At 45.2% G+C, this 133013-nt stretch overlaps 3 protein-coding genes across 21 annotated transcripts; 1 reads left to right on the plus strand and 2 right to left on the minus strand.

The window, feature by feature from the left end:
* Positions 1 to 17984: 17984 nt before the first annotated feature.
* On the plus strand, positions 17985 to 44897 carry APLP2 (amyloid beta precursor like protein 2). 12 transcript variants are annotated; one of them, XM_014891118.2, is made up of 17 exons: positions 17985 to 18117; positions 19331 to 19460; positions 24014 to 24126; positions 25629 to 25798; positions 26648 to 26865; positions 28457 to 28624; positions 30571 to 30686; positions 31271 to 31345; positions 32493 to 32651; positions 33103 to 33231; positions 36917 to 37016; positions 37564 to 37734; positions 38303 to 38338; positions 41057 to 41139; positions 41951 to 42025; positions 42508 to 42663; positions 43384 to 44897. In XM_014891118.2, the coding sequence occupies exons 1-17, from the start codon at positions 17998 to 18000 to the stop codon at positions 43483 to 43485; spliced, it is 2121 nt and encodes a 706-aa protein (XP_014746604.2). In that variant the 5' UTR covers positions 17985 to 17997; the 3' UTR covers positions 43486 to 44897. The 12 variants fall into 12 exon arrangements, with proteins under 12 accessions (XP_014746604.2, XP_014746605.2, XP_014746606.2 ...); XM_014891119.2 differs by having other exon boundaries at positions 41057 to 41136; XM_014891120.2 differs by having other exon boundaries at positions 41057 to 41124.
* Positions 44898 to 56533: 11636 nt separating this feature from the next.
* LOC106862239 (transmembrane protein 45B-like) lies at positions 56534 to 67880 on the minus strand. Of its 2 annotated transcripts, none has more exons than XM_088177981.1 (6): positions 63444 to 67880; positions 59835 to 60033; positions 58907 to 59119; positions 58087 to 58271; positions 57325 to 57470; positions 56534 to 57083 (listed from the first exon to the last, which is right to left on the minus strand). In XM_088177981.1, exons 2-6 carry the CDS (start codon positions 60022 to 60024, stop codon positions 56954 to 56956), a joined length of 864 nt encoding a protein of 287 aa, XP_088034107.1. In that variant the 5' UTR covers positions 60025 to 60033; positions 63444 to 67880; the 3' UTR covers positions 56534 to 56953. The 2 variants fall into 2 exon arrangements, with proteins under 2 accessions (XP_088034107.1, XP_088034106.1); XM_088177980.1 differs by having other exon boundaries at positions 60793 to 67880.
* Positions 67881 to 68019: 139 nt separating this feature from the next.
* On the minus strand, positions 68020 to 81094 carry TMEM45B (transmembrane protein 45B). Of its 7 annotated transcripts, XM_088177979.1 has the most exons (8): positions 80980 to 81094; positions 80581 to 80800; positions 77564 to 77692; positions 72787 to 72988; positions 71715 to 71927; positions 70503 to 70687; positions 69386 to 69531; positions 68020 to 68713 (listed from the first exon to the last, which is right to left on the minus strand). In XM_088177979.1, exons 4-8 carry the CDS (start codon positions 72968 to 72970, stop codon positions 68596 to 68598), a joined length of 846 nt encoding a protein of 281 aa, XP_088034105.1. In that variant the 5' UTR covers positions 72971 to 72988; positions 77564 to 77692; positions 80581 to 80800; positions 80980 to 81094; the 3' UTR covers positions 68020 to 68595. The 7 variants fall into 7 exon arrangements, with proteins under 7 accessions (XP_088034105.1, XP_014746625.1, XP_088034103.1 ...); XM_014891139.2 differs by lacking the exon at positions 77564 to 77692; XM_088177977.1 differs by lacking the exons at positions 80581 to 80800; positions 80980 to 81094 and adding an exon at positions 79881 to 79947.
* Between the last annotated feature and the right edge of the window lie 51919 nt (positions 81095 to 133013).

Consider the following 133013-nt stretch of genomic DNA (forward strand, 5'->3'; position numbering starts at 1 on the left):
AACCTTTTCTTTTTTTTTTTTTTTTCCCCCCAAAAATCTGTTGTCTGCATCCATTATGCACGTGTTCTGCTTTCTCTACTTGCAGTGAAATGGCATCTCCTACCACAGGTTTTACTTTCTGGGTATCTTAAATGGAGTGCTCAGGGCTCTGTGACTATGCATTAGCTATATTAACTTTATAATTTGCTTTTGGTTATTTTCCTTTTCAGCTTTCTTCTATAGTTGCCAGTAAGGTCTCAGGTTTATGGGGAGAAATGGTTGACAATGTTGTGCAAACTCTTAAAACTTTTCCATATGTAGAGATACATGTATATATCTACATTTCCATGTGTAAATATATATATCTACATATATATAGATATATACTTATTGTGTGCTTACTAGTGTGAATTATAAAGCAGTAAGAAGGAAGATGTGAGTGGAGCAAATTGTCAGGTTCTCTTTATTGTGAATCAACCAAAATTACATGTTTTTTCTGGTTTGGAAGGGCTGATGGCTCCTCCTCAGATGCAATAGGATAGGAGTAACTTTAGCTTGTTAATACTGTTACTTATATCAGACAAGTGGTAATTCAAGGTTGGTGCTGTAGGAGCAGCACTGTCACTCCTGAGGGGCAGTGCACAGGGAAAAGTGTGTTTTGGGAGACGTAATTTGGCTGGGCTTTTCTTTGAGAGCAATTTCTTAACATTAGATTTGACTTCTTTTAATTTATGAATTCCTGCAGCTGTAAGCAGAGAGATATATATACATGCGCACACATTTCACGTGGAGGTCTAGCTTGTGAATGACACTGTTTTTTCTATTTTGTTCAGCGCTAGATTTACTTTCACCTCCATCTGCCTGCTCAGTTGGAGTTAAATGTATAGTTGTTATTGAGTGTTCTCTAAGTTATACTACCTTTTGTGAGAACATGGAAACCCCATGTACCAAAGAATACAGGAGTGAAATACACGTTTTAGCCTGGCTTTTAAATGTCCATGAGTTCTAATGCTTGCTCTGAAGCATTGATGTTTAAAATGCAAAATTTTCCCTCTATGTGCATTTCTAGGAGTTTTAAGTTCCAACCTGAGATGAATGATCAAAACACCAATGTTCTGCAAATGATGTTAAACTCATCTCTCTAGCAGCCAAACCCAGCCTGCTTGGCTTTATGTAATCAGGTGTCCACCTGATCAGGAGCACATGTGGCTAAGCTGCTTATCAGCTCTTCATTTGGAGGTATTACAGGGATGTTTTCTATACAGCCAGTGGGGAAAAGGATGTACTCCTTATTCATGAAAGATCAACCTGTAGATGAACTAAATTGAGTTGTAACTCCTTGTTGTCCTGTTTGCCTGCTGTGATAATGCTCTTGGACAAATGAATGTATTGCAGACCTTCATTTTGGTTTATATCTTCAGTAACTTCCTAATCACTCTTAACTACTGTGCATAGTCAAATGCTGCTGCTCTGTGTGCCATTTGGTGATTTACTTCACTTTCCATTTTGCTGGTGATAATGGGAAGCCAAATCACATGTTGGCACTCTGTTTCCTTAGAGAAAGTCACTGCTGGGTGAAGCATGGTCCAGAAAGCCTTTTTTTCTCTGATGCAAGCAGAGCTGGTTCATGTATGTACGTATGTTTTCATTTGTTATAGAGATCTCTCCTGGCAAGATGGCCCTGTAGTCTGTGAGGACTGGAGCAACTGGGCTGTGCTGGTGTTGGTGTATTTACTGCAATGATAGTGGCTTCACTTGAGCTGGTTTTCTCCTGGTGATTTGTTTCTCAAGATGACTGTATTGGGTTGTGCGCTAACATCTGTTAGAAGTGGTTTGAGGGAATTTTTAGTTCTCAACCTGCAGCTCAGTTTAGTGTAATCTTCTTTGCCAGTGCTTTCTTGGGAGATTCTTCCTCTGTACGTTCAAAAGTCTCACCAGATATTTCTAGTGCCAGGATTTCCTGCACAGATGAGCTATGGGGTAGAATGCTGTGGCTAGACAAGGCCTTCAGCTGATGAAGCAGGGTCTGAAGCTGTTATTCCATACAGCGTGTGAGCTTCAGAGAAGCTTATGGAGAAGACAAGTCAATAATTGTTTGGCTTGGATGGCTTCACTGTGCTTTGAGACTAATGGAAAGTCATTATCAAATGATGACTTTGAGCTCAAGTTTTTCAAGGTACCAAGTATGAAGGACATTAAAATTGCCAGCATAACTTAGATGCAGCCTGAAAAAACCCAACAATACCCACAAAAGGTGGGAGCTGTGCCTTGGTTTCCATTGGTGCTGGAGAAGCTTTGGGGTGAGGCACTGAGTCATTGGTGTCTTACAGCTGTTGGCAGTGTCACTGACCTGTGATACCGTGCTGAGGTGCAGCAGATGATAAACATGCCTCAGCATTCAGATCCCAGGCTCTGGCTCCGTGACAGGGATGCATTTAGGTAATTTCATACAGTAAGCTTCTCTCTAACAAAATTACAACAGTGCAAAGTCTATTTTGATCCAGGTCAAGGACAGAGACAGGCACACCGAGCTGGCTGGGGCTGTGCTTCACTTGACTCTAACAGCAGTTGATACTCAGTGAAATTTCCATTTAAGAGTAGCTAATTATCATCTCCTTATGGATGACTTCATGTTTAAATAAAAGAATTGTTTAACCTTGAAAATTCCTGTTCTCATTTAGGTCTTTTTTTCCTCCAACAAATATTTTCTGGTTATATTTTCAAATGTCTGAGATGTTCTGAGGTATGGGTCAGAGGGCTGGTTTCTTTCAATTCTTGCATTAGTGGAAATGTTATTATTCATTAATGCTCTGCTATAGTAGGGCTTGCATTTTCTTGTGAAGATATTGTGCTTGGGTTCTTTAACTTGTCACCACAAAGCTCTAAATAGAGCCAGCGAGGTGAACTCAAAAATCTTCAGCTGGTGATGATGTTGCCGAGATGAAACAGGGGTTTGGCAAACAACTTGGTGTTTTCTAGTAGGTGCCTTATGCTGACTTTAGTACTGAGATGCTTAAATCAAAAGCCAAATATTTGCATTTTTAATCTTTGAGCTTTTCTTTAAAGGCTCTTATGTTATTTTTAGCTCCAGCTCACTGCCAAAAGCTTTGTTCCTTTTCTTTTGGATTTTGTGTTGATGAATCCCACTAGTTATGATGTCATTGCATAGTGTGAAGTGACAGGAACAAAAAGAAAAATCTTACCCATACCATCTGTTACCATAAATATTATGCACTCCTGTTAGATTCCCAGTGGATTTGGATTGCATGTTCACAACAGAAGCTGTCTCTGCTTAGATGTATGGTACCCTCTAGCATAAAGCTTTTAATCACCAAATTCTCTATATGGTTTTGGATTTGACATTGCCGGGTCTAAGTTTACTTGTTTTTTTTAATCAGTATTTAATCTTCTGTCATTCGTATCAGGCCTAGTAACTTGCCAAAAATGGTCCTAGAGGAATCTGCGTGAATTAGGATAATTCACTGATACCAAACATTGGTTGACTTCTTACACTGGTTGTCTTACAGTAATTGTGGCCTGAAATAGAGAGGGGCAGATTGGCTTTAATCTCATGTGTGGTTGGTGTTCCCAAAGAGTGTATTGGCATTTGAACGTAGTCTTTCCCTGCATAATTTATCAAAGCCCTCACTGAATAAATTGAATTTGATAGGTATTTTGTTTTATGCTGCAAGGTCACAAACACGTTTCGGAACCCTAAAGAAGAATGAAATGCTATCAAGATCCAAGCAGAGCACTGAGCCTGCCTTAGCCTTGGTCAAAGATGAATTCTGAAATGCAGGATACAGCAGTGCTTGTGCATGGACTGCAGTGTGCTGCTTGCCAGGAAAAAAGGAGACTGAGAAATTGTTGAGGGTGCATGTTATCGTGGAAACCGGTTATTACTCTTGAATGGAGCAGGATGCTCGCAGCTCCCATTTGGACTTGGGATAAGATTTAAGTGCCTCTAAGTAGTTTGAGTTGCAGGGTTTCAATAACCACTTAATTTCCAGAGGCTTTAAGTAGATCCTCAGTGCTGGAAATGACAGGTGGTGGAGAAGGTTTTCCCTTGGTAACCAGCCAAAAAAATTGAGATTTTGCTTTTGCAGTGTATTGCTGTATTAGAGCTCAGCCTTTGTGCAGGGATGGACGTGATGCTGTGGCTTTCCAGGGCAAGAGCCAGATCTCGGGAGAGGCTGAGGGGATTCTTGAGGGGGTCACAGAACGAAGTTGCGGTGCTCCTGTGGATGTGTGAAGTTTGGGCTTGGGACAGAACATTGTGTCACTGCAAGAGACGCTGGAGAAAGAAGGGAGAAAAAGCACGGTCCTGCCCTTGTCACTCCTGATAAAGGCTGTCTTGTTCAAATTGCGTCAATACTTGCCCTGCAACAAAGCCAATCAGTGTGTGGATGTCCTGTTTAGGGCACAGCCACTTTCTCGGAAGCAATTTCCCAATAGCTGAGGCAGAGATGAATGAGCTGCCAGAGCAAAGGCTGGATGTGATGGAAGGGTTTGCACTGTTGTATCCCTGCCTTGTCCCCAGCTGGCTTTGTGGCCTGGATCACTGCTTGTCACCTGTTCCACCCCTCTCCTTTTGCCTATGTGCTTATGCACTTTTGGCCCTTTTTTCATAGTTTGCACATTTGAGTTTGTGAATAAGGACTTGCACTAATCACAAGAGCTGAAATCGATTACCTTTGTTTGAATCCATAGTTCTGTGTTTTATGCTTAGTGTTTTTGATTCATCCCTAGTTTTAATCCTTGTATCTTGCTGCACGGTGTATCTTTGTTTCTCAGGTTAAGAGACAAAGAAATAAGCATAAACCAGCTGATCTCTCCCTGCATAACAGGTCTTTCCCTTTGAATCCTGGCTGCCAGGCAAAGGGACTAGAAGAGCTGGATTCTTTACATAGTAGGGCTTTTAAATGGCAGGAAATCTTCTTTCGAATTTGTTTAAATGTAAAATCCACTGTACAGACAAAAGGCATTTAGAAGTTGAGGCTGAAATTCCTGGGTTTGGATGGATTTGTTGCACTCCATTCTACTGAGCAAGCTTTTGCAGCTTGCTTCACGTGGGAATTAGTGTGATGAGAATACTTTTCAAAGTGTAGCTATATGGGCGGCCTTCCACAGAGTATCTACAGCATGCTAGTTCCCTTTTTCACTTCAGGGCCCTGAGTAGAATGCAGCATTGTAGTCCTTTTGTAATAGATGCTGATGGATTTCAGGAGCGGTGTTGTTCTGGAATGGCCACTGTCATACTTTTACTGATGTGTGTGCTAACTGCTAAATATTATGGAGACACCTAGGAAAATTTTGTGCTGCAAGCTTCATGTGTGCTGTAGCAGAGAGATGAGGAGCGCTGCTTTCCGAGACCCTAAATGGCCTTTTGCTCCAGGCAAAAGCAAAGATGACTTTTTACTTCATCTGCTTTGATGTCTTTAGTTTCAATTTGGCTTTTCGAGCTTTATGTCACTGTCTTCAGAGATTTTTTGCAAAAATCTGAATCATTATTCCTCATTATTTAGGTGGCTGATAACTTTACTCATAATTTTTGTTATTTTATTTATTAGGCTGTGATTCTTACATTTATTTTGATCTTATAACTGGGGGCATAACAAACATTTAGCCACAGCTGGCAGCAGCATTAGCAAAGATGTTTTAATGTGCTAAACTTTTCAGCAGCTCTTCCCCTCATGTTAACTTGGAGATACATTGCCACTAAGAGTCCTTTGTCTTTTTTTAAAGAGGATGCTGCTGACCTGCTGTAAACTGTTTCTCAGGCCATAAAAGAGGGCTGATTTTTACTGTTTATAATGGCAAGCTTTAGATACACCATATCAAGCAAAGCAGAGATTTCTTTTTGTGGTATTTGCCTTGGAATCACTGCTGTGCTTTGGAGTGACTCTTCAGATAGATCTCTGAGCAGCATCCATCTCACAGTCTCTCTCTACAGCATGTCCAGGATGATGCTCTTCACTGATGAAGAGGATTAAAATAGTCGTTAAGCTGCTGAGTATACCAAATGTCCTGTAAGTCAAGATACAGACAGACCGAACGTGCTGGAGTGATACAATCTGTTGGAATGCATCAGGATAGGAATATCTTTAACTTCAGCCAGATTTGAAACGCTCATATCACAGAAAGATGAAACCAGAGCTTAGTTTGCATATGGAAATGCTTGGCCTAGTGCTATCTGTACATACACTTTCTTGCTTTCATTTTTCTCTGCTGTGTTTGAGTGAATAGTTGGTTCACCTTGACTCCTGAGTGTCACTCAAAAGGGTGTGCTTGGCACTATTTGTTGGGATGCTTCCTGTAGTGAATTAACTTTGGGAACAACGCAAAGCAGAGGACTGTTCTTATTTATTCCAGCCTCTCTGGGTTAACATTCACATCCTTTAATTGACAGGCGTAACTATGAAAATTTGGACGCCTCTCATGCAATTGTGTGACTGAATAGTTGCTCCATTTACCTTTGTCCAGGCTGTAGAGTTACCACGCAGTCTTGACAGCCACAAATCCATTTTGTGCTGGTTACCAAACCTGTTTGCCTCCTTCAACAGGTACTACAGTGAGATAGAAAAGTTCTCAATGCAGTAGTCTCAGAACGTTCCCAGCCTCATAGCACAAATCCATGCAGTACTGGTCTGACTGCTGTCCAGGCAGGCTGGGAATTGTTCAGGGAGAGGCAGCCTCCAGGATAATTAAAGCATGGTCTGATAAGGAATTCATTTAGGCTCTCAGTGATTTTTTTGTTTGTTTGTTTTGTTTTTGTTTTTTGTTTTTGTTTTTTTGTAAGGTGTCCAAAGTAAGAATATTAGAATGAGGTATACTTCTGGCTGTCTCATGCTGTTGCATCATCAGGCTATGATTTTAGCATAGCTTTCTGGTGTGCTGCTCTCTTATGATTTGAGACATCTGAATAGATTCTGTGGGGCTAATCTACATCAGCGATTTGCCAGATTCTGGCAAAGTTAATATTTGCAGCTGAGATGTGTGCATAACTGGGTTTCTGAATTAAAAAAACACCTTAGTGGGCCATGTCTGAAGTCAACCAGTGAAACATAAAATCATCACTCCTCAGAGTTAGAACTTTATGCAACATTTTTGTCCTTTGACTTTGAGACAGCACTATTGAAATGACTCAGCCCATGGGTAGGAAAATGGTGAGTGGCCAATTGCATCAATAGGCAGATCAATCTACCCTCCAACCACCGTCCCAGCGATCAGATTGGTGTGTTAAGTCAGCATTTCCATTGCTGTCCTTGCCTGCTTGTGGGGTCAAGGAAAGCAAAACTTATTTGCAAGGCTGACCATTTATTTATTGTTCATTCAGGCGTGTCTTCCAAGAGCAGGTGAAGGAAAAGCATCTCTAAGTACAAGTCAATGGTCACTTCTTTCCCGGCCTGATAGCCTTTTCCAAGCAGGAAAATAAAAAATTGTTTGGAATGCTTGTGTTCAAAATAACATATCTTCTCAGCTTTCTTTACAGTTCTTCCAGCTGGTCTTTTTACCAAAAAAATAATTAAAAATAAAAAAAAAGCTGCTATGATGGATAGCTCAGTGTTTAAAAAACAAATCAAAAAACACTAGTACATTCAGAGACCTTGAAGAGCAACATCAGTTGAAGTGTGGAAGTTCTCGGTGGTTAGCACCTCTTTAAGGCATAACAAGATTGTCTAAAACTGTTCTGCCTGCTCTTTTTCAGAGAGCCATTTCCCTTGCTGCTGCAGAGCAGGCAGTTTTTGCTTCCACCTTTGGAGTAAAGCTTTTGTCACCTGATGGGCTTTGTGCTTAGAAGCCCTCAATGAAGTGTCAAATTACTTAAAGCTCATCGAGAACCCGACCATCAGGTGGGTGCAGCTGCAGCATGTAAATTCTTCAACTAATCTTAGGATCAATTGTATTTCAGCTAAGCAGACAGAAAAGAACAGTGTTGTCTCCCCTACCTTAAAATTTTTCAGAAAATGCATAAAGAAGCATCAAGGTAAAAATTATTAGTGTACACAGGATTCATTCTTCCCACTGAAACCTGGGAGAGACTATTAACAAGTTAAAGTCTCATTTTATCAAAGATAAAAAATCACCTCTCCCATTTTGTTTTATTTCCGTGCAGTGCTCCACAATCTGATACAGCTCAGTAGAGTCAGGAGCTGTAAAATTCAGCATAAGGAATTCAGGTGTTCAACATGCAAAGCTAGGTAAATATTCTGCAGTGATAGCCCTGAAATTCTGGAGGTTCTAGGCTTGCTTCTGTGGAGCTAGTTTTACCTTCTGGATCAGCAACATCAGTAATAGGCATATCAGCCCAGCCATCTTGAGTCTGTTCTATAAATTACCACTTAATTTTCTAATAGCATTAGGCAGCTGCTCTAAGTAGAGCTCTGCTGTTTCCTGTGAAGGAACTGGTTAATATGTCCATTAGAGCTTGTGTGCAAGCTTAGCTGTGGGGTAGTCCTGTGACTGTTAAACCCCAGCTGATGAATTAATGCTTCAGAAATAAAATGCTGCTAAATTACTAAGGATTGCTTTTAAAGAGTGGAAAAAATTGAAATACATTAAGCCATTGCTGAGCTCCTTTACTTTCTGTGACCCTGCTGCTGACAAATTTTGGGGTACTTCAATAGGCTTTTTCTCATTTGACTTCTCATGTGTCAGACTGCTCAATCCAGGTGTTTGAGTTCCAGGGAATGGCTGGAAGTCCACTTTTCATCCTCTGCTTTGGAAGAAGGTAAATTGGGAGATTTGAGCCTGAATTCTGCTGATAGTCACAGGATCTTTTGAGGACTTCTTGGCTGTGTGTGATAAGCTTAAAAATGACCAAATAAATTTTTTGCCCTCGGACTCTTAAAAGTAAGAAGTGTTGCTTAGAGCCTTCCTCCTGCCCTCCAGCCTCTTCCATACTCAACTAGGGTGGTGCTTGGCATTCTTCATTCTGCCCTTGCTTCAGTTGTTGTTCCCTCACCTTCAGTTTGCTGGCAGTAGTGGAAGGCAGCTGACAGCCTTTCACCACTCTTATTGCTGGGATCAGAAATAGCTGCAGTGAGGAAAATGGAGGAGTGTTTTGGTGACAATTTGAGATGGTTTTGCTAAGTTAATTCTCTTCCTTTTTTTTTTTTTTTTTTTTTGCTGTGAGTGGTAGGAACTTTTCATAATGAGCAGCTAACTGTAAACTAAACTTTCTTGGCACAGTGTTCACGTTGAAGTTTTCTTCAAGGAAAAATATCTTGTTTACTGCAGCTGAACAAACTATAGCATCAGTATAGGAATCTCTTTAAAGCACTGATTTCTGCACACCTCGACATTAAAGGTTCTTAAAAGATTTTGTTTTGTACATGAGCAGTCATGTTAGCTGCTGCCTGAAAGATGCTCCATACCAATTCTGAATAAGTAACAGGAGGTGGTGTATGGGAAGATGGTTTTGGTTTAAAATCCCAATTTCCATTATTTTAAAATAGATTTACTAAGAGCCAGAGTTGTCCTGAGTACCTGTTCTCAGTAACACACACTACCTGCCGACTATTTTCATAGACTTGAAACTTACAGAAGTAACCTGTACTTTTGCATGGACTTAAAAAGTTTAAAATAACCTCAGTTTTTATGCTGGAAAGAATAAGGCTGTTCCATAATTTTTTTTTTTTTTTGGTAACTTATTAATTTTGGTCTGGATCAGCATAAGCTTGGCAGAGCTCAGGGAGCAGCACCAAGGACAAATGCAGCCCTGTATTTTAGCTATGGTTTCCAGTTTTCAAAAGGTGGTCATTAGCATGGTTTGGAGAGCAAAGACTTGAAAACCTCATGGTTTCCTCTGCAGATCTGAATTGTTTGGAGGACAAAATTACCAATTAATTGGGTTGAGTTTGCGGGTTTTTTGACAGAAGACTGTGAATTTAGGGGTGGAAAGCAATAGGCATGACCCACAGAACTCCAGCATGAGTCAGTGCAGGACCTGTTGAATCATTCCTGTGTGCTGTCAGGAAGTTGCTGTGTAGCCTAATTGCAGGGCTTGAAAATCCCGACTGAGTATTTTATTATGTTCAAAAACAAATGCCGTCTGTGCACATAAATAATCAATCTGTGATGCTGAAAACCGTCTATAAGGGGATGGATACTTGAACCAAACTCAGACTGCATTGCACACCACATTCCTGCTTGTTATTCTTCTTTTATCTTGCTTTTTTTTCCCCCGGGAATTTTTCCTTGCCACTTCAAATTCTCTGAAATGCGCCTTTTGGTTGCCTTTTGGATCATTGTGTTTTAGATAAAAACGCAGTCTGTGCGTTTTTATCTGGAGTCAGCCTAGTGGTCAGACAAGTGGATGGAGTGAGGAACCACAGGTTCCTGTAGTGGCTCTTTTGTGCAACTCCCAGTGAGCTTCACAAGATCTGTAAAACAAGTGGTCGTGCTGTTTTGAGGAAGGAATTTTGGTTTGTTCCCTCCTGGAATGCTAAATCACTTTGAATAACTAGTAAGGGGTTTATTTTTCTGTCTGCCTAATGTTGACAAATTCTTCTGTCTCCTTTCTGCCAGTTTTGGCTACTAGAGAAGTTAGTGGAGAACTTGTGTGTGTGTGACTTGGGATGAGTTTTTATCCAGTTAGTTAGTTAGTTTTGCCTTGAACAAATTGCTTTGAAGTGATGAAAGGTTTTCTGAATGTACTTTCCCATATATTATGGAATCTGTATCCTGGTAACTACCATGGGTATATTCCCTAACTCTTGCGTAGCTGAAGTGTCTTAAGATGGCACAAATTCTCATATCAAACCATGGAGAAGTTACTTACAAATAGCATTTCTCAGTACTCCCCATGTGCTGCTCTCAGTGATGCCTTTGTGGTATCAGCAGTGGTGGGTCATATTAACAGTCGGCTCAGAAAAGAAAGACCTGAGAGTTAAACTTTTCAGACACCATTAAGCCATGCTGCAGTCCTTAGGCTTTGGTTTGGATCTCCCTTCTGGTAGTCCAGGAAGGCTAAATTGCTCCATGGCCATTTTTTTGGTAGAATATTAGTGCATGTGAAAACGTTAACTTGCACTCTAGTTTTCACTTGCTGCCTGGCTAACAGGACATCCTTGGTTCTCTGTGCCTCAGATGCCCAAATAATTAACGTGGGAAAGCAGTAATTAGTAGGGCCATGCAAGACACAGTGATGACACAGATTGGAGCGAGGAGATGAGCATTAAATGGAGCTGAGCCTGTTGCTGGGTGCTTAGGCGAGTCACTTGACTTTGTGCCTCAGTTTAGCCCAGTGATAAATAGGCCTGGCTCCCTGTGCTGGGATAGGACTTAGGGGGGGTGCTGTACAAAGGGAACTTTAAATAGTGCCGTAGCAGTGTTCTGCTGCAAGGGGAAGGAAGTGGCTGTGACTGTGTCTGTCTGACACAGCTTGGAAACTGTCCCTGATGTTCTTGTGACACGTGGAAAGCAACCTGGCTGATGAAACCTATTTGGAACTACCTATGTGCTGTGTGAGGATTATCCTTGTTTATGCTTTCTTCTTCTCTTGCCCTTATTTTTAAGAAGGCTTTGTGTTAAACTGTTCCAGTTCCAGCCGTTACACCCAAGCTGTACTTTTGAAAGCTTGAGGCCCTGAAATTAATCTTTTTCAAAGGACACGGTTCTGGGTACTGTAACATTTGTTCAGGGAATATTCCAGTGGAGTTGTTATGAACTTTGTCTCTCCAGGGATAGAAAAGAGGATGCCAAAGGCAACCGTGTTACACAATCAGTTTCAGGAAGCTGAGGCAGTGCTGAGTTGTGGCTTTCCTGGATTTGATCACCACTCTTGCAGCCTAGCTGTGCACCAGCACTGCCTGCAGTGTGGCACTCCCTATTGAAATGCAGGAGTTCACAGTGCAAATACCTCAAATGCAGATTATGTGCCCACTGACTCATGTACGCCCTTATGGAGCATGATAAACTAGAGGGGGAGGGTGAAATAATCTGGTACCTCCTAAGTACAAATTCCAAGGGCAAAAGGCTGCCGATGAGTCGAAGGTACTTGGAAATCTCCCCTTTTCCTTGTAGAAAGGCAGTGGAATGTGCAAAGCAGTAAGGAATGCTTCAGGCTGCAGCAGGTTTCTGTAATCCTGCCGTTGCTGTCAGCACATATGGAAGTACATGAATTATTGTCACTGAACTTCCGAGTGTTCGAGGCTTCATGTCGGCCATAAACACAGGCATCTAAATATAAACTGCGCCCCAGCTCCCACTGCAGCTCCTGCCTTGGCTCCCAGTTCTCTGCTGGTGCAGACTCCTCTACCACAAAAGTCAATAAAGGACGAGCAGATGAGAACTCCACCCCTTCCAGCAAGTTAAAGCAAGCCAAAGACTGCTTTAGTGAGATTTCGCCATTTAAATTCAAAAGCAAACACAGGCTGGTATTATCAGCTCACACCAGATCTGCCTGCAGACAGTAATTCTTCCTGTCTTGGACCCATGCCCATGTGCATTATTGTAATTATCAGCAATTTAAAAAAAATAAAGCAATAAAGCTAGGATGAGCTGCTAGTCTGTAGATTTACTGCCTGCTGTGTCAGGCATTCATTAGCCTTCCTGGGTTCAAGCCACCTATCTGCTGAATAAAAGCAGGAAGAGGAGCTAAGGAAAACAAAGCATGAAAAACCATTTGAAGCATGAATTGAGAGCTCTGCTTGCATTTACAAGTTAGAAACCTAAGACCAGGGGAATTTTAAGTATTGTGTCCAGAAGCTCTTGTGTGTAAAGTCCTTCTGCCAACTTCCCTCCCTTTTTAGTTGAAGTGTTGGTTTTCTGAATACTGACTTACCACTAATTCCCAGGTGAGATTCATGGCAATGAATGTGAGATTTAAGGGCCCTGTGGCACGTTGTGATCCAGGAGGGCTGAGCTTTACAATGCCAGTCCAGCGGTTCTTCCAATAGGTTCAGTTTGTGACTGCAGTTCTTCTTAATTTTCATTTTGCCAAGGGCTGGCCTCTTCTCCTTGTGGAAGGAAAAAGGCCCGTGGATATTAGCTAGAGGCAACAGTAATATGGGGGGTACAGCTGAAGCAGTTCAGTCCCTGCACAAACATTCACACCGATTTTTTTTGAGCCCAGAAAGGGAAAACATTAGAATCCTCACACCCTCAAAAGCAGCAGCCATAGAGGGTTGTGCTCATAGGAAGGCTGGTAAGGTAATGAGGCTTATTTTTGTGTCAGAGGAGCTGTTAGAATTCCTCAGTGGTCTTGAAAGTGTTCAACTTTATATTCTCAATATCTGTGGGTATTGCACTGTCATAGAGAGATTTGCAGTTTCCCAGAGTAGGAAATGTAATTAAAAAAAAAAAAAATCCAGAAAAAATTCTTCCTTTCCTTTAATTTAAGGTGGACAGCTTGATTTATCTGAATAAGAACAGTGCTGAACAGCCTGTTCTGAAGTCCCACGTGGTTCTTGTGGACCCTCATTTCATAACCAGTATTGCTTTCAAGAGCCTTTGCTTAATTAAAAACAAACAGTGCAAGTAATCTTTCCAAGTGCTGCCTTTTTTTTTTTTGTCAGTGTAGCAGCAACTTTTTGTGGAATACATGTAGCTCTCAGGAGCAGGAAGTCTGATCTGTCCTGTAGAAAATCCTGCAAAGGGCCTTGCCTTGTTACTTAAGCCAGGGTATGCCCTCTGGCCACCAAGCCAATTCAGTTCTCCATTGGAGCTTTCTTCAGCAGCTGATAAATTCTGGAGGTTGTAGTTTCAGTCTTAAAACAGCTTAATCTTCCACGGTTTTATACAGAGAGGTACTCGTGTTGCTGCAGAGGAAGCCTAATGGAAAGTGTGGGTGGTGTGGGTTCTCTTCACAGGCTCTCCATCCTTCTAAAGCTCTCATCTACTCTGGTTTTGCTGGAATAAAGGCTCGTTCTGGCTAATCTGATCAGATGGATGAAGCTATGGTCATGTTTGACCTCACTGAAAATGCAGAATTCAGTTAAATATGACATTTTGCAGATACCTTTGTGCTATTAAGGAAAGCTCTCAGGAACTAATTTCTGTGAATTATAATTATCAACTTCTCTTCACCTTTCAATCCTCAAGTCCCCAGCAACATGCCAGAAGGTTTTCCGGAATAGCATTCCATAGGGAGCTGTATGGACAGTATGTGAAATAAGTTTTGTTGCGATGAGGTTTAACAGATCCTGGCAAATAAAAGGCAAAGGGCATGGATGTAGTTTTCATGTTTAGGTCTTTATAAACCAGAATTGCAATGTACTGCTTGTGTTTCAAGGGTAGATGTAAAATATTCTTTATTTTACTAAAGCCTTGTGTCCCTCCTTTGCGATGGGGTATACTTGCAGGAAGAACAGATATGACCCTTTTTAGCACCTGGAACCCAGGCCTCCAGATAGGTAATGCTCACACATCAAACCCTGTGTCACAAGCTGAAGAGGCCAGTAGTAAATAAAAGCCAGGATACTTGGGCAGACACTTCCATCAGAGAAAAGGAAGATTTAGAGGCTTGAATTCCAGTGTTTTGGGACCATAAATCATAAATTTTTCCTCCACTGGATGGCAGAGTGAGGAATTGAACTGACATTAACTGGCCAGAGATTTATGTGTTTATGGAATCAAAAACTTGTTTGGTCTTGGAAAGCAAACTGGATTATAGAATTATACCAAAAGGCAGAGCCCAGTTTCTCCTGAAACATCTTGCTAATGCAAGTTCCAGTGAGGAAAGTAAGGGTTTATGGAGCAGTCTTTTCTCAAATAACGTTTGTCTTGCTCTCATGTTATGGGTATGTATTAATAGTATAATAGCTACTAAAATAATGTTCAGCAAGGACATACACAACTGCATGAACTCTCTTCCATCATGTGTGTGTTGCCCCTCCTGATCTGTCAGGCTGCTTATTTAAGGGATTGAGTAGTTGCTCCTCAGCACTAAAAGAAGCAGCTGCTTCCATTTATGGCTGGGAAATTCCCACAGAAAAATGTGCTGTTGGTTTGTTCATCCCTTTGCAATGTGGAATGGGTGAATTCTCTGAAGTACTAAAGAGCTTAACTAGGGGCATGGCTTTATCCCAAGCTTCATGCTGGTTTACATGGTCTGCAGCCTTCCTTTTGCAGTGATGCTTGAGTGTAGCCTGAGGGATCTGCTTCCAGTTTTCATACACTGAAGGCAGTTGTGGGAAACATCGGAAAGTTATTCGGTCCCAAAAGGTTCTAGTTGATGACCTTTTTCTCTGTTCAAGTGTCAGTGTTAAAGGTGTGGCCTCCATGAAGTTTGGAGGTCCTGTATTCTCTCATTACAGCTAAAATGAGATTAAAGTACTAAATTAAATAGCTGGTATGATTGAGGGCTGGAGTGGTCTGCCAGTGGGGGAAAAATTGAAGCCCATTGCTCAAAAATCTTGCCTTGCAGGTCCTGGGGTTAAAGAATCAACTGGTTTATCTCGAAGATAATTAACTCACCCAACAGCACAATTCAAGAGAAGATTTCTGCCGGTTGATTAAAAGTGATGAAATCAAGCAATTAGTCTCGTTTGTTCAGCTGTGCATTGGGGCTTAGCATGTTCTGGTAGCTACGGCAACAGCACTCGACTGATATGCAAACTATGTGAGCAATCCAAGAAGGAGGAATGATACCTTTGCAGGGAGCAAGCTGGAGAGACAGCAAAAACAAACACTGGCTCACATCAGTATGTAAATAGGGGGTGGTCATGATTTCAGGAGGTTGGTATGTGTTTGAACAGGAGTTTTGCTCATGCGAGAGGTGTGATGAATGGATTGCTTACGGACGTTTCTGCCTCTCGATGGAGCCTGCACCTCTTCTGCTTAGGGAGTTCCTTTATTGTGCTGCAGACTTGTTAAGTTTGCTTTGAAGGAGCCAGGTTTCAGGCATCAGCAGTCCCATCATAGCACATACATTTATTCACTTTTGATGCCCTGTATTCTTACAAGGGTTATTGCTTCCTGGGTTCTTGATCTTGCATTTCTTTTCATTTTTTTCCAGGGGTGGAACTTGGATGTGGTTGCAATGTTGCCATCAAACAAAACTGCTTTGGGGATTGTTTCCTTTAGCATGTCAGGTCCTGTACTCTCTGGGGAATGGTTGTTGGTACCAAAGTGGTGTTTGTTTGGAGAGAGATAAAAAAGCCTCGTAAAAAGTTTGTGCATGTTTAGAGAGTTTTGAAGGATCATTCTACCATTGCTTCTTTCTTCTGAAAAGACACATCAGGGAGGAGGATGGTGCAAGACCTGTCACAGGTTCTGCTATGTGCACTTGTAAGATGTTTATTAAAGGCTTGATTTCTGAAAGATCCGAGTTAATGCACCATATTACCAGCCTCAGTCTATTCCTCAGAGTGCCTCCTGTACCTGAACTACATGACTGGTTTTTTCCTTATGTCAGAGTGTACAACAAATATACCCACAGTAAATTTGAAAATATATGTGAACTTAGCAGCATTTTGATACTGGGACATCAGTGCTGCTATCTCTTACATGTAGTTCGGTATTTCGTTACTTTGTGGTCTGTGCTAAAACATGCTGTCATGAGCATCTGTTGGCTGGAAGGGTTAGAGTAAGTAGAAACCAATTGTATAAGACTGCTTCTCTTAAAGGATGCATGGATGAATAGTACTTAAAACTCAAGGGGTCATTTTTCTGCAGTTAATACTTGAATTTATGCTTTTGTGCCTCGGGTTGGTTTTCTCCCCCAAGCACTAATCTTGTGTTCAGCACTAAACAGTCCTTGACTTTCTGAGTGTTGAAATGTCTTATCTGCAGGGAGAGAAATGCTCTAATTGTAATGGAGTTATTCTTTTTCCTAATATCCAGTAACTAAGAGCTGCACAAATAAGTTGTCCAGTTGAATTCTACTCTTTGCTCCTTTATTTCCTTTAAGCATACAAATATTGATATGAGTTGACGGGGAACTGCAGGCAGTAGGGAATGAACAGTGTCCACAGTAATTCATGCATTTTCCAGTGCACAAAAAGTTCAATATGAAGGCAGGACTGGGAGCCTGGGATTGTGTTGCCTGCCAGTGGAAAAGCAGCTTAAGGCCAGCAGACTCTGTGCATTGCTGTTTCTATCAGTAGTTGAAATGGATTCCATTCCCCTGAACACCATAAAGAGCTTTTGGCGTTTATCTGGTTTTTTGCCTTATAGCTCTTCCTGTTTTACAACAGCGAGTAGCTATTTAAGAACATGCTCAGCTCCCAGCATCCACTTGGTCTTCTCAGAGAAAAAAAAAAGTCTGCAATTTAATTTACTCCTCTTTTCCTCTTTTGTTCAGCCAGCAGGATTTCAGAAAGGGGCCCTGACCTTGTTTTCATTGATCAGTCTGCAGTTTCCCCAAATGTGGGCTGTCAGGTTCTTGTCTGCTGGTACAGTCTGGGAAGTGCACAGAAGGCACATCTTGAAACAGCTCCTTGTAAGAGTGCACTGAACGGGACACATCAGGCTTTGAGAAGCTGGTTGTCAAACTGTTTTTTCTGATTCAGCAGAAATTATCTTTGTGTGTTTGAGCAAAAATCCTAGGTATTTCTATCCCAAATATTCAGTGATATTAGGATAAATGCTTTTAACACTGAGCAGGATTCTTGCAGTGGGACGCAGTTATTTTATTGGTCATAGTAATACCTGCTTGTGTATAACCTCACCGAGGTCCTTCTGCCAAAAGTTATTAGTATTAGTTATTTAGTTTTTCAGACTTCTCGTTTAGCCCATGTAAGTGCAGTCTTTTAGTGGGAATTACTCTTAGGTTTGGTAAGCTGTTGTTTCAATTATAAAAATAGGGTTTGGGAAAACAAACGCCTTTCTGGTGAAAACTTGGGGTGGGCTCAGCATCTCAAGGAATGTTGTTAGAAAATAGTGTGGAAGACTCCACTGATATCCTGATCGAGCAGGAGCTGTCTGAGAAGGTACCAGAGGGTTTCTGGTTCTTTTGAGTTGTTGAGCCTTTGATCAGATAATGCAGTTAAGGTGTTTTGTTTTGGTTTGTCTTCACAGGCCCTTGCAGCCAATGCTGGGACAGGGTTTGCGGTGGCAGAACCTCAGATTGCCATGTTCTGCGGGAAGCTAAATATGCATGTGAACATCCAGACTGGGAAATGGGAACCTGACACTTCCGGGACCAAGAGCTGCTTTGGAAGAAAGGAGGAAATTCTGCAATACTGCCAGGAGGTGAGATTTTCTGTGTAATCATGAATCTTCACTGCTGTGAAGGAATTGGATTCCAATTTACTTGCTCAGTAGCAAACTAACCCTGCAGGAGATGAACTTGCTTTTGCCTAGTCCAATTCCCTGCACTGTCCTGCTGTGTTATTGTCCAGAAAGAGCAGGGAGGACACTGCAGTGGGATTTAGAAGCTGCCTCAGATCAGCTCACACTGCCACAGAAGATCCTTATTTTGTAAGTCAGGTATCTTACCTGTTTGCAGGGCTTTACCTCGATGTTCTGCTGCTGAGCTGGTTAACCAGTATCTCTTCCCTGTTGTGTAAAATGGTACCTGACGCCTATTCTAGGTAGAATACAGCTATGCTGTTCTCAGTGACATGTTCAGATTAACCAGAATATTAGAAAAATATTTTCAAAGCTTGTCAGTATTTTTAAACTCTTTAGACTTTATTGAAAAATATATAATCATCTTCTAGTGTGTTCCAGATACACTGTAGGATATTGGTATTTTCCAGTGTCTTTAATTGCTCCTCTGAGGTGGCAGGCACAAGGAATGTATCTTTTTTTAAATGGGAAAGAAACACGATGTACCATGACTGGACTGGAAGACTTTTTAAACTGTTTTACAAGGCTGATATAACTGGGGCTGCGTTTTTTTCATGCGGTAGAAGCCTAAACAGAAGTCAGTGTCTGGACTTGAGAACTTGAGCAGGGCATAAGGATCAAATTAATATATAACAAATGGACCAGGCATGAGGAAACCTGAGGAGGTGGGTGCATAACTTGACAAGTGATAAGAGAGACTGAAGATGTTGCTGCACCCTATTTGTTGGTGATTGCTGTTTCAGAGGGTATTGTGCTGCTCCACAAAGAATTAAACAGCTGCATCTTCTGCAAACTCAAATACCCAAATGTTCCTCCTCCACTGCTATGCAAATCCAGACCTCTCAGCTTACTGCCAGTGAGAGGACTCTTGCTCTGACCTGGCTTTCTTCTGCCTCAAAGCAGTGGCATATCTATTTCTGAAGCCCTGTGTGACAGACAGCTGGAGCTTTTTTATGTCTCCAGCTGTTCTGAGCATGGTCCAGGGCAGAGTGTATGTCCATGTGCAAACTCCAACTAGTTCCTAGTAGAGAATCAGCCTCTCTACTCACGTAGGAGCCACTCTTCACATTCTGTCCTTTCTGAAGAGAAACATCTCTGTCTGTGCTGTTCCCAGATGTACCCAGACCTTCAGATCACCAACGTGGTAGAAGCCAACCAGCCTGTCAGCATCGACAGCTGGTGCAAGCGTGGGAAGAAGCAATGCAAGGACCACACTCACATCGTCGTGCCCTACAAGTGCCTGGGTGAGTGTGTGCTGTGCATTCCTGTGGGACAAGCAAGGAGTTGCCTTCTGGATTCTTACAGACAGAACAACTCAGTTTGTAAGACTTGTCTTGTGTCAGGTTGTCATTGCCACAATTCCACTGAAATGTTTTTCTTTCCACAAGATGGAACTCTGCCTTTATAGAGCAGATCAACAGCTTGGTAACAGCTGTGGTAGAATAATGGTGCCTGGCATAAAAAACAAATCCCCATTCTCTCTGCAACTGCCATAAAAACCTGAAGGCTATTGTATCCGAGTACCACAAAGACACTGGGATTTAACACTTTGATCCTATTTTTGTGAAGCTTTAATATTTTGTTGCCTTGGAGACTTAAATGCTCAGTGTGCTCAGGCTTCCTGCTTGGTCTTGGCAAGAGATCTCTATTCTGTTTCAATGACTATATTTAAACTTTGCTGTTTCAAAGAGGCCCTCTTTCTTGCAGCTGTATCCCCTGTCCCCATTTTGAACTGTGAAAGAATATGAGAAACTATGATGGATTTCATGGTGCTTTCCAGAATCTCCCCACCCACTGGAATCAGGCAGCATGTTTTAACTGGTTAGCTTGTGACTTCTGACCTGTGGGTTGTGGATGACACTGTGTTGCCCCACATATGTTCTTAGGAGTGAGCTTAGTCTCAGCTGGCTGACTTTCTTTTCAGTTATCTGCTGGAAAAGACTTGCAAGAGGTGTTAGGAGTGTCTGATTGCTGGGAGCATTCAGTAGGAACCAGTTTTCATAATTTGTGTCCATATCTCAGGTTACCCTGTGATTTGACATGGGAAGGCACCAGCAAAGCAGCAGAACCATGTGTGTACTTTGTCCTTTATGTAATGCCTTCCACTAGACAATCATAAAGCACTTCATTAAACATAAAATTTATTGTGGGCACATCCTGGGAGAAAGGTGCTTGTCTCTATAAATTTGGAAAGTGAGGTTTGGGAAACAACCAAGATCATAAGGAGACCTTCTGATGGAAATAAGGATGAAAGCGTGATCCCTGGATTTATAAGGAGTCATCTCTTTTAGAAGTAATCCTTCTGCAAGCCAATTCGCCAGCTGAGAAATAAGCTGATTTTACTGACACTGCCCCAAAATTTGATAAGCATTAAACTATTTATTCAGGTTTTTCATTAGTGTATTAGTGTATTAGTGTTCATGACTTGCAGGCCCCAGCTTGTGAGGGAGCTTCAGTTTTCAGATCTGAGTTACAAGTCTGGAGTCCATATATCTGTAAGATCTTTGTCTTTAGCACTCCGCAAATTGCTTGTTGTTGGATGATGTGTTTCTCTGGGATTACAGTCTAACAGTGGGATTTTGTTCCCTTTCTTGTTTGTGTTTTCCTTGATACATTAATGTAGAGAGTGCCTTGAGGTAGGATCCTGTCATCATACATTTAATCTTCTCTGCCCCTCTCCACCAAGGAAAACTCCTTTGTATTTCAAAGGTGAAGAGAAGAACCTATGAATCTTGTCTCAGTCCCCAGAACCACAGTCTCTTGGTTTTAAAGTTTGCTCAGTTTTACTTTTCTTATCAGAAGCATTTAGACCTTTGCTGCTAGAGTAGGACAAAAGATTATTAACTCGAAATTCTAACTGGCTGTTTTGAGATAAGAAAATGGGGAAAATACAATCTCTCTGTTAGTTTAAAATGTAAGTAATTGCCAAGGCATGACAGAGGTAATTTGATTTCTTTGTCTTCAATTATATGGCAATCTAAACTATTTAACTTGTTTGTACTTTGTAGATGTGTCCATGATCTTTTAGTATCAACAGTAAGGAGCTGCAAAAAATTGGTCATGCAATCAATAGTTAAAATATATTTTGAAAAGTTAGTGTGAAAGATTGGTTGGACAAAGAATTCTGCTTTATGGAGACTTTGAGAAAGTCTTTGACTTAAAAGCTTTTCTCTAGTTTTAACAGATGACTCCTAAAGCTTCTGGTCATCTGTGCAAGGAATGCTGCTTTGAAACACGTGGACTGCAGATCTTTTTCTGGTCTTCTGAGAGTATCTAGCTCTCTCCTTATTTTAAAATTACTGAAAGCAGCATGTGAATCTGCAAGAAAGAAAGAAAAAGCTCATCTTGGAGAAAATTTCACGTTTGAATTCCAGTGGCAGTGTTTGCTTGGACTTCTGGGGTGAGAACAGGAAGTGATGATCATTTAGTTCTGATCTTTTAATTCATACATGTTGGTACCAAACTGAATGATGGTGGAAACTTAGGCTTAAATAGCTAAGTCCAACTAAAGTAGACTCTGTACAGCAGAGATTCTCTCCTTTCTTTGTGAAAAGCAAAAATCTGGGTTTCATACAAAGATTGTGCCAAAACTTCCCCATGCTGGTGAGATTGTGGTTATCTTGATATTGGATGCCAGTGTATTTACTGACTCTGGTTGTACTCTGATATTCAGGCTATATAGTTTTTATTTTCCAGCCCTCTGTGTTTTGGTTAGGGCAGTGAATGTGCTGCCCTAATTTGATTAAACCATCTGGAAAAAAACCAAAACAAAACCAAAAGACACTTGCTCAAACACTGAAAGCAGAGATAACACTCTTAGCGTATAAAAATTTCCAGGCTGTAACAGCAGCAAACAGCATGAAGGATCTTTAGTATGATGCAGCTCATTTATAATTAGGTGATTAAGTAGTTTGAAACTTGCTGGTGCAAACACGGTCTTCACAAAGATTGGAGTGATATTTCTTTAGTCCATCTTTTCATGGAAGACCAACTATTTATTAACTTGCTCTATAAACTCTGCCTTCTGTTCAGCTTCAGGGGTCAGCAGGATTGCCCAGTGGTCAGGGTTTTACCTTGGAATGTCTGTTTTTCTTTAGATTCTCTGAAATAATTTTCAGAGCTGGTGTGACTTGTCTCCTTTAAGAATATACCAAACCCTAAAGGCACATTGTCCTGGTTTAACGTAGTTAGGTTTTTAGTCAAGGAGAAAATCCAGGAGCCATGGAAGTGATTCTCTGTGAGGACCTTGGCAGCTTGCTTTGCACCCGACAGAACCAGTCAGCTGGCTAGTTTGGAATATTGACACCCTGTTAAACCAGCTAAGAGAGCTGAACGCACCTCTGTGAAATCACATGTAAAAACGAGCAAAGCCCGGGAAAAGCTCAGTTGCTTCCATCCTTTGAGCAGCAGCTGGCGCTGGCCGGAGCTTGCTCTGCCCGTGGCCCGGCCGAGGTTGTGCTGCCGCTGATTGCACGCGCGGCCGCCGGGCCTCGCCGCGCTGTGAGCTGCCGAGCCGTCCTGCCGGCACCGGGCAAAGCCCTGCGGCCAGGAGCAGAGGCAGCCCTGCAGCCCCGTGCAGAAAGCAGCCCCGCGGCTGGCGCTGGGGCAAACAGCCGTGCAGCCAGAGCGGGCGCCTGGCACAGATGCTATGGCCGTGCGCAGTCAGCGAGTTGCTGACTCTGTCAGTGCACAGCTGAAACTTGCAGCCATCATCTTCTCTCGAGGGAGAGAAAAGGGGAAGGCGAAGGTATGTAAAGAAAACAACGTGGAGACAGCGAGGTCAGTGAAGGAGGAGTCAAATCCCAGATGGGAGGAGATTGAGGAGATGCCTTAGTGTTGGACTGAAATTGTCTTGTAAGGCTATGGTGAAGATATAATTGATCCATCAAACTTTTTTTTCCCCTGTAACTCATGGAATGCACTGGAGGGATGTAATGTTCTAAGCACAGCTATGAGCAGAGACAGCCATGTTGAAGCAAGCAGATGTCAAAGCAGCTGTGATCCAGTGAGGAGCTTGAACAGAGAGAGACTAGAGAGATGAGAAACCTTGGCCCAGGGAGAGAAGAAGAAAAAATCTGTTTCCAGAGATGAGAGAATTTTTTATTTCTTTACTAGAACAGCTCATCCTTAGAATTGCACCCCAATAAGCTGAAATGACCCGTGGTGGTAGTTGTGGGAAAATACCGAATTGTGGGAGGGACTTGACCGTTGGAGATTTCCAGGTGGCTGCTATTTGTGAAAATGAAAACCAGGAGAGAAGTGTTTCTTGTGAACAGTCTCTGTGGCATGGCAGGAGAGACTCCTCTCCCTAAGTGGACTGAAGAGAGATTTCTTTTGAAAGTTGTAAACTGACTGAAAATAGCAAATTTGTCTTTTTACAGTCTCAGTGGGAAGAAGAAAGAAAAGCTGGGGTGAGGAGAAGTGTTCTGAAGGTTTATTCTGATTTCTTACTATTTTTTTCTTTGAATTCAGTTAATAAAGTTTTCTTTATGCCCTTTAAAGTTTTGAGCCTGCTTTGCTCTCCTCCTCATCTTTATCTTGCATCAGAAAATGAGTAAATAATTCTAATGGTTACACTGGTGTTTTGCCAGCGCCAGACCCAGTGCATGAATTGGTGCATTGGCCGGGAAACTCGTATTGGTGAACCAAAATAGCTCCACTTAAATTGGTGTTTGTGCCCAGTTTGACCAAAACCTCTACACCAATGCATGGTGTGCACTTTCAGGGAGTTCTGATGGAGGCTTTATTTGCTCTTGGGGGCTGCACAAGTGTGAACTGTGGACATTGTGTTTTGCAGTGGGTGAGTTTGTAAGTGATGTCCTGCTGGTTCCCGAGAAGTGCCGGTTCTTCCACAAGGAGCGCATGGATGTGTGTGAAAGCCATCAGCACTGGCACACTGTGGCAAAGGAGGTAATGGAGCCACTGGGACAGGAGTGTGTATTCTGGATCTGTTCACTTGGATGCTTGTAGTGTTGGAGCGTAGCAGTGTTTCTCTCTGTATTGCTATTCCTATATTCCAGTCAATGAACTGAGACAGACAGCAAGGAAATAAAAATTTAAAAGTACTCAAGTGACTTAAAAGCTCTGTGTAGCAATTGAGTTATTCTTCATGAAAAGCTGTCCTAAATAGCTTATCTGTATCACAGAGCTAGGAATTGAAATCAGCTCTCTGGGATACTGCTTTAACCAATGGTTCATCCCTCTTTCTTTTCTCTTTCCAAGGGAGATACAGTGGGCATAGGATAGTCCCTGTTTTTCTTGCGCATTTTGCTTTAATGTGCCTTCTGCTGCTGGGGATTTGGTTGGGAGGGCTTGCCTGGGAGCAATCTGAGTTCTGTTGGCACTGAAAGTGGAGGTTTTACATAAGAGATGGATTATATTCTCAGAATAAATCTAGCCCATGGTTTTTGGGGGGGTTGAGTTTGTGTTTTTTTATCTGACTAGCTGAAGTGTTGCAAAAGCTCTGCACTCCTGTTTGAACCTGGGGTAATAAAAACAAGATCAAGACAGAATGTACATGTTTTTCATTTTGTAGAAGCAGCAATTGTAGAAACAGCAACACAAAAAATTGTTAATCAGATGAGGTTAAGGATGCTCCGCTTGAAGTTCCTATTTCTTTAAAATCCTGTGAGCAAAAATTCATCTAAAGCTGTATACAAAGCTGTATTAGAGGAATTGTCTTTTAATTGAGGGTAAACTTATTAATGTCTAGCAAATTGGAAAATAATTTACTTTAAATGTAGTTGGAGAAATTTTCCAGCAATATTTGGCTCATTTAAAATCAGTGCTGTAACAAAGCAAAACACGCAAGGGTTCTGATGGGTATAATAAAGCTTTTCTTCATTGTTTTCTGAGCACCTCAAAGCCAAGCATTTCCTTAAGAGAAGTGTATAGACATAATATCTAAGCATAATTTACACTTGACTTTTTCTTGAATTATCTGATTGATTTTCATCTACAGCATGGTAAAATAATCTTGACACAAAGTCCATTCGTGCAATTATTCAGTTGCTCCAGTGTGAAGTTTAATAGATAAAGTTCAATGAAATGGCCAGCCCAGAAAAGCAAACGTCCTTTCTGGTTCTTCTAAGTCCACATCCCTCGAGTTGGCACAAAATGTTTGTTTTTTCCTTGAATTTTGCCAGGTTGACAAACCAGCAGTTGTTGGGACCAGGGTGTGTAATGTTAGCACCAGGAAGTACTGGGTCTTTCTGAATCTGGGACTTTTTTGGGTTTTTTTTACACTACAAGTTTCAAATCCACTTTCCTTTGATGTTCAGATTTAGGTCATATGTTGCTGTTGTTTTTGCTGTAAAACTTAAACCGTTCTTGGGATCTCTGATAGGCTAACTTGAACTTTATCCAAAGGAAGAGCATGATGCTGAGCTGACATGAATGGGCTCCCCTTTCAGGCCTGTCTGACAGAAGGGATGATCCTACACAGCTACGGGATGCTGCTGCCCTGCGGAGTGGACCAGTTTCACGGAACAGAATATGTGTGCTGTCCTCAGACTAAGGTTGTGGATGAGGCTCTGTCCAAAGAGGAAGAGGATGAGGATGAAGACTATGACCTTTACAAGAGGTAGAGTTCTTACTGGTGTAGATGTTGACAGCTTTGTACAATGAAGCTGCTGCTTGGGAATATTTTGCACAGTAACTCCCTTGTGATGAGGATTGAGCAAATTGCTGTACTTCTGAGTTTCTTAAAGGAGTTTCCTGAGCCTGAAGAGGACAATAGACTTTGCAGTGCCCCTTTTACTGGAGGAGCTAAACACTTGCTCTCCCTTCATCCCTGCAGAGAGTTGAGGTCATTCAGCCTTGAGAAGAGGAGGCTCCAGGGAGACCTTAGAGCCCCTTCCAATACCTAAACAGACTCCAAGAGAGATGGAGAGGGTCTTTGTCCTGCAGAGGCAGGACAAAGGGGAATGGCTTCACCTGCCAGAGGGCAGGGTTGGATGGTATACTGGGAGGGAATTCTTCCCTGTGAGGATGAGGCCCTAGACTGCTAGAGAAGCTGTGGCTGACCCTGGATCCCTGGAAGTGTCCAAGGCCAGGTTGGATGGGGCTTGGAGCAGCCTGAGATAGTGGAATGCCCAGGGGAGGAGATGGAACAAGATGGGCTTTAAGGTCCTTCCCAACCCAAACCATTCTGGGATTCTACAGTAAGAACCTGCCCCAAGGTTAGACTTTCACTTACTGAAAAATGGAAAGAGGCAGATGAAGCCAGAGCTGTGGAGAAGCTCTGCCTGCAGCAGCAGGAGTGTCTGTAGTGAGGGATGTGCCCTTGCTATGAGTGATGGGTTAATCAATAGTTGGTACATCTATTTTTCCCATTTCTGGTGTTTCTGGAACAGATGGAAAGAATCATTATTCTGGTACATCCAGATGATTAGCCTTAACTTTGCTCCCTAATTCATCTGTGTCCCTCCAGTGAGTTCCCTACAGAGGCGGGTGTAGAAGACTTCACAGGAACAGCTGTGGAGGAAGATGAGGATGAGGATGATGAAGGGGAAGAGGAGGAGGACGTGGTGGAAGACCATGATTATTACTATGACAGCTACAAGGTTGATGACTACAATGAAGAGACCCCCACAGAGCCCAGCAGTGACAAGGCTGTGGCCGAAAAAGAAGTGAGCAGTGACATGAAATGTAAGACACATTCCAGTCCACAGGCCTCCTGCTCCCCTAAGATCATTCCTGTTGGCTGTCAGTTAGTGGTGGGGTTTTGGTCAAGTCAGTAAGTGCCACTTGGAAGTTTTATTTGCCAGATAAGTTAGCAAACAGAAGAAAGCTGATGATGCTTGTTTCAAGTGTTGAAATTAACTCTCTAGAGCATGGGCCATGTGTTTCCAGATACTGTTCTGCAGTAAACAGCAGTTCTGCTGGCAGGAAGCCCAATGTTTGGCATGTTGAACGTGCTACCTCATGAAGGTGCAGTGATGAGTCAGAAAAGCCATATCTGCAAATTTAGGAAAATCTTAAAGGGACATTTGGGGTACACTGTAAATTTAAAATCTGGTGGTTTATACCAGCTTAAAATGAGGAAGCTGAAAGTGGTAGGTCATACTTTGCAGAGGTGCCATCTGGTCATTTGAGGGTGAGGAATGTCCTTGGTGCTGCCTTGCATAAACACTTCTCTTCCCCAAAAGAAAGCCAGCCAGCACAACTGCCCTGATTTTATTGTATGTTAAGTTATGCTTTCTGCAGTAGTAGAATCTACTGTGCTGGTGACAGCTTTTGTTGAGTGGTGGGCGCCCTTGCAGAAGGCTCATGGTGTGGTGCCTTAGCATTATGTGATGTCCTAACTTTGCATGTAAAAGTGTCTGCAGAGGGGGGAGGAACAGAGAGGGAATGAAATTCAATTAGCTACAGATCACTGAATCATTGCCAGCAGTTCTCGCATCTTTTTGGTAAAATGCCAGCACGCTGCAGATAATTTTCCTTGCTGAAACAAGGCTAAACTCATACGTGTACAGGGCTGTTGCAGATCTGCAAGTGCTGTAAGAGGCTTGGAGGAATATGATTGGGGTGTCTGTTTTGGGGGTATGCAGTCTTTTTTCCCTGAAGTACCATGAACAGTTGCTAATTTATACAATATATTTGCTCTCTTGACTCCAAACAGCCCAGCTGCTATTGCTGGCTCACCATGAAGCATTTCTCGTGCCACGGCTACATGAAGTTTTAATGTTTGGTGCATAGATGTTTCAAAACCTCATTGTCTGAGGCTGGCATGGAGATCACTCCCTTTCTTTAGCCTGCTTTTTCACTTACTTCTACACCTGCCCTGTAAGATGTGGGGTCCAGGCAGAGTGCTGTGAACTGGACATTCTTTGATGCTTTAAGCAGCCCTAATTGACGGGCTTTCCATGCTGTTGGTTTTATAGAATGGAGGCTCTCCCCCTGGGACACCCAGGGCATAATGCTGTGGCATCAGCAGAACAGATTCCTGCTGGCTCTGGAGAAATCTCTCACAGGTGAGAGCTCCGTGTAGAGACAGAGTGAGCTGCTTGGCTATCTCCAAAGCACCACGTGCAGGCATCTCCCTGACCAGCTTGTGATGGCTTCTTTGGAATGTTAAACCCCCCCCAAAACTGACAGAAGCCCATGGGTTGGTGCAGCAGCGATGCTGAGGCCGGTGCCTCAGAGGAAGGGGTGAAGTAGAGCCACCTCTGCATCATGTAAATCACTCGGCAAGGCCTTTGCTCCTCACCAGCTCATGTTCTCACCCGTCTCCACACAGCTGTCTGCTCCCAGGAGGCCATGACAGGGCCCTGCCGGGCTGTGATGCCTCGTTGGTACTTCGATCCTAACAAGAGAAAATGCATTCGCTTTATATATGGAGGCTGCGGAGGCAACAGGAACAATTTTGAGTCAGAGGAGTATTGTATGGCTGTGTGTAAAATGATGAGTAAGTCCTGCCTCCCACTGGCCCTTTGCAGCTGGCCACTGTCTGTCTGGCGTGTGGTGTCTCCTTCTCCTTCCCTTGGGCAGTAGAGGACCCATCTGTAGCTTATCCCTTTGGTTCTGGTGTCTGTCCCTTTGCAGCAGTCTCCTCCTGTCTCTGCTTCCCTAGGTCCATAGGGTGATTGTTGCTGGGGAAATGCCCCTCACCATATGCTGTCTGTGCTCCCTGGTGACTTGCAGCTCTTGCTGAGGGCTCAGCTGTCCTCTTCCAGATCTATAGCAGGGACCAGGGGCTGTCTGACTTCTTGCCTAACTGTCTTTTAAATCAAAATATATGTAAGCGAGCCCTTGCTTTCTCCAGTTGTGTTACCATGCACACATTTGACAGTAGGTCCTGAAAAGCAGGCTGCTCTTCTCCTGGTAGTAGGCATTTTCTTGCTATTTTAATTTTGGAAATTAAAGACCAGACTAGTAGTATAGAATTCAGATTCCCATTTTCAGCTTGGTATGAAATACAAATCACAACTCAATCCCTGTGTTTTTGAGTGCTTAAGGTTTTTGGCACAAATTTCAACTGGCTTTTATGTCAGATGATAAAACTACCAAAAACATTTTAACCTCCTTATTAATCTTATTGTGGAACTCCAGCACTTCCACTTCAGCTACCATTAAAGCTTTTGAAAGGCTTTTTGTGTTATCTGGGGCTTGGCAGCCTGAATATACAGCCATAATCCTGTTTACAAAATGTGCTTCATGCAAGTGCTTTAGATTGGGCTGATCTAACTGAGATGGTGAAAGAAAAGATGTGGATGTCAGGAGCTTTTTGTACAAAAGATTGTCCTGTTACAGAAGGATTTGGGGCTGGGAAGAGAGTTCTGTGTCCAAGCCTGGTTCAGAAATGCCAGGAGCAGGACCAGAATATGGGACTGATATGACATTGTCCCTTGCACACAACAATAGTGCCTTGTGTTGTATGTTGCCGTTATTTCCCCCTGTTAGAGGAAAGGTTGATGGGTGCAGTGCATGCTAAACTCTTACCCAGTGTTCATGCGGAAGTGCCAGGTAATTTTTTTCTGAAGCATGCTGTCTTTAATGACATGCTGGAGTTTTTTCCACCCGAATAACTAATATGAATGACAGGTTGCCTTAACTGTCTCTTTGTGCCTTCCCTCAGGCAAAGGCCGACAATAGAGTGCATCATGTTTGCCGCAGATCTTTCAGGCTCTGGGTGTGTTGTTCCTAAAACTGTAGCAGGAGCACTTTCAGCACTTCCTGAACTGCAGTGTATGGAATACAGAGCCCCTGATGTGGGTTCTGTAGATGTGTGAAGTTTATCAGTTCTGAAATTCTGTTTTTCCCCTTGTCGAATTTGGATGTCTTGAAGTTGCAAACCATCCAGTGTGTTGGACAAGTCACTTTGTCACACTGAGCCTCCTTCTGTTGCTGTCTTGTCTAATACCATTGCCTGTAAGTCCTGCATGGTGCGTCTGGTAGGGAAGGTAGGTTTGAAGTGTAAAATACTGGTTTTGTGCAGATTTATTGTCAAACTCCCTAATCGTATTAATGATGTCTGGAGCCAGCTTGTCAGCAAACACCTAATGCACAAATCACTTTAACTGTCCAAAGCCGACATGAAAGGGAAGGGAAAAGGAGTTCTTTATCCTGCCATGCCAGGTGCTGTGTTTCTGGAGCTGAGTGCTGCTCACCTCAGCATTGTGCAGGCCAGACAGTGTTGGGAGCTGTGGTATCGCTGCCATTTGGGCTGATGGAGCTGATGTTGGACAGGAAATTGGCACCGTAAAGATTCCAAAATGGACTCTGAAAGGTGGTGGTTCAGTAGGCTCAGCTTGCCAGACTATTAATTAGGCAGGCATGGAGATTCCTCTCCTTGTCCTCTGCAATCCAGGATTCGGTTTCTGATGCTCTGCTTACCCTTCCCTCTTCATGCAGTGCCAACTGATGATGTGGATGTCTATTTTGAAACCCCTGCTGATGACAACGAGCATGCCCGCTTCCAGAAGGCCAAGGAGCAGCTGGAGGTCAGGCACCACAACCGCATGGACCGGGTGAGTGTCAGCCTTCAGCCTTTGTGCTGTGCCATTGTTACTGTGTTGGGTTCTGTCCCCATTTCACTGGAAAAATCGGTAGTGAAACGACTTGCTTTCCAATGTCCAGCCTTCTGTATGTTTCTTTCAGTATGACCACACCACGGGAGTCTGATTTTTATTTCTCCAGTGTTGGGAGAGAGGAATTAGATTAGATGCCAGGAAGAAATACTTTGCTCAGAGGGTGCTGAAGCCCTGGCACAGGTTACCCAGAGAGTTTGTGAATTCCCCTTACCTGGAAGTGTTTAAGGCCAGGTTGGACAGAGCTTGGAGCCATCTGGTCTAGTAGGTGTCCCTGCCCATAGCAGGGGATGGAACAAGATGAGCTTTAAGATGCCTTCCAGCCCAAACCCTTCTGGGATTCTGTGAAGCTTGGCTTGTTGTTCAGAGGGATTAAGTGCTAGGCTTAAACCCCACAACAGCTCTTTTGTGCCTTCAAAACCCAGCCAGGCCATGCTAGGATCTGTATGTGAAGGCAAATCAGCTCGTAAAGGTAAGATTTAAATTTGTGTCTTGTTAATGTGTTCTGTCCTTTTCCTGTCCAGGTGAAAAAGGAGTGGGAGGAGGCTGAGCACCAGGCTGTAAATCTCCCCAAGGCAGAAAGGCAGACTCTGATCCAGGTAAGAGTGGAAGGACCTAAAGGGGAAAGTTACTGAAAGAGATTGCAATATTCAGAGCCAAAAGACAGCTGAGATGCAAGAACAGCCTTCCTACAGTCAACACTTGCCTTTTAGAGGGGGTTTGATTCAACTGCTTGCTTTGTTCTTAAAACTGGAGATGATCTGATACTATGCCAGGTCCTTTTGTACACACACTAGTAGAAAGAGATTTTGCTCCTCCAGTGTAGCAACAGTGGAGCCAAACTGTAATTTCAGACCTTTGGCCTGTTTTGCACTAACCACTGGCCTCAGAGCCTGGTTCAGAGTCAGCTCTGGCTCTCTGGGCACACATTTCCTGCTTGGGCAGACTTAGTGAAAACAGCTTAAACAGCAGATGAAGCTGTTTTGGTGCCAAAATGTTGATCTTGTACCTCATGAGGGGAGTTCACTTGGACTGTGAAGTTCATGAGAGACTGCAGTGTGGGATCATTAGGGGAAGACTCTTCTGGCAGTGACAACTCTCTGAATTTCTCTCAAACCAACATACAACTAAGTGATTGACTCCAGCTTTTAAGCCCACTTTGTATTATATCCTGGAACACAGTTTTCCCTCTGCATTTTTAATATAAGTCACTGTTTGGAACTATGTGCAAATCCAAAATTTTGTCATTATCTCTGTTGAAACATAACACTTAGTGGACTGTTCTGGTTGGTTTGGAAATGAGGGTTATGAGCGTTCTAAAAGAATACAGAGAGATTTGATCTGAAGGTGTGGTGATGCAAAATTCCCTATGCAATACCTTTGTAAACTTTTGCAAATTCAAATTAATGGCTCCAGACTGAAGGGGTCAATCCTGTTTTCATGTTGCAGGGTCAAGGGAAAGAGTTAATATTGTTTCAGTTCTTCAGCACAGCCTGGATTTCCCAACCTCAACATGGTCTTTATGTGCAAGGTCCTTTTCACTCTTCAGACCTTTGAAATGGCTTGTGAAGGAAGTTATCATTACAAAATTTGCAGAGATGAAATCTGCATCAGCATTTCTCCATGCCTTTCTCTCCTAACTGTAAATGGGTTAGATATGGAGTTGGACAGTCTTTGTTAATTCTAAGGAGTTCCACGAGTTGTTGGTGACACTGCATTTCACACAGATAGCTTTCTTTGTTCTAGCACTTCCAGGCTATGGTGAAATCTCTAGAGAAAGAAGCAGCGAGTGAGAAGCAGCAGCTGGTGGAGACTCACCTGGCTCGTGTGGAAGCCATGCTGAATGATCGCCGTCGCATCGCCCTGGAGAACTACCTGGCTGCCCTGCAGGCTGACCCACCACGTGTGAGTTTCTTCCCAATGCATTTTTCCAGTAGGATAGCACTGGGTGGCGTGGCAGGTGAAAATATCTTGGTGAGAAGATTGCCTGTGACTTGCAGAAACTGGGAATTGGTTCCTAGGAAAACTTCTCTATTATGGAAGTTGGTGCTGCAGATGGAGCAGATGGTCTGTAATTTACTCCCTCTCCTTCCTGCCTGGGGAAAAAAACCTCTGCTTTGTTTGGTGTCCCTAAGGCACAGTTCATTAGGTGTGGTGTTCTGAGTCATACGGACTTAAAATTTAGTGTTCTGGGTCAAACGAGCTTAATTAAAAAAACCCAAAACTCCAGGAGGTGAGTGCAGATTACAGATCTGTCCAGCACCAAAGTAGGCTCACATGTGAAGTGCTGTTTTGATCCGCGGGTTTGGGTTGACTCCAGTGTTGCAGTGACCTGTTCCCTGCTCCCATCCTGCAGCCCCACCGCATCCTGCAGGCCCTGAAGCGCTACGTCCGTGCTGAGAACAAGGACAGGCTGCACACCATCCGCCACTACCAGCATGTCCTGGCAGTGGATCCGGAGAAGGCTGCACAGATGAAATCTCAGGTATGAGGGGGCTTCTGTCAGGGGAGCAATTGTTTCCCAGCCCTGGCAGTCGGAGGCTGTGTGTTGCTGGGTACTACAGCAGCTTCATCCTTGTGGAGCTCTCCCTCTCGTGTGCTTACTTCCTGTCACCAGAAGCATTTGCAGGGTGGTTTTTCTTGATGGCTGACTCAGTGTTAAAAAGTGAAGCTATGTTTTATACATTGTTGGTCACAGTAACAAGTTGAGGGGTTTAGAACTAGGTCAGTATCACTTCAGTGTTTCCTTTTATCAAGCACCCCTGAAATTTATGTGCTGGGGACTTGGTTATCTTGAGCAGGTTTCCTCACTTCTTCCAAGTGCCTGCCTGTTTCTTTCCTTAGGCTTGCTCTTCATAGTGCCTGTGTTTGGGATTTGTGGGAATTCTCTCATTCCTCTGCAGAGTTATTGCCTGGTTTCCAAAGCATAATTCATAGCCCTGTCCAAGCACTTGATCAATGTCGTTAGCTTTATCAGAAAGTCTGGTTTTGATGAGTTTATGTTGTACCATTTGTAAGAGATAATCCATCACTTACGGAAGTGATTCTCTGTGAGGACCTTGGCAGCTTGCTTTGCACCCGACAGAACCAGTCAGCTGGCTAGTTTGGAATATTGACACCCTGTTAAACCAGCTAAGAGAGCTGAACGCACCTCTGTGAAATCACATGTAAAAACGAGCAAAGCCCGGGAAAAGCTCAGTTGCTTCCATCCTTTGAGCAGCAGCTGGCGCTGGCCGGAGCTTGCTCTGCCCGTGGCCCGGCCGAGGTTGTGCTGCCGCTGATTGCACGCGCGGCCGCCGGGCCTCGCCGCGCTGTGAGCTGCCGAGCCGTCCTGCCGGCACCGGGCAAAGCCCTGCGGCCAGGAGCAGAGGCAGCCCTGCAGCCCCGTGCAGAAAGCAGCCCCGCGGCTGGCGCTGGGGCAAACAGCCGTGCAGCCAGAGCGGGCGCCTGGCACAGATGCTATGGCCGTGCGCAGTCAGCGAGTTGCTGACTCTGTCAGTGCACAGCTGAAACTTGCAGCCATCATCTTCTCTCGAGGGAGAGAAAAGGGGAAGGCGAAGGTATGTAAAGAAAACAACGTGGAGACAGCGAGGTCAGTGAAGGAGGAGTCAAATCCCAGATGGGAGGAGATTGAGGAGATGCCTTAGTGTTGGACTGAAATTGTCTTGTAAGGCTATGGTGAAGATATAATTGATCCATCAAACTTTTTTTTCCCCTGTAACTCATGGAATGCACTGGAGGGATGTAATGTTCTAAGCACAGCTATGAGCAGAGACAGCCATGTTGAAGCAAGCAGATGTCAAAGCAGCTGTGATCCAGTGAGGAGCTTGAACAGAGAGAGACTAGAGAGATGAGAAACCTTGGCCCAGGGAGAGAAGAAGAAAAAATCTGTTTCCAGAGATGAGAGAATTTTTTATTTCTTTACTAGAACAGCTCATCCTTAGAATTGCACCCCAATAAGCTGAAATGACCCGTGGTGGTAGTTGTGGGAAAATACCGAATTGTGGGAGGGACTTGACCGTTGGAGATTTCCAGGTGGCTGCTATTTGTGAAAATGAAAACCAGGAGAGAAGTGTTTCTTGTGAACAGTCTCTGTGGCATGGCAGGAGAGACTCCTCTCCCTAAGTGGACTGAAGAGAGATTTCTTTTGAAAGTTGTAAACTGACTGAAAATAGCAAATTTGTCTTTTTACAGTCTCAGTGGGAAGAAGAAAGAAAAGCTGGGGTGAGGAGAAGTGTTCTGAAGGTTTATTCTGATTTCTTACTATTTTTTTCTTTGAATTCAGTTAATAAAGTTTTCTTTATGCCCTTTAAAGTTTTGAGCCTGCTTTGCTCTCCTCCTCATCTTTATCTTGCATCAGAAAATGAGTAATTCTAGTGGGTGCATTGGTGTTTTGCCAACAGTAGACTCAATACATCATTGCACTGTATTTTACTTCTGAGCAGCCAGAAAATCTTTTTCCCTCTGCTGGGTAGTGTATGTGAATATGTTGCTTCAGACTTGTTCGTTGTGCTTGTAAGAGTACTTGCAGATAGTCAAAAGTGTTTGGAATTATGTTGATACTTGTTTTAAAATGTTGCAAGATGTACTGAAAGGCCCAACTGATTCAAAATTCAAATCAAGAATGGCCTATTAATCCTGAAAGATCTCTTTGAAAGGGTATGCCGTTTCTCAGATTCAGAGAGAACTCACTGTCCTGTTGCAGCTTTAGGAATGTTTTCCTAGTCCCAGTTTGTGGCTGGTATGCTGCTTTGGAGTATCTTTGAATTCTGCAGTGCCCAAAAGATAAGTAAGAAGAAGAAAGAATGGAGAGCTGCAGGGAGAGAGTGCAGTGGAGCACATCCAGTGCTGCCAAGAGGAAGAAATATGCACTGAGGAAAAAATGCATAAAAAACTGTATAAGTAGGTGGAAGTATCCTGTGTTAAGGGTAGGACAGGGGCTGGAGCCTGTTGCTATCACCTCTGGTGAGGGGCAGAGTGCTGTTACAGTGATTTTCCAGAAGCAAACCTCACACTGTGAGGTTTCCATGGGTTCCTCCTTGTTTATGGGTGTTGGCAGTGTATGTTCACCTCCTGTCTCCTGGTCTCTCACTGCCTGTGGGATTCTTGTTAAGCTGCAGATCCCCAGGAGGAGCGGTGGGAACTGTGGTGGCTATGATGATGCTTGGCACTCCATGTGGAATTTGTAGTCATGTTTTCAGAGACATGTCAAGCACAGCCTGGCCCAGTTCTTTTTCTGCTGCTGCCATAGCCCAGGAGAGAGTGTGTGAGCTGTGTTCTTAAGTTATACCCTGAACAGTCCTTAATTCATTCTGAAGGCTGCAGTGTCAACAAATTGACATGCGAGGGATGTGGGTGGTACAGTTCAATTTCCATTCCTTTTACTTTTCACATGCACTTTAAGCTTCTCCGTTCATTTCCTTGATTGACAAGCTGCCACATGCAAAATTAAATTGTTTTCATCCTTGCTCTTAAAAGTCAGGACTGTGAAACAGGTCCATCTGACTCTCTAGCTTTTTGCAGTGTTTGGCCATCCATATAAATGTTTTCCTTGCACTCCTTGATCCCTGATTATGCAGCACCCTCTTCAGGTCAGGCCTGACTTCACCACTGGATTTGATGTGCTTGGGAGGAGTGATTTGAGCTTGCCCAGAGCTTGAATGTATTTCTCAAAGGAATGGAGAGCACTCAGCCAGTGAGTGGATGTAGAACAAATGCAATACCACAGTTGGTTAGAAAGGCACCTTTGTTCTGAAACCAGAGCTGATAAGATACCCTGTCTGCTTCTTTTGCTTGTATCTTTTCTAGCAGTCAGGAATGATAATCCATTTAATAAGGCTGCTATAGGAGATGAATTACGGGTATGTTGAGCACATGGGAAATACCAGCTTTGGTGGCATTTTAGTGTTTCCACTGGTTACAGTGAGAGCCAGCTGAATCCTCTCTTACTCACAACATTTCCCAAACTCCTGAGAGCACCTTCTACAGATGGCCAGTGCCAGTGAAGTCTGAGAGCATCAGTCAGAGAATTGGACTGCATGGATCTGTGTCCCCTATTGCCTGCTATGGCAGAACCACCAGTAATAGGTATTTTATTGAGCAAGGAAAGAGCTGGTACCATGAAGTGACTGACAGGTTTTGCTTACTCCAACACCCTTTTACATCTGCAGGTGATGACACATCTTCATGTGATTGAGGAACGGATGAATCAAAGCTTGTCTCTGCTCTACAAGGTGCCATATGTGGCTGAAGAAATCCAGGATGAGATTGGTGAGTGTGTGTGCCAGCCCTTATGCTGCTGTGTAAAGACTCCTAAGTTTTTATATCCACTGAACTCCCAAAAGATAGCTCTCTCCTTTGAGGGGGTGCCCTTGACAACAAGCACTTGAGCTTGGGCTCAGGGAAGATACTGTCTGGATGTTACAAAATAGCCAGTCAGAATACCTTGTTCCCAAGAATTTTCATTTAAAATTTCACTGTCCATTTAAAAAAAACCAATGTTCAGAATAGCAAAGCTGTCTAAGGGAGATGAAAAAGATCCGTAAAAAAACTCCAGATGCTTTCTCCCTTTATAGGTTAATCCTGTTTTGCCAAAAACCTCTCGCCACATCAGACCTCTTGGCCTTTATTTGAATGTATTTCTAACCAACGCCTTTACTGAGAATTCCAGATGAGATATGCAAGATAAAATAACCTGGCAGCCCTGAGAGCACTGTTCCTCTGCAGTCCTCCCTCATCCTGGTTCAAACCATCTGCCCCTCTCTGTCGCTGCCAGGTTTCATGCAATTTGTGTAATAATTCCTCTTATGCCTTTCAGATGAGCTGCTTCAGGAGCAGCGAGCAGACATGGATCAGTTCACATCCTCCATTTCTGAGTCTCAGGTGGATGTCAGAGTGAGCTCTGAGGAGAGTGAAGAAATTCCCCTGGATGGCAAACCTTTCCACCCGTTCCAGGTGAAAACCTTCCCAGCCTTGCCTGAAAGTGAAGGTATGTGCAACTGAACATTGGGTTCACTGGTGGTTTTCCTTAGACAGTAGACTCAGCTGGAACAGAGAAAGCTCCATCCCTTTGGGTGATGTAGAGTAAAGCAGTCACCCTGACAGGACCCTTTGCTCACTGGAGAAGCAGTGCTGCGAATGATATCTGCTGAGCTGTTCTAATGATTTTCTGATTCTTCTCTTTGCAAAATTGTCCTCTCTTTTCATTTTGCAGCGAGTGTTAAGTTTTTACAGTGTGTCTTGACTCTGGAATTGATTTCCAGCCTTTAACAGAAACGTTCTTGTGTAATGTTAATTCTTTGTACTGTGACCTGAAGGGCTGAAGGAATTCCCTTTTTAATACATATATCTATTTTTTTTTTGTATCATTGGGTGTTGACAGCTGGTGTGTGCGTGTGTATTTATTTTAAAAATGCTTGAACAGAGTCCTGAGCTTAAAGCTGTAGACTAAAAGCTTTTCCCAGGGTCTGAGTCAGAAATCGTGCACAAGCCTTTTTTTCCTTTCTCTCTTAATCTCCTTTCTCTGCTATTTTTGTTTTTGTTTTCCCTCCTGCTAGATCCTCAGCCGGATTTGTACCATCCAATGAAAAAAGGTTGGTTCTAAGCTGCTCCCTCACAGTGCTTTCAATCACTTTCCTACCTCCTCAGTGTGTTTGATAGCTTCATTTTAGTTCCATACTCACCTTGATTTTCATTTCCCTGCTTTCACCTAGATCAGTAATGTTCAGTTTTGCTTGTTTAGGCCCAGTGTTAAAGAAGCCAGCTAGTCTGAGCATCTAATTGTGTGTGTTCCTCCCTGTTGGGCTCACAAGGGTCTCAGAGTGCCTGGAGTGGCTCTTAGCCCTTGGGAAAGGTGGCTGTGGCCAGTGTCTGCAGTGGTGCTTTGCATCTCTCCATGTGTGACACTTCTCAGATTAAACCCTGCTGTGCTGGTGGGGAATAGTCCAGAGGCTTTTCTGCCTCCTGTGGAACCTGTCCTTGATGCCCCATGACACCACTAAACAAGGAATGAGTGTTCTTCAGGACACAGGCTGTTTCCCATCTAAATGTCATTATGGAGTACAGCTAGAATGGGACAGATAAATCAGGAGATTTCCTCCTCCACGTTTGTGCTTTTCTCGGCATCACCTTCCCCCATGTAGCATCTCTCCATACCAGCAAAGTATGTGTGGTTTTCTATTTCTCCCTTAACTCAGGATTAATTCTGCAGTAGATAAGTGCCTGGCTAAAAAGCAGTTCTAAGAGCAGCATAGAAATACTAGAATTAAATAATGTCTCTGTTAGTGATATGGAATCAGGGGAAGATCAGTAGAGAAGGGAGGCTCTTGCAGAGTAGTGCTGCATGAACTGTGTGTGGAGTAAACCTAGTGTTATAATCTGCCTTTGATTCCAAATACATTGTGTAGCTCTCAAAGGAAAGCAAAAGATTTTGCTAATTACCATTTAATGTGAGTACACAGTGAAGACCAAATAGCTTGAAACTGTTCTCATTATCTGTGTTTCTCTGCAAATGTAAGTCACCTTCCTCCCTCTTGTGGAACAGTGTACAGTGTGCTGACTGCTCTGGCAAGAATTGGGACAGACGTTAGTTTGATTTTTTTATTTATTAAATTGTTGAACAACTGCTTTGTTGACTTGAGGATGATAAATTTGTGCTAGGTTCTCCCTGTATGGGTAAATACGAGTCTCTGACCTAGGGACAACGATTGTCCTACACTTGTTCCTCCTCTCCCTTCCCTTTTCATTGAATTGCTCAAGGACTTCGAAGGACTTTTGGGTTGGTTGGGTGAGAGGGGGAATTTTGTGCAAGTGTGTGTTTTTGGGTTTTTTCCCCTGTGAGGTATTTAATTTAAACTATGCCTTTGAGCTACATAGAACTGGGTCTGTTACTTGGTACAGCACACTGAGACAAACAGCAGAGCTCAGTGCAGCAGCTAAGATCTCAGCCCTGGAGACTGGGCTAGGTTGGCTTCCTGAGACTGGAATAAAACAGCTATAGGCCAAAAGCTGATGCAGTAGTTCTGTATAAACTATTTGTGACTGATTTCTCCTGAAAATCTCAATCATTGACTTCCATAATAACATGACCTGCTTCGACAGCTGTGAGAAGTCAGACTGGCAGTCTTGGCTGTGCTTGGAATCTGATTACTGCCTCCAAAGAAAAATGTGATGCACTAAAACCTGAGATGCTTCATAGTGAAATGTTATTTCTGTGGCGTTTTCAGGCAATACACACTGGTCACTGTAAAAACTTGCCTTGAAGCCAAGTAGCCTTTCCTTGCATCTCATCAAAGAACTTGCTGCCGATTCCAGCAGCAGTTGGCATAATGTCTTGGGCACCTTACAAGCTCAGCAGTTTGTGCGGGGGGGGGGGTGGGTTTGCAGTCACCAGCAAAGCCTGAAGTGCTGTAGTAGAATTTCCCCCACATCATTGGAAAGATCCCACTACAGATTTGAGGCTTCAAATCCTGCTTTTGCGCTGATGTGTCACAGGTCATTACATTGTCCCTACCACCAGTGGAACACTGGTGTTCTCCTAGCATGCTGTATTGTGTCAGGGCAGTTGCATCAGACTGTGAATGCATACTGATCTGATCTATTTATAAACGTTTTGGATCAAAATAGTTTATGCAGAGCCTTCTGTTAATTGATGTTCTTCTCTTGAGCCAGTGCTGGTTCCAGCCTGGAAATGGGGTAGTAGTGTTCTGATACAAAGGCTGGTGCCTCTGCTCCTCTCTTGCCCTGGGATTTATTGTTTCTGGGCTTGTGCCAGGTATGGGACAGCAGCTCATTACAGAGCCATGCTGGGTGACCTTGGAATTCTCATTCCTGAGGCGCTTGTTGATGTGCCTGATTCCAGCAGAATGGGCCTATCTGGAAGCATTCCCTGTGTGCTGGCTCTTGGCAGATGGATGTGTGTCCACTCCTGTCCACGGTCACAGAGGGGTGTTGGGGACCTGGGGTGACACCTGCAGCTGTTCCTGCACTCACTGTACGTTATGCCTTGTCTGGGGCCATCTAACAGAAGCACTTAACAGTGCAGTTTGTCTGGATTGACACCTCAGCCTGATTTTGGTGATGAGCCCTGTCTGCTCCTCTCATTGCCACCTCATTTCCCCTCATTAACAGCCCTCCTAATCACTTGTCACTGTAGCTTGTGAGCTGCCATCTGACACAGCAGCATGAGGACAGGTTAACACTCAGCAGTCTGTGCAGTTAAACACATGATCCATGGCTGCTCTACACAGAGTAGGTGACCATTCCAAAACGTTCCTAAGGGCTGATGGGCTCTCCTTGCTCTTTTGGTGCAGGTTCTGGCATGACCGAGCTGGATGGGCTGATTGGTGCTGAAGAAAAAGTGATTAACAGCAAGAACAAGGTGGATGAAAATGTGGTGAGCTCTCCACCTTTATTTTGTGAAGCTAAACCTGCCATGGACACTAATTAATAGCAGTGGCTTGTTTCCATGTCTCGTTCCAGCTCACAGAATGTCAGTGTGTTCATTCTCCATATGGTGTGAGGGAGTCAGTTTGGTGACTGTTGTAGGCTCTTAATACTGATTAGCATCAGAAAGGTGGGAGGGGGAGGGAAGGAGAGAGCTTCAGATCTCTGAGTCTGAGAACTCTCTCATTTAGGAATGCTTTTCCCAAGCAGAGACCCTTTGATGTCCCTTTATTTTTACTAGGTAGCTTACTGTCTGAACACACTGAATGCTGGTGTGTTCCATCTGTGTTCCCGCTTACTTTTCATGACAGGGGAGGCTTCACCTTCCTCTCAAGGTGAGCAACCCAGCAGAAGTTATCTCTATCCACAGTTTTAAGAATTCTCTCGGTTCTAGAGACAGCCACTTTGCCTCAGTTCCATGGGTTTAAAAAAATGAAAAAGTCAGTTTTTGAGTTACCTTTCAATACTGTTTTAGAGCCACAGGTTAGATCTTACATAACAGAAATTCTGGGTCCAAAGCTAGCAAAATTTGTTTTTCTTTGGGGCTTTAGTTTGAGGTAGTCTGGAGGTAGTCAGCTGTAATCCTATGTCTGGTGCTGTATAAGAGTTGGAGAACGTTCCATGCTGTTGAGAGCAGAGGGGAGATGGTAAGTGGTCCTGAGCCTTTGCTAGTGTTCATGAAAGTCTCTTGTCTGTCTTTTTCCTTCTCCTCCCTGTTTTGTGTGGATCCTTCCATAAAACATTTTTGTGGCCGTTTTTAGGTAATTGATGAAACCCTTGATGTGAAGGAGATGATTTTCAATGCGGAGCGTGTCGGAGGGCTGGTGGATGAGCCGGTATGTTTGTGGCTGCTGAATCCAGGGACTGGCAAATTCCTAAACCTGGTTTTTGATTCCCATTTTTACTGAATTCAGGGTTTGGTGCCTGGATGCTGCTCTGGGGGCCCATGCAGAGTGAAGTACAGTACAGCTTTTCTGCATAAAGATGTGAACAATGAACACACATTAGATATTAACTCGACTCCTACTGCAAAAGTGTTTTGTGGGATAGGGAAGTGATGTGGGCCAGTGTCTATCCAGAGCTATTAAGTGGGGAAAGAATTTTGTGTTTGTTGTCCTTTTGATAGAATATTTAGAGGTGAAATATTTAGGGGTGGAATACTTAGATATGAGATATATTCACTGTCTAGTGTATAATTGGTCATATCTCGATATCACAGAAGGTTAAAGACCTTACCAGAGGCCATGGTTTAGGTGTGTGTTCAGCAGTGCATCTCCCTCGTTGCTCTTCCTCAGCCTGCACTTTTTCTTTCCTTCAGGATAATGACAACTCCCTCCGTGATGACTTTGGCTTCAGCAGCAGTGCCCTTATTGGGCTGCTGGTGATTGCTGTTGCCATAGCTACTGTTATAGTCATCAGCCTGGTGATGCTGAGGAAGAGGCAGTATGGGACCATCAGCCATGGAATTGTGGAGGTGAGAAACTGCTCCATAACTGAGGATGAAAAGAGTCAGTGTTGAATCACGTGTGTGGGGGTAGAGGATGGCAGGAGCTTCCAGGCCATGGAGAGTTCTGCTTCTGGCTGGGTAGGAATTAACTCTGTCCCTGCTGGCACCATCATGGCTCGTTGCTCAGTGTGCAGTTGCCAGCCCCGCGTGTGCTGTGCTGGCACCTGCCACTCCAGAGTTGCTTTTGCTTATCACCAGGATTCAATTAGGCTTCCCTGGTTGGCTCAGGGTAGGATTTAGCAGTAAATGAGCTTTTCAGGGAATATCTTTAGCAGGGCAGTCAGTCAATCCATAGCAATTTGTCCTCCTGGGTAATTGACAATTAAGATGTTGTGATTGGCCAAATGGTGAAGGGCAGCTCCTTCTTCCTTGCACATTTTTATGTCAACTTAATGGAGCCCAGAGAAAGCTGCTTTTCCTTTTGTCCCACCCATGCAGGAGATCCTAAGTGTCATTGCAGTGAGCAATGACAGATTTGTGAGAACATCCCCACAGGGGATTGGGTGGGTGGGAGGCATCAGCTCCTGAGTAAGGAGCTCCAGTAAAGAAATGACTTTTTGCAGTTTATTTTTTTTTCCTTTTTACTGCTCACCACAGTATTCACTCAGTGTTTGTCTGTTGCCTCGTTTTCTGTGGAATCAATCCTGGAAGTGTCTCCCTGAGCAGTATCCTGTGTTTTTTCCAAAGGTGGATCCGATGCTCACCCCTGAGGAGCGGCATCTGAGCAAGATGCAAAACCATGGCTATGAGAATCCCACTTACAAATACCTGGAGCAGATGCAGATATAAAAGAGATGAAGATAGAATAGCCCCGATAGGAAAAGGTGTGGGGTGAAGGGCCAAAGTGGTCCAGTGTTTTGGATCAACTACTGACCAACAGTTGCTTCAAGAGGACTTCATCTTACATTCAGAACTCCTGGATCATTAAGACTATAATTACTACTGTAGAGTTGCAATTTCCATTCTTTTAAATGGGTGAAGAAATGATAATATAACAATATGATATATCAATCTCCTTAAATGGGAAAAATGGATCTATTGCAGATATTTGACTGAGATGTAGTTTTCTTTTTTTTTTAATAATCTGAAAAATACCAGTTCTGTTGTACTGTTGTCTGATACAAGCTCTATATATATAAAAATGGGAAGTGTTGATTTTTATTTCTGATAGATCACCTGTATATTGAGGGTCATTTGTACCAGCCCAGCTTGAAAAAAGGAGACAGTCGTGGTTCTTCAGTTATTTTGGCTTTTATATATAAAGCATTAATCTTTTTTCCTTTTTTTTAAAATGAATTTCACTGGGAGTTGCAAAGAGATTAATTTAGGAATAGGAGCTACTACAACGTAAGCAAGGAAGCAATTGGGAATGGTAATTAACAAAATTCCTTATAATGAGAAAAAAAAGAGAAAAACGGAAAAAAACCCCGTCTTCATATGCCAGTGGTGTACACCCTGCTGCTTAGCAGCTCGAGCTCTAGGAATCAGGACTCCCTGGAGGCAAGGTGTTAAAAGGCTTCTAGCATCTCTGTTTATAGTAATTCTAGTGGAGTGTTAGAACGTGGTTTGTGCATACTGGGGTCTGCACATTCCCCTTCCAGATTTAGTTCTGCTCTAGAGTTGGAAGTTCTGGTATTGAATTGAAATCCTCTCTTCTCAGCCAGTTTCCTTCAATACTCACCTGGCATTAACAGCCCCCTCTTGCTACTACTTCCTAATTTTGCCAGCTCTCCTGCGTCACCAACATGGTAAGTAGTTAAGAGCTGCAGGTTTTTGAGCCTTTGCATCTCCCTGGATGGTGTTGGGCCAGAAATGACAAATCACTGCAGTAACTGGACCTTGGGAGCTGACAGATCTCTCTCAGCTGAAGAGGGAAGAGAGTGACGTGTTGGGAAAGGGATGCTGCCTGTTTTAAGGGAAATGGGATGCATAGGCCCTAAGAAGACCAAAAGGGGCATTGTTCCACTCACCATCATCATGTCTTTGTAATGCTTGTATAGTTGGTGTTAATGCTCACAGCTTTTTTAAATCTGGGGGTTCTGGTAACCTGTGGTGTATTTTTTCTATTTTTCCTGTGACTTTATTTTTCTTCCCCTTTCCGTGTTTCTTCCCACTATGCACAGATTTACCTGCAAACTCCTTAGTGTGGTCTGTGGGGAATGTACAAAGTTTAAACACATCAATAAACACTTTAACTTCCAGACTGTTTCTTTTCTTTATTTCATGGGCTCGCTCTAATTCCCCCTTCTTCCACCGTGTCCTGCTGAACTCACTGTGACCTTTCCCTGATGGTGAGAAGGACTGTACAGGTATTGATGTATAGCCATGCCTGGAGTCTTTTGTGGTATTTCCAGATTCTGATTACTTTTGTGGAAAGGAGAATGCAGGATGCTAAACCAGTGGCCAGATCCTGAGCAGTGTTAAAGCAGCTGCTGGAGTGCAGGTTGGGGAGAGCTGGGGCTACTGCTACCTCTGGCTGCTTGTGGAAGATCCTGCAGATGGCTCTCCCCATTCCCAGGATGCAGATGGCTGCTGGCACAGCCTGTGGGGAGCAAGCAGAGCCAAGGCTGGCTGTGGTGACAAGCTGTTCTGTCCCTGGCCATCCACCTGCACTTCCTTGGGAGCCACAGGGACTCTGTGCTGACTGTGTGCTCAGAGCCTGTGACACCCACATGTGTCAGGAATGGGGCTGGGCAGAAGGACAGCAGGAAATCTTAGAATTCCTAGATATGAGGGCATGGAAAAAGACCTCACAGTTACACAGTTTCTGTGGTTCTTCTTGTGGATGGCCAGATCTGAAATAATTCAAGTCATAGAGCCCAGGGCAGGAGTCAGCTAATTAAGGTTAGTGCTCACTGTTTTGCTGCTGCTGTTTTATGAGGGGAAATAACTGTTTGGTTTAAGTCTCTCTTGCAGAACACCTAAAACTAACAGCCTGTAAAGCTCAAAGCTGTTTCTGCTCCCATGTGTCATTCCTCTCAATTCTCCTTTGAAGTGTGACCTCAAGCACAGATTCCTCCTCTCTCAGTGAAATGTCCAAAGAGTCATTGCCTTTTAGAGGTCAATAGACAGAATTAATTTTCTTCCATACTGATCTGTGCAGTTCCCAGTCTGGAGGGAAGAGAGGGAGAGGAGGAAACAAGAAGGTTTAGCAGTTTTGAACAGGAAGCACTTGTGTGTCCTGTTTCTCCTTAAACATGGGCTCCATGGTTCCACTGGAACCTCCATATTCTGGTTAAATTATTCAGACACCGAGGAACGAGCAGATGCTGTCCTAGAAAATGCCGTCTGTTGGCTTGTCACAACTACTTGGGAAAGAGTTTTGATTTTAAACTAAATTTAATTTAAATTATGCCAAAGCATATCTGCAGCCCAAAGCCATTCTTGGACTGCACCTTCAGGTAGAGTGACCTGCAAGTGAAACAAATTACAGAAGCTGCAGATTGAATTCCAGAATTGAATTTGGGTATTAGATTTTTCCTTTGATAAATTCTATTAGTCCTGCAAAATAAATGCATCAGTCTGGAATCAAGGTCTATTAATTCAATGCTTTGGCACAGACTGCCAAGCACTTGTGATCGATTCTTTAGGATGGATTTTGACTGTAGCTTTTAAAAAGTCATGTTGAAACATAGCTGCTTGTAGATGGATGCTAGGGCATGTCCCACGTGTTCCTGGTATCAGCTGTGCAAGCGGAGGGGCTGATCCCAGCAAAGTAGCGACAGGGTGGTTTGAGGAAATATCAGCAGTTTCGTGGCAATAAGATGCTTAAATGATTCAGAGCACAGTGGAGCAGTTGGTTGGAGGAAGACTTTGCAGTGTGTTGTAGAGAGCTGCATTTCAACAGAAAAAAATTTCTTGAAAGAGAAAGTGCTTTAAGAGGAGCGGTGTAGCTCTCTGGTGAGAAAACAGGATGTTTGAGAACGGCCTTTGGGAATGCTGAGCAGAGGAAGCACTGGGTCAGTTTGTCTCCCTTCTGGAGCTGTTTGTAGCCCTCCTGCAAGGGCACAGTGAAGAACATGAGACCCCTTTTGTGCACAGGAACAAGTGGATGCAACATGGGTGGATTGATTTTTGCCAGCTTTACTTGTCTCTGATGTGCAGAGCAACACTTGCGTGAAGTGTGGTTTTGATCATTCAGCCCTGGCCCACAGAAGAGATTAAAGGTGCTCATGAAGAGTTCAAGCAAGTGGTGATGCAGTGGCTGGAGCCTTTCCGTGTTGCCCCATCAAAAGGTGACACTCACCTGATGAGAGTACATAAACCCTCCTAATTCACTGACCTGGGGTGTTTCAGGTAGATGTTTGAGAGCTGCAAGTCTCAAGGTGAGGTGTCCTTTTGGTCCAGCCTGAGTGTGGTGCTTAAAGTTGGTGCCACCACACAGGAATTTGGGTGGTCTTCAGAGCAGGTGCAACTCAGTCAGTGGCATCAGTGGCTTAGTTGTGGTGACGAAGTCTGCCAGATGTGTACAGCAAGGGGCAACAGTGATGAGCTGAAAACAGACAGTTTTTATAGGATATAGTAGAGGAAGGTATGGAAAGCAAGGGTGAGTGGAGGTGTTCCTGCCTTAAGGTCTCAGTGGGACCACTGCAGATCACCTGGCTGTGATCCTTAGCAGCATCATGGGATGGAAGTCTCAAGGAACTGTAAAACAGCAGGCTCAAAAGCTGTTTCTCCAGTGCAGGAGTCAGAGCACCCTTAATCTTCTGGGTGCCTCTCCATAAATTCACATTTTGATCCCAGCAGGCACTGGTAGTTTTGCTGCAGAGGCAGGGAGAAGATTCTGCTGAGCACAGCACCTGACAGAGATGAGAGTTTAATTTATGTATATGTGTTCTACAGGAGTGAGTGGGCTAAAAACGTGAGCATTTTGCTGTATTTACCACTGTATTTGCTTCACCTGTGTGGAGATTGTTCTTTGTAGCAGGAGCACTTAACCCCTGTCCCGGAGGCTCTCCGTGTATGCTGCCAGGATGGGTTAATGAAAACTTTCATTTCCAGCAGCACTGCATTCCTGAGAGCAATTTGAGAACTGGCTATGGGCTGAATGAGCTGGTCGTTTCAGTACCATCAGTCTCTGGATGGCATCAGGAAGGTTCTCTGGGCCCATCTCTGAACAGACTCTGGTGCTTGGAGTATGGGGCTGAAGGTGGTGGGAGAGGCTGGACCTGAGAGAAGTGGTCCCATCTCCCCAAAACCTTGCCATGGTGTGTGTCAGTGGGAGGGGGTAAAGACTCTGAAGGGGATGGATGAGGTGATGAGACAGAGTCTGTGGAACTTAATACCTGAATTGCTGTGTCTGACTGGAACAGCTTGGGGATCCAGTTTTCTGAATGCTTCTTCATCCTCCCATGTTAGAGCTTCATGGAGCTCTGGGTCCCACAGCCTGGCTGTGCTGTGGGAAGGTAGGAGCCTTAGCCAAAGTTCTGATTCCATGCCTTAGATTTCCTCATATGATCCCTGAATATGAGAGCAGAAGGAGTAAGGGGAGTCAGTTTGCCTATGAATGATCCTCCTGACATCCTCAACATCCTTGCAGTCTCCACAGCAACATGAGCTGGTCCAAATCCATCCTCTGGACACGGGCTGGAGGCCACTCTGAAGGCAAGAACTTCTCAGGAACGTCTCACCAGTTTCATGTGAGAGCAGGGATTTCCTTCTTCCTCCTCCTCACCTGTTCCCTGGGAACATTCCCTGGCAGGGAGCACAGCTGCTCCCTACTCTGAGTCCCTGCCTGCACACCAGGGGCTTTTCTCTGCCTGACTGTTCAGCAGGAAGTGAAATACCTGAGACTTTGAATGTGTTTACTCTTGACTTTGAACTTTTCTGCTCATCCCATGTCTGTGGGGCTGTGAAGAATCTCTTCCTGTAAAACATATTGCTCTGATGTTGAAGAGGCTGAGGGTGCTTCTAGTTCTGGTGCTCGGGACAGTGTCAGTGAGATGCAGATGGTTGATTTGGATTTAATATCCCTTCTGGATTGTATCATAACAGCTGTTTGGTGTATCATCCTGCAAGGTCTTTGAGAGGAAAGGCTCTGTCTATGGCAAGCTCAAAAAAGAGGGCAACTCTGGGCTCTTGGATGGAGCCAAGGTGGATTTATTTGTTCAGATGAAAGCACAGGCACTTCAGAGAAAACAGCTGCAGGGAGAAAGTGGTGTAAAGGCTTCTGAGCAGAGGGATTGGCTCCCTCAGCTGCTCCCTGGGTGGCTGCTGGGATGAGGACTTGGCACAGAGCTGCCATCCTGCAGCTGGGCTTGGTGCTTCCAGGTGTGTTTGTGAACATCTGGCAGAGGGCCTGTTCTTGGAGGAACCTTGTTGAAAAGAGGCCTTTCAGGCCGGGCTTTTGGTATTGCTGCCTGGGTTTGCAGGGTGTGTGTGTGTGGAGGGGAGGGCAGAGGCTGTTCTCCTGTGTGTTTGCCCACCGTGGAGAGCAAAGCGGGGCTGGCACTGCCTCGCCAAGGGGAGGAATAATTAATAACTGTTTGCTCAGTGTGGTGGCAGGGAATAATCCTGCAGCTGGTGCAGGCTCGTGGACAAAGGAAGGCTGGAAGGAGCGTCTGGAGGGCATCACACTGAGCTCCCAGCTTGGCTCAGAGCAGGTCTCTGGGCAGTTGGATGTAATGCTGCCTTTTTCAGTGCAGCTCTCCCTCTGTATCCATGGGCTCTGGGGCAGGAAAATCTACGTGATTATCTGAGGCCAGCAAAGTCTAAAGGGGGATCCCCACTCATACTTTGAGAGCAGGCTGCAGGGAAATAGCATTTTTTCCTCCTCTGGGCAAACTTTTTTTTTTTTTGCGGCTTTTTCTGTGGCTCAGCCTTTGATGTGCCACCTTTTGATGTCACTTTTTTGGATGTAACAGGATCATCTGTCTTAGATTTTGTGCTATCCTGTGAAGGTGCAATTATGTACGTGAGTTTTCAGCAGGCACAAGGAAGGAAACACTCCTCATGGCTATATGAGTATCTGGACACTGGAGAAGATAAATGCAGGTAAAATAATGATCCAGCCATTCTCTGCTGGGATGGATTCCCAGTGCTTTGAGGTTTTTGAGAGCTGAGTTTTGGGTTTACCCCTTGCTGGTGACACAAGTGAATTACTGGAGCTCACTCCAGATACTGAGAATCAAGGACTAGACTGGGACTATCCCAAGGCTTGGTCATAAATCCAGCCTTCAGCTATTCCAGTCACTTAATTAAGAATCCTTTTTGTACAGATTGTGTTTAGTGCCTTTCTCTGCTCATAGTTCTGGGCATGCTGTTTCACCTTTTGCTAATTGCTTTCTCCTTTTTTGAAGAGTGAACACCAAAACCAGCTTTTTGGGTTGAACTTGAAGCACCCTTTGTTTTTCAGGGTGATGGATGAAGAACTATAAATTACAGATAAGTCCTTGTAATATAATTTCAGGCCTATTTACTCAAGTTTACTTTAAAAAAAGCAGAGAACATTTGTATTTCCAATGGCCCAGTTTGTGCTCTGAATCACACTCTGGGTTTAGATGGTGCATCTATTCCTGTGCTGTCAGTTCATATTTTTCCAAGACAATGGGTACGTGAGGATGTTCAAATGTTTTTTACTTTTACAGGCTATCATATATGTATATATGGTTGTTTATATATATATATGTATATATATATGTGGATGTATACTATATAGAACCTGGCACATGTCCATCTACCACAACACTTCACAGGTATATTTGGAATATCTTGCTCAAAAAAGGAGCTTCAGCATGGAAATAATGGTGATTTTTTTCTGATGAAGGACTTAGAATTTTTGATATTCCGTGTTTTTGGGAGCCCAGTACACCAGAGGACCACACTTCAGGTAGTTGGTATGTTACTTCTTTTCCTGGGGGGGCTTTTTTTTTTTTAAATGTGTAAACTCTAGGGGAGGGGAGGCCCTGCAATTTTCATTTTTACAGTAGTAAACATCAGGGCAGAACCTCTCAGCAGAGAGACAAGTCTGGGGGGAATGGGTGGTGTTTGTATTTAAATTTTTTAAAAATCCATATTTATTTTAAAAATAAAATATAGAAATTAATATAAAAATAACTGAAAATAAAAACGAAAATAAAAAGGTGAAAATTACAGTAAATAGTAAGCAAAAATAAAAGCTTGGAGCAAAAATAAAAGTCAAGCAAAAATTATTTTTACTTTTTAAAAAAATTATTTTAAGGGTGTTGCATCTTGCTTGAACAAAGATCCCATGTACTTGGTTCAAATCATCTTTGATTGTGAAGCTTCTCCTCTTCCAATTAAACACAAAACACAGAATAAACTTGCTCTACTCAAACAAGAACAGGAATTTCTTTCCCCACAAAACACCTTTACAGTGATGTTTACGCATGCAGTGCTGTCTGAGAGGCTCCAGCTCTGCTGTACAAGCTGATCTAAAATATAAAACTGGTTTCTACAGAAGCTCAATCAAGTAATCCATGTGCTCAAGTAATAATTAATCAATTGGTTAATTAAACTCTACAGTTGTGCCTCCAGGAATTAAGCTGGGAAGTGCATCTCCAGCTCTTATTTTGTCATTTAAATCCAAATTTTACCTGGAATTTGCTTCAGAACATCAGGAAACCTAAACTGTACACAGATATGTACACTGTAACTTAGTTTTCCTTCAGTCAATAATTAAAACCAGCAGCTGAGCATCTTCCATTCTTTATTGGATCCCTAGGAAAGACAAGGATTTTGGGCCAACTCCTCTTTTCTGCTCACACCTTCCAAAGGCTTTTAAAAATGTTTGATACAACATTAGGCTAAAGCAGAACTACAGCACAATAAAATAGAGAGTTTTTAGATTAAAGAAGTTTTTGTAAACCCCAAACCTCCTCTTTTAAACCCCAAATCCCCTCTTTTAAACCCAGCTAAAACTCTCTTTAAAACCAAACAAACTCAAACTCCTGGCCCTGTGTAGAACATTACACAATATAAAACAAATACTTGGAATTTAAAGGGAAACTAAATCAGTTTCACATTTATTTAAGAATAAAAAATTCTGTTTCTGTGACACTTGGTTGGGGGCCAAGCTTAAGTTAGTTAAGACTCAGCCCTCACCTGAGCTGTGGCACAGCGTGGCCAGGTAGAATTTTTTTTCTGATAAATTGCAGAATTAGGTAGGTTTGGTCCATTGTGCTGCAACTAGGATCTCCCAGTGAGGAAGAAGCAAAGGAAGAAACAAGAGCTGCACCATGTCCACCAGATGCCAGCAGCCCACAGGGGGAAAAAAGAACCAGCTAAACCCAGCAAGAAAGGACATTTTTTGCACCCTTTCATGGCAGTGGCAGCACTCCGCAGAGCGTGGAGCAGCTGATGGAGCACTGGTGGCACTGTAGGGCAACACTTCACGTCAGCAGAACAGATAATCTGCTAGAAATCAAATAAAAATTATGTTATTTGATAGAAACACCTCTCTACACTCGCACATCAGTGCAAGAACTACACACTTTATTTTCCAACAGTATAACCCTGGGAAATGAAGGGCAATTGAGCTCACCAATGTGAACAAGGTGAACAAGAGGCAGCTGCTGTTCTTTCAGCATCCCAGCACCAGCTCTAGAGAGCAGCTTTTCCAGGTTTTGCTGTACTATTGATGGCTTCAGCTAGGTTTCCAAAGCAGTGCTGGCAGCTCACGGTTCAAATCCAGGTAACTCATTTTCTAATCCAGCTAGCTCATGTCCCCACCACACTATCACCAGATTATGTGGGTATCTCTACCCAGCACACACAATCAAACCAGAGGAAAGTATTGGATAATGATATATAGCATTAGAAAAACCTTTCCTTATCTTTATATCCAAATTTAAACTGAGGCAAGAAGGCAGAGAGAAGCCTTGGCTGTTGGTGCAGCTGGAGACTCCAAAGAAGAGCTCAGGTTTGCTGAGGTGTCCTGAGAACGAAATGTTCACTGGATTTAGACAGTTGCACCAAAGGTGTTTCCAAGTTTCTTTCTGGAAATCAGTAGGATGTGTAATAACCATCTCACCCTACTCCACTGTGCTGAAAAGGATGCTCTTGGTGAACTCAGAACACCTCACAGAACGAGCAAAAACTGGGCACAATGAAGCATCCTAACACCAGCCTCAGTACTCACACAGTGCATTAACCTCCCCATGGCCTTCAGGGAAAATAATTATTATTAAGGTTAGTATACTGGGAAATTTATTTGGTGAAACACATTGGCACACCTGGAGTTTAAGATTTTATTTCTCCCCACAAAACAGTCACTGGTATCTATTTTCAAAGCAGTGCTGGGAAAAGAAATGACTACCAGGAATTCATAGACTTGTCAGGAAAGAGGTGAGTGATGTGAACACTACAAGACTCCACAGATGATACATCCAGGTGAAAACTGTATGTATTTCAATGAGATTCATTATATTTGAGCATCTCATTATACACACGCATTCAGCAAAGTGTTTGCTGCTCTGAAGATTTACAAAGTACAGTGGAAATACATTAACAATTAACAAATACAATTAACAATGGGTTTATCACCCCTGTTACACAACCTAACTCTTGCTGGAACCCACAGCATCCTTGAAGCAGGAACAGCCTCCTCTCCACCAAACACTTGATCATCACCCCCCCAGGCACATCCAAGAACCTCCAGCCTCCCAAGAAAACTACTCCAGCCAGAGCTGGAAAACTTCTCCCGCCTTGGCAGCACTTTTCCAGTTCTGTTCCCTTGTCTGGACAATATCCAGCACCACGATGTCTTCCTTGTATTGAGGGACCAAAACCTGAACACATTGTTCGAGGTGCAGCCTCACCACAACCTTGGATGAGATCCAGGTTGTGCATCCTCAGAGGAAAATAACCATGTACTGCTGACTGTTTTTTCTTAAATCTCTTGAATTAATAGGCAAGAAATGCATTAAGATTTTAAAAAAAGGAAAATAGCAATGAAAATTTATAAGTTCTAGAAGAGATGAGTGACCTAGAAAATCCAGTTTTCCTCTGAACAGCAATTGCATCAAGTTTGGAAGCTAAGTTTAATAATTAAGCTGAAACAATAGACTTTAGTGGTGTTTAAAGTGCTAATTTCAACTCCTCTTAAAACCATGAATCCCTGGCAAATCTCTCAGCAATAACAATAAAAGGTTTTGCATACAGATGTGAGTACTGAAGGTCTGTAAAGCACCTCAGCTCATCCAGCAGCATTTTTCCATATGTTCTCAAGAAGTTTCTCTTCTCTCTGGCTGAGGCAAGAGGATACCCAAATTACACTCAACGACCCTCCAAAGGCTTCTGTGGCCAGTTGCTCCAGGGTAAAAGCCTGTTTCTGACATTTACCAGCAGCAGAGGTTTTCTGGAAATGGCAAAACTTATCATGACACTCTCCCAGCCCTTGCTGTGAGAAAACTTGTAAATTCAGTCTGGAAGCACAGAAGTCCTTATTCCTTCCAAACACTTCAGCATGTGTGCTCTGGATACCTCAATCAATTCGCCAAATTTAACAGTGCAGCAGAGAATATTTGTCATCAAAACCACCAGTCTTAGTGTTTCTGTGTGCCAATAGGCAAGAAAAAAGGCAAAAATGAAGGTAAAAATTACCTGGCTGGTGCAGCATCATTTAAAGCTTAACAAGGTGTTGAACAACAAAGAGACAGAGCATCACTTTCTGGCCAAGGCATTTTCAGGGAATCACAGCCCACAGGCCATGGAAAAAGAAAATCATCCACATCCCTGCATCTCCCTGAGCACCAACAGCACAGACAGACCACAGGAGCTACACAAGGTATTGAATGTTCTGTCAGAAAATAAGAGGAACAGCATCTCTCAGGTCTGTGTATGATAAATAATGAGGTCCCTAGTAATTAAACTCACCCAGGCACACATCCTAAACCATCTTGGAGAGGCAGGGACTGCAATGGAACATGTCTCCAGCCCCCACCTATTTCAGGGTCGCCTGTGTCCACAGCACGTGACCAGAATGGTTTTGGGTGGACAACGGGGACTTCACTGATCACTTGCACCTTGTCTAGTCATGGAATCCCAGAATGGTTTGGGTTGAACGGGATTTTAAAGATCATCTCATTCCAACCCCCTGCCATGGGCTGACTCTCTACTCAATGAGTTTTATTCCCTTCAGGCTTCACTGGGAGAAGATGTTACAGGAAATACGAATTCCACACTCAGACTAGCTGGGAGATATTCAACAAACACAGCCATAGCCTCAACAGCCTCGTCTTCTTTCTACTCTATTGCCATGACAAACATCACTCATATCTCAAATGTGGGGCAGCTCTATCACCTAACATGGTAACAGGTAATTTTGGTGCCCTGCTCAAAGAAACCCTCTGGGCTTGGAGCATGATCCCACTGAACCTGTCAAAACATACAGCAGGATGATTACTATTTGCTCTTAACTTACATTTATTCAAAGAAAGAAGAAACATTGCCAACAAAACTGACATTTTATGCAGCAAATCCATCAGTAGGAGATTCAGCACTGTAAAGATAACATTTGGGCAGAAAACACTCAGAAAAAAAAAATAACATCAGTTGATCAAAGGGGAAAGAGATTGTTTTTCCCCTTCTTTTCAATACAAGCTCAGTACACCACGTTGTAACCTCTGCACTGAGCTTCCCATTAGTGGCAGCCAGTCTATAACAACTTGACACAATGACCCCACTTCTAGTCCCAGAAGGATTATTAACAAAGGGAGCACATCACCTCCATAGAGCACAATACAAGCTCTCACTCCAGGGCTGGGGATCCACATCAGCCCGACTTAAAGCAACCACATCCTGGAGAAGCCATTGCTCAGGAGGGCAGCCTGCTTCAGAATCCTAATTAATCATTGATGTGTGTGGGTACCAAACATGGGAGACCAAAATATTGCACCTCCTTGGTTTTCTCTGCTCCTCAAGGCTTTTTTCTGGACACAAAGCATTGGTCTTCTTCCAGCTCTGCTCCAAAAGGAGAAAATATAGGAATAAAATATGAAAATAAAATACAAAAATGCAAAATAAAAAATTAAATAGGCAGTAGTCACTCTTCCAGGGAGCTCCCATGGGGCTGGGAATTGCAACTGGTTTGAGCCAGGAATAATTTTTCTTTCCTCCCACACCTGTGCAGCACAGCAGGAATGTGTTCAGACTAAATTGGCTCTTGCATTTCTTAAAGGAATATGGTAAAGGTGTTGGAAGATAATAAAAGCAATCCTGTTTGTGCTCCCCTGTTCATCCAGCCCAGCCCTCAGCCAAGGGCATGGCACAAATATTTTAGAAGCTGATGATGAACTTTTGGATGATTATTAATGATGTTCTTTCACTAATCCTCCTAATGCATCTTTTAAATTCGGTTTTGTTCTTGATCTTGCCTCAGGAAGGATCTCCCCACACTGTTCTGCTGCAAACAAAAGGAGACTCCAACAGAAAGGCAGACACCCCTAACTGGAAAGTTTGTTTGGAAGTGACCAGCTCCAAGGGAGGAACGAAAGTGTTGGGAAAAAACTGAGGTCACTACAGGGTTCTCAGAGACTTACCAAGACCATCCATACACCCACCCCCAGCCAGCTGAAACCATCATTTTCCTTCAAGGGTCTCTCTTTCAGCTGAGCCCCCTGCCCAGCAAACATGCCATCTCCCAGCGACACCAAATCCCTGGCTTACATGCCTAACTCAGCTTCTGATGATAAGCAAGTAGGAGAGCAGCTACCCTCCATCCTTTCCATCCACTGTCCATCTGCCCTTCCCTGGGCAGATTTGTCCACATTAAATCATACACAGTCCCACTCCTCATATTTCATCCACCACCCAAGCCATTTTGAAACCAACATTGTCTTAGCCTGCAGCATGGAGTTCAAGAGATCCATGGAGGAGATGTGTTAAAGCACTTTATTGGTGATCACAGATACTCTGTACATTCAGCTTCGTACAAAACCCTCTCCATTAACACCAGAGTGAGCAGCAGCCATCAGGAGCTTTCAACGCTAGCTTGGCTCCCTTCTGAGGAAGCAGAAGGGAAAATGTTAAAAAAATAGTCAGATTTGCCACACCAGTTGGACTCCAACAGCAAACCAGTCCTGCAGTCTGCAGCCTGAGCTGCAGCTCAGAGAATTAAGAACTCGTGGCTACCACAGAGATGCACAAGGAAAGTCTTCACAGCCCCTGCCACGCTCTGCCTCAGGGTCCTGCCTGCTACTTCTGATGCTCCACTGTCAAGTACTGCTGTAGTTAATTAAAAACCTCATCTCAAGAGTTCTAAACCAGCAGGGAAGTGATTTCCATGCCCACCACAGCCTCATTTTTCATCCGAGCTGCTCTCTGGCAGCAAGGCGCCACCGGAGCTCTTCTTCCCTCTGTGCAGGCACAAGCCACAGTCCAACTCCACATCGATGTCCCCAAATTTCAGCTGGCAGGACTCATTGCAGCTGCAGGAGAGATAGTGACAATGGTCAGGGACTTGTGGGTAGTGAGAGCAACCAGCTCACCCTACCTGCTTGGGAAGGCTGCCCTGTGGTGGCACAGAGCCCATCCTTTCCAGCCAAGCCATGCTTGGATATGCATGGACACCCACACCCACGACACTGGATCCCCGGGCCCATCATTGGCTCTGGGTATTTATTGCTCCTGGCCACCCCAGCCGATGCACTGTGCCAGGACCCCTCGTACCAGCGGGATGCAGCAGCGTTGGCAGCCACAACAGCGAGAGCACCCAGGTAGTGCCAGCAGAAGCACATGGTGAGGAACAAGAGGTTTCTGGAGTCACTCTCATCCCAGCCTGGTCCTCCCCATGGAGGGGACAGCACAAACCCAATCTGGTCACGGATGAAAAAGAAGACAGGCTTTAGCACATCCCTCCTGATTTTAGCCCACCTGCTGCAGCTGGTGGCTGTGGACTAGAGGCACTATAACCCCAAGTGACACCTGGGGCACTGCCCTTGGCTTCCCCAACCACTGACACAAGGGTGTCAGGAGGAGATAGATTCTCTGCAGAAAATTCTTAGGGCTTGCAGTGCAAACTCAGCATCCTGGCAAAAGGTGACATTGCCAGTCTGTGCATTTCCACCTAGATCAAAAGCTGAGGGATTACATGAGAGATTTTCAGATGTTTCCAGTTACTTGGAACAAACAGAGGAAGGAAATGGATCTAATAAAATTAATAAAAATTAATGATTGTGGTTTCCTTCCCATGTGGGCTCCGATTTCCATTTTCCATTCATTTCCAGGTCTGTCCATGCTGCTACATTACACATGCACTTCTACACGATGGCAGCTCTGGCGCTGAGCCTCATTTCCTCTTCTTATTTACAAAGATATTTGAGCAACCTACAAATTTAACCCCAACAGATGTGCCTGAAGGGGCAGAGCAGCCCCACTCCATTCGCCTTCCTGGGTGCAAACATCTGAGGAGAACACTGCATACACACTGACCTGCCAAAGCCAAGAGCCCTGGAGAAGGAAGGAGCTAGTCCTGAAGGTCTCTAGGATGATATGGTCTCGGAGGAACACCTCTAGGAAGGCACAGAGGGCTCCAGCAAAGATAGCCACGGCCAGCAGGGAGTGGAGGTGCCGGTCCAGCACAGCATCGTTGTAGTCACGGAAACAGAGGAGCAAACCTGCCAAGACCCACCCTGTGTTAGCTGAGGGCACTCTGGGATTTGTTATTTTAAAAAATCATCTGAAAGCTCACTCTTATGCTCCAGGCCTTGCTGTGATCTGTCTTGGGGGGAAGAACCAGAGAGCCACCAGCTACTGTCACCACCTTCCCTCCACAATGACCAGGCAGCCCTGGCACTGGCTCTGCTCCTGAGGAGCCCCTGTTCCTGTGGAGGTCCCTGTGCCCCTGTACTGTGGTGATCCCTGTGTCCCAGCCAGGGCTGTAGGAGGAGCACAGGGACGGACGGACCTTGAGCTCAAAAGATGATGGGGAGCTTTGTATCAGGGTCTGTCCCTCTGCATCCAGCCAAGGTGGGGGAATGACACTTTTTGTAACTCCAGAGTGAGAGAGCTGCTGGCCCCCAGGAGAAGCACATATCCCTCAAGCATCCCCTGTGGCATCCAGCTATGACAGGATCCATATTTAGGAGGAGAAGGGAGGGGCGTGACTTTGTCACATAGCCAGTACATTGTGCATCCACACCCCCTCCAGGTCTGCCTTTGCATCCCCCAGGCTGCCCAGGAGCTGTCACACCCATGAGCACTGCAGCAATTCCTTATTCGGTGTCCTCCCCTACGACCAGGTGCAATTCACCTTCCACAAGCAGAGCCAGGGACAGCGAGAGCCGCTCCAAGCCAGGGGGCAGCTTGAGCGGGGAGTGAGAGACCATGTCAGTGATGCCGGACAGGAGGAAGAAGAGGTAGATGGTGGAGTAGTGCCAGTGGGTGAGGTCGGTCCAGCTGTGTGTCTTGGGGCTGTACAGCTGCAGGTGGGGACCAGTGGGGACAAACTGCTCCACCAGTATCCCTGGGCAAAGAAAGAAAAGTCACTGTAAGAGTCGGCCTGGCTGGGACACAGAGACAGCCAGATATTACAAAGAAAGAACCAGGCATTGAGTTCAAGCCCTGGGAAAGATTTGTTAACTTGGGGCAAACCTAAGTGTTCTTCCCACAGTCCTTAGTGTTGTTATGTTAATTGGTTCAAGTTTTGTTCCCGCTATTGGTTACTCGTTTCCCTTATATGATCACAGTTCCAGAAAGTTCTGCCCCCCCAAGGGTATATATTGTATATATCGTATATATCGTCAGCCCCCCGTTGTTTCGGGTCCTCGGAATTTGCCCCCATCCAGCGTTCGGTTTCTGGGCATCGTCCTGTTTTATTTTCTATTAAAGTTATTTAGTTTTCAGCCAACTCCATTGTTCCCGCTTCTTTTTTTTGCCACTTAAATCCGCAATACTCTGAACCCAAAAATTTTGTTACGGCCATCCTCACCATGACAAGTCACTTTTCCTTATACATGGGGAAGCAACAAGCCCGAGGGAATGTTCCTTTGCAGGTGTGAAGCTGTAGTGGTGTTTGCCCAGGAGAAGGACAGCAAGCTCCTCGTCCCGGGGAGTGCCACAGGCATGTCCCCAAGCCCTCCCACGCCAGATGTTTCCCACTACAAACAGACCCAGTGTCGTGAGAGAGAGTTGCTGTGCTAGTAGATATTGAGGCAGAGATTCACCATCCCCTGTCTTACCTATGAGAGCAAAGGAAGCTTTGACCGCGCCTTCCAAGATCTCTGCACGGCCCCGGCCGGGCTGGCCCTCGGCAGCGCCTTTCCTGCTCAGGTACTTCAGGGGGTACCGCACCGACCACCACAGGCCAAAGGCCAGGAAGAAAGTGCCCCGGAGGGCACTGCCCAGAAAACCTGTCGGCATCGGGCTCATTCTCTGCACCTGCAAGGACAAACAATGCCTGAGAACCAAGCCAGAGCGTTGCCAAGGGAGTTGTTGGGCTGCTCAGCATCCCCAGGGGTCCACATCCCGACAGAGCAGGTGCACGTGGTTCAGCTGCAAACAGGGAATACCAGAAATGGGATATCAGCACAGGGAAACTGCCTCTGTGCACCACTGTGGGTATGTGTGTATATATGTATTTATGTGGCTGCACACAAAATCATCAGGACTTCATGCCAGAAAACAACACAGTAGTGCCCAAGAAGGCATAACAGTTATTAGAAGAGGAAACACAACAAAATTTTTACTAATAAAAAACAACACGACAATTATTCCCTTAGACTATAAACTTGCTCCAAACTATGCAATTTACCAGGGTGTGAATCCTGTGCTGGATTAAGAACTCCAGCCAGTGAAGGCTTTTCTGGGCTATGCAGGATGAGGCAACCCAGGAACCATTAACATTTGAAAAAAGAACTTCATGCATATTCCACACATCCTTTGTGTGGCACACAGGTGAGTTGACGCAGGAGATTTCCTTTCCATAGGAAGAGCTGGAAGACTAAAGGCATAAAAAAAGCCTTGACTAAGTCAGATCAATGCCAGAGTACCAACCAAGAAGGATGAAGAGGAACAAAGGTACAGCAAATTCATATCCTGCAAAGTATCTCAGTCCATACCAAAATTTCTTAGAAAAATCCCAGTGTAGCAAGCACAGAAATATAAATAATGATCTAAGTATTTTTAGCATTGTTTTACCTGGGGATGGTCTTGTTCCCTCCAGAAAGACTTCTCTCCTTGCTCTCTGTAAGCTTCTACCACCTAAGGAGGACTCACTTTTCTCCTCCTCATGGGCCTTCTGGTCCTTTTCTGCAGCTCGGATGTGCACAGAGGAAGGCATTACTCATCCCAAAGCTTCCACACCGACCTGCCCTTGCATCACAAATCACATCCTCACCGTGTTTATAAATACCAAAGGAAATCACAAAGGCTGGATGAACAACTCCAGCACGTTCTCCAAGTCCTCCCACACTAGAAAGTAATTAGGCACTGCAAAACAAGGGTAGGATGTGGCGTGGCAAGTGCCTGAGGTGAGGGAGAGCTCTGCCAGACGTTCCAAGTCGGGTTGTGGCTGCAGTGTGGGCCAGACTGGCTCAGTCTGTGTGGCAAACACAGGATTGGAAGGTAGAAACCATTGTCATCCTTTGCATCTCTGGGACACAGGCAATCTGGGAAAGGCTCAAATCTGTGCTAAGGTTTCCTTTCAGGATTGAAATTACTAAACAGCCTTTCAGGTAGGTGAGAAACACCCCATCCAGGAGCTGGGGATCAGGGATGGCTCTCTGCTCTGTTTGAGTGCCTGATTAGGGTGAGATGGCTGATGCCCCAGGAGAACCCACATCTTTCTTGATCATACCCTGGCCAGGACACCTCCCTGTACAGGCATCTACATCCAAAGTGACTAACAATAAAGCACATGTAAGCATAGCACAACTGCCTGATATATAATCAAATTTTACCATTGTCCTACTCGTGACTGCAAGGGCAACAGCCTGAAATTGGAGCATACTCTGATCAAGATACATGTCAGGAACGTTAATTTGACATGATGAAGTGGGGGAGAGAAGGAGAGCAGGGACATCCCAGAGCCCAGAAATGACAAATATGTCCCACCTGCAGCTCCAGTGACTGCTCTAAGCCATGCCTGCACCTTGGATTAACCCGGGGATCTGTCACCCGACACCCAGCCCCCATCTCCCTCTTGACCTGAGGTACCAGCAGACCTAACCTGCTATTTCAGAGCTGTCCCTGAAATATCCTACCCTTACCATCCCTCTCCCCAGCAGAGCAGCCTTGCTCTTCCTTGCAATGCCAGGGACCCTCTTGCTTTGCAACCCCTCTGCAGCCCAATTCAGCAAGGCTCTGGGGAGTTGTCACAAATCTCCTTTGCTTCCCAGCAATTGGAAACAGCCCTTCAACAGCCATCACAGTTTCCAGAATGGTTTGGGCTGGAAGGGATCTTAAAGTTCATCTCATTCCAACTCCCTGCCATGGGCAGGGATATGTTCCACTGGACCAGGTTGCTCTAAGCCCCGTCCAACCTGGCCTTGAACATTTCCAAGAGTCCAGCCATATCCTGGGGCATCCCTCTTGTAGCAGAGATGTCCCAAACCACCATCAGAGAAGCAGAAGTTTGCATGTAACGCACTCACTTAATCACCAAAAAAAAACCAAAACCAAAAAAATCCCACCTCCTTTTACAAAACAGTCACTATTCTGCAGAAAAAAACAGACGTTTCCAAGCAACACTCCGCTTGCACAGCTCATGTATTTGAAGTACAGAAAAACAACTCCCCACATTCACAGACCCCTTGACCAGCCCAGCCCAATCTCAACCCCAACACCCCTGACCCACCCCTTTCCCCAGTCCAGCATTGGTGCCCACGCTTCCATAAAAGCTCCAAGTAAGTGGCAGCCAGGAAAGAGCAGAGCCACCAGGTTATTTATTCCTCCTGGGAGCTGCTCTGTCAGTCAGAGCACTTGAAATATGGCTGGAGACAGAAGTTACTACTTGAGCTGCCCTTCTTCCTCCACAGCTTCCAGGCTGTGATGCTCCTGTTTAACCTCCATCTGGGAGCTGCCTGCTGTCTTTCCAGAGCCTTGCCTGACTGCTCACAGCCTCCTCAGGCTTGGCTTGTGAAGGCCAGCATTCCTGCCCAACTTCCAGGCTCTCCCTGGAGCCATTGCAGGTCCAGCTCCATCACCAGCCATGATTTTGACCCCATCTGCTCTAGTGGAGGTGATTGCTGCTGTCCCTCTGGATACACCAGCATTCCCTACAAACCCATCAGCATTCCAGGACAGCCAACTGGTGTGCAGAGGGCAAGCTCAGCACCTGGCTGCAGACATCTGGGAAGGTCTTCTCTTTGTGAAACCTTCTCCATCCTTGGACACTTCCAGGGATCCAGGGGCAGCCACAGCTTCTCTGTGCCAGGACCTCCCCACCTTCACCCTTACTCCCAATAGTCCATCTAACCCTGCCCTCTGGCAGCGAGAAGCCATTCCTCTGGTCCTGACACTCCAGGAGTCCGTCTCCAGCTGTCTTAGGGCCCCTCTAGGCACTGGAAGGGGCTCTAAGGGCTCCCCAGAGCATTCTCCTCTTCAGGCTGAACAACTCCTATCCCCTGCTAAGATGCAGCTCCAAAACACAATAACCCCCCAAAAAAGGACTAAAGCCAGAGATTTCTGGCACCATCAGCAACACTTCTACGAGCCTCACCCACAGCTGTCATCACACTGAAACTTTGTCTCTCATGGACGTTCTCCCCACGTCCCTTCCTTCCAAGTTCCAGCAGCCATGTTCATCCCATGGCACAGCTGTTCACAAATGTATGGATAGAAGAGTTTACCTGTGACTCCCTCCCGTCCTTCTGCCTCTCGAGATGTGTCAGCAAGGAGGTTATTACTCAGAAGAGGCAGATAAAGGAGAAGCCACCACGGGGAGGTGCCCCTCAGACAGGATGTTTGGAGCTGAATATCCCGTGGGCCAGTTCAAAGCACCCTGAGTCAGCCACCTTTCACAACCTGGGCCACCTCCTGTCTGCTATTAAAACAACAGCCAACAACTCTCCTGGAGTTTGCCACAAAAATCAGGATAAGCAGCCAATTCCTGTTCCCATGGCAACCATGTATATTCAGCTGTTAGGATGGGGCTGGGGATGACTGGGGAAAGAGCCAAGCAGAGATAAGGGAGCAGCAAGGTCTGACAGGGCTCTGCTGGACGTCTGTGAACTGGGTGGCCAGGGACATGGTAACCCTTTTAGGGGGTTCAATCTTATAAAATTCCCCTGGGGGACAGGAGATTTTGGGCCAGCAGCTCGCAACCCAGAGCAGAGCTTTTGTGAGCTTCACAAACCCACAGGACCTGACAAGTGGGGACCATGGCCCTCTCTCCCCCAAAAGATGGACAGGCAGGACACAGCAGCCTGTTTCCACTCCTTTTCCTCTCTGATACACAACACTGCCCTTCATCAAGTAATCACAGACACAAGCCACCTCGAAGCTGATGCCCATCCCACTGATGGCTGCAGTGATGAGCAGTACAAGTGCTTCAGGCAAATAAATGCCTCAGGATACCCAAGTGTCCCCAGCTCTTTCACAGCATCGAAGTGATGGTGCAGAAACATTCAGCATCACCCCAGAGCAGTGCCCAAACCCCTTACCCTGGGGCAGCCACATTCCCAAAACAGCAGTTCCCCATGGAAGTTGTGCATATTGCCAAACCCACCCCAAGCAAGCCTGCAGGACCAGCCTTGCCCAGAGCCACACGTGAGCCAGCGCCCCACAGAAACCCAAGGCTGGAGCAGCACAGAAGTAAAGCAGCCTCCTCAGGGTGATGGGCTCTGATCCAGCACAGCCAGAAAAGCCACCATAGCCAGGAGCCTTTTATTCCCATTATCTTCATATCAAGTGGGAGGAAGGAAGGAAAACAAGAGGCTGTGCTGTACACCCATCACTGCTCAGTTCCAACGGTGCCTGAGGAGCAGGAGGAGTGGAACAGGGATGAGTAGACCTGCAAAAGGGTCCTGGGAAGCCCACAGTAGCAAAGGGGCTTCCGCAAATCCAGTTTCACCCAAGCTTAAGCTTAGGAATTTAGCTAATCTTATAACATTAAATCCAAGCATACGGAGAAATAACAACCCTCATAGCAGCTCTTCCTTACAGATCTACCCCTGAAAATAATGCAGGACAAAAACCATACCTTTTTTGCTGAGAAAAAAAGCAGCAGCACCATCTACTGAAGGGGGACTTCTTTCAGCTCAGCTTTTTCTTTCTACAACCACCCACCTTTACAAAGCACTACCCCAAAGGGTGAGAAGCTGCTTCCCAAGCAGCAGGAGTCAAGCCCTTGGAGAAAGTGAGGAAAAGTAAGGTAGGAGTGCTTCAGCTGGAGAGTGAAGGGAGGAAACAAGGCCCAGCTGGAAAGTATCTACACAGAAAATCAATGTGCCTTTTTCCATAAAGGGCCAGTAAAGAGTAAAGGCCAGAGAGAAAACGTCTATTAAAAGGACAACTTAAGTTACAGACATTGAAAGAAGTTTTCAGTGACTTAAATAGTTGAGAAAAGGAGGTTTCTTCTAAACCATCCCCATGAGAAAAATGAGGATTTAACTCTGACAGGTGGTTGGGAGAAAAGACAGCAAATCCCCCAAAATCCCCTAGCAGGTCACTGACACTCCGTGCAGGCTAAAATCACTGTGGGCACAAACGGGTGTGATTCCATTTCAGTTCCTTAGGGAATATACCCCTCCTTACTCCTAGGAAAAGACTGAGGGTGGCAGAGTTGTGTCTGACCCCCTCCAGCTCCTCAAGCTAAACCCTGAACTGAATTTGATTTCATATTTTTTGGTTTTTTTCTTTTATCTCTCAGCTGTAACTGCAACATCTTCTCCCTGAAGGTTCATCACCAGCCCCAGTGCTAATGAAAAAATGTGATAATGTTTGTCTCCTTCCTGGGGGTGGTGGGAGGCACAATCTAATTAAAGGTTTGCCAGCAGCTTGAGTGCTGCAGATGGATGGTTGTTTGGGAAGTGCAAAGTGCTATTATTATTATCATCATTATTATGACGAATGCTAACACCAGCTTTCATAAACAGGCAACAGGAGGTAAAGCAGGTGGTAAAAGCAGAGGCAGGGCTTGTTCTGCTGCTACACCTTCATTTCAGCCTCATGTAGAAGCGGCAGTGCGGGGTGGCAGCGGGAGATCCTATCTCTGTGGAATGAGTAGCTGGTGGATGGGCTGTGCTGGCTCCTGATGAAATGAGGGGTTTGTCTTCCCAGCTGCAGGAAGGGCAGCTGCCAGGACCTTTGGCTGCTTTGGGGGTGCTGTCTGGGCTCCTTTGTAAGAGAAGGGTGGGATCAGCAGCTCCTTCCAGCCGTGGATTACCAGGACACCTGAGTGACAAATTCCAACACCAGGCTACAGTTACACAAGGGCATCCTGCTCTTCTTAAAATCAGTGTGGATATGGAAACAAACACACCCCCAGCCCACTCCAGCTGCATGGCCATTGGGTCCAGTACACACTTTAACTCAATTCATAAAATCATAGAATGGTTTAGGTTGGAGAAATCCTCCAAGATCATCAAGTCCAAACACTATATGCTGAAAAACATGATCCAGAACAACTGTTTGATATTAATGTTGTGTTAAAAGCCAGTCTTCATCTAGGACTGTCTTAAAATATCCATCACCCAAGAAATAAGTGTGAGGATGGCTTATGGTTGCACCTCTATATAATAAACCATCTTTGTACCACTGATCCAGAGACCTTCATACCATGTTTGGGTACCTAAACTATTTACAAACTGTTTTTAGTTGAAACGAAAATCATTAATTCTCATGTGGAAATAAACCCAAACTGTATTTTCTTCCTTAATCATAGGCTGGATATCTCCTCGTTTGCTGACCTTCATACCTTGGAAAAGAATGTGCTCCAGAGCTGGAAAACAAATTAGTGAGTGCTTTGCTGACAGTCCTGGGATGTTTGTGGGAGCAGGGAGTTAATGAGACAAACAGAAACTATTCCAGACACAGGGTGCTGTGGAGAGAAAAGGTGTTTTGTCCCAATCCAGTGACAGGCACCAAAGAAAGGAGAGGGGAAAGGAGACGGCAACTTGATTAAGAGCTGTGAAGAATTAAATAAACCCTATCCCACTTCCAAAAGCAAGGAGTGCTTTTAAAAACCCAAGTCGGGTGTCATATGTGTGCTCTGGAATGGAAAAACCCTCTGGGTTTTGCAGGTGGGAAGGAGGAATATGACTGCATCCAGCTTGCATCTGTTCCTGCTCCAACTGCAGCTGCTGCCCTCCTCTGGCGGTTTAATGGGAATAGTGATGCTTGGGCTGCTTCCTAAAAGAAAATAATTCACAAAAGATCAGAAATAATGCAGAGCATCACACCTTTTACTCTTCAACGAACCCATCCCTGTCCTGCAGCACTCCTATTAACTCGACTTGTCCCCTTCCTCACGGTGGAGGGGTCTCTGCCATTAGCAAGTGGCATCTGAAGAATGGGTTGTGTCTCCCCACAGCAGCCAGAGGAATTTGTGATGTTTGGAAAAACTATTCTGCCTTGGCAGAAAAAAAGATACCTACAAAATTCTCCTCAGGTTCTGTGGCTACAACTCATGAGACCGGTCATGATTTTACGAGATGGATTTACAGAGATGCAGCTCTGCTGCTTCATTCTCATCATGCCTGGTCTGTTTGCACCTCCCAGCATCCAGCCTTGCAAAGAAACCAGCTTAGCAGGGGATATACAGCAAAACTGGCAGTCGAGGAAAGCTATTCTTTATAGCACTTATTACCTTATTGTTAATAAGCAATAAAATCCAGGCTGCAGTCTCTCTAGTTTATGACTGGCTCTTTGCACAAGGGAAAAAGGGTTTGGATGAGCTTTGCCTTCCCTTGGACCTGCCAGGAGCTGCTTTTCTGTGCAGTCATGAGCATGGTCACAAAAAGCTCCTGCCATCCATCCCCCACTGCACAGCAGGGAGAAGATCTCAGTGCAGAGCATCCTTCCAGCCCTGGGATTTGAGACATGAGCAATGGCAATTTACCTTGTGCTGCTGGGTCTTCTATTTATTCATATATATAGATGCATATATATATATATATATATATTTTTAAATCCCCATACTACTAGCAGATTTTCCTCCTGTCTAGGAGGTGACACTTCCAGTCATTTTTTGCAAGAAATTAGCCAGTAAAGGCAGCCTAAAAACAAACCATGTGCCTGTTTCTCTTGCTTTCCAAGCTGAGGGGGGTTTATTTTTGGTGGAAAACTGGGACATCTCATGAATCCCTACTGCACAGCCGTGTATCTTACAGTCCTTCAGGCTTTGCAGGTCTGAGGGATGGATTTTTCTAAGCTATTATTACACACTCTATAATTTATCTAAATTTAAGGATATCAGCTCAGTGAGGATTTTTATTTCACATTTATTTACTCTCTTAGCCTTTAAGTGAACATGAAAACAATTAACAAAGCCCCTCTTTACTTCAAAGCTTCAGTAATGACATTTGTATTGTGTACAATCAAGCCCTGATGTTGCAAAAATTGCCATAATCTCACATGCAGCACTCTGTTACTTGTCCTTGGGGTGATGCCTTGCTCCAGATGTGCATGACCCCAGCCTGGAGATTTCCCTGACTTCAATCACAGCAGGTCAAAGCCTCCAGGCTCTTGGAAAAGTCAGCTGACCAAAGATGCCCTCCATCCTTATGGGAACACATGAGGGAGTCCATAGGATGGAGTAGTCTTGTCATATTGAATTTCTGTTCTTTGTTTTGTTGCTAAAAAATCACTTCAAGCTGTGCCCGTGTCTGAGCCAGAGATATTTGGGTGTGGATGGAGGGCAGCCACCCCTGTGTGCTCAGCCTTCCTCCCAGCAGCACCACAGGGGCATCTCTCACTCTTCCAAAACAAAAATATTTCATTAGATCTGTTTCTTCTGGAAAAGGACTGTTCAGGTATTTGAAGCAGGAGTTTGCATCCTCTTCACTCTTCATCGGAGCCGTTCAGGAAGGCAGCCTGGGAGCTGCTGTCACACTTCTGCTGCCAGAAGCCCAGGCTGATGTAGGGCTCTCCACTGCCTCTCCTGAACCTCTGGAGACAGCTGGAGCACAGGAGCAATAATCATTATTAGAAAAATCCCCACCTAATGCCACTCACCAGAACCCTCATTCTAGAGATCCAAAAATGCTGTTGATGGGGTATTGAGTGGTTTTTCTTCTATATAAAGTCTATTTGATAGCATGGACTGAACTATCCATTCTGTAGCTCACAGAGCATCCCTCAGAGCATCCCTCTAAGTGGAATAATCTTGCCATTCCCTTGGAAAAGCCAAACTGGGGTCTGGTAATGTCTTCGTTTTTGTGCCTTGAAGAATTCAATGACCTTCAACCGCTTTGAAGTCCTTGCAAGGCAGGGGATGAAGTGTCAGGGGGTCCTAGTAATGCTTTGATGTCTTTATCAAATTCAAGTTTGACTTCAGCACTCAGCGCAGAGGAAAAGAAGCAGTGTGAGTTCCAAGAGCGCCTCTAGGGACTCAGTGGTTTGACTTCTCCCCGTTTAATGCCCGTGTCTCTCACTGACACTGTTTTGCATTCTGTGCACTCAACGAATACCTGGCTCTAAAACCTGCAGTAGTCCAAGACTGCTTATTCAGCTGTGATTTTGTACTGCAGGAAAGGTTGAGTTTCATCTGTGTCTCACTACAGACATCCCACCCTGCCTGCCTACCCCAGACCTGCCCCAGTTCCTGTCCCAGGCCCTGTCCCAGTCTTACCAGTAAGCGAGGCTGTAGTTCACAGCCAGGATGGCCACAGCAGCTGCCCAGTGCCAGAAGAAGCACATTGTGAGGAACATGATGTTGCTGTGGTCATTCTCATCCCACACTGGACCTCCCCATGGCTGGAACAGCACAACACCGATCTGGGTAGTACAAGAAGTTGGTGGAACAATTATGTTGGCAAAAAAATTATAGAATCCCAGAATGGTTTGTGTTGGAAGGGACCTTAAACAACCTGTGCCAGAGCCTCATCACCTTCACAGAGAGTTACCCTTATTCATTTGGTGACCGAGGAAGCTGAGTCCTGACCAGAATAGAGGTTTTTGCTGAGAGTGAAGTCCATCCTTGCAATGAGAGACCACACAAAGCCAATCTGTGCCCAAGATATCTCTTTTTCTGTTCAATATCCAGACACAATTGTCCCTCAGCATTCCAAACTCCAAGCCATCCTTTAAAAACTCCAGATTTAGTATTTTACAAGCTCTGCACAGTTTCTTTACCTCTGAATAGAGGCTGGTTTGAGCTAGTGAAGTCTTGAAAAAGAGAAGGTTTCTTTTTCAAAAAACCAAAGTGGTTTGGTTTGGGGGTGGTTATTTTGCTTTTTTTTGTTTGGTCAGTTTTGGTTGCTTAGTTGGTTGGTTTGGTTTGGTTTCTTTGTTTGTTTGGATTTTTTTTTAACAGCTTAATTTTTGAGACCAATTTTCTCCAACTGATTTCTTTGCTTTCCCAATTCCTACCAAAGCAAGCAGCTAGCTGTATTTTAACTCAACTGTTTTACTGCTGGTGGAGTTTGTATCTTTCCACTAAACCAGAGAGAGGGCTGCAGGGAGCATTAGACACATTAAGCAATTACTACTTGGTCATTAGGTACTGCAAAGTGTTGCTCACTTGCTTTCGCTCTTCCCTCTGGAGAAGCAATAAGCCAAAACAATCAGCTCTTGCAGCAGGAGCAGCCATCTGAGATGACCTGTGATAAGTAAATTCTCCTTCTGGGTTATGAGCTATTTATGAAGTGAGTCTGGCAAAATAATCCTTGGGAGGTGATTGATACGTGATGTACAACTCGTTCCCCTCTTTTGTCTTTACTTTGTTGCTCTGGGAAGGCAGAACAGACCTGCCAGAACCACGTTCCCTGGACAATGGTCATGCTGGCTCGGAACATCTCCAGGACGATGTTGTCACGCAGGAAAACCTCCAGCAGGATGCTGCCAGCCCCGGCGAAGATGGCGATGAGCAGCAGGGAGTGGATGTGCTGGTCCAGCATGGGGCGGTGAAGGACGTGGTGATAGAAGAGACAACCTGCCAAAACACGAGCCCTGATGGAGCAGCATTACCAGCAACAGCTGTGGCCACCGAGTTGGGTAAATCACCTGCCTGCATGGCAAATTGAGACAGGCCATCATGGAAAGAAGGGACTCCACATAGCACCATCCCCTAGGCATCCTGGCAGCCCAGCATCCTGGAAGGATGAGATGCCCAACCTTGGGGCAGGAGAATCTGAGCAATACAGTGACCAAGAACAGGGTAGATTTCTTCCCGTATCTGTGCCATTGCTTCTTCAGATGACCCTTCCCTTCTAGCCAGGCTTCTGCTGTGTCCTTCTTTCCCATTGCTAAACTTCACAATTTTTTGGGAGCTGTAAATGATAGATCTCCTAGTCTCACATGCCAAACTGTGCATGTGGAGCTGCCCCTGCTGCTGCTGCCTCAAAAACTGGTGTGATTGGGAAATGAAAAGTAACAGGAGCTATGCCTTCATTAAGGAGGGTTCTGTATAAACAAGACCTTATTTTCCCATGGGAGAGTGTTGGAACTAGATATATTTAAACTTCATTCCAAGCCAAGTCTTTATATGATTCTATGATCCAAGAACGGTCTGGAATCCCAGCTGGTGACTTGCAAGGCAGCCTGAGGACAGAATTATATTAATGATGTGCTGAAGTTGAAGTAAATCACTTCAAATTGCCACGTGCCACACAAGCAGATGAGGCTAATGATGACTGCAGTGCAATTGGCTGTCAGGGGGAACATGGGGTGGGAGACCAGCCTGTGGATGGCAGAGGAATGCAGAGTCCCCCAGCCATTTATCATAACAAGGCACCTCATTCTGCTGCTTTGCACCACAGTAGCCCTAGAAATCCCAAACCAGAACCTGTCTGTGACTGTATTTCCTATCTCATTCCATCCCAGCCTGCCATAATATATCCCCTACAATGTGTCCTATCTCCAAAGGCATCTGGAGCCATATTTTGGTCAGGTAAATTTCAGTCCTTCTCTGACTTGGTTCCCAATATCCTTCCCCAGATTAAGCACCACCTTCTACTAACCTTCCACGAACACAGCCACGGCCAACATAAGGCGATCCAGACCCTGTGGCACCACCTGGGAGATACAGGTGAGGACATCCACCACCCCAGAGAGGCCGTAGAACAGGTACATGGTGCTGTGCTGCCAGTTCATCAGCTTCACCCAGTCGTGCTTCTCCCCACTGTACAGGTACAAGTGGGGACCATCGGGGACGAACTGTTCCGCCAGCATCCCTGCAGGACAACAAAGAGCATGGAGCTTCTGGGGGTTTGTCACTGCAGAGGTGGGTGTGACATTCCATGGGCACACCACATTTCAGAAGGCTAATGTCTCCTGTATTACAACAGCCAGCTGTCTTTTATACCCTCTACAAAGTTTACACTTTGTTCATTGGTTACAATAGCTCAACATAACACTCATTGGTGTAAAAGCATCTCCACTTCTGTTTTTCAAACAAAACTTTTCTAAAAATACTTTTCCCAGCTGCAGGTTTTCTTTCCTGCTTATCTCCTTCTCCTTCTCTTCTTAGTCTCCATGCCAACAGCCTTGGTAAGAAATACCTTTGAGAAATAACCCTTATTCATTAACCCTCTCTGGCCCACAAACAGCTGTGACATCTACCATAGGGGCTCATTTGTGATGGTTCAGACTACTCCTTGCTGCTGGGAGTTCTGAAGCAGGAGCTGATGAGTTTTGATTAGGGAGAAAAGACTGGATGGAAAAATCAGGCCTGTGTTTAATGGTACCTTGGCTTTGGGAAGGGGTATGAGACTTGATTTCCACATCAAATTATACCAAAGATCAAGTCAAGATAGACATCAAGAATGCCTCCAGGCTGCCCAGCGGATTACTGGAATCACTACACTTGGAAGTGTTCAAAAAACACGCAGATGTGGTGCTCAGGTTCGTGGTTTAATGGTGGAACCTGGTAGTGGTTAGGGGTTAGGCTTAATCATCTAAGAGGTCTTTTTCAGCCTTAAAATTCTCTGATCCTTCCACATCTAGACCAGTTTCTCTGGAGTTAGGGCTCCTGTACAGTCATCACTGCAGGCTAGATGAATACTGGCTTAGCAAGTGAAATATAAACCTTACCTGCTAGAGAAAAGAAGATTTTGATTCCCCCTTCAATGGCATCCACACGCTGGAAATAGTGAGTCCTGTGGGATTTCTTATTTAGTTTCTGGCTGAGATACTGCAGTGGGTATTTCACAGACCACCAGAGCCCAAAGAGCAGGAAAAAGCTGCCTGGAAGTGCGTGACCCTTAAAATTTGCCATCCTGTCAACCTCCTCTGTCTGCAAGGCAAAGAAAAACAATGTCATCATTCAATTTACACAGGTTATTTGGCATAACACTGGGAAAAAGTAGGATTTCCCTTTCAGGGAAGACTGCAATAGGCTTGATCAAGCACATGGGAATAGGAGGGGGCACTGGGAATCCCTCGGACCTCTCTGATGTCCTTGCCCCAAGATTAGGAAATGTCAAAAAAAGCCACAGTTGTTTCAAAAAGGCCCCAAATCTGCTGCAACGTCCCATCCTGAACCTTTAATTCCAAGGATCCCTCTCAGCAGTAGGTCCTGCTTTTCTTGCTCTTCTGTAAGTATGAATTTAAGGATCTGCTGTGGACCAGGGCAGGGTGGTCATTTCGGTACAAGGGAGGAGAGATAACACACAGGAAAACAGGAATGTCTAGGAGTAAACAGCAGAGTGGTTCTTTAGCTCCATGAACAGCCACAGAAGTCCAAAATTTTTTTAAATCTCTGGAATTATTTCAGGCTATGGAAGAGGTGAAAAATAGGTGACAAATAACCTGTATCTATTCCACAAACCAAAGCATTTTGCTAAAAATATACCTTCAAAACACCCCAAAAGCTGCTGGAAACAAAACATTGTGGGTTTGGGCAAACAAATCAAGTTGTTCCCTGCATCCTGACCTGCTCACACTCCTTCTTCTCTCTCTTGAGCATCCCTAAAGCAGGACTTACACCAAGCTGCTGGAGCCTCTGTGCTGGAGTGCACACAGGCATGGTTTGCAGGATGTTGGGGGACCCATTTCCTGAGAGAATTACAGCAATTAAACCCAGCTAGCTCCTGTTTGCTGTTTGCTTTATTAGGTTGAGAACTGATCAGCTCTTTCATGTGGGCTCGACCACATGTTTGAGGGCTGCCTTGGTGTGAGGTGATGTCAGGCTGGGCCATTAGGAATGTTGTAATTGATAACAAAGGCTGCTGGTTCCCAGGACTTCCTTCTCTGTTTAGTAACTTCTCTGTGCCAATCCACAATTAACACTGGGAAGAAACTGTCTCCCTTTTAGAGTGGATGCCATCCGTCCACATAAGAGGAGTTGCACGGTTTGGAGCTGGATCTGACCCCCCCCATCCCAGACATCCCGATTATTCTGAATCCACCTTCCCCAGCAGCATTTTGGGCTTCAGTCCCCACTTGCTGAAAATAGAAACCAAAAATATTCTTATTCTGCTGTTGCACAAGGGATAATTTGCATGTGGGGTTAAACATGAGTTGATGCTGTCGGCCTTGGAAAAAGGGAGCTGTTTCTTTGGCTTTATCATTATCTGATTTCAGGTTGGTTCATCCCAGGGACACCTTGTTTCATCCCTTGAAGTCCATGGCTGGTGCAGATACCATCTCCCACAGGAATGCATCCCGGAGCAGGAAAATCCACTGGGTTAAAACTAATCTCCTAAATCCCTGCAACCAACCTGCCTGATCTGAGCTGGTTTAACCAAACAGCTAATCCAGCAGCTAGAACTGAACAAACATTGGCTCCATGTGCAAACATCACTCTGGTACACACAGGCACACCTGGCAGCACACAGAGCCCCTGCAGTGCCACCAGGCTGGTTTCCATCCTGTCTTCACCAAGCACCTCTGAGCTATCCCACTGGGTTCATGAAGATGAATTTAGGGGGATTTAATCCAAGAGTGGAAAAGCTATGCATGGAAAGGGCATGGTATGGGCTGGCAGCTTCGCAGGTCACTGCTAGCACTGCAGGGTTCTGCCTTATTTCATGACTTAAAATGAAAGATTTATTGACAATGGGTGCATTGGATAATTAAACAGAAAATCAAAGCAAGATGCTGTTTACCAGCAGGGCTGGCACAGTCCAGTGGGCTAATACAATCATCTTTGTAGTCCTTTGAAAAGGGCAATTGGGAAATGGGAGCATCCACCTGTTTCCCTGTGATTAAGGGAGCAACATTCCCAAGCCACAGAGAGGGCTGAAAAATCTGTATTTTCTGGGTGAGTAGAGAATCTCATCATATACATGAAATGGGGGCAATGGCTTTAAACTGAAAGAGGGGAAATTTAGATTAGGTACAAGGAGGGATGGTAAAATATCAGGGTAATAACTGGAAGCAGAACCAAATCCATCCCAGAATACCACAACAAGAAGGATTGCAGCCATAACATGCTGTATTAATGCTACAATTATAACATGACCACAGCAATATACAGTCAAATATATAATAATATATATATATATATATATATATATATAATAAATATATAACTGATATAGCTCTTGCAGTTACATATTAAAGGCTGATATAAAGTGGGGCCTGAAGGTTTTCCACCTGAGATAGCTGCAATCAAACTGGGATGACCTGAAGGACACACTAATCAATCACAATTAAAAGATCAGCTAAATGGGGTATGCACAGCCACCTTACAGTGCTTATGAGATCTGGGCTGAGCTCAGGGGGTGATGGTGATGCCTAGAGGAGCTGGAACAGAGGCTAGACAGAGTTAAGGGGAATAAAATGGATATTTATTGAGGGGCCTTCATAGGCCACACCCTGGCAGTGCCAGTGCCACAGTTGTGGCCCTGCCTGATGGCTCCAAGATGGAAGCAAAAGAGAGCTTGGTTACGAGATCTCACATTTTTTATAGGTTTTAGTCCATTGTCATGCATAAGTCAACTGTCCAATTAATAGTCTCAAATCATGAAGTTTCATCCTCCTTGCTTGCCTGCTTGCTTGCCCTCCTCTTTCCACACTGTTTATGCTAGGGCCTGAAGTTTGAAGAAACTGTCTTTGAGTCCTCAGCTGGAATAGGAACTGTTTTGTCTTCACCACCCAAGCACAACAGAAAAGCACATCCAAGCAGAATAGAAAAACTTAAAATTTAAGGCATCAATGGGGACTTTTCTGGGGTTGCTGGTCTCCATTCCTGCCTGATAGCAGGGAACACATGGCTCACCTGGGACATGTGACCAGCAAAACTATTTCTCCTACTTCTCTTCCTCCTCTGAAAACATGCAACAGGTGAGCACAGGGGAGAAAAACTAACCACAGTTATGTTTGTGCCCTGAGGCAAACAGTTCTTGTTTATCCCCGTAGCTCCAAAGGAAATGAGATATGCTTACAATCAGCAGGGAAAAGAACAAGCTGAAGGTACAGTGGGTGCTGGTGTTGGTGGCCACAGCCACCATCCCAGGGTATCCCTGCTGAAGGTGACTTTGTCCCTTCCCTCATCACCCAGCCATGTTTGGCAACACCCCTGTGTCCCTGCTGCCTTGTCATTTGTGCTCTTTGCCCTGTTTATTATGGTGCCCTATGCTGTCTCTGCTTAATGATTTACTGTTTCATTTGTTCTTATCACCTCCCGGAGGAGCTGTTTTTTTCTTGGTTTATAGTTAATGCACCAAACCACCCGGGGAGGCATCTGGAGGTTGGTAAGGAGCCCGAGAGCCCAATTTAGACTTTCCCCTCCTTTGTCTTGCACTACCCTGGCAGCCATAATCTCTCTTTTTAGCCAAAACCTGGGTCATTTTACTATTCCAAATGTGTAATTTGGTTTCCAGAGGTTTTTCTTTTTATTTTATTTTATTTTATTTTATTTTATTTTATTTTATTTTATTTTATTTTATTTTTTTATTTTTTTTTATTTGTTTGTTTGCTTTCGGCATTTTTTAAAGTCCATTGATAGTCTCTCAGTCAGGGTATCACTTCCACTTTCCCCAGCTAGGAAATTACAGTCTAAAGTTTACCAGTGGGAAGAGCTGACAGCCATCACCCCTACAATTAACTTTGCCCTTCAACCTGTGTGAATCAGGCAGTTCAGACACACCAAAGCTCACCACAGGACCTGTGCTTGGCTCTCAGAGCATCTGTGGGTCACAGGGATGGTCCCCAGGGAAAGCCAGACTCGGGGAAGAGGAGAAATGTCTTGACTTGCAAAAAAACCATTCAGGCTGAGGTGGGGAATGCCACTGAGACATGTGTCTGGAAATAATGAAGCCATTTCCAGCTTTCCAGAGGGGCTCTTGTGTTGAATCTGCAGCTGCAGGAGCACATCAAAGCCAGACCTACAGACTGACAGCAGCTGGGGTGCCGTGCTCAAAAAAACATCCTCAGCCAGCCCCTTCCCTGTCCTGCATGTCCTGAATACAACATAACCCCACAGCCCAAATCTGGCACCTGGTGGAGATGGCAATGGTCCATACAAGGGGGTGAGATATCCCTGCCTCTGAGGACAGAGGGGTGGCAGGAGACACCCAAAAGGGATCAGCAGAGGCATCACTGACAGTGATAAGCTCTCCTGTATCCTGTGCTGCCTCACTCATTACCAGCACTGTCTTATTTGTCTGCAGAGGCACTTATAATCATAGCAGCACTTCCATTAGCTCCTGCAGGAGATGGATCCCTAATGCATTAATGTCAGGCTAAAACCCCACTCTGAACCATTTCATCCCATTATTGTCGGGTTCTCTTTTCCCTCTGTCCACACCAGGGAGTGTTAGCACTGAGCAATCATCTTCCTTAAACTGGTGAGCTCTGCTGCAGCTGCAAAAGCAGGACAGCAACATTTCTGCCTCTAAAGGATCCTTAAGGGGTTTGGACTTACGTTAAAAAATTATCATCATCATTGGAAACTATTAGGCTCAATTGCCAGGAAGTATGTGAAGGACCATCAGGTACTGCAGGAGCTTATACAGTGGCTGCAGAAGAGCACAAACCGAGATAATCCATCCTCCTGAAAAGGGAAAGTTCGACGTCTGAGTTCAAACAGGGATGAAAGCTTTAAATTCAGGATGCTGGACTAGAGATCTATTTAATAAACACAATGGATCCACTTGGAAAGAGACACTGAGGGAGAGAGATACAAAAACTAGTGTTGCAGGGGTTATACAGCTCTCTGCTTCCTCTTCCTTATGCTCCCTCCATTTGTCTCCTGTTTTATAAGCCCCTGGTTTGGATTCTCCATTCCTATCCTTACTCTGACCCCTGCCACCAGGGAAGCAGCAAGAAGCTACATCCCAGCAAAGAAAGCCGAGAAAATAAATCAGCCAAAACCTAATTACAAGGGCTCAGAATGGGCACTTTGTCATTCCTTCTCTTGTGACCTGTATTTGTTTATTTTTTAAGACAGTGAGGTTTGACTTTAAAAATTATCTGTTGGGGAAATACACTTTACCATCTCAAAAGCCACTTTTCTTTGCCTCTACGTGATGCTAAAGAGATTGGTAAAGAGATTTGCTTTCTAAAGGGGTGGGTGCCATCTATGCCCTGAACTCCGTTATGCGTGATGGGGCAGCCCTGAATCCAATAACTCCTCACAGGTACCAACCCAAAATAAACTCAAATCCAGCATTATCACCATCAAAAATGCCACAAAATCAGTATTTATAGAATCCTAGAATCACAGAACAGTTTGGGTTGGAGGGAATTTCAAGATGATATAGTTCTACCTCCTGCCATGGGCAGGGACACCTTCCACTAGACTAGGTTGCTCTGAGTCCCATCCAATCTGGCCTTGAACTCTTCCAGGGATGGGAAAGCCACAACTTTGCTGGATTCCACAACTTCTCTGGGCATTTTCCAAAGAAGAGATGAATGCTTGTCCTCAAATTGTCCCAATTGCCCCAGAATGTGACACAGGTTAAGCACTGTGTGCCTTCAACATCCCCCAAGGAAAACTATCCAAGACAAAGGATTGAAACGATTTCCATTGCAATATATACCCCAAATATCCATAAAACATATAACCCTAATCCTGCTGAGTACCACAGCTTGTCCCTGGGTACCCCAGAGCTGTGGTCCTCAGCATCCCCCTCCACAAGAACCTGGAGCCTGCCAAGGTGATGGGATGGTAGTTTTTTAATGCTAAGCTGGTAGGAAGAATGGAAGAAAGAAAGAAACAAACCTTCCCCTGCAACAAAGGTGGCTCTGCCCACAGCAAGGGTGGTGGCACGAGATGAGCTTTAAAGTCCCTTCCAACCCAAACCATTCTGAGACCTTACAAATCCAATCTGTGAGATTTTAGGCACTAGAAGTGACTTATCTAAGCATTTCTGTGCCGAGGAAGGTGGGAGGGAGTTTTTGGTTCAGCGCACGCAGCAGCAATTTCAGTTTGGCTGTGGGAGAGGGTTTGCATTTAATTTGGCTGGGAGTGGGGCAGGGAGCCAGCAAGGGCTCCTTGCAGAGGGACAAGGGGGTTTGGGGGCCATCCTGCCTCCAGGCTGACCTGCTCTCACCTCTGCCTGCTTTGGGGCCCCACATACCATGTTTATTTTTCAACTTCCTCCTTGGAAAAGGTCGCTGCGGGTTTGCTGGGCTGTCCCATCACCTCCCAGCCCAACAGGGACAGCAGCCTGTCCCCTCTGAGCCCCTCCACGGGGACCTCAGGGCAGGGGGACACCCGGTGGGCTGAGGACACTTAAATCTCTCCCAGTTTTGCTTTCCCAAGGGAAGTGGTGCTTCAGCCACCCTGACCCCTCTCTTCTCTCCCTATGGAGTTTGGATGCCAAATTGAGGGGTCCATAAAGGGCAGGCAGGGGGTCCCTTCCCATCCCATGGTGTGGGGTAACCTCTGCCTTCCCCATGTCAGCCCCTTCCTACAAACCCCCTCCCCGTGCCAGCATAGTCTTACCTGTCCTGGTGATCCTGGTGCTGCACCTGCTCCAGGTGATCTGTGCTCCTCCCCTACCGGTGTCCCCGCCTCACCTGCCTCCTCCTTGCTCCCAAACCCCAGCTGGGAGGGAAAGCTGAACACAGAAATCCCCCACTCCTGGGCATAGCAGCTGCTTTAATTTGCAGTTTCTCTCACAAGTAATCCATGATTTGCTGAATTCTGTCTCAAGGCTTTCCCCCTCCAGATCTTAATTTTCTCAGATTTTGTACAATGATTAAATTTCCTTCCGTCAGAGTTCCCCATTACCCACCTCATGCATGGGAGGTGTGTGGGGCATTACCTCCCCACTCCCAGGAGCCTGCACCCATGCTCAAAACACTGCATTAATTATTAACTGGATTAACTCCTTCAAAGCACTTCATTTTCCATTTTCTATGCTTCCAAGGTTTGATGGATGCCCCTCCTAGGATCCCCACTCATAACCCATATTTCAAATCCAAATGCAATTTTCTGACCAGGCCTCCTATAAAACTGAGTTTATCTTTAATAATACTTTCCACTTTCATCTCCAGTCCTGCAAGTGCTTTACAAATGTTAAATAATTAACCCTCATGACACCCTTGGGAGGGAGGGAAGCTTTATTATGCCTATTTGTAAAGGAAGCTCTGACAGGACTTTCTGTGCTCCAGCCCTGGGTTTTACTCACTTTTAGGGAGTAGTATAGCTACCTACAGCACTGAGAGCAACTACACCTGCCACAGGGAATTTGTAGTAAGAAAGCCAGATTTTAATGTTTGAAATATATTCATCCTGATTTATAAATGACTTGAGGTTCAGAAGAGCTGTCTGCCAGCCCTGTCTTTTTCTTTTATTGTTATCTTACTATTTCGATTTATTGAAATAGTAGTATAATAACATCAAATCTATTCCCTTTCCTGGTCCCACAGTGTTGTTTAAACAGATGAGTTCTTAAATAATAAATAATTATCAAATAATCCATGCTTTCTCACCTCCCAGAGAAGTAAGTGCTGCTGGAAGGCAGGAAGCATCTGACAGTCATCCTGTCCTTTATCACTGGTGAGGTTGGATGCCCAAACTCTCTGTGTTTTTCAGGTGGGATAATTCAGATTTTACAGAGGCAAAAGCCAAGCTGCAGGTATTTCTTGTGTCTTCATTAAATTGTTTCATAAATGTCCCAGGAGCCTGATGACATTTTGTGTCCCACAAACCCTGGAATAAAGCAGAATTAATCGAGGAGTTTACACTCACCCTGCTCCAGGAACATAGAAGGATTTATCCCCAGAAAACTACTACCCCCAAAACTGAGGAAAAAATTGAAGGAAAACAACTGTTTAGATGGAAGGCCTGAGAAAAATGAAGAATTATTTAGCTTTGGAAGCTAAACTTACAAGTTCATAAAAAATCCCAGGGGATGTCCAAAAATGCAAATAAGACCCCAAAAAATGCCAGGGAAAAGCCTTGGTCATGAGTGATGAAGTTGCTGTAGTTGTTACATAAGAAAGGCTGAGTTTAGCTAAAAATTAAACCTTTAGTTAAACCTGACTCTGAAATGGGAGCTTGTTCCCACCCAAAGCTCTGCTGAGTCATGTTAGTGTTTCTTGGCTACCAGGAAATCTGCACCTTCAAATATTTGCAGAACAAAATCATGGGTGTGTAGGGGGTTGGATCTTACTCTAAGGAAACAAATAACCTCTCTGGGTGTATTTATTGTAGTAAAGACCCTCCCTGATGTGGGGTTATGCAGAACCTTAGCAGAATGTCTCATTTCCAAGAGGTCTTGAGCAGTCATTTCCTGATAAGACACATCAAAACCTGATGTCATCTCCAACATGTAGCCATAACTTCCTAGAGCTCAGCGACTCTTAAAACCTTCACAGTTCCTTAGACAGCCTTGCAACAACGTGCAAAGGCTGTAAATTCTTCAAACCTGTGTCTAGTTCAGGCTCTCACTTGGAGAGGGAGGCTACCACTGGAGGTGGGAATTCTGGTCAGCACATCCAGCCTAAAAACCAGGTCAGCAACTTTTCTAAATCTTATTATCTTCCCATGAAATCAGTCTTGAAAAAAATTTCAGAATTCCTATTATAGAAATTTTTGCGGCCTCAAAAAAGCTCTTTTGTGTCCTGCCCATCTCCAATTTTCCACCTCCTGATGTCTATTTTCTCCCTACTTATCTCACACAGAGCTGCAGCTTCAAAACATATCCACAGGAGATCTGGCAGCAAATAACACCCTGGCAGTCTCTTCACATCCACATGAAAAGCTGGGAATGACCAAGAAAGCAGGAGTTTGCTTCTCTGGGAATCATCTCAGTATGCTGTCTGGTTAGACAATACCTGCAGTCTCCATGGATGCAGCTTGGGATGCAGGCTGGAGTGTGCTGGGGGAGTGATGCCAGAGAGAGCTCAGAATTAACAGCTCGGAGAAATGGGGGAAATGATGGAGTGTCAGAGCCAGGAAATGAGTTCCCTCATTTTCCTGTGCTGGCAGAGGGGATGGCTGAAGGAGTTACTTGCCATGTGGCCACATATCCGGAGAGAGGAGCTGCACAGGCTGCCTGCAATTTTAAAAGGCAGGAAAATGGGGAAGCAAGCTGGCCCACTGACCAGACACAGATATTTGTCTTGTCCCTTGCTGGAATATCGATGTATTTTCCAACTAAAATGATGATGTCTCCTTTTCTTTCCCTTCCTCCTGCACCCACAAAACCTGCTTGTGTAATGCAGGCAAAAGGTTTTGTACTTAGGATGCTCCCATTTTTAAGTGAGCCACCTCCTGGTGGCACCTTCCTAAGCCTTCCTGGTACCCAGGGAATGATCCCTCCCAGCATCCTCCCATCTCAGTGTTGTTCGTCACCTGAGTGCTCACCCATTGTGTGCAACCCAGATTTCCAGTGATGCTGAAGTACCTTGGAACAGAGGAAGGGGCAGAGACCTGCAGCTGCTCCACAGAACCAACACCTGAATTTATTCCTCTCTGTGGGCCGCTTCAGTCCCCATATACAGAAAGGCGGGGAGTGCAAAGTGCCCCGGGGAGATGACAAGGGACCCACCAGACTCTGCCCAAAATATGACCTAATTCTCTCAAATGCTCGGCTCTCATGCAAGGAGGTAGAGGAAGGAGTTTGCCAGATGGCAGAAGGAGGAGGTGAATAAATCCAACACGGCTCAGCTGCAGAGAGCAAAGAACATCCCTGCACAGCCAGGAGGAAAAGGGACTGCTTTGGGGCAGAATTCGGCAAGAAAAGGTGACATAAGCAAAGACAAACCCCAGAAGTGTTTCTGTCACATCTCCTGTGAAAAGATCCGAGACCCCAGCTGGGTAAGAACAGGTGAGAATTAAATAAAAGCAGGAAGGGCTCAGCCCTGAAGTGATTCCAACTGAATCAGTCCTAGCTGGATGCCAGAACTGTAGCATCCTTGGACATGGCAAAAGCATTAATAAGAGACAGAAAAGAAATTTGTGTAGCCAGACAAAAGAGAGGAAGAGAAAGAAAAGGCAGAGCATGAGAAAACAGTGACAGGAAAGAGAGAGGGAGGTTCAGGGAATGGTGATGAAGGTTAAAGATGAAAACAACAGCACCCAAAAGGAAGCACCAAGTGGTCAAACTCTGTGGGAAATTTTAACAGGATAAAAAAATAACTCACAGCTAATGAGCAGTTAGAAAAAAAAAAAAAGTGGGAAGGCAAGGAAATGTTCCCCTAAAACGCCTCACATGGAGAATGACCCATCCAGGAGAGGTGCAGGGGAGCTGGGCAGTCCTCAGGGCTGTGCCATCAACATTGTCCCTGGGAGCCAGGCAAAATTAAATCTTCACTTCCTGGGAGGTTTCATTTGGGGATTTTCCCCCTCCATGCTGCTGCCATTCAGCAGTGATAGAGCAAGGGCACATCTCAGTGGCAGAAGGAGGAATATCACCTCCCCAGCCAGGCTCAGCTTTGCTACTCATACCCTGATCACCTAACAAAGCAAGAGGGATTTCGGGAGAGGAATTCATTTATCTTCAACACCTGGAGCCGGAAGAAATGTCTCTGAGTGACAGTGAGATTACTGGGGACATGAAGCTGTGAGGGACAAGAAGGTTCAGATGTCGTGGGTAGTTTCATCTGAGAAGAGAGAAAATCAGTTCATCACCTTGACATGTTAACACCGAGTCCTTTGCTTTTGAAATTAGAATTGGGAAATGTCATCCATACTGACATTTAATTGTTTTTCTTCCTTGTAGTCATCATTTTTACAATCTTCCCCCCTCTTATCCTCCTCTCTGCCACTCGTGCCCCAACTATCCTTCCCAAGCAAACATTTATAACTTCTGCTACCTTTTGTTTAATTTGCAATCCTAAAAGTTGAATTACCATAAAAAAAATACCACGAGAAACCATACCTAGGGTCAGGGAAGAAGAGCAAGTTCAAAACCTGGCATTTATTGACCTTTAAGCAATGGAAACACAGCTCTGATGTGCTGCAAACCAGCATCTCCCACACTCTCTGCAGAAGCAACTTTGAATGTCAAAGCAATCCAGCCTTCCCTGTAAATCCATCCCCACAGAGGATGCTTTGGGAAGCAGGTGCTGAAGTTTTTGGGGGCAGCCTTCACACCTGAGAACTTGCACTGGGATTTGTGCTATTAGATGTCCGAAGAGAGGTGGGAATTGGGGGTTGGAGGGGCTCCTTGTAGGGATGTGGGCTGCTGCCCCAGCCTTAGGGACCACTTATCACCCGGTGACCAGCACGGAACCCCGGGAATATTTGGGAACACTAGGTGGTGCTGAGGGCTCACGGAAAGGATCACATTTTATCTGGAGGGATGCTCCGGAGTGCGAGGATGAAGGCCTGGGGGGAGGGGGAAGGGCTGCAACCCCATTTTGGGGTTGGTTGGGAGCCCTGCTCCAGGTGCCAGAAGCTCCTTGTGTCACTTTTTCACATTTCTCCCTCCAAAGGCACTTGGCCAGCAGCTGGACTGCTGCAGCTCTGCCCCAGCTCCTTCCCCCACTTTCCCGGGGTCATACCAGACATCACACCCCTGTTTTGCCAATGGGAAAACTGAGGCACAAGAAGAGGCATTACCCAAGGCAATTCCCGACCCACCTGGCAGCATCTCTTCTCCGGAAAGGAGGAAGAATTGCCTTTTGGGGAGCCCTGAAACAAACGTAAAGGCTTCACAGCATCCTTTAAAAAACAAGGATTTTGACAAAATGCCAGTTTTCACGAAGGGTCTCTTTGCTGCTGCAGATTTTACGTGCATGGAGGAGTTTTCCAGCAGTCGGTGAGAAACAAGGGGGCTGCTAATTAGAGTGAGACCCACTTAGGGCTGCCGCCTTCTCTCCCTTCAGCTCCGTCCCTCCTCGGCGGGTTCCGGTTACGCCGCGGGTCCATAAACAGCGGCTGAAATAATGAAATAATTGTGCAGTTGTCACGGCCGGGCAGGGGAGGGGAGGGGGGACTATTTTAAACCGCTCGGCTTAGCCCAAAGGGCCGAGGGGATTGTGGCAGCCCCAGCTGTCCCCGCCGGGCCCTTCAAAGTGCCAGGCGGGATGTGCCAGCGCCAGCCTGTCCTGCCCTGGCCACTCGGCCGGGGAAACGAGCCAGGCTGGCCCGGCACCGGCTAATGCTGGCTTGATGTGCTGCAAAAGCAATTGCTGCGACTCGGGAGATGTGAGGAGCAGCTGGAAGAGACCTGGGAATGATGGAGGGAGAAGGGGTGGGAGGTGGGGGGAAGTAAGAGGAGGATGCAGACTTGGTGAGGTTGTACATTTCTTTTGACTTCAGAAACTGGACGGGGTGGGGGGAGAGGCGGGAAGCAGAGCAGGGAGTGCTGCAGTGCCTCTGCTCCGGTGCTGCAAGTCCCAAACGGGGGAAACAGAGACGTATGGGCTTCAAACTGAAAGAGAGGAGGTTAGATTGGCTATCAGGAAGAAATTCTTCACTGTGAGGGTGCTGAGGTCCTGGCACAGGGTGCCCAGAGAAGCTGTGGCTACTCTATCCCTGGAAGTGTCCAAGGCCAGGTTGGACAGGGCTTGGAGCACCCTGGGATAGTGGAAGGTGTCCCTGCCCAGGGGAGGTGGTGGAGACAAGATGATCTCTAAGGTCCCTTCCAACCCAAACCATTCATTTTAGGATTCTATGAACCCAAAGGGAAGCACACCTCTCCAAAACATTTCTCCTTGTCCTGTACCACTTCTGACAGTGACACAGGTAACATTTGTGCTCACTAGGGCAAAGCTCAGAGTCTGGAAGAAGGGAGAAACACTAACAGCTCACAATCCCACGGGATAACTGAGCTTTGGCCATGCCTTGGCCATCCAGGCAGAGCTTCCCCATAGCTCCAGCAGTAGAAAGAAAACTTTGATGTTGCCTCTAATGTAAGAGCTGATGATTAGAGTATTATCAGAGTCCAACCTGTCATTCCTTCTGGTTAGCAAAGGGCTGGATGGCTGAGAAGACAAGGACTCTATCATCTTGGCCTCTTCTTGTTCTGCTGCTCTGCCTTCATGTGAGAAGGACAGTCCTCCCAGGGCCAGCATGTTCACTGAGAGCTCAATCACAGAACCACAGGATGGTTGGTTTGGAAGGGGCCTTAAAGATCATCTAATTCTAATCTCTCCTGAGCAGCCTGCCACTAGGTTGAGCAACCTTCCAGGTTGTTCAAGGCCACATTCAAACTTGGGCATTTCCAGGGATGAGGCATCAGCCTGCTGAACAGGGGATGCTCAGCTGGGGAAACTCCTCCAGATCTATCACCCAGCTCCCTATTTTCCATCACTTCTCTGCAAGCCACTGAAGCCCATTGCCTGCACGCTTCCCACATTTACCTTTCCAGAGATTCTCAGCAGCATACCCATCCCAGTGACCTTTCTATTTACTCTGTGGTACCACTGCCTTGGCCATTGCAGTGAATTTACCCTCCAAGTCAACCACCCCAGGAGTTGAACAGCCTAATGTAGAGCAGTTCCTCTTGTCCCTTCAAATACTCCATGCACAGACAGATGTGTGGGATGCCTTCAGCCTTGCACCCACCAGGAACAGCTTCCCAAAGCCATCTCCCATCCTTTCATGAACAGTCAACTATTTCAGGTCTCATCTAAAGACCATCAGGAGTTTTCCTGCATGTCCTGTATACTCAGAATTTCTGGATAACTGTGATGTGCTGTCCTAACCATTTGGTCTAATATATGGAAGTTTGGCAAACTGAAATGGGGCTGTTCCTGAAGCCAGGACAAACCACTTAGGAACTTCATGACATTTCAGACAGGCTAAAGACTCAGATCCCCTGCAATGTGAGCTCTGAGGATTCCCAGAGCCAGGCAAGAGCCGTCTTTCAGCAGCTGTGATCCATTTATTAGGCGGGTTTGAACACTTCTGACTGGGGGACAGAGGCAGAGGGGGCAGACAAAGGTGGGAAAAAAATTGTGTTGATTACCAATCCATTTGTGTGACGTGAAGCTGCCCCGGTCCGTCATCTCATCCCCCTGAGCTGTGGTTTGCCAGGTTTTAGGCTTTCACTCCGGGATCCCAGCGGATTCTCCGCACGGCCGCAGGGACGGCAGCTGCAGCCGAGCGCTCCTTTAGAAGGGGCCGCCGGCCCTCCATAGCCATCTCGGCAGCATTTGTCGCAACAGCCTCTGCTAATCTTCTCTTTCATTTGTAATTGTTTTCTCAGAGCGGCGCTGCAGGCCGGGAGCATCCCCGGCCGCTCGGGGATGTGGGGCGGCACGGGGAGCGCTCCGGACCGGCTGCGCCTCCTCCGGGCGCCACTGAAGCGGGCCGGGGGCTGCAGCCGGCAGCTCTGAGGCAGCCTGGGCCAGCCCCACCACGAGACATTGGACAAACAGCTCATCTGGTGACCCAACAGCTGTAGGTAACAGGCGATTTCCAGAGGATTAGGGGGGAGCTATGAAAGGGAGGTCCCACGGGGAGCCTAAAACCCTCATCTTGAATTTAACCAGCCAAGAACACATGTTGGAGCCTTTGACTTACTTTTTAAGTAAATTTCTTCTCTCGTCTCACCCCCTTTTTATCTAAATTATTCCACAAACCAGGACATTTAAGTTGTTGAAGCACAAGGCAGGAAAAATGGGGTCCATGGCAACGAGATGAATTAACAAGTAGTGGTTGATTCCTAAATAGGATTTTCCTATTTTATTTTGATCTAATCCCGGCAGCAGCGTTAAAATATTTGCCCAGAATTTCCACTTATAGCGTTCATAGCAGCCACCAGCAAAGCGAGGAAGGATTAGCGATGACTCTGAAAGCAAAGCTGAGCCCCGACATGAAGCTGGGTTGTGCTTTACCTCACAGCCACTTCACATTGAAGCCTCCTCTTTCTCTGCCATGGCACAAACACCCAAAACAAACACTCTACACCCAGCTGTTGCTTCCCCCAGGGTAAATCAGAGCAGGTTTAATCCCTAACCCCTCTGCTTTGATTGCATGTGAATAGATACAGGGAGAGATGAAGATAAGGCACGTTGGGAGTGGGTTGCAGCTCAGCTATGGAAACTGCTTCTATGTCCTGTCCCACGGAGTGCTCCAACCTCAACCTGAAGGATCATGTCTGGGAGAGATCATTCCAACTGTACCTCACATTACCCTCTCCAAAAGCAGAGGCTGCATTGGCTCTGAACCAGGCCCTCCTAAACCTGTCTGAAAGACTTCTGATTCTGACTTGGACCAAGATTATGGATTTTTCAGGCACAGTTTGCAAGGTCAGAAGCCTTCAGTAGCCAGGTCTGACATTGCCCAGAGGTCAAGTGACACAGAGATGTCACTGTACCATTGGGGATTGCCCAGGGAAAGTCTCCAGCACACCTTGTGCCCCCTCTCAATCCACCCGCAGACCACCTCAAAACATCTGAATCCATTACAAACCCACGTCAATCCACCACCAGACACCCAGAGGAGTGAAACCCACTGAGTATCACCAGGAATGAGCTCACCATGGCCAGAAAGACCCAGGATGTGCTGCTGGCTTAACTTCTCTCTCTCTCTCTCTCTCTCTCTCTCTCTCCCCCCGCCCCGCAATCACCTGCTTTGCTGGGGTCAAGATGACCAGTTTTGATTAAAGAGTTCATTTTCAAACAGCACTGAGATGAAACTCCATTTCCCAGCCAGAGGCACACTCTGGTTACCCACAAAACACAGCACACACTCCAAACCCAATGCCAAACTCATATACACGTATTCACCCCAAAACAACCCATATCTGAGCTTCTCCCCATTTCCCCCCTTTGCTAAACCAGACCACATTTAATGATGAGGATATGATGGTGTCAACAGGTCACAGCAGGTTCCCTGTGAGCCCTCATCGGCAGGAGACAAGAGGACAGAACTGTGAGAAGTGCTCAGTGGGATCCCCTCATCCCTTCCCACCACTCCAGACTCATTTGGACCAAGATAGGGGGATAGAGTTAATGACCTAATCACTATTTTTAGAAAAGTAGTCCCCTGTTGGCTATGTACTTGGCAATCCTCAGAGCTGCATCGCCAGCAAGGAAACCTTTGGGGATTGGTTTTGCCTAACTCCAGTCACTCAGCAACAAAATAAACTTTCAAGCCCTTGCCTTGCTCATACAAAACTATTTTTTACTGCCTTTTCACCAGAGCATTATTCAGGCTAGTTTTTAATTCATAGACAGTGAGAGCAATTTCTATTTTTTTTTTTAATATTGTAGAGGGAAAAAATGGAACAGATTCTTGAGGAGAGATTTGCTGGAGGTTATTAAACCCAGAGCTCTGCAAGCAGATTTTGGTTTAGGGAGGTTGTAAAACACTGACTTCTGAAAACTGCACAGTTTACCAGAAAAAAAAGCAACCAGGATTGTTCTGTGCCATTTTTTCTCAAAGATGCACAGCCCCAAATTGTCTCTTTTCTTGGTGTTCTGCAGTGAATCTGCAGTTTCTGCTGGGTCTCAGCTTGTAAACAGAAGGGGTGAGTGTGGAGGGGCTCAAGATCCTCAGAGCCTTGGATGAGTCACCCAGCACTAAACCCATTCTTGTCGACTTCTTTGTTTGGAGGACGGGGGTGATTTCTAGAGAAAGCCAAGTTCAAGGCACTTCTAGCAGACTTCAGTACATAAATCACAGTTCAATGGAAAAAGAGGGTAAAACCCTCCACTTTTAAATTATGGGCTGACAATAGCTTAATAGTAAGTCTCATTTGTTGGATTTTTTTTTTCAAGTACCATTCAATCATTTCATTCACTGGAGAGACCTTAAATTGAATCTCAGCCCTAGAAAATGCATTACTTACTGCTGAATTGATGTCACTGCCAAAGAATTTTCTCTCGGCTTAAGCTGTCTGCAGCAACACGCCAGTGGCATGTTCAAGATCTTTCCCTATTTGTGGAGGGAAATTCCTTCTGTTGATTCCTCACTTTTCCCTCTTTCCTCACGTTTTTATTGAATTCCTTTATGAGGGTGGGATGTGCTGCTGGAGCTGAGGGGACTGAAGGAGGAAGTGGTTCCCTGCAGAATTTCCATTGCTGATACAAATGGGAGAGGTTCCTGGAATGGTTTAGGTTGGAAGGGACCATCAGGGACAACTTCCTCCAGCCCAGGTTGCTCGAAGTCCTGTCCAGCCTGGCCTGGGACAATTCAAGGGATGGGGCAGCCACAGCTGCTCTGGGCACCCTGTGCCAGGGCCTCAGCACCCCCACAGGGAATAATTTCTTTCTCACATTCAACTTAAACTTACGCTCTTTGCTTTAAAACCATTCCCCCTTGTCCTGTCAATCCAGGCCCTCGTCAAAAGACCATGCAGACTGAAATAATGTGAAGGTTTCACTTTAAAGCTCCCTTAGCTTTGCTTGAGCTTCAGTAGAAATGAAGCATCATCATTACTTCATAAGCCCAAATCATAATTTCTCTGTTTCTCACTGTGGATTTTTCTTGTCTCCCCATTCTGGAATCCAAACCCCAGCAGTGTCCCCTCTTACCTTCCCCCTTCATCTTCTGCTAAAAGACAGCCAGGACACTACTCACTACTAGTTTTTCCTTGGCTTTTGAGACTGTCCTAGGGTGATGTTACGGTGTTTGTATCTCCAATCATGTGTTCTGATTATGTTTGGTATTATGTCCTGTGCTTCCAGGACTGACTCTGAAAGTGAAGCTTTGTTTTGTCTTGTTATCAGCCGGCTCACCTCCCCCATGGTCTATGTTTAGGAGAGGTTTTAGCTTGGCTTGCTTGCCTGCTTGCTTGCTTGCTTGCTTGCCTGCTTGCTCGCTTGCCTGCTTGCTCGCTTCTGCCTCTTTTTCTTTCCTTCGCTTTGCCCTTGATTTTTGCTTATTAGTTAGTTCAGCTAAGCAGTCCAACTTTTTCCCCGGACTGTTTTCTTTTCCACCCCGTCCCCTCCCTCTCCTGGATACCATCTGAACCTGTTCTGGACGGGGACCTGGGAAACCCCAAGAAACACCGGGAGTCTACACTTTGTCACCTGCAGCAGTCATTCCCAGCGCCAGAGACTGATAACTGAGCGACCACTCGCCGGAGAGACTGAGTTTGTCATCCCTTCAGAACGGTGAAAGAGGTTTTTTTTGTCAGCTGGTGTTGTTTTTTTCCCTGTGCTGGGGAGTGTCTTGCTTGTTAAATAAACAGGTTTTTTCTCCCACTCTTCTCTGAGGAAATTCTTCCCGAACCCGGTGGGGTGGGGGGGAGGAGTCGTGGGGTTTGCTGTCTGGGGGCTCCTGGAGGTTTTCCCCCAAATTTGCCCAAAACCAGGACAGAGACTCATAATCCACTTTTCTTCTTGACAGTGCTTTCAAATCAGGACTTTTCCACATTCCCACCCCAGTTACTGCTTTCTGTGGCTGTAATAGCTTTGCTTTTTCCCTCTTTGGCACCAAGTGAGCAATGGATGGTTTTTCACCATTTGAAAGCAGAACTGTTTCAATCTTCTCAGCATCAGATTCGTCCAAACACCACTTTTGTTTAAAATAAAACAAAGTATGAAAAAAAAAAAATCAGCAGGTGTTTATCTGGAACTTCATGCAACCAGGATTGCCAGAGAGGAAAAATTGCCACAACCTAAGGGAATGAGGGAAGTACATGAACCCTGTGTGGGGACCAGAACCTTTCTGATTAATAAAGTTAATTAACTTCAATAAAAGGAAAAAAGGAGGTCAAGAGACTTTTGCCCCAAGATATCCTACAAATCCACTGAATTACCTTTATAGGTACTTTCAACTTACTGAGATCTGGAAAACACAAATTCCAGCCAAGCACAAGCAGGGAAAGGAGCAGAGGTCTCCTCCATCCCCTGTCTGGAGAGTTTTCACTCTGGAAAGGGGTGAAACTGCCTTCCAGCCAGGCTTTTTTTTCAGGAAAGGCAGCCTGTAGTGACTCACATTTTAGTAGCTGCTGCCACAGAGGGGTTTCACCTTGGAAACCCCAAGGCCACTGACCATGTTCATTGCCATCCCCTTGAAGCCATGTTGCCCTGGCTCAGAGAAAACCCTGGAAATCAGCTAAAACAGCATATTCTGGGATTACTGCATATTTTCAGCCTAGTAGGAGACAGGGAGCTCAGTCACAATGCTATCTGTGCTTTTATAATTCCATCTCACCCACCCCTGCTTGACTTTTAAAAGGACGCATCAAATCTGCCTCGACTTGGATAATTTTCCCAATCTCCCAAGCCCCAAAGCCTTGTAGTTCATGGCCATAAAACAGGGCCAGCATGGAGATATCCCCACAGGTGGCAAGGGAGAAGCTCTGAAGAGCAATTATGCAAAACCCAGAAAGGTTTCACATCCTATGAAGTTAGTCTGATTTACCATCACAGCAGTGTGCCAGCACCTGGTGTCTGTCCCTCAGTAAATATTTGAACTATCACACTGAATATAGGAAATGTGCTGAACCATTTCTATAGTGCCCTGGGCTCTTTTTATATGTTCATTTCCTGAAGCCAGATCAATAAAATGCACAGTAAGGGGGTCTCAACCTACTTTTGGTGGCACAGCTCGAAGCCAGGGCTTTGCAAACCCTTTCTTCCCATCTCCAAGGAGGACAAATGCAGCAAGCCAGCATTTTTGCCAAGCCTTTCACTCTCATCTTATTTCACAACCCCTCTGTCTCTCTCCTATCATCCTCTCTCCCTGCACGTACAATTGCTGGTGTCTTCCCAAACAGATGCACACCTGCAGGAAAAGTTGGCATCTTCTCTTTCCAAGCTGTCATAAAGTCAAATAGTTTATGAGTCTATTGATGACAGATAAATTAATTGCAGAAAGTATGAATGACTTAATATTTTGTGTGCTAATATTTTTTTTCCTTCTCTTAAATCCACATCATGTATATCTCAGGCTATTTGGGTCGTGTTCAGATTCCCATGTCTCACCAGCTACTTAAGGTGGCAGAAGATACCCTGTGGCTTTTGAGCTCCTGGATTTGATGCTTTAAGCATGCAACACAACTTTTTTGCAAAGGTTCTTAATGAACTTTGCTCAGCCCTGACTAAGGACGAAAAGAACAGGGACTTTTGGGGAAGATTTTTGCTAGGTGTGAAAGCATTCCCGAATCCCATGGTTTCCACCAGGTTCATGCTACCCTGCTTAACCCCAGGACTTGGGCTCCCTTTGTAGGCAGCAGATGGACAGAAGGTTATTCAAACTGCAAAATTCAAATTCAAATCAAGATGCTGATCATCTTTGACATCAGCAGCCTTTTACCAGTTTTTGGTTTACTCCCATCCCTGGGCAAGTCCTTGTGGACTCGGAGGGAACCCAAATCACAGATGTGGATGATCTGGATAAGATGGTGTAAGTCCAGGCTGGATCTGGCCACAGGTGCCCTGTCATTCCTGCATGTATCCATGACTAACCCATTACTATCCAGATAGAGATCTCTAGTCAATATATTATATCATTGCCTGATATTGATCCAACAAGTCTCAATTATCTACTGAGATTTAAACAAATTTCAGTGTGTGGATTGAGGACAATCATTTGTGTATTTTGTGCAACAGAATATTGATGAGCAGTTAAAAAACATGACATCTGAAGAATGAGTAAGGTGGTGTTGCTCAGCTGAGAAAGGAGAGCTAGAGAGGGAGGGCTAACTAAAGCCATGCAAAAATATTTAAGTGGGGGAGTGAAATAACCTCTATTGACTCTCAATAAGTTGAGTAAGAAATAAAGTGAAAATAGAAGAAAGGGGTTCAGACTGAACTTTGAGAAACATCGAAGTATAATGAAGAAACAGAAGAGATTTGAAAACATGGAATTTGAACAATTGATGGGTTTTAAGGATAGAATAGACAAAAGTGTCAAACATGGGGCAGGTAGGTTATGTGGCGTTTCAAGGCTGCTCTCCATCTCTGCTTCATGAATCGGCAAGAAATCGTTTGGCCACAACACTGTCAATATTGGGACTGAAGTGGATATTTATAGCTAGACATATTCTGGTCTGCAGATCTTGCACTGCTGAAGTCAATGGCAGATATTATAAAAGAAGCCCTCCTCTTTCCTTTGATCTGTCATTAAAAGTAGGAAAACACAGCAGGAATGTTGCTGAAAAATAAGAACTAGGATGGTTATGTTGCCTCTGACCCCAAACCTTCACTGGAATTTAGAAGTAGTTCTGAAACTAAACAGCCAGTGATGTATTTGGTCTGTGAATGTGATTCCTTACTCGAGCTGAATGATGTCACCCTGCCATTAGGGACAGAACCAGTTATGAGCAGCCACAAATGAGACTGTTGCTCCTACACACCAGCACAAGATTGTTGACTCTGCAGTGCTACCCAAAGTGAACTCTGAGATCATTGCCAACTCTATTACTGGTGGATTTCCCCTGAATTCTGCCACTGATTCCCATAGTCCTTGTCAAACCACTTCACTTCTCCCACTTTCCAGACTGGAGGTGCATTATAAAGCTTGATACAGCTCCTGGTTCAGGCAGCATTTGGGCTGAAAGGAGTCTTACTGCTCTGCATTTGCAACAGATCTTGCTCAGTGTGGTAACACACCATGGGTGAATTCCACAGTTTTGTTGCAATAACTGTTAATCTGGTCTGGGCTTTTCCAAGGGAATAATTATTTAAATGGAGCAAGTTCCTCCCCACTTGCTATTTAGCCTCTGGGATGTCAACAGAAAGCAAGTCCCAAGTGTCAGTGACCAAAGCATGAGCCAAACAAGCACAGCAAGGTATCTACCTCATTTACAGAAAGGACAATTTGTTCTGGTAGTCATGTCCTGATCTCAGGGGTTTCACCTGGGCTTAGGCTGGGGGAGCTGGAGGGAAATAAATGACCCTGCCTTTAGAGCCATTCCACCTTAAAGAAAAATAAATAAAGAAAAGCTTTGAAATCTGATGAGAACAAAGCAAATGAAAGAGAATCTGGAGGACTGTGCTGTAGAAGACACCCTTGTTATAAAAAGTGACTTTTGATAATTGCTGGAAAAGTGCCAGAGTGTATTTTGGGAGAGAGGGGAGAAAAATTAATCTATGACCTAATGTTTCTGGAACCCATCCACCAACCTGGGTGCCCTGTGGCTGTTCAAATTTTTTATCTGCCTTTCCAACAGGCGTTTCACAATGTGGATTGTTTTGTGTGTGCAAGGCAGAGAGGCTGAGCCCTGTCAAGGGCCCTCTCTGGTCTCTGGCTTGGATAGCTCTTGTTCAGGTGAAGAGCAGATAACACCTCTCCAGCCACTTCATCATCAACTGTCACAACCTGAAAACCTCATTAGGATGGAGACACGAAGAAGGGCAGTAATTAAATCAAGATGTAATGAGAAAGAGGCGCTGTACATTTACTGCTACTACTCTGCTACTATTGTAAAACAGCAATAAAAGGTGAAAAAAATACAAAGTATGAGTAATGAGAGAATGCAGTTATTTATGTGAGCATATGTCATTTCTGCTTATGTTTTAAATATATCTGGGATGATCCTATGAATTCTGTGTCTGGGTGAAGTTTCCTAGATGTGTTTTCCCATGGGGAATGATGCTGTGATCTCAGCTCCACTAGCAAATGCTGCTGTCTTCGTGCTTCATGACATGCAGGATCATGATCCAAGTCCCTTGAGGACAAAATACTGGAGCAAGAGTAGCAGTAAGATGTAAGTGGTAAAAGACAAAGTAATTCAGTAATCAAGAGTTCATGTGGCACAGGGTACTTCTGCCAGTTTCCAAAAAAATGTTCTCTTCGAATGTGCTGCTATAGATTAATTCAAAGCTTTTGGCTTAATGTAGGAATTAATATTTTTCCTTGTTGGTCTGAGCTTAGCAAGAAGTTCTTGATGCCAATTACATTTGCTTCTTTGGTAAATAGGTATATTTTATATAGGTAAAGCCTTATTAAAAAAGGGCCTTGTTACCCTTGTAAAATCATGGCTCAGGCCTGCTGCTTTGGCTAAGCAGAGAAGGACTATGGGAAAGTGACTCAGCTGAATTAGAGGTAGAATAAAATTAAAATCATGTAGCCATTATGTGCTCACATCGTGGTTTATGGTGGTTGGTTCAATTATATTTGTTGTACTTTTATGGAATGTAAGTGATAATGGAGTACCTCTTTAAAAAGCCCAGGTTTTTTCAATAAAGTGTCTCTCCTTTGCACCTGCCTGGGGACTCTGTGTCACTGCTTTGTACAGCTTCTGGCTGTGAAACCCGTATGACCACATTAACCCCTTCCTGCTCTCTGGATTACAAAGTTATCTGTGATTTGGGGAGGGTCCGTGTACTTAGGAAAAAACAATCTGTGCACTTTTGAGTTTGACTTCTGCCAGCCAAGAAATACCTATAAACTGGTGAAAAATTGGTGGTCCAAGCAACTCCATTGTTTATAACCTGCTGGCCCAAACCTGCTTCTCTGTTGTCTGAGTGCCCTGTTTGTAGAAGGGCATGGCCCATCCCAGGCGCCCCATACTGTAAATATTCTTGCTCTCTTTGCTCTGGAAAAGGGCATTCATCTCCCTAACATTCCTGCTCCAGGATGAGGGATGTGCTGGAATTCATCCTGTATGACAGAGGCTCCCCCCCTGCTCTGCTGCCCTTATGAGACCCCACCTGCAGAGCTGCCTCCAGCTCTGGGGTCCCAGCATGGAAAGGACCTGGAGGTGCCAGAGAGGGTCCAGAGGAGGCCACGGAGATGCTGAAGGGCTGGAGTCCCTCTGGAGCCAGGCTGGGAGAGCTGGGGGTGCTCACCTGGAGAGGAGAAGGATCCAGGGAGAGCTCAGAACCCCTGGCAGGGCATAAAGGAGAGCTGGAGAGGGACTGGGGACAAGGGATGGAGGGACAGGACACAGGGAATGGCTCCCACTGCCAGAGGGCAGGGCTGGATGGGATATTGGGAAGGAATTGTTCCCTGGCAGGGTGGGCAGGCCCTGGCACAGGGTGCCCAGAGCAGCTGTGGCTGCCCCTGGATCCCTGGCAGTGTCCAAGGCCAGGCTGGACAGGGCTTGGAGCACCCTGGGATAGTGGGAGGTGTCCCTGCTATGGCAGGATTGGAATGTGATGAGCTTTAAGGTCCCTTCCAACCCCAACCAGTTTGTGTTTCTGCCACCATATCTGTGCTCTGAGGCAGCCTCAGCCCCTGCTGGTTCAGCTTTACAGAGATATTGTAGCCGTGGAAAGGGGTTTTAACCCTTTAAGTGTGGCGGAAATAAAACACACAGCTACATGGTCGTCTTTCATGACAGGAAAGAAAGAGACAAATTTATTCAGAAACACACTTGTTTTTATAGCATGACTTGCAATTTCAAGAGCAGAAAAAAGATGATTGGTTTAGAGAGAAGACACCCCATTCCCAGGGCCTGGTCACGCACCACAACAGGTGTTCTATTTTTGTTATTAAATTTCTCTTTGTTTTGACCAAGTTATCACCCTGAGAGAAATTCTCCCTAGACTACAGCTGGACCAGCTTATCAGCTGGGAACAGAGCTGAAAAGCTCTGGCCTGGAATGTTTTTCAGTCTGTAATTTTCTTGCTTTCTCAATATGTGTGTCTACAAGGAGTCTCAGGCTGGAGCTCTTCTTTAGGGATGAGGCTGGCGAAGTTTGCTGTGTGGGGTGACACAAAGCACCACACTGGGCCACCCTGTGATTCCTGTGGGGCTGGGGGACGCTGGGACCATCTGGATGAATCTGTGGGTCTCAGAGGTGCTGGGCTTTGGATCTGATCTCCAGACAACTGTGAGAGTTCGGTTTGGACACAAGCAGAGACAACTTGGAGCATGAATCTTCACCTTGTAACCTCCCTGCCCTCCCTTGTCTTGCCCTTTCAGCTCAGAGTTGAGCTGTGCCATGTGAGCCCACATTTTCCATTTAATTTCATAGCCCATGGGGCTGCTTGTACAAGATTGGCTGGTAGGGATGTGAGCAGATTACAAATCAAAGGGAAGGAATTTGCTCCAGAAAACGCAATGGCAGCGGTGGCTCCCACCGAAACCTTCATCAGATGTAATTAAACAAAACTTCATATTAGGAAAATGCTTGTACTTGCTGGCTCCCCTAGGCAGAACTGGCTCTTGTTACCCATCTCTTAACTCTTTCAGGCTCAATCCATGCACAAACAACGAGTGAATCCCCCTGGCAAAGCACAATGAGCTGCTTTCTTCAGCCCAGGCACTGTAGCAAGCTCAGCCTTCCAGTCTCCCACAAGAAATGTGAGTGACAGCTAATGCAAGACCACAGGAGCCTGAAATAGCACCTTTCACCCCATTTCTACGTTCCATGACACAGGTAAAGCAACAGTAGTGATGGTAGACACAGGAGATGGAGATGGCTATCCAGAGACACTGGACCCCAAGATTAACTCTCCAGCAGATGGAAGGCAGCCAGGACATGAATTATTAGGTGCAAATGTCACTTTTTCCAGCTTTCCAGCGCTTAGTTTCTCCCTGCAGTTCCACGGTTTTCCCTGTTAAGTGGGGGCAGCAGCTCATTGCGACAGCAAGCCTGTCCTCCTCTTCCTTCTCAAGACCTGAACCTAGGGGAAGCTCCAGGGCATGCAAAGTCTTCAGGCAAAGCATTGCTACTGGGAGAGGGGCAGGAGCATTGGGGATGATTTATGAATCACCTGGTGAAGGGGATGCTCAGCATTTGCCCATGGCAGAGGAGAAAAGTGAGGAGAAAGCACATCTCAAACTGACCCTGCAGCAAACACCTGAGGGCTGGCAGAGACAACACTGAGAGACTTCAAGGGCTTCCCATTTCCCTCATGTAAACCTGAAAAATTTGGGTCAAAAAAGGTGGAAAGGTGAAAGATACACAAGATCAAAAGGATGACAGTGTTTACAAAAGAGGCTAAAATAGGGACCAGAGATCCTTTGGAGAGCACGCTGGGACCAAAGCAGCCCTGAAGCATTGAAAAAAAAGTTGTCAGGCAGTGAGAACAAGTGCTTTTTCCTCCCAAAATACCTTTTCCTCTAAAAAAGTAAATGAAACATGCTTATTGATAAGCAAATGCCACCTTCCTGCCAGAGCTCCTTGCTGCTGCTGGGTCTGGCACAAGTTGCAGGACTGGGGCTAAGAGTGGGAGAATTCAGCAGCAATGGGCTCCAAATGTGAAGCCCAAATAGGCCCCAGGTTTAAGCAAGGGTTTGTGAGGGGGATTTGTTGTATGACATGAGCACGCTGACCCTGATAACCCTGGGAGGGGGGTCAGGGCCTGTGCTCCCACAGAGCCTATGTGTCCTCCCTGGTGGTTTCCCACCGAAGGAGAGGAGGCAGTGGGTCAGGTCATAGGTGCATGACCAGCCAAGAGAGCAGAAGTTAGTCCTTAATTCATTGCAGGCTTGTCTGGGATCTCTTAATCATTTCATCTCATCCACCTCCATATTTCAGTTACTTTTTGTAAACTGGTGGTGCAAAAGCATTTTCTACCTCGGAACCATTTTTCCTTTCTGTGTGGTCTGGGGCAAACCATGTAACCTCTCTGTGACTCTGTTTAGCAGCCACCACAGCAGTGAGCACAGCATTTACCTCATCAGGGCTTGAGAGGTTTAATTATTCCCAGACGGATGGATGCTGCATAAGCACAGTGTTACGATAACTAAATCTTCCTGGAGGTGCCTCGAATATCTCTGATTAGTTTGTTTATCCCCCAGATTCTGCACCATGGGCATGACAAAGATTACAAGGAGCGTGTTTAAGCAGGGGCACTGCCGCCGTGCCAGATACCTCCAGGTCAGAGGGAAACAGATGATGGAAAACCAATTAATTTTTTACAGCAAGAAAAACAACTACAGGATTGGGAAACATTAATTATTTATTGAACTGCTCCCTTTGCAGAGAAAAAGAGAGTTTATATGTACCTATATCTCTCGACATATAAAATAATCACTCATTGCACATGGTAATAACTTCAGCAATCTGAGCTCCTGTTTTGATACCATTCTTTTTTCAGAGGTCAATTAAAATAATGACAGCCAAAATACTTAGGAGCCTCCGGAAGAAAATTACTTGCACAGTAATGGCAATGGGTTGAGTTATGGGATATTTAGCCCACAGTGGTTGGTTCTAGTCTCCCTGGTACAAAGTGCTGAACTTGTGTGTGTGTGTGTGTGTGTGTAAGTCAGTTCCTGGTAGCTGTGGATCTGTCCCAAGATGCAGGTGAGATCCAAGCATCAGAGATGGAGAAGAGCCTTGGCAATTTAGCAGATCACCTGCAAGGTGGACACTGGCCATGAGCATCTCACTGTCCCACAGATGAGATACAAACACTGGATTAAATGGATTTGCTGCAGCTCATTACCTGCTGGTTATCCTGGAATCCCAGAATGGTTTGGGCTGGAAGGGACCTTAAAAATTGCCTTGTTTCAACTCACTGTCATGGTCAGGGACTCCTTCCTAGACCTGGCAGCTCCCACACCCATCCAACCTGGCCTTGGACACTTTCAGGGATGGGACAGCCACAGCTTCTCTGGGCCACCTGTGCTCACCACTTTCACAGGGAGGAATTCCTTCCCAATATCCCATCTATCCCTGTCCTCTGTCAGTGGAAAGCCATTCTCCCTTGTCCTGGCACTCCAGGCCGTTGTCCCACGTCCCTCTCCATCTCTCTTGGATCCCCTTTAGGTACTGGAAAAGCCTTTGAGATCTCCCTGCAGTCTTCTTCAGACTGAACCTTGGTAATTCAGCAATGCTAAAGCTTAATCACCTCTGATTTCCTGCCTGGATGTATCTTGAGATGTCACTGGTGCCTTCTACAGACCTATGCTGAGCACCTTGTGTTGTGGTTCACAGAGTGCCCAGAGAAGCTGTGGTGATCCCATCCCTGGAAGTGTCCAAGGCCAGGCTGGATGGGTCTGGGAGCACCCTGGGATAGTGGAAGGTGTCCCTGCCCAGGGAAGGGGGTGGAACTGGTTGGACTTTAAGGTCCCTTCCAACACAAACCATTCTGTGATTCTGAGTTCTGTCCACATATCTGGGATAGGAGCCAAGGAAGATCTCCTGGGGATCCTGTTGGTGTCCTTAGGCACTATACGTAGGTGCAATCCACAAAATACAAACTTGGAGGGACATGAGAAGGAGCATGTTTTAATCCAGGTCCAAACTGGAGTTTGCCACATGCACACCTGCCTGGGGAGAAGGGCACCTCCAAGCACGTCCCAGGAATGGCCCTGCCCAGAGGAGAGCGAGCCCCAGAGCCAAGCCAGGGGCTGGACACAAGACTGAGGGGAACAGCAATCCCCTACAGACCTCCAGCAAGGACACCCAAGAACCATTCATCTCAGAGGACCCCTCATGCATTAGGACTTCCCAGGCTATGTGGCAATAACCCTTTATCTAGGTGCCTGGTGGATTTGGAGGCTCTTCCCCACTGGAGCTCTTCTCTGAGCATCAAAGAGCTGCACTAAGGTCATCTCTTGGTCCAACCAGTGAGTCAATAGGTGGGACTTGGTTTGATCCCTTGCCATGGGACAAGAGTACTTCAACTAAGTGCCACAGCTGGGGCTGACCTGTTCATAAATAAGTAATTTATTTGCAGAAAACCTTTTTTTTTTCCTAATGCAAGAGAGGAGAAAGTCAGATTTCCTTCTCTGGGCACCCACTGTAGCCACTTCAACAAGTTCAGTTCTTCAAAGAGCTCAGGTGTCTGAAGACACCTGTTTGCTATGTTTTCAACCCAAAGTTCCACCCTGCATCCTCTCTCATATGCCAAACTCACCATCCTCAGGCCCGCCTATATGCTCCATGCCACGAGCAGGAGGCTTCCCTGTCTTACTCTCTTTCACTGCCTAAAAGGGCTTAAAACAATCCTCCCACTGATGCTGATGATTTTTGGCCAAAAGTAACACAATAATTTGTGCAGTAACATCAGTAATTATCGATACAGAGCTGCAGTAATTAACAACCAGGGACAGTAATTAGACACTTTCCTCCCTCTGATGTGAAATGGCAAAGAACAGCTGGGTTTGCTCAGTCAAGTTGAAGCCCATGAGGATGAAGGTTTCATGACTGGAGCAAAGCTAAACACTTTGGCTAACTTGAGAACAAACATGGCTTCTGAATTTTTAGAAACCATCCCACATTTTGGCATGGTATTTCTGACCAGAGAAACTTCAGGTTTCCTTCCTCTCCAATCAGGATGTGCAAAAGCCAAGGAAATGCCCTGAAACTCTTCATCTGTTTTGGGCTTTTTTTGCAGACACACTGAGACGGTTTGATTTGAGCCTGTGGCTCAGCTTTGTGGTAAAGTTTCCAGGAGATGAAGATAAAGCAGGTGGAATTTTTGATGGCTTTTCTCTATGAGTCCTACCAGCTCTGTCTTCATTTCCCTTACACTTATGTAACAACAGAGGTTTTCCTCTATGGTTTTTTAATGCACTGCCAGGAGCAGGGCTGTCCTAAGCATGGAAGTCCCTGTGACCACCTGCCTGTCACTCTCTGTTACACACACATTTTGCAATTTATAGCACCAGGTTCTCCTACATGTGACCAATATGTTTCCCAATGCACTCCCTGCAAGGCAGGGAACCTGCCCACCTCCAAACCAGCCAAGCACACCAAGCTCCCAACAGCTTCTGCCAACAAAGTCTGGGCAAAGTCCATCCTGTGCTGCTGGCCAGGGTCAACAAAAAAGCCAACAAGGAGTTATGTAAACATCATGAGCCTCTGGGATAGCTCAACAACCAGTAGGGCACTCAAAAGTCTCCCACCAGACATTTTTTGAGGGGAAAAGGTAGAGACCGGAGGGAAGCTGTGTCCCATGAGAAAAAGGAATTAAATGTCAGACTATTTCATCTCCCTATCAAGAAGGATTAATTTCCTAGGGTTCCCCTGCAGGGAGAAGCAAGTCAGTCAAAGCAGTTCTGGTCTTGGTACAGCAGCACAATCCTGGGACTTCCAAGGAAACAGCAGAAGACCAAAGTTTGACTCATAAAAGCTTCAGGAAGAAGACGGGGGGGAGAGGAGATAGTAATAATAATAATAATAATAATAATAATAATAATAATAATAATAATAATAATAATAATATTGAAAATGCCTGGGGGTGATTTCATAACATTAATAGGTAATATAGGCAATTATGTAGGCTTATTTTATTTCAGCAAAGTGCAGGTGGTGAGCTACATCTCCTCACAGGTGCTTTTCCAATTAGCTGTATGTCTTCTAGGTGAATAAATGGCCGTGTGCCAAAGCTCCATGCCACTGGCAACAGACTAATCCAAACTAATCCCGAGGACTCGACTTGCTTCAGTTAAAGTGACTAGAGTCTATTTTATTTATTATCTCTTGAAAGATCTCTCCTCTTCTTGGAAAAACAAGGAGGACTATCTCACAGTGGAAGCCATAAATGCACTTCACTCGGCATTCAGTAAGGGCTGGAAGACTATTTCTGCCTGGATCCAGTTGCTTATTACCATTATGTAATAGCAGATGAATATCCTGTTCTGCATTAGCTAAATGTTTTCTTTTAATAATCAACTCATATCCACATAATGGGGCAGCTTATGCAATCGGCGGCCTCGTGAGCTCTTCAGGGAGACATCTGTATTTCAGCATTCTTAATTATCATCATTGGATCATTAAAATGTATTTATTTACTTTTGTTATTACAGCTGGGTGAGTCCTACTGCTTAGCAAAGGGGCCGGCTGTTAAAATCACCTGGTGTAAGCATGGTGTGGGCAGGAATTATCCCAGGTATCCACATACACAGACACACACACACACAAGCATCCAGCAGGCACCTAGGCTTGATGTGGCGCCTTGCTCCTCCCAAAGCATGGGTGATGTCGTGGGTACAGAGCAGATGGGCGGGAGAAGCAGGGAACAACCATGACATGGTTGTTCATTTTACATACAATCCCAGTAGAAAGATCTGTGTTCATCCTGTAGGACGGATTTTGTGGAGCATCACTACCAAGCTTTTGACTTTTGGAGGTCAGACACTGGGAATTCTCACAGTGACAGTTCAATGTTGAGGGTGCAGCAGCTCCCTGATATTTGACCTGAGGAGAAGGCTGAACATGCTCAGTTTTGACCTGATTCAGAGAATTCTAAAACACACCCACATCTTTGGATTGTCTTTGCCAGACCCCTGCTGTTTCTTAGCAGCATGTTTGAGGAAAGGAAGATTTTCTTCTCAGTTTTCCAAAGGAGATAATTTATCCTATGACTAAGCAAGTTGCTGCCAGAGGCTCTCGGAGGACCTTCAGTCCCTAATTCCCATTATTCTAATCCCCTCATTATCCTAATTAATCCCCCTAATTATCCTAATTCCCTCAAATGTCAGTCCCTTACAGTGCAGACCACTTGCACAATGTTGAAACCCTCATGTTGGAACCACAGTGCTGGGAGTTGGAATTAGATTCTCTTGGACATCCCTTCTGACTCATCACAATCTAGGATTCCCTGTTGGTCACTAAAACCCCTTAAATTCTCCTTCTCTTGGGGTTTACCCAGGCACCAGCTCTGGGTCACCTGCAAATCCTCAGGGATTCTACCCGACTTTGGATGCTCCTGGAAGTCCCATCAGTTCTTGGAGAACCCTTTAAAAAAATCCAGCAACCTCCCCAGGCTTTTGAAATTATGACCCCAGTTTGGTGGGGAAGAGGAGGCTGCCAGGATAAGGCTGCCTGACATCACCCGGATCTGGTCCAGGACCATCAGACACCTGTCGAGCCTCCCAGTGCAATTCCACTGCAGCTGCTGCCCTAACCCACAAGTGCACAAGCAGCAACATGAGTTGTTTGGATCACTTGCCTCCAACATTGTTCTCTGGAGTGTTTGAAAAAGGCCTAATGAAAAGTGACTCAGAAATAACTGGTAAGTGCCAGCCTCACCTTTTTATTGTTTCATCAAAATGGGAGAGACAGTGAAGGAGAAGAGTCAACCTTCTCTGTAAGATCCACTGTCCCAACTTGCCTGCAACTTGCAGGCTGAGTGAAATGTTGACACAGGTTTGACAGGGCTGCTTGATTTATGAACAGCTCAAAGGAGGGAGAAAGGGAGAAGAATTAAACATTATAAATCAATGAGTAACATCCATAACCCTGAAGTGCTTGTTGTAAACAATACAAAACACCAGCCTAATTTTTATAAGTGTAATTTATGACAAGCAATTCCTTCCAAATGAGAGAATTTAAAAGGAAAAAAACGTCACTTGTTAGAATATCATTAATTCAATCAGATGAGAACTCAGCCAGCCATTGTTCCTAATGGTGGAAAATTTCACAGGAGCTAATTGCTCCTCTGTGATGCCTCTCGGGGCATCTGCACTGGGGCCTGTTGGTGCTAGAGGAGAATCAGGCTGGAAGTGAGGGCAGTGAGGGCATGACCAGACCCTCAGCTCTGCCCAGTCCTTGGGACAACCCTGGGTACCACCCAGCCTGGGTGGAAACCTGCTCCCAGGTGTGCTGCTGGCTTTATCCCAGTATCTCCCAGCTTGCTTTCTCTCCAGGGACTTCTCCACAGCCTGGAGAAATATGTCCATGTAATGATCCAACCTCTTGGGCAGCGAGGGGATCAGGTCAGCTAACTTCCAGCACAAGCTGAGTACTGTGGGAAAGCCAAGGGTGCTAAACTTGTTCCCAAATTCACTAGTGATGCCCAGTCTGACAGCTGGGGGGTACTTTGCAGATGCAGCTGCACTGTGCAGCTCAATAAACCCTGCTGATGAGGGAATTAAAACTCATGTAGCAAGGAGATGACAGAGTCAGCTTAGATAATCCTGCTGTCTCCTCTGCCTGCCTCACTACTCACCATCAACCAAAACTTCTGCAGCTGGTATTCTGCACCTTCAGTGCTCAGAGCTGGAAGGTTAAAGCATCAAATGATGCCATGGAGAAACAAACCCAAAACTATTTTCCTGCTGTGCAAGCACGGAATAAGGAATGGTCTCTTCTCATCCCAAAGACCTTTCAGTGCAAAGGGAAAAACAAGAGATGGAGAGAAAAAGGATGCTTTCACACAAGCTATCCTGCCTGGTATGAACCAATGGTCCAGGAAGTTACTGTCCCAGTTGTGGTTTCAATGAATCTCTTTTAATTTGTGTCACAGCACATTAGGAGAGCACATCACAACTCTTGGACAGGGCATGAGACAGAGCACCATCATCCTCTCCCAAAAAGCATGTCCATTTACACCATGGCAGGATTCAAGTGATATGGTTTGCAGAAGCAGGAATCAAACCCTAACTGAATTCCTAACCCAGAGCCTTGCTCACAAGAACACCTTTGTGTTTATTCCCAGCATTTTCACAAATGCAAAGCTCATCTCTTCAGGCCTGCTATTTGCCTTCAGGTAATTAACAGATTCCAGAGTGCTTGGGGATGGAGAATTCGTCATCTATAAATATATGGATCTAACAGAGATGTAATGAGACTGTAATTAATTAACGTTTGCAGAATGCTGTGAGAGGTGCAACAAAATGCTAGGTATTGAGGCAAAAAGTGCATTATTGGTGGCACTCTCGGGAGCATTAACACAGCTCTTTGAGCTCTATCTTCTCACCTTCCCTGCTGCTTCATAAATGCCATCCTCCCAAAGGGATGCGAGGTACAAAACCTGATAATTTGCTGCCAGCAAACTGCTCCTTCATTAAGGAAGGCAATGATGGAGCTGTGGGAGGACACGGAGCAGAGAGGGTGGTGCTGGGGCACAGAGTGCTGGTGAGCATAGCCCAGGTGCATGGCAGGACCTGGTCTTGACTGTGGGATACACACATGGCCAGACCAGGGCTCTCCCACTCTAAAATTAATCCTCAAGAGAGAAAGAAATGCCTTACCAGGCACATCACTGATCTTTGCCAGAGACGTCTTCACTTCCAAATCTGTAAATCACCTTCAAGCAGCAAATTCCGCATCAAATTTTAGGGGTTTGGACCTTTTGTCCTCAAATATCTGTTTAATACTTGCAAGCTGCAGCCACTGCAAGTGATTTACATAGGTCTCTGAAGTTTGGACAGCCTCAGTAGACAGAATCCTGGAGTGGTATGGATTGGAAGAGATCTTAAAGCTCATCCAATCCCATCCCTTGTCATGGGCAGAGACCCCTTACACCAGACCAGGCTGCTCCAAGCCCAACCTGTTCTTGGACACTTCCAAGGATGGGGCAGTACAGCTTCGCTGTGTCAGGGCCTCAGCGCCCCTCACAGGGAAGAATTTCTTCCCAATATCTAACTTAGACCCACCCTCTTTCAGAATCTCTTACCTTTTTTGTACAGTCAGATGTGACAATGGTTCAATAGAGGGTGGAAAGCTCTAGAAGTTGGGGTTTATCTAAGCTGTTCCCACACATTCAAGTGCAAATATCAGGAGTGAGCTAATCATGACTGAATATCAAGATGGGGGGAAAAACCCTGCTCTACACACTGTTCAGCTGCACTGAACCAGTCTGTCCTTGTGCAAATCATAGAGGCACATATACAGCAAAGCTAAGATTTAAGATTTCCTACAAACAGCTAAGACTAAATATTTGTTTCACCAGGAATATCTGGAGAGTGGATGAGTGTGCTCTTAGCAGGTACATGGACACATGCACCTTCCACAGACACAAATACACACATGTATGCATTTACACTGAAGGTGGGGGCAGCTGTCACTTCTGGAGGGCCTGGAAAGCAAAATAAATCTGTTTCCACTGTGTCTTGGAGGGAAGGAACTGACACAGCAAGTTGCATTATAGACACTTCACAGATTGAGCAATGACATTTGTTTTTCTGGTAAGCTCTTAAATGCTTTGAAAGAGGTGAAACATGATACATCTAAAACATGAGCTTAGAGTCATCAACTCTAAAGCCACCCTCTCAATTACACTTACAAACAGCATTTTCCTTCACAGAATTAGAAGCAGTCTCCATAATCCCTTGGCTATTGGAGCACAGCGATCCCATGTGTGCATGCAGGGTAGGGGATCACTGGGATGAAGGAACTGCACAGGGATAACTCGAGAGGGCACCAGAAATGCTGTTGGCAAAAGAGGAAAGTGCCACAAGAGATATGCTGACCACAGAGCCTGGTCACACCCCATTTCTGGATATCAGGGAGCTCCTCTGCAGGCCTCTGGGCCACTCTGCTGGCCCTCATCCCACCCCTGCTATATTTGGGAGAGATAAAGTAGGAAAGCAAGGAGAAACACCCCCCAGAAAAACAAATGCATTCTGTGCTGCCAAAGCTTTTACCCAGTTGCAAAACTTTCAGTTCATCTTCCCAGCACTGCTAACATGAGGCTTGGAGCAACCTGCTTTAGAGGAAGGAGTCCCTGCCCGTGGCAGGGGGGTTGGAACTGGGTGGTCTTTAAGGTCCCTTCCAACTCAAATTGATCTAGGACTCTATATACTGGGAGGGAGCAGAGGAGCTCAACAGACATGGTCAGAGGACCAGGGAACATAACCTATGCAAAGAATTGGAAGAAACTAATTTCCACTGATCCTCAGTTTCAGAGCATGAAGCTGCAACAAACCCAACACCACAACCTGGCTGCCAGAAGTTTCTTCCATCCTGCCCGCCATGGCAAAGGTTGCATGGGAAACCTCAGAACTGCAAGAGCTTTGTGGCCACCACAGCTGGATGGGTTAGGACGTGTAGCACTTGTGGAGGACACTTGGCTGCACCTGGCTAGCCTGGAACAGCAAAGCAGCCCCAAATCCATGTCTGAACAAGCTTCATGGAGCCCTGTATGGCCAGCTAAACCTTTTACCCATGAACAGTCTCTTATCTAAATTTCTCCTTCTCACACGGGTCTCGTGTCTCACCTACCCAAGTAAGCCTGTCTTTGGCAGGCCAGCCCCAAGAGGAAGAGTGGAAGACAGCTTGATTGCCAATATCTAATCGTAATTTGGGATCCAGAAAGCTACTTATCTTAGGAATTGCTTAATAATGCACTTAGTGTGTGAAGTATTATCACTACATATAATTAAATACAGAGAGTTACACAGAGGGAGATAAGGATCCTGTACAAACGGACGAGGAGGAAGGCAACTGAGATTTGGGCTTCTGTTCTGCCAGCTCCTCACCTAGATCAGTGTGAACTGCCCCAACATGTGTGCCTGGAGAGAGAAAAACTTGGGAAATGGGAAGGGAGAGGGGGGAAAGTCACTCCCTCTTGCCCTGTCTGTCCCCACTCCTCTGTTTCCATGAACAGCGCCCACAAAATCCACAGGAAGCCCTGGAGTGCAATAGGGAAATTGGTGCACAGGAACCATGAAGCCCTGGGGTGTGAATTATTTAGTGCTGTGGAAGAACAATTAGCTCTCTGAGATATTTAGTTCAGCCCTATGGCAGATGGAAGTTGGGAAGGTGAGGTGTGACACACACACAGGGGATGAGTCGTGCCCAACCTCCAGCAGCCCCAAATTGCCGCTTTGACTCATGGGACCAAAAAAAAATCTGTCATGATATTGAACCCACCCTGACGATTTGCACAGGAGGTTGGTGCCAACCTGTAGTTGAGCATTTCACCCCTTTTAAGAAGGGGTGACACAGAATTATAGAATGGTTTGGGTTGGAAGAAACATTAAAGTCCATCCAGTTTCATCCCCTCTCCTGGGCAGGGACACCTTCCACTATCCCAGATTGCTCCAAGCCCTGTCCAAGCTGGCCTAGGACACTTCCAGGGATGGGGCAGACACAACTGCTCTGGGCACCCTGTGCCAGGGCCTCAGCACCCTCACAGGGAAGAATTTCTCCCCAGTATCCCAGCTAACCCTGCCTCTGGCAGTTTAAATGTAACACCCCAAGTCCTTCTGCCTTTGAGTCGAGCTGGCAGGTTGCAGGAGGTTTAACATCACTTCTTGAGGAGAGAGGAAATGCCACCAGGGCCGATTTATTTTGTTGCTTTGTTGGCAGGGGGTGTGGAGCAAACAAGAAAAAAATATGGGAAAAGAGCAGGAAAATGGACGAGAATAAAAATGAGAGGAGAGGTACCAGCATGACATTTTTGCTGCAGAATCACCGACATTTCTGCAGTGGTGCTGCCATATTGTGACAGCACTGCTCAGCTTGTGGCAGAAAGGGGTTCTCCTCATACCCCAGTTCTTGGAGCTACATGACCATTGAGCACTACGAGTTATAGTATTTCTTGTGGAACCCATAGAGCCTCGGACACCCTCTGTGCCAAGCACGGAGACAACACAAACCCAAACAAGTAAATCCCTCTTCAGAGGAGGGAGCAGAGGGAGCAGACAGTCTTTACCTGTGCAAGGAGAGAGAATGAAAGGAGAAAAGCAGCTATTGCTCACAATTATTTTCCAGTCTTTTGTGCCCATGGAAAAAAAGTGAGCAAATGTTCCTGGAACAGCACAAGGAACAGTGGAAATGCAGGAAATAACCTGAAACTTACTTCTCCAAGCCCCATATTGTCTATTCCTCAATATTAGGATGTGTCTCAATCGACACCTCCTAATTACAACATCCAGCTGCAGCATCATAATCAAGGCGAGCAGTGAACCTGAGAGAAAAGCTCTTCAAACATAAATGCTCTTGGCCAGCCTCCCCAGGCATGTCCAATAGTGGTTTGGGTTGAAAGGGGCCTTAAAGCCCATCCAGTTCCACCCCCTGCCACGGGCAGGGACACCTTCTACTAGACCAGGTTGCTCTAAGACCTGTCCAACCTGGCCTGCAGAAGCATTTCAAAAGCCAGAGGATTGTTCATCTTTTCTTCACTCAAGGACACTGAAAGAATAAGCAAACAAAAAAGTCAAGGGAAGAGGAAAATGGTTCAAGACCCCTTGTCAAGACAAACAGTAAGTGAGCACTGGGCTTGTACAACAAACACATCAAGGAACAAAACAAAGTTGTAAGAGAGCAAGGAGAAAATATTTATTTACCTTTTTTTCTAGAGTCCTTTTCCCTTTCAGGCAAATAATATTTATGCCATGGGGCTTTGACAGTGCTCTGGAAAACACACAAAGCCTTTTTGTTCCCACTTGCCTTCCAGGTGGGAGGACTGGTTGAGCAGCTCTGAGGAATGAGGGTGAAAACCAACGACCCAGAGCTGCTACTTAAAGGGAGAAGAGGAAAAGGAGTGAGGAGCAGGGCAGGAGGGCCAAAGCTCTCCAAGGGAGGGAAGAGGAGAGTTCCAGAGCCAGGAATCCTGGACATGTCCCTTCCAAAACAGTCCACTGTAATTTGGGACAGCATTGCCTCTCTCCTGACTCCAAAGGACCTGCAAAACCCACTCCTGAGCCACCACTAAAATTTACCTACAAACATAAGTGGGTCAGGATTTCACTTGCACAATAAATTCCTGGGAATTTCTAATGGTGGACTTTAAGCCCTGTTAATTCACAGGGATCTGCAGGAAATCTTCAGTGACGACACGGGTTCCTTCCCACCAGGCATTTAGGACACGATAAATTTGGTCTGAACTTAAGCTTCCTCCCACGGGGAGCTCAGCAAGCCAAAAAGCACTTCTAAGACAAATCCAGAGTGATGTAATGGATATGTGACTAAAGTAGTGGGGTTTAGGTAAACCTTAATCCTTAATAAATTACAGATAATTTGTATGTAAGGGGTTATAAAGACTATCTGGATACTTTTAATAACTAAATGGCTGAGTGAGAAGAGGAAAGAAGAGATGAGGAAATCAATTAGATGTAAATTTAAATAGGAGACCAGCATAACAGCCCCTAGAAATGCTCATTATTTTGGGAAACGCTGGCCTGATGGAATTAAAATGCTCCGTGGGAAGAGAACAGGTTTTTCAAGCATGGGAGAGTTTGGAGGTGGACAGAAGGAAACTAGTAACTGACTTAGAGATGAAATTCTTTCCTTTTTGTGAGGAAAAGAAGATCATAATAAGAAAGTTAAGCATTCTGAAGGGCTCAGATTGATCCTTTTTCAACATTGGAGGCTTTTTCTACATCAGTAGCTTTAAAAATATTTATAGCTAATAGTTTATCAGCAAAGCACTGACTTATCAGCAAGGATTTCTGCTTGAAAAAGGAATCTTCTGATGAAAAATCAGAGCTGTTAACATTGCGCATTCATTTTTTAAAAAAGGACATTTCAATTTTTTTTTTCATCTTGATTGCTCAATAATTCTCAAATGCAACATAATTCAATTACCCCAGACTCCCAGCATTCCTGTACTAAGTGAGATGTCTAGACCACAAATGGTCACGGGCTGTTTGCTCCAGCAAACACCCACTAAGGAAAGATTTTCTACTCATTAATCCACCTCAAAGTCCCTATGCACAGCAGGGGATTTACTGTAACCTGGACAGGACATCACAAAAGGGTTTGCAGGATTTGGGATCTTCCACTCAACATTTGACTTTCACCGTCGGCATCCTGGGCACCCATCTGGGCCCTGGAGTGTCTCCAGTGCCACTGAACCAGGTTGGTCACCCCATCATGCTGCAGGAAAGTTGTTCCGAGCCACTGACCCATCTGAGACTGGCAGGAGAATAAGCACAGGATTTTCAAAAGCACCAGAGTTTGCCTTCTGGACAGAGTATCATACTCAAAATCCTGGAATAGTTTGTGCTGGAAGGGATCTTGGATCTCCAGTCCCACCCCTGCCATGGGCAGGGACACCTTCCACTACCCCAGGCTGCTCCAAGCTCTGTCCAGCCTGGTTTTGGACACTTTCAGGAATGGGCCAGCCACTCTGGACAACCTGTGCCAGGGCATCAGCACCCTCATGGGGAAGAATTTCTCCCCTATATCCCATCTAACCCTGCCCTGTGTCAGTCTGAAGCCATTCCCCTTGTCCTGTCCCTCCAGGCAGTTGTCCAAAGTCCATCTCCATCTCTCTTGGATCCCCTTCAGGCCCTGGAAGGGGATCTAAGTTTTCCCTGGAGCTTTCGCTTCTCCAGGCTGGACAATCCTTGCTCCAGCATCTCCACATCCCCCCATTGTTTGGGGTCCCAGAGCTGAATTCAGCTCTGCAGGAAGGTGTCTCGCCACAGCAGATGGGCAGAATTCCCCCTCATGTGCTGCCCATGCCGTGGGATGAGTTCAAGTCATGGTTGGATTTCTGGGGTCACAGGAAGTCTCTCACACACCAACACCTCACTGCTTCATGTTACTTTCAAAATCTGCCCCTTTCCTTGCACATTATAAATCTCCTTTTTACTTCCAGGCTGCCCCTCCTGCCATTGCCAGGGCTGGGGAACCCACTGCCAACAGTAACATCGACACTGAGGAAGGACAGAGCCAGAGACCCTTCCCTCCCTCCCAAGACTAATCTGTCATGACCCTCTGGCTCGTTTTAGCAGGTGATGGATCTGGGGGCAGATAATTCTGCTTTCTGGTTAATTAATCCAGCGTTACAAGAGCAGTGAGAGTAATGCCCAGTTTAATCCCCCTGTAATAACACTGCATTCCACCTTCCAAGGCAGGGCCATTTGCTGGGGTGCAACTGGGGTATTTCAGATCACAGAGGCTGCTGGTTCCTAGTGCCATTCCTACTGCTCATGCTTTATTAGCCATAATTTGATATGTTACCTGCCCCATACGCTCAATATAAGCCTAAAATATTGTTTTACAGCATTAATTAAAAAGCATTGACACTGAATGCTTGGTTTACATGCTCCAATGTGATTTATGGGTTGTGTTTAATTACCTGACAACTGTGATTTACCACATCTACCTGGTAGGTGCCATGTGGATTTAAATCAATTAATGTTTGGTGGCTTTAGTGTACCTCGCTGGGAAAGGAGGGAGGGTATCTCATAAACACTAAATTCCTTGCACATGAAAAAAAACCAAAAAAAACAAAACATGTTTCAGGCATCTAAACTGCAAACAAGATAATGTGACCTGGGCAGAGTCCCACAGCAGCTGTTCGTGGAGTATTGCTTCATTAAGGATCTTGGTGACTTTTCATGGAAGGTTTAACTAATTAGTTGAGTAGGCCCTCAATAAACGAGACACCAAGTTATGTTTAGCTTTAATTACACAGTAGCCCTGTTCAGTTGCTCAGAGTCAGACATGTGCTTAAGTGTTTTGCTGAATTAGGATCAGTATGAATACAAGACTCCTGTAAGCATCTAGGAAGCTGTGCTGATTTAACGAATGCAGATTTGCAGCTGGGGAAAAAAATGTCCTGAAAAATAATAAAGAAAGAAAGCAGCTGGAGCCTTGGCTCAGAAAGGGCACTGTGAGAGGCACCTCCTGTTGTTGATCCCAGTCACTTTAGCAGGATAACATTCACATTTGGGAAGAGGGGCAGCTCACACTGGCACATGACCTGGTGCACTAAGATTTCCTGTTCCAGGAAGAAAAGGCTATTGCAGAAGGCCTCGAAGGATGGAGAATTTTGCCAGGTGTCCACTTTCTAGCTTTGTCCCATCACAGTCCTCCTCTTTGTCCCTCTCCTTCCTCTTTCCTCCTTCACAGGCTCAATGTTCCTACACTCACATTCTCTCCTGCTCCTATTGCCACCTCCAGTCCAGCCCCCTCCTTCCAGCACAGCAATTCTAAGTGCAGAGCTCTCTCACCCCAGACTCCAACTACTCCTTCCAGTGTAGCCTCCTCCATCTCACATTGCATATAGCAATTTGCTCCTTCTGATTTTCACCCACCACTTTACTGCCCTGGGAGCCCTGGGAGCTCTTCAGACACAATCAGTGTCTTAACTCTGTCCTTTCTACACCCAGCTGCAGGGATAGCCTGTATCTTTTACACAGGTGTTGGGTCCCAAATCCAGCCAGGACAGAGGGAATGGATTCCCCTCACCACTGCAGATAAATCTTTTCTTCCTAGTCATTCCTCCACCCACTGTCTCCAAAGGAACCCTGTGCTGAACTAATCCATTCCCCTCTCCAGCACGAAGTTCAGAACCGATTCCCAGGCCCCCTCATATTTGTTCTCATGTTCCATTCCTTTGACCCATATCTGTTTTTGTTTTTTACCCTGGATTTTCCTTTTAGGTGATCTTTTCAGCTCCTTTTACCTTCAGTGGCTCTCACTTACCTTCTCTGCTTTATTTTTCTCAATTATTTCCCCCCAGTCCAAGCACACTCTAATTTATATCCCTCGTCCTTCCCAGCCCCCACCCATCCTCAGTTCCTTCTCATTAAAAACCTCCTTAAACACACATTTGGCAATTGCTGCCCCAGCTCCTCTCTTCCCTTCTCTGCCATTTGCCCTCTTCTTCCTGACACAAAGTATTTCAATCCCATTACATGAACATTTCCCAAAACAAAGACAGTCAGTATTCAGGTGGAAAATTTCTTTTAAAAATAAACATCTTTGCTGTCCAGATGAATACGTGTTACCTAATTGATTCCCAGCTACTCTGTTTATGTAACCTTGAAGCTATTTTGTATAATCCTTTAGTTCTGACAACTCAAGATTTGTTATGAACTAATACTTTAAAATCAAAATAACTCAGAGGTACAAAAGATTGTTACAGATCGTTCAGACAATCTGTACAGGGAGAAGCACCATTTATAATTTGTATTTTTTTAAGATAAAAGGCTTTTCCTGGGTTACCTTTTCTTCAACTCTTGAGTAAAGCAAACACACTCCCTTTCCAATTTGATGGCCTTTAGGAAGTTGAAAATATACACATGGATACACACGTATTGTCTTTCTACCTGGCATTTCTATGTGAATAAAGGACTTTGAGCCAAAACCAATCAGATAAAATCTTTCAGGAACTTTTACAATGTCACTGTTTATAGCAACAGGCACCACAACAGAGCTGTGTGCTCAGTCAGAGCAGGCAACCTCCTCCATCTGTGTTGTGCCTGTATTTACATGTGCCACCAGGCGAAACATCACCTGGCACAGCACAGAGGAGCTCAGAGGGGTGGGGAAATCATTGCTCCTCAAGCCTCCCTCACCCAGACCCTGAACACACATGGACACGTCTGCAGGAACAGATGGAGCTGTCACAAACCAAACACTGTGGTTTAGGACACAGGAAACCGCCTCAAGTTGTGCCAGGAGAATTTCAGGTGACACATTAGGAAACGTTTCTTCCCCAGAAGGGCTGTCCAGCCCTGGCACAGCTGCCCAGGGCGATGCTGGACTCCCCATCCTTGGAGTGAATTAACGCTGTGTGGATGCAGCACTTGGGGGACATCATTTAGTGCTGGGGAATGGTTGAGCTTGATGATCCTAGAGATTTTCCAACTAAATAATTCCATGATTCTATGCTTTTGGGCCCTCTTGTAGGTTGGGATGCTGCACCAGTTTCTCCCTCTCTCTATGAAGGAGAGTAAACAAGATTAGTCATGTCAATGAAGGTGTTATGAACTGTCAAAGACCTGGAAATCTTGGAGTGTAAGATCCAGCCCCAGAAGGAAATATTGCTATGCATGATGGTGTGTAACCACCATGGGGAGGAGTTGCCCAATGCTGGTATGGAGAAATTTTCTTTCAGGTTGTGTCAAAATAAAGGAGAAAAAGACACTTGTTTTAGAATGCAAATGTTCCTACCAAAGTAATTATTCCAGAATAGCTAATCTGATAAATGACCAAAACCAGACAACTTCTGTGCCTTGGAAGGATGGAGTTTCATGATTTTTGGGGATTCCCAGTTATGTTGTTTGCTGTTTTGCCAGACAGCACTTAAAATGGTGGTTTTCCACCAAGCTGGGCCTGACAGAAACATAAATAGCATCTGTGAGGATGAGATGGAAGTGGTTAATTTGAATTCTCCTTTGCAGAAAATGGGCTGGAAGGATAAAGCCAAAAAAATTTAACCATAAATACCTTCCTAAGAACAGTGGGAATTTTACCCAATACAATGATTTCTTCAAGGCATAAATGACCTGCTTTAATGTTTCTATTTGTCAATGGAAATTACTTTCCAAGAAGCTGAGTAGAGCCTATTTTTTTCTCAAAGGACAAGTCCTTTCCTTTTTGCACCTTTCAGCAAGGCAGAAGGTGGAACCTTCACCTGCCAGGGATGAGTGCTGCCAATGCAGATGTCTATCAACAGGTAAAATGAGTCCCCAGGCAGTGCAGGCTGATGGGAGCTCAGCTCCAGGCTTTAAAATGGGATAGAGAAGTGTCCGGATTGCATGGGGGAGCCTGGAAAAGACAAGCATGATTTATTGCATTAAATCACACAAATAAAGGTAAGTGAGTAACTCAAGCATGTGCTTGCCTTGCCAGGGGTCAGCACAGCAGAGAGACACATCCCTCTCCCCACCTGATGGAAAACTGCCCCGGGGGATCCTCCCAGGATCCAGTTGCTGATCTGGGGAACATCACTTTAAGCCAATGTATTTCATTTCCAGTCCCCTGGGATTCCAGATGAACAATCAAAGAGGTGAAAAGGGAAGCTCCACCCAAGTTCGTATTTCACAGGATGAGGCACATTACTAACTGACAGTGGAGCTGCCCTAGGTGCAGTGAGGACAGACACAGAGCCCACATGAGCCCTGAGTTTTGATTAATTACCCCAGCAGGACTTTCTTTCTCTCACCATTGAATTAACTGCATGCACTGGAGGGAGGAGATGCTCCTGGCCAAGAGGGAAGGTGTGAAAGAACCCCTCCCCTGCCCTCCCAGCCAGCAAACTCCTCTCCTACTGGAAAATCCTTTGCAAAAAATAATTTTTGAAGGGTTCTGCCAAATGTGTTTTAAGCAATAATTAGCTGAGGATGGGCTATGAAGATGCAGAAGTGGCATTAAAAGGAGAAATGATTCACTCCACCACCTCTGGAAGCATTGCTGTCCTGGTGTGGGAGGAGAGGAGAAAGCACCAAGAACCCACTTGCCAAACCCCGCTCTCCTTACTCAGAGGAAATTTTTTAATTGCCACCTACACAAATTCAACCCCCTGTGACTCATTGCCACAGAGAATGAGATCAGCTTTAAAGCCACCAGAACTTGAACACGATAAAAGTTGTCTCCTAAGTTCTTCATTCATAGATGACACCTTTTCCAGATTTTCCCACCTACTGCAAGAGGTAGAAGTTCTGATTTATTTACTTCTTCTCTTCTCCCAGGAAACAAGGCTCTCAGGTGATCCCATGACTCTTAGAGCCAAGGATTTCTGGATGAACACCATTCTCAACATACAGCAGAAAGAATTCCAGAGCTGGCAGAAGCCTCATGTTGTGGGACCACTGCCCGAGTGGGAGCAAGAGCTCTGGGCTAGGATCAGCTCCAGATCAGGATCCTTCACTCATTCCTGGCTCTCCTCCCACTTCTCCATTCCCAGCTCAAACCTGATGGTGGAGGACCGAGCAAGGATTCAACACCTGAATCAACCTCCTCCCAGCTGTAGAGCAGGATCAGGCTATGAATCACGGACCCCTATGGATTTTGGACAAGAAAATAATTCCCAGAGGGATTCTGAAGCTCAGCTTCAAGCTTAGGGTCTTTCAACCCCTGTGTTGTTGGTTGGGTTGCAGGTTTGGGGTTTTCTTACATTACCCCATTGGGCTCAGGGGTCTAATTACTTTTAATTCTTTTTTTCTTTAATGACAATATTTGAGTGACAGATCTTTTATTAAAACATTGTTATCAGAAAGCATCCAGGAGTGGCCAGGGCTGAGCTCCACTCAGGGTTTCCATGCCTCAGGGAAGCTCTTCCTGGCTCTCACCTGGCCTCTGAAGAGCAGAACTTTGGTGAGCAGGTTTGGGGAAAGAGACAGGAGGACATGTTTGTCCCAGAAGCTTGGTAGGAAAATGAATGTCCGTCACACCAGAGAGGGAAGTGGTGAGGCAAAGGAGAGATCCTTCAAGGGCTTCTTCCTATCCCTTCTCCCTGGCAGGAGAGCTGTAATCAAGAAGGACATGGTGTGGGCAGCTGATGCTGTACTCACCTCATCCCTTGTCCATGTGGTGACCACCCCCACAGCAAAGAGCTGTGTCCTCTCCTCCTGATCCCATGCTCCAGGCACCTGACCAAACCTGGGGGAGCTCATGTCTTGGAGCCTTTTTCGGAGCATGGCTTTGCAGGAGTAATTTTCCCATGCTTCCTTCTCTCCTCCTGCTTTACCCTCTGAGACCATGAGTTCCCTAGGACGAGAAACCTGCAGTGGTCCATCACTCCTGATACCACGTTAGTGCCATCATGGCATCTTCTGACACAGAAAAGTCTGTGGAATATATTCCATGGGAGGTCAAATCAGTTGCTCTTGGATCTGAAGCAAAATGAGGTTTTACCCATCTATCCTTTCTTTTTTGTTCTCCTCGCTAAGTGCATAATTCTTCCATTTTTCTTTAAAGACACTCTAACATGAGATTTGAAGGACTGGGGCCAGAACCTGAAATAATTATACTTAAAAATATCTTACCTGAGGTTGTTATTGGGTTGCTGTATGTATGCTCCAACCTCTCCCATCTTCCACAGCACATTCTGGCTGCAATTTCCGAGACATTGTGCAAGAAGAATCCATCCACTGTTCCCAGTTCGCCTCACCCAGGGGTTTTGGGATGGTGTGATCAAGTGCCCAGCACCAACTGGTTTGTGCCAGAGCACACACTTGACACGGCCCCACTTTCAAGACCTCCCACACTGGTTTCTGATGTGGTTTCTGCCCAGATAAGCCAATATGTACCCAGTGGCTGTGGGAAAAGGTTAAAAACCCCCTAATTTGCTCTCTCCTTCCTATCCATGAAGCAATTCCAATTATTTAATGGATTAAATGAGCCTGAAAGCCACAAGGAGCCCCTGTGAAAGGAGAGGAGACAGCACTTCACAGCTGGAGGTGTTTGGTGGGTCAGGTTTTGGCAGAGGGGCATCACCAGCATCCAGGGTTGGCTGTGCCATCCCTCTACTTCTCTTCTGCTCGAGAGGAAGAAGATTGGAAAAGGGGGAACTTTCGATTTTTTGATTCTGCTGTTGTGAGTCTCACTTTTCCTGAAAGTGGATGCAAGGTCTGGTTGAGGCATGGGACTAAGTCCCTTTCCTAGAGGCCACCTATCTTTCAGGAGATCATTTTCTTGGGAAGACAATGTGCATCCTCACTGATGAAGGATATGAGCAGAAAAATTCCACCAGACCTTGCCAAAGTCCTGAGGCTGTGTCTGCCCCTGTCACTGTGCCAGGAATTGCCAAGCATCAGCTCCATCCCACTCCTGCTCTTCAGTGCGTGTTTTCAAATGATTTTTTCCAAAATAAAAATTATTATTGGGGCTTTTTCTTCCTTTTTTTTGCTTGGCTGGGTCACCTCTGTTTATTGCTCATTCCCATGTTTATCTTTGCTCCCAAGCATCTGGGGACAGGCTCTGTGAGTGGAGAGTTCTGGACAGGCAGGATGTGACACTGCCTGTCGAGGCTCCACCTGAGACCCCAGATGGGGGGAAAAATTCAGCCAAAACATCCAATTTTCTGTGAAGTTCCTTTATCATCATTATTATCATTACTACTAGTATTAATATTCCTTTTATTAATACTGTTGTTATCTTGTACTGAAATACCCATTTTAGGATTTTTTTCCCCAACAGAAATCCTATGTCTATTTTTGAGGGGAACCTGTGAACTAAGCAAGCAATGGGGCAAAACCCACCTAAAAATTTCAGAGTGGAGTGAAGCAGCTGGATGGGAAGAAGCCTGGGAAGGAGCTGGGAACAAGCTGGTACCAAGGTGCTTAGGCTGGAGGCTTTGAACTTGAGTGAGAGATGTCAGGGGACAAATACAAATAGAGAGGGAGAGAAAATAAACGAGAAGTACTTCTACTGCACCCTTGTTAACCCATAAAACCAGAGAAGAAGAGTCATGTACACCACGTGTGCCAAGGGAAAGGAGAGGAGAGAAAAACTGACAGCATTGCCTGCTCAATGAGAACTTCGGTAAAAAAAACAAACAAATGACCTTTTGTGTTGTCTGGGGAGAAACTCTTCTATCATCTTTATGAATTTCCACCTTTGGCAACAGCTAAATAGTCTTGCATATCTACCATCAAGATACTAACAGCCATACCATAAATCTTAACCTCAAACTATCATTATTTGCTGGAAAAAATGAATGGTTTGCTCTGCATATGAAAAAAAAGAGCAAAGCTTTTGAAGAGGAGCCCCTTTCAGGCTGAGCGTCCTCCCCGGGCTCTCTCCTACTTGTTGGTGGGATGAGCACTTCTTGCATGCTCAGGTCTTAGAAATATCCATGGAAATGTGCTATTTTATATCTCTTAAAACTGTTGTTATCTTGACATTATCTGTTGCTTACAACAGTGAGACAGGTTGAAAAACACTGAGTGGTCAAGTCTCAGCCACTCATCTGCAAAATGGAGTTAAGGAATAAACACTGGAATTTCTTGGGGTCCCATAAATTACAATAATTGGGGTTAAACAATTTGATACAGTCAGAAAAAGTGCCCAGAGCTTTTGCCTTCCCCCTCTGCCCCATGGAGGACACAGCCCAGGTAGGGGCGGGGAGCTAGGCCCCAGTGCTGGCTCTGAGGGAGCTGGAATGTGATTTAATTCCTCCCCTCTCATTACCACTTCCTGAGCCCGGGTGCCCCGAGGGACAGCAGGAGATGAGGAGAAACATCAGTTTCTTAACAAATTCTTGTGTCATCTTCTTGACAGCACCTTTAAGCGCTGGATGACACTCAGGAATGATGTGGCTTAACCTGAAGGGTTCAAGCCAGGGAGCATTTCCCTTTGCCAAGGAGGAGCAGTAATGGCTGGAGAAGAAACCCATTGCAGCTCTCCCTGCCAGCAGCCACCAAGTGCTTCACCCACGTGGCAGGGACACATTCAGAGCTCCTGTGCTCCCTACATGGGGCAGCTGTGCACTCTGGAGTGCCTCTCATTTTGGGGCGTGTCAGGATGGTTGGTCTCCATGGGCTTTTCCAGCCTTAGTGATTCCCTGATTCTCTGTGTGTGGATGGAGGGGATATCATTCATTCCCCGAAATTAATACCTTTCCATGGAGGTGATGTGACAGATTGTGGACACTCTCTTAAGCTGCTGCAAACAGGAAAGGAAAGGGGTTAAAGCACAGGGAAGGTGAGTTTAAGTGAGGGATTCTGGGACATTCCAGTGGGATGGAGGGAGTCCTGCTGGAGGAGCTGGATCCAAAGGCTTTCCTCAGCACTCCCTTTACACACTTATTATCTGGAGATGAATAAAAAGCCACAGGACTATTAAATCCCAAGGATTAAAGGTTTAATATGACCGAGAAGAAGAAGCCTGGAGAGCATTAATTAATGTTTATATGTGGTTTCTATATTCTCTTCCCTTTTTCTCTCACCCTTTGTCTGCCTCAAAAAATAATAGATGGGAACAGCTTCTTCTGCCAAGGCCAGGCTTCAGCAGTTAAGACTCTTTGCTGGGGAAGACGAAAATGCAAAACCTTATAAATATGATTGCCTGGCAAAAGATTTTGAGAATATGGAAACTATAAGCAAGATCGAAATGAAAGCCATCTTTGATACCAAACCTTAGTTACTGAAAAGTAGAAAACAATAGTATGGGCAGCTGAAAATAATCCCCTCTAGATTGAACAATCCCCTCTGCTTGCAGACAGGTCCAAGGGTCAGAAAAGACCCTACTAGCTTGGTAATGAGGGTCCAAAGAGTTGTTTTTAGAGTTTAAAGTGTAACACAGTATGGTAATGTAGTGATCTTTGTAGGCTGTATGTAAATGCTATAAAGTTTGTATCTTGTATTAGATTGGTTAGTGAGAATTAGAATGTTCAACACAGAAGAAGATTTATCGTATTGTAACGGGAACCTCACTGTCTTATGCTCTTACCTCTTACTGCCCTTACCCCTCTTACCTGCTACCCCTTGCCCTCTTCTTTACTCCTTTTCCTCTTGCCCTCCTGTTCTCACAGCCTGCTCCGAGCTGGCAGCTCCAAGCAGGGCCCTTTCACCCACGCCCTTTGCAATAAACCACAAGTTGCACCCCCTGGCTTTAGAGATCTCTCTGTCAGTCCTGACCATCCGGACCCCTGCTCCTACACTCTTCTTTTTCCACTCCAAAATGTTTGTAACAATTCAGTTCACAGGCTCGTGATTCATGGGGCTTTCCCAGAATTTATCTGCAATTACAGGTCTCATTGTTCCCCAGCACTGGCCTTTCTTGTAGTTATATTGTCCACAGGATGATTTTCAGCCCTGTCCCTCAGCCTGGGAAACCCACAGCACTGCTGCCTCCACTGCTGGAACACTCTCTTCTCCCCCTCCCTCTCCAAAACAGCAAGATAAAGACTTCCCATGGATATGGCATCAAGAGCTGCAAATTCCCACCCTCGGTGGGTGTTCAGGAGCTGCTGTGTGTGACCCTGATCTTTCTTGGGAGCATCTCCAGGTCAAGGCTATTCCTTGTTCATGGGATGAGCCTCTCACAGGGAGGACAGAAGGTGACATGTAATCCCCAGCCAGATGCTCAGAAGGTATAAGTGGCTGATTTATGTCAACTGAAAACACAACTTGACCACATCTCTTGGTTCCTGTACAGTCGCGCACTGTGCTGCTCTTGAACCAGGAATTCTAGCTAATCAAAAACTTCAAGTTACTGCAACAGGTGAAAAGAATGAGGGGGCTGTTCCCTTCTCCTGCCCCAATGGAATGCAGATCACCAACTTAATTTATAAAAACCCCAAACAAAGCAGAAAACAACAACTCTGCCCCCAGATATGCATTTCCTATCAGATTTACACTTGAATAAACATTTCTGGTTCCTGAAGAAATTTGAACCTAAAAATGTTCTGAGTTGGAAGGGGGCCCACAGGGATCACCAAATCCAACTCATAAGCAAATAGCCCATACTGAGATTGAAGCTGCAGTCTTGGCATTATTAGCACAATGCTCTGACTAGCTGGGCTAATGAACTTCATAAACCTGTCAGTGTTTCAGCTGTAAACTCCAGGCCTTGGGTGCTGGGAATGCTGGAAACTGGATGTTTCAAGGTAATGAAACGAAAAATTAATCTGCTTTTTTTCTGGAAGCATTGATATGGGGCAAGATACAAACCCCAATAATAACAGATGCTGCCTTCTCTGCATTTTCCATCATTCCAGTCTGCCCTACCAGGCAGACCTGTCTGTCCATTCCCTCTTTTCCTCCTGCTGTTGATCCTGAAGACCTGATGGAGATGTGCCATGCTGGGGGCTGAAGATGAGAGGAGCCCTGTGCCATCCATTCCTCATCCTTGGTGGATTCACATATGGTGACACCATGTCACAGGCCCAAAATGCTCCTTGCCTGTGATTTTAGCAATCCTGCTGCTCTATTTATAAAGCAAGATTGCCAGGAAGGCCCGCCTGAAACAAACACAGTGCAAAGACAGGATTAAACCTCTCTCATTGCAGCAATTCCAGGCTATTCTGTAGGAAAGAGGAATTATGGATCCCCTACCACACACAGCCATGGTCTTGGAACTGGCCACAGACCCAGCTGAGAGCATCCATCAGCTCCTGGGAGTTTCCCATCCTGTTCCTAAAAGTCGTGGTTATCCCAGCAGTGCTGGGCTGGGAGACAACATCACACCATGAGGGGGAAGCAGTGTGATCCCCTCTTTTCATCTTCCTTAGAATATAAGCACAGAATTAATTTTAACTAAAGGAAATCTCTTAAGAAGAGAAATTTACCCTGGATATCAATATTTCCAGTAATGGAAACTCCACCATACCCCGGGAACACTCTCCATGCTCCATTAGCCACGCTGTTAAAATGTCTCCCCTGATGTCTCCATTATCCCTCCTCTCCATTAGGGAAAATCCAATAGATTTAAAAATGAGATGCATGTCATTTCAGATTTTAATGCAAAATAAAGAAAAAACGTTTAATGTTAATTAGGAAAAATCCTGTCCTCAAAGACACAATTCTCCAGAGGCTGCAATTGCAGCTCTTGTTTCTGACTGGAGCCCAAGAGCTGATGAACTCCCTGGCAAGTGCCCTTCTTGGAGGGGACTTGGCACAGTCCAGCCCTGTGATGAAAGGTTTTGTTCAACCTCAGCCGTGTTCAGGCTGCCTCCATTCAAACCCCCTGAGCCTGAGCATGGGGCAGTATTTCCAAATGGAATGGCTCTAACAGCAGGTGGTTATTACCTCAGTAAGCAACCTCCATTTATCTCTGTTTCCCCAAGTTAGAAACAAAGGCTGAGCACAACATCACTACTCACAGACTGCTCAGTGAGATTACCCATTTTTACTCTGACATAAAGTACTAAGAGCTTCTGAAAAAAAAACTTGGATAAAAATTGACTTATTATTTATAAATCCTACCAATTACAGAGATGATGGGTTCAATTCTCCTCTCACCCACTGCCAGCACAATGACACAGTGCCAGGTGAGGGAAGGAGGGCAGGACTGTGACCCAGAGGACATGAGGCGTTACCCAGGCCATGTCCTTGCCCCCATCCTCAATGAGCAAGAAGCAGATCAGCACAGGAGGGAGGAGGGAGGGTGCACTGAGAGCCTAATGAGGCTGCAGGACTCCCTGCCACACGATGCTTCTGAAACCCAAGAACCAAAGTGTAATTTCTGTGGATAATGATACCTAGGGTCATTAAAGCCAGGAGTAAGGAGCACTTGGAAGGCAGATATGGTGTCACGTACCAGGGCTAAGCTGCTGGAGGTCAGGAAAAGGAGGAATGACTGTTCTGCATCAGTGTGAGCTGCTCCTCGTATTCCCCTTGGCAGCCAGTGTGACACAGGCTGGACACACTGCAGTCAGCCACTTTTCTAAACTACTCCATGTTACTCCATATTCTGCATTTCCACAGAACGGTTTGGGTTGGGAGGGACCTTAAAACCCTCTCATTAAATCCCTTGCCATGCGTAGGGACAGCTCCCCCTAGACCATTCTGTGTTAGTCCAGCTAAAAACAAACTCTAAGACATCTGTTTTTGCTAAAAATGCTCAGTGATCATCAATTTCCACGCAAATCAAGGTCAGGTGGCTTCAACTGTTAACTAAAAACATGGAGATTAGGGAAAGGATCCCAACTCTGTGTACAGTTACTTAACTCTGGTGCCTCCAGAGGCACCTGTGCAGGAGACAGGATAAGGTGTCACAGATGGAAGGAGATGGTCAGCTCAGACTTAAGAGCAAACTTCAAGATGGTGAAAGTCGAGTAGAGGAAGCCCATTCAAAGGAAGAAATGTTTCAAGCTACTGTTGTGGAGCATTGCCCAACAGACTATCAAAATGAGAATAAAAATATCTGCTTTAAGTTAAAAAAATAAAAGTGGAAAAAAGTTCATTTCCTCACCTTTGATTTGTCAGTCCTGAAAGGGCTCATTTTTTGCATACCATAAAAGCAACAAAAATTTGACAAAGTAAACTAACTACCACCCTAAACTGGAGGAGAAACAAAATTGTGTAAATCATTAGCAACTTCCATCGAGAAATTATGACATTAAATCCATTAAATCCTGGTGAATTCCACAGGAACATGGCTGACAGGGTGGTCTGGAGGTGAGTTACAGCAGCACAGTGCTGGCACCTGCCGAGTCTGAAGTGCCTCTGGACAGCAAAGCTGATTGAGGCTTCAACCTGAACCTCTCCAGCACTGAAGAGCAACCCCACAGGAGCACTTGGGTGATTTTATTGGCACTCAGCTTTGGCTGCCTTCCCCAGCTCAGCCCTGACAGCAAACTCCCCTCGGCTGTGGGGTGTCATGATCCAGCTCCAGTCCTGAATTCTCCAGCTTGCTCCCATCCTGCACCTGCTGAATTGCAGGTGGTAAAAGTAAAGGCTGTTGTATTTCCCAGTGTACCAAAGCACATAAATGTGGGAGAATTTAAGAGGAACTCCAGTGAAAGCCTCTCAAAGGAATTAAAATACATTTCTTATGAGCAACTGTACTCATGGCCATACTCTTACTGCTCTCAGAGAGGACCCCTGGAGTTTGCACTCCTGCCACTTTTGTCTTTGTTATTTAGAGAACTGTGTTTCATCTCTTTGTGCCTTTAGTTTCCATATCTGTAAAATGGGCACTTCCCCTAACTTGGAAGTTCTGCATTAACTAAAGTTGTCAAAGCAGTAAAATCATAACCATGGAGTTCTTGCATTCTTGATTTCATGCTATAAAGAGAGTAAAATCAAAGCAGATTGCTACAAAAAAAAGAAGCCTTTGTGTCTCATCTTCCTCCACAGATAGAGTTTCTAAGGTATGCTAAGAAACGAAACCCCACAGGGGTTAGTGGTGTCCATTTAAATCTCTCAAATACCTACACTCAAATATTCCAAGTGCAGGGGGATTAACTCCAAATCTGAGTGGATTAGTCAAAAAGCTTCCACAGCAATATGGAACTGCTGGAGAAAAAGATACAAAATTGTCACTTTTGTGAACTTTACAATACAACTTGATCCCCCCATGTATAGTGAGCTGTAACCCTGGCAATATCCTGGGATCAGGCGGAGAGGAAAATTTCACTTGGGAACAAAACAGTTCAGAGAGTTGGAGCATCAGAGACATGAGAGCTGGGAAACCTGAGGCCACCTTGCTCCCTCACTCAACACCCACAGCCCCCAGTGGCTGTGCTCCTGGAGCTCGTCCAGCCCCTCTGCAAACCTACAGTCACATAGATATATAGATATATAGATATATATACACATATATATAGATATAGATATATATATATAGATATATATATTTACACACTCCCAAGGAATTAAAGACAACTCCGAAAGATTAGGATGTGAAGGACGTGATTAAACACATGAAATCACGTAAGCAAACAGACAAACTTGCACCATTGTTTGAAGGTTATATACATTACAAGCGCAAAAAAGAGGGAGACAGTTCTCTTGCAAGAGGAAAATACAGCAAGTACAGCTTCCTGCGGGACTTCCCTGGGCTAGGAGGCTGAAGGAGGGCAAAGATAACCACTTGTAACAACCATTCTGAGCCACAGAATTAATGCCAGGCTCCATGGGTGGAGCAGGCGACCAAGGGAAAAGTCCAGCTCTGATACAGAATCCCAGAATGGTTTGTCTTGGAAGGGAATTAAAGCTCATTTCACTCTCCTTCCGTGGGCAGGGAACTAGACCAGGTGGCTTTGAGCCCCATCCAGCCTGGCCTTGGACACTTCCAGGGATGGGGCAGCCCCAGCTGCTCTGGCCACCTGTGCCAGGGCACCACCACCCTCACAGGGAGGAATTCTTGTGAATCTATTGGACAAAGAAAGAACACACCACTCTGCGTTTGTGGCAGCTCTGGTTCAGAAATATCAAAATACAGTAAGATTTTTTTTCTGAGATTATGAAGGGAGACCAACTCCCAGGCTCCCACATCCAGGACTGCATTTGATCCACAGAACTCTTCTCACTTTTTATCAAAAAACCTTCCCTACCTGGAATTGGTTGTCAGTGCCTGCATGACTGGTCACAGCTTATCCATACTCCTAATTAGCAGGTGTGTGGCTGCCTGTTTAGCCATATTTTTAGATCTCTGGGCTCTTGCAAGCTGTCAGAAAAGAAAAGGCACTATTTTAGGAAAAATAGTACTGCAAAACAGAGTGACATTCTGTTTGACGTGTGAGGATAAATTAAGGATGAGACTACATTAAAGAAAACTCTGAGCACCTTCGTCATATTCCTGTATTCAAGGAAAAACACAGCTGAGTTTCAGTTGATCTTGGCTTCTTCACTGACCTGGAGCAGTAAATTTTCCCCCTTTTAGTGTTTAAGTAGTTTGTCAGTGAATGATTCCATTCATAAAGTGCTGGTGATGACAGTTCTGCAAAGCTAAATGGCACTTAACCGTGTACCTAATAAATCTGCAACAAAAATAAACACAGAGGATGAGAGGGGGAAAAAAAGATTAACAATGGCAGAGAGCTAAATAGAAAAAAAATTCAAAAACCCCACTGGCAGGTATGAAAGGCCATTGTCATTAAAACTGTTTGGAATGGTATTGAGCAGCATTGCTCCCATTTCCCTCCCATTTGCCTGACCTTTGAATTCTCAGAAGAAACAGGGCTGGGCAGATGTCTGGGTACTCTATATTTGGTAAGACAAACTTGCTGTGATGGTGCAGATCCATCTCTCCGTGAAGGTGCCCCCATCCACTGGCACCTCCTGGATTAGACAAAGACATCTCCAAGCTCGTGGAAAACAAGATTTGCATTTATAAAATGGTAACCCTGACTCCATATAGGAAAAATGAATGCAAATCCTCAAATTGTCGAAAGCAGGACTCAGGGAAGGAAATTCAGGCAGAAAACTTGGAACTATGACAATCTTGTAAGAAATGAATCTCATGTCACAAACAAGATGATTTATCACAGAAACCCCAGAGCAAAAGTTTTAATAAACTTAGCACGAAAAATTATCATCTATATTTAAGAACAGGGAAGAAAATTTGATTAAATAGGTTTTAACAGCTTAGGAAAATAAAGCAGAAGAGATACAGGGAAATGGGATAATGTGAAAATATTTTGCTGTGGCTAGTCTCTTTTCAATAAGAAAATGGATTTTTGAGACAAGGGAAATGCCACTCACCAGCAATTTGCATGGATTGTTCACTTCTGCAAAGGGAAGCAGTGTCCCCACTAACAAAAGCAGGGCTTGTACAAGAGAGTCCAGAGGTGATTGGAGATAAAAGGAAAACATATTCAGAGAGAGGCAAGTGGGCTCAAGGAAGTTTATTAACATAGTTGTTCAGGATTCCAACTGAGAATATTAATTTTATATAAGTCTTTAATTAAAACTCTGGGCAGACTTGAGCCATCAAAGTTTGCTGATGACAAAAAGCTGAGTCAGATTGCCATTACCAAAGGAATTGTACAACCTGCACGAAAACAGGAGATTGAGAAACGAGATATGGCAGAAGCAAACCATGTGGTAATCACTGAATTATTAAATGAGCTCTCTGGCTACTGAAATCAGGTAAAATCACCTTAAAAAAACCCCACTATTTTAACTCCAAAATGGGCCAGATGAGGTATCTGGGGTAGAGGAGGTGCTGCTGGAAGACCTTCACTACAGCAGTGTGTATGGTTTTCATCACCTCTGTTCAAGAAAGATAAATCCAGCCTGGAACAGAAACAGCAAAAGGATATGTGAGTGATCCTGGGAAGGAGATTATCTCATGGGACAACCTCCAAAAGCCTGACAGGATGAAGATTGCATGGAGATCTGATCCCCAGCTTTAAATACTCAAGGAGAAAAGCAGAAGAGAGGGAGAACTGCTCGTGGCAGTGGACAATGCCAGGGAAAAATAAAAAGCCATGAAATGGGACACACAGAGGCCTAGACAGAAAATTTAATGAAGGGCGGCCACAGGAACTGGCCTCTGCAACAGCTTTTGAAGAGGAGCAGAAACCTACAACCCCCTCCATTTGGTTTTAAACAGAGAAAGAAATATATATGAAAGTATGAACAGACACGGAATTGCAACAACCTGGTCTTGTAATCCAAACAACCTTACTGATCCTGACTTTTATCTCCTGCCATGATACCAGCTTGAGAAAGCACCTCCAGCACTACCTGCACAGATCCTGCACAGGTAAATGGGAATATTTGTGTTGTGCTTCACAAGCATCCATCTCCTGCTCTGTTGTTATTGAAATTACACCGAGTTGAATCAATGTCAGCTGTTAGGAAGAACAAGCAGGAAATGAAGCTGATCAAAACAGGATCCTCCAAAGAGCACACCTGACTCTGGGAAGCACTTTGGGAGCATCAGTGCTTTGGCAATACTCTCTGGTTCACCTGCTTCAGATTTATCGTGCACAATTAGAACTCGGTTTCTTTGCTAAGAGCAGATCTTGAAAAAGTGCTAAAATGTAGAAAGTTTTGGGTTTCTGAAAGAAAGAAAACCATTCTGCCTTTGCAGGGGCTGGATTTGTAGTAACTCCTGATTTTGGGGGACCAGGGCTGCAAGGACAAGTGTGTGATACCCTCCAAGTACCTTCAGAGGGAGCATTTTCTGCTGCTTCAAAATCAGCATTTCTCCCAAATGTCTCAAATTCAGACTTTAAAGCCTTGTCTTGGCCCTTGTTCCAGGCCCATGTCCCACATAAGGTGCTCAGGGTGCTGAGTAAAAGGTGAAAATCTCCCTCTGCTGCCTCAGGCCCCCAAATTGCTGCTGGAGCAGATGGGCTCCATGCTGTGCCCAAAAGGTCAGCATGGCCTAATGCAGCCCAGGGCTGGAAGCCAGGGAGCCCAGCATTCCTTGGGAAAGGCTGTAGGGAGATTGTTCCACAGCTTCCAGTTTCTATCAGGGAGAGGATCAAGTTCAGGGGAATTTGCTCATCCCAGGGTGGTAACGTGGCTCAAGGAGAGGAGCAGGACCTGGTGAAGGGAAATAATGAACCTTCATAACTAACAATCAATAACAATAACAGTCATATTTAGCACCTAAAGGACTGGCTGATGCTTCAGAAATGAGCTGTTCCCTCTCTTCTGGCAAGAGCTTGGAACAAATGCCAAACCATCCTCTGCTCTCTGACATCTTCATCTCACTGCAAAAGATGGTGACTTTTCACTGCAGGAGCAGATCTAATTATCACCTCAGGGGTAAATATTCACTGAGGCACATGGAGAATAAGGCAGGTAACTCCCAGTCTGAGTTTTCAATCCCATTATCACGGATTATTATCAGCATCATTATCCTACATAACACAAAATGAAACACAGGGAGGAAAATTCCATTGTCTTTCCAGTAATGAAAAGCATGGACAGGAAAGGAAATAGTTTCTCTGAGTCACGCTCCCCACCCAAATAATAGAAATATCTCCATGTGGAGGAGCAGGTGATGTTATGGATTAGCTGCTGGTAATTTTCACCATGAAGCAGCTTCTGTGGGCAAATCCCAGCATGGAAAGCTGCTCTCTCTCCTTAGGTGGCCCAGACTCTAGAGCTTTGTTCTCTCTGAGGTTTGTAGAGAGCTGATGCTCTGCACCCCTTGTTTGGCAGGCATCAGTCCTCTGAGACTGCAGGCACACTCCTCTGATCCTCCCACAGCAATCCAGGGATGGGCACAGCACAGGAGAAAGAGAACAATTGTTCTGGGTGTGGAAAACAGCACTGGTGTGGCAGCCTGTGGTTTGAGAGCACACTCGGGTGTCTGCTGCTCTAAACTCCATAGCAGTTGTAGATCACAGCTCTGGGAATCCCAGGAGTTGCAATTCCCCAGCTGCCAAAGCCCGAAGGACCTCCTGTGGGAGCAGCATTGATCAGGAAGTGTCCAAGGTAGAAGGTTGGGAAGAGAAATAGAATTTGGGCAATCCAAAGGTCCATAAGAAGATGGAAATTCCCATCCCTCCTGGCAGAACCTTAGACCCAAAACACCAAGACTTGTGCACACACTGACATGCCAAGGACAGGGATGGATGATGGAGAAGTGTCTCCTCACTGATCTGGTGCCACCATTTCTCAGCAGAATCACTGTGAGCAAGAGCTCCCAGCCTGTGACCTCCTTGTGCATTTATCACTTTTAATCCACCACTTTCAGCTTGTTTGCTCCTCACTGAGCTACCAGACCTACAGGATAATGTGAATTTTCCAGATGCAGTGGGAAAGCGCCACAGGGAGCTGTGTGACCTAGCTTTACAAATAACCACCCTTACTCAATGTTGGCTTGCTAAAAAGTTCTTGGAAGCCACAGAAATCTGCAGGGTTTATAGCCATCAGGCTCAAGGATGGAGTCCTGCTGTTTTCATGACAGTTTACTCCTCTTTTTTCCCATTCCTTTCATAAGAGTAAGTGTAAGTAAGAGTGCTACTATAGCACTGTAATTGCAAGGTGACACTGCTAGAAGGGATGCTGCTGAAAGCTTTCTCACAGTGAGCTTCTAGCATAAATAGCAGTACCTGACTGATTTCAGGCAGTTATCAGACCTGCTTTAACTTAATCCCCTTTCTGTGACACCTTTCAGGGCTTCAGGGTCCCTTGTACTCTTTGTCCTCACCAAACCTGCCCAAACTCATCGTGATCTGCAAGGATCAGCATCAGAATTGGGTATTGCAGCTCTGATATAAATAATGAAAATTTTACTTCTGCTTAAGTGAGAGCTGGCTTTGGGTGTGGTGAGGAGGGTGAAGTCTGAAGTGCCCAGGAAATCAGAACCTTCTCCACCTGACAAGGCTGCTCTTGCTTGGGAAGGGCATTAATGGTCTGTGTGGGAAGCATAGAAGGCCTAAAATATTTCACTATTGTTTTCTCTACAAGGGTTTGGTTCCTCTGGTTTATGCAAATATTAGAAGCATTTGCCCAAGGG

This window comes from Sturnus vulgaris, chromosome 23, assembly GCF_052056855.1.
Source record: "Sturnus vulgaris isolate bStuVul1 chromosome 23, bStuVul1.hap1, whole genome shotgun sequence".
NCBI lineage: Eukaryota > Metazoa > Chordata > Aves > Passeriformes > Sturnidae > Sturnus > Sturnus vulgaris.

Excerpts from the sequence above, each read along its gene's own strand:
- TMEM45B (XM_088177976.1), bottom strand. The coding sequence starts at position 78,946 with ATGGTTTGGGTTGGAAGGGACTTTAAAGCTCATCTCGTGCCACCACCC. Across the intron at positions 72,989-78,862 it reads CACCTTTGTTGCAGGGGAAG|ACAGAGGAGGTTGACAGGAT; the intron begins GTTTGTTTCTTT and ends TTTGCCTTGCAG. Across the intron at positions 69,532-70,502 it reads AGGGAACGTGGTTCTGGCAG|ATCGGTGTTGTGCTGTTCCA; the intron begins GTCTGTTCTGCC and ends TGTACTACCCAG.
- APLP2 (XM_014891118.2), top strand. The coding sequence starts at position 17,998 with ATGTTCTGCGGGAAGCTAAATATGCATGTGAACATCCAGACTGGGAAA. Across the intron at positions 28,625-30,570 it reads GGCTGTGTGTAAAATGATGA|TGCCAACTGATGATGTGGAT; the intron begins GTAAGTCCTGCC and ends CTCTTCATGCAG. Across the intron at positions 31,346-32,492 it reads AAAGGCAGACTCTGATCCAG|CACTTCCAGGCTATGGTGAA; the intron begins GTAAGAGTGGAA and ends TCTTTGTTCTAG.
- LOC106862239 (XM_088177981.1), bottom strand. The coding sequence starts at position 60,024 with ATGAGCCCGATGCCGACAGGTTTTCTGGGCAGTGCCCTCCGGGGCACT. Across the intron at positions 57,471-58,086 it reads AGGGCTCTTGGCTTTGGCAG|ATTGGGTTTGTGCTGTCCCC; the intron begins GTCAGTGTGTAT and ends ATCCGTGACCAG. Across the intron at positions 57,084-57,324 it reads AACGCTGCTGCATCCCGCTG|CTGCAATGAGTCCTGCCAGC; the intron begins GTACGAGGGGTC and ends TCTCTCCTGCAG.